The sequence below is a fragment of the Marmota monax genome, unplaced genomic scaffold, assembly GCF_021218885.2.
Source record: "Marmota monax isolate L192 unplaced genomic scaffold, Marmota_monax_Labrador192_F-V1.1 WCK01_AAM20220418_F8-fsc00124, whole genome shotgun sequence".
In the NCBI taxonomy this organism is placed as follows: domain Eukaryota; kingdom Metazoa; phylum Chordata; class Mammalia; order Rodentia; family Sciuridae; genus Marmota; species Marmota monax.
The window spans coordinates 1,392,194-1,536,372 of record NW_026692505.1 but is presented as its reverse complement, the minus strand read 5'-3'; the positions used below and the strand labels follow the sequence as shown (position 1 = coordinate 1,536,372).

At 39.6% G+C, this 144,179-nt stretch overlaps 1 protein-coding gene, 1 non-coding gene and 1 pseudogene across 2 annotated transcripts; 2 read left to right on the top strand and 1 right to left on the bottom strand.

Moving 5' to 3' along the window:
- The first annotated feature begins 40,753 nt into the window (after nucleotides 1-40,753).
- On the top strand, nucleotides 40,754-126,989 carry Gldc (glycine decarboxylase). The gene is made up of 25 exons (XM_046445817.2): nucleotides 40,754-41,217; nucleotides 41,743-41,821; nucleotides 62,771-62,906; nucleotides 69,766-69,930; nucleotides 73,476-73,553; nucleotides 74,533-74,680; nucleotides 74,980-75,176; nucleotides 76,674-76,770; nucleotides 82,964-83,069; nucleotides 84,416-84,555; nucleotides 85,088-85,168; nucleotides 86,780-86,877; nucleotides 87,372-87,456; nucleotides 87,633-87,674; nucleotides 89,569-89,711; nucleotides 100,502-100,577; nucleotides 105,842-105,967; nucleotides 107,644-107,793; nucleotides 109,199-109,311; nucleotides 110,256-110,397; nucleotides 112,998-113,109; nucleotides 120,790-120,885; nucleotides 123,994-124,166; nucleotides 125,338-125,418; nucleotides 126,316-126,989. Exons 1-25 carry the CDS (start codon nucleotides 40,963-40,965, stop codon nucleotides 126,457-126,459), a joined length of 3,063 nt encoding a protein of 1,020 aa, XP_046301773.1. The 5' UTR covers nucleotides 40,754-40,962; the 3' UTR covers nucleotides 126,460-126,989.
- Trnan-auu (transfer RNA asparagine (anticodon AUU)) lies at nucleotides 72,308-72,381 on the bottom strand. Its single transcript has one exon. It is a non-coding gene; the product is annotated as a tRNA-Asn (tRNA).
- Nucleotides 126,990-137,535: 10,546 nt separating the features above from the next.
- LOC124093440 (zinc finger protein 639-like) lies at nucleotides 137,536-141,367 on the top strand (annotated as a pseudogene).
- Nucleotides 141,368-144,179: the final 2,812 nt, after the last annotated feature.

The window sequence follows — 144,179 nt, the reverse complement described above, 5'->3', positions numbered from 1 at the left end:
TCCTTTTCTTTTTTAGTGTAAGATGTTTTAGAGCCCAGATTCCAAATATTCTTTTGGGTTATTCATTTGGGTGTGCCCATGTATACTTTCAAAGATGCACGTTTGTTTGCTTTGCTCTAGCTAATCTGACTTTTGCCTGCCAGTTTACAGGGCCCCCTGGAGAACCTGGTGGTTAGAGGAGAAACATTATTTCTCCTCTACATGTGTTTTGCCTTGACTCTATCACTCAACCTTTCCCTCTCGTTTATTGAGAAGACTGTCAGGACTTCAGCATCTCCAAACATGGATGTGCTGTTCATCTTCTTACAAGGTCTGAATATCAAATCTATTCACTTTCCAAAAAGTGAATGTTCTATGTGCTATTCCAGAGGTCATTTTTGTAGAGATAATGGGCTTTGAGAGAAACACCCATGGTTTATTTGTTCTTTTCACAAGTTGGCCTCCAAATGAACTTTGGAGTTGACTCTGTAATACGTGTTGATGTAAAGCTGTGACCAGGGAATGCTGGGTTACACCACCGTGGCCAGCACCAGCCAGGAAACCCCATGTGGAGAGGCCCACATGAATATCTCACCCACTGTCATGAATGCCCATTTTGAGAACTTTCCCCACCTGATTCCCTTGAGGTAACTTGGGATTTTCTTCCCATCTTTTTTCACCAACCACCTTGAACAAGAAGACAGGAACCTATTGCATTCCCTTCCTCAAAATTCACTCTCTCTAGCCCAGCACCGACAGACTCCACCCCAGGCAGTTTCTCTTTGAAGGTTACAGGGATCGCCTCAGCACACATTCCAGTTCATCTTTTTCTGTTTCCCTTCCCTTTAAGCTCACTGGGCATCTGGCCTCGGTGTCTGTTTTAGTCAGCTTTTCATCACTGTGACCAAGAGAACTGCCAAGAACAATATGGAGAAGGAAAAATTTATTTTGGCTCACGATTTCAGAGGTTCAGTCCTTGGCTGGCCAACTCCATACCTCTGGGCCCAACGTATGTGGAAGGGTATGAAGGAAGAAGGTATCTCAAGACATGGCAAATGAGAAAACAGAAAGCTGTGCTCACCAGGAACAAACTATAAACCCCAAAGTCATGTCGCACTCCCCACCTGTGACCTACCTCCTCTCTTCTAGCCACATTCTGCTTAGATACAGTTACTGCCCCATTAGTCCATTTTGATGGATTAATCCACTATTAGGTTATAGCTCTCGTAATCCAGTCATTTCATCTCTGAATTGCTTTTTGGGAGGTACTGGGGATTGAACCCAGGGGCACTTACCCACAGAGCTACATCTCCAGTCCTTTTTATTTTTCATTTTTAAATTTGTATTTATTTATTTTTGATACCAGGAATTGAATCCAGGGGTATTTAACCACTGAGCTACATCCCCAGACCTTTTTATTTTTTATTTTGAGCCAGGCTCTTGGTAAATTGCTTAGGGCCTTACTAATTTGCTGAGGCTAGCCTTAAACTTGTGATCTTCCTTCCTCAGCCTCCTGAATCACTGGAATTATAGGTGTCTACCACTACACCTGGCAATCTTTGAATGTTCTTGCATTGTCTCACACGTGAACTTTTGGAGGACACCTCATATCCGGACCATAAGAGTGTCCCAATCAGTTGCTGATATTTTCTCCTTTCTGGTCTACAGGACTCTATGCTATCCTGTCTCCTCTTTCTTTCTCAAGAATTCTCCATGCTTCCTTCAGGAGACCCTCAAAGTTTTGTCAGAACTGTTTGGTTGAACCCAAGAGGGCCTGCTGGGATACACTTGGTATCCTAACGCCTCACCAGATTCACAGATGGATAGCTCTCAGGCCTCATCCTGAGACCTGACCTCTGACCTCCACCCCACATTAGCATTGGCTTGTTTTCCTTCCCCTCAAGTGTCTCCCCCTCAAACTTGTTCTTGAGGAGCCAAAGTCAGTTTCCTACATTCTGAAATCCCTCTTTCCTAGACATTTCTGTTTCTGTTACGTCTGCCAACACCCTTCCTTTTTCTAGAGTCAAAACTCAGGGCTTGGGGCTGTGGCTTAGTGGTAGAGCACTGTCTGACATATGTGAGGCCTTGCGTTCAGTCCCCAGGACTGCAAAAACAAAACACCATCCTCTTCTCTTCCTCTTATCCTTTGCCTGTAAGTAGTAAGGGTCTTCATTATATCTTACTAATATCAAGTAATATTTTTTGTTTTTATGTTTTCCCACCACAATCCCCCTCACATTAATATGGGCCCTATTTATATACATCTTATTTATTTCTGGGTCAATGTCTTATTTACTTGTTTTTAGTCCTGGGGGTTGAAACCAGGGCTGCTTTACCAGTAAGTTACAGCCCCAGCCCTTTTAACTTCTTATTTTGAGACAGGGTCTAAGTTGCTTAAGGCAACTTTTTAGTATTTAAAAATATAACCATGCTTGAGGCTCTGGGTTTCATCCCTAGCGCTGCTAGAAAATAAGTATGTTGCCAAATATACTTCTATTCTGATTTTAAGAGAGTCCCAACTCCTTTCTCTTGACCTGTCATTTAATATACAGGCTGGAAAAGCAGAGACTTTCCAGCATGCAGGAGAAGCCATGTGACCCAGTTCTGACCATTAGATATGAGGAAATCTACTGATTGATCTGAGGTATGAGGGCTTAAACAATTTTTAAAAATTGTTTACAAAAGGGGGGAGTTGGCCATATAGTTCAGTGATAGAGCACACGCTTTCTGTGTGTAAAGTCCTGGATTCCATTCTCAACACCAGGGGAAATAAAGGTTAATTTTATGTTATGTGAACTCCTCAATTTAAAAAAAAAGCAGAAGTGGGGGTAGGATTTTGGCTCAGTGGTAGAGGCTTGCCTATCGCCTGTGAGGCACTGGGTTCGATCCCTGGCACCACGTAAAAAATAAACAAAATAACTAAAAGCATTATGTCCATCTACAACTTCAAAAAAAAAAAAAAAAAAAAAAAGGCCAGGCACAATGGCTCACAACTATAATCTCAGTGGCTTGGGATACTGAGACAGGAGGATCACAAGTTCAAAGCCAGCCTCAGCAACAAAGACGGGGCCCTAAGCAAGGCTCTAAGCAGCTCAGTGAGACTCTGTCTCTAAATAAATACAAAAATGGTCTGGGATGTGACTCAGTGGTCGAGTGCTCCTGAGCTCAATCTCTGGCATCCCCCACCACCCTGCCTGTCAAAAAAAAAGTTGGCACCAGCAGAAACATCATTTACCCATCCTCTCTTCTAAGGAAAAAAAGAGATGAAGAATGGTATGTGGTACCAGAAACATAAGATGAATCACAGAGGATCAAGACCAAGAGTTATGTACTCTCTTTGTTTTTCTTCCAACATTCATTTTGATGCATCAACAGGGAAATGGACTAACACATGTCAGACCCAAGAGAAGAAGAAAGTCTATAATGACAGGAAGAGCATGTAATGAAAAACATTTTAATTATGAGATATAAAATACATATGAAAAAGGAGTTAGGTACTTGATAGAAATGTAAAAATCCATAGCTTTTAAAAAGTATTATTTAGGGGCTGGGGATGTGGCTCAAGCGGTAGCGCGCTCGCCTGGCATGCGTGCGGCCCGGGTTCGATCCTCAGCACCACATACAAACAAAGATGTTGTTTCCGCCGAGAAATAAAAAATAAATATTAAAAAAAAAAGTATTATTTAGGAATGGGGCTGTGGCTCTGTGATAGAGCACTTGCCTAGCATGTGTGAGGCACTGGGTTCAATTCTCAGCACCACATATACATAAAAGTCCATTGACAACTAAAAAAATATTTTTTAAAAAAGTATTATTTAAAATGAAGTTCCCAAATAATGATCTGGTTTATATAATTCTGGGAAAGAAATTCAGCAATTCACCTAGAAAAATCACTTCCAGGGCCACTTTCATTTTACACCACCAAGACCATTCTCAGAGGCCCTTGTCCCTTGAATCAATGTAAAAACCCTCAACTGTTCCTCAGCTTCCAAGATTACTTCCTTTCAAAAAAATACCATTTGTAGACATGTCCTACCATGCTGAAAGCAAGGTCCTGACTGGCCTGAGACTTGTGTGCCTTTCTCCCCTCAGCTGGGACACACTTACCCTGTACTTGCAGGCCTGGTCTGGGTGCCTCAGTCCCTGCTACAATTCCAGAGTCCGGACTGGCAGCAAGGTCTACTGGAGACAGAGTACACCCCACTTCAGCTAATAATTTTTTTTTTAATATTTATTTTTTCGGCAGACACAATATCTTTATTTTTATGTGGTGCTGAGGATCGAACCCAGGCCGCACGCATTCCAGGCGAGCGCGCTACCACTTGAGCCATATCCCCAGCCCCTCAGCTAATAATTTGGAGTCCTTTTTTTCAGCATTTCTTTAATGGGATCTATGCTGATACTTTCAGGGAATGTCTGTTGTTCTTTTTAATTTTCCTTGGAGGGAGTGGAACAAGTTGAGTGTTGGCAGTTGTGTAAGTGCTTCTTTAGAAACCTGAGTGAAATGCTGGTTTTTGCTGATGGGTCAACCCCTAGGATTGGTGCTCAGGTCAGGGCTTGAGTGACCCACCTGTGATATGGATCTTGTTCAGTATGCAAAGTGACTTAATATCAAATCAGCATCGAGGCTGCCCATCCATCATATTTAATAATGAAGATATGCTTTAGGGTTTAGGGGCTGGCAAAATACCCAAATATCCTACCATGGTCTCCCTGACAACTGACAATCATTTCTCAATTTTTGGGGGGTGAGGTGGGTAGGTAGGTACAGGATTGAACTCAGGGGAGCTTAACCACTGAGCAACTTCCCCAGACCTTTTTATATTTTGTTTTGAGACAGGGTCTCGCTAAGTTGCTGAGGCTGGTTTTGAACGTTCAATCTTCCTGCTTCAGCTTCCCAATCCCCTGGGAGGCATGTGCCACTGCCCTGGCTCATTTCTCAGAATTTGGGAACAATATAGCCTTTGCCATTTTGAATCCTATGGCATTTCTGATAAAATTTTGGCCCACTAACCAACCAACTAATTGCATCATGTAGATTTACCCAAGTTAGGAAATTGTGATGAAAACAAATAAAAAGGAGTCTCTTTAAATATTTGGATTTGGGAAGGTTAACACTTGGTTAGTACAAGAGGAGGAAGGAAGGAAAATGAAAAGTATTCATAATTCAAAATGATTATATTTTACACATGAATAACAGAAGTGCAGCAAGGTTAAATGTTCTGCTACAATGTGTTCTTTGGGATGTAGCAGAGCAGGAACTCAGCCACAGGGATCTGGTTAGAGCTGAGTTCCAGCTTTGCCTCTCTGCAAATGGGTCATTTGCTTAGGGCAGTGCCCTCACTTGGCCAGGGCATGAATGTCTTCTTCGTGGTTTTTTTGTTTTTTTTTTAACCATGAAAAAGCATATTGCTTATTTTTTAAAAAAGTTTTATTTCTAAAACAAAGCCTCAAAAAGAAGAGGTAAAACCAGAAAAAAGAATAGTACTTACTATTTATTCAATGAAATTTGCATTCTGAATGGGGCAGTTCAGATAGAGCCAAGCTGAGGGTAAGGGGGTAGGTAGCTCAGTGGTAAAGCATATACTTCCTTTTTTTTTTTTTTTTTAAAGGTTATAGGTTGACACAATCTTTTATTTATTTATTTATTTATTTATTTATTTAATGTGGTGCTGAGGATTGAACCCAGTGCCTCACACATTCTAGGCAAGCACTCTACCTCTGAGCCACAACCCCAGCCCTAGAGCATATGCTTAACATGTGTGTTCTTCTGGGTTTAATCCCCAGCACCAAAACAAAACCCACAAACCTAAAAAGGTATAGTATTTTGCATATAACCTAAGCATATCTCATGTATACCTCTAGATAACCTCTAGATCATTTATAATACCTAATATAATGTAAGTTCTATATAAATAGTTGTTATGTTATATTATTTTCAGAATAATGACAAGAAGTCTATACATGTTCAGTATGGATGCAATCCTCCTCCCTCCTTGACTTTCTTTTTTCAGTACTGGGAATTGAATCCAGAGTGTCACTCATCAGTGAAGAGTGATTTATCACTGAGCTACATCCCTAGCCCTTTTAATTTTTCATTTTGTAAATTACCAAGAAATGCCTCAAACTTGTGAACTTGTGATCCTCCTGCTTTAGCCTCCAATTTTCTGGGATTACAGGCACTGTGCCAGCACCTCTCACCCCAATTTAAGTACTGGGGATTAAACACAGGGGCACTTTACCACGGAGCTACTTCCCCAGTCCTTTATATATTTTTTTTATTTTGAGGCAGGGTCTCACTAAATTGCCCTTGCCAGCCTCAAATTTGCCATCCTCCTGCTTCAGCATCCCCAATCCCAGGGAATATAGATGTGCACTACTGACCTGGTCCAAATGTTTCTTGTCTGCTTTTGGCTGAATCCATGGATGCAGAATGCATGGATACTGAGGGCAATTCTATGTAACAGGATATCAGAGTAGGACTGGTCACTGGATCAATACCACAGCTTGGCTCTATCTGAACTGCCCCATTCAGAATGCAAATTTCATTGAATAAACAGTAAGTACTATTATTTTTTCTGGTTTTACCTCTTCTTTTTGAGGCTTTGTTTTAGAAATAAAACTTTTTTTAAAAAAAAATGCAATATGCTTTTTCATGGTTAAAAAAAAAAAAACCACGAAGAAGACATTCATGCCCTGGCCAAGTGAGGACACTGCCCTAAGCAAATGACCCATTTGCAGAGAGGCAAAGCTGGAACTCAGCTCTAACCAGATCCCTGTGGCTGAGTTCCTGCTCTGCTACATCCCAAAAGAACCTCAATGTACAATTCTGTATCTCTGGGCAAACAAATCATCACCTGGGAGCCAGTCCTCCTTGAAGCTATAATCCACATGTGTCATAATCCTCTCTTTTATAAGAATCTGCAGATTCACAGCATGGCACCCTGAACTGAAGTTCTCTGAAGAAGCTGCATCAATTATGAAGATTCTGGAAACTTGCTTTGGCTAGGACATTGTGGATTATAGAGAGATGAAATGTTGTAGATTAAGAGCCAAAATTATCTTGGACTGTCTTTAGTCCCTTTTAATAGCCACTTACTACCTACCTCTGTGTCTGAACTAACATCCTCAGAACTGCCTGGTTAAACTCTTAAGAGTGTATCATTAAGCCTGTCTGATGCTTCCATCAATGTAACTGATAAATGTGTGGATTTATGACTTTTGTTCTGTGCTTATAAAACTTCATGTAATCTCTTCCACAGTGAAACATATCATTCAGGGTAACTTGAATCCATGTTTTCAGGCATGGTCATTTGTATTTGGCTCACATTAACTATTTTCTTAGTTTCTTTGAAACAGGTTTTTATTTTATGTTGACAGCGTTAAATTCAGTACTGTAACAACGGCATTCATTTAAAGTCTTCCTCATTCCTGGTATCTCACACTTAACTTAGGAGCGCTCATGGAAAAGAAAATTACGACAGAGGTTTTAGGACTTGGGACCTAGATGCTAAATTCTGGTTCCCATCCCTTTGTTCTAGCTTTGTGAGCTGCACACTTCACGTATACAGAGAACCTACCCAGAGGAAAAATATGTGAAACTCCCCCAAAACACAAAAGAGGTGGTTTTCGATTCAATCTTAAATATCTGAGACAAAGAAAGAAGGACTTGGGATGATTATGGAGGAGGTGGCCAGGAAAAGCACCTCAAGCAAGGGTAAGGTTTGTTATGCAGATTTGAGTCTCTGCTTTCTCTGCTCATTAAGAGTTTCAAGTGTTTTTAAGACTTCTCAAATAAACAAACAAATAAATAAATAATAAACTTCTCTTCCTCCTATGAACAGGAAGCACCCTTACAAATGGAGATTTCCTTTATAGACGCAAATCTCTCTTACAAAAAGGAACTTCTACTCTAGTTTCACAGTCTCAGGTGTTTTCTGTTTCCAAGAACTACCAGTTCAAAGTAATCCTTGCCTTAAAGAGGCATATTTTGAGGTAGTTTATTTTAGACTTCAATAGTCATATTTTGAGGAAGTGTATTTTGGACCCCATCCACCCAATGTCCCCACATCCCTTCAGAAGTCACCTTCTATCATTGTGGAGCATGTTTATTGGTCAGAATGTGTCTGTGTGAAAGAGATCCTTACTTGTTCACTTTATTATTTATTTATTTAGGTACTGGAGATTGAGCCCAGGGACACTTTACCACTGAGCCATATCTCCAGCCCTTTTTATTTTGACATAACTTCTCACTAAGTTGCTTAGGGCCTCTCTTAGTTGAGGCTAGCCTCAAATTTGCGATCCTCCTGCCTCAGCCTCCCAAGACTCTAGGATTATAGGTGTGCACAAACACCACACCAGGCAACAGCTGTCTTCTGTAAGAGGTTTTCTGTCATTCATGACCTAATTCTAAATAAGGTCTATATATTCCAAAGGGCAGGAATTCTGGGATGGCAATTCCTTAAAAGAATATAACCCCTGTCAGTTTCCTTTTAAGGAAGATATTGGATGCTAAATCAGAATATCATTTAGTTTTTATTGCAAAGAAATCCTTAATAAGGATTAGGTATAAAATATTTGAAGGTATAGGGGCTGGGGTTGTGGCTCAGTGGTAGAGCACTTGCCTAGGACAGGTGAGTGTTATGCTCAAATTTGGGACCCCCAAAAGACCACCAGAGACCAAGATCAATGTAAACAGCAAAGAGGTGTTTATGGCGAGCTAGCTTGGTCCTCCAAGCACACACAACAACTGGTGACGCTGAGAGGCCCCGAGCCCAGGGTTTGCAGCAGTTTTATACACTCTTTGGGGAAGGCAGGGACTTCACATACATCATAGCATCTCTTAGCAAATTATCACACACCGCGGGAAAATCACAAAACAACTCTAAAACATGATTAGCACTGTAAGAGTAAAAGAAATTGAAGTTAAAGTGTAAAAGACCGGGTGTTATAAAGTTTCTAAGCTGCAAAGCCTGAGTTAAAATGTAAAGGACCCAAAACCTGAAATTCCTGTAGCTGTTAGGACAATTCCCGGGACTGCCCAGTAAATATTCCCCCTGACCATCTAGTTGTTTAATAACCTAGGACCCTGTGCAGTTGGCATGTAGGCATTCAGGACCCAAACCAATCGGTTGGAATGTACCCCCCTCCTTAGAACTCACCTATCACTCCCGCCCGACCTGTTCCCGCCAATGAATGTGCTAATCAAGTTTGAGAGTTGTTGTTCGATTTTCCCGAGCCTCATGATGATTTGCTCTGATGTATGCAGAGCCCCCGCCCTCCCCAAAAAGTGTACTTAAGCACTGCTTAACCTCTGCTAGGGGCTCTTGGCCGCTCTCCCTTCTTGAGTGAGCCTAGAGCCCTAGCGCGCTGGATTGGATCCTCAGTAAATCCCCTTTTGCTGTTGCATGAGCCGGTCTCTTGGTGGTCTCTTCCTCGGATGTTCGCTGGACCCTTACAGCACATTCACTGGCGGGAACAAGTTGGGTAGGGGTGATTGGTCAGTACAAAAGGGGTATTCATTTGAACTGATTGGTTTAAGCCACGAGGGGTGTACGTGCTGAACTACATGGTTTCCCAACATGTTATCAACCACCATAAACTACTGGGAGGGTCATCTGGCATCCCAGGTATTTCCCTGTCTCATGCTGATTGGTGGCTTCTAGGGGGTTGCTATGGGTCCCCACCTAGCCTGACTGAGTCAGGGACACCTGGCACAGCAGATCTCTCCTGTTATTTGTAGATAAACAACTTAGCAGGGTGGGAATGTGCCTAGGAGTGCTCTATGGGTCTTTCCAAGGACAGAGGTCATGCTCCTTCCTTGGACAGGCTTTGCTCTGAGGTATAGACTGATTTTTCATTCCCCTCTTTGGCTGGAAACTTGGAAACCCATCATGGTTTCCTCAGTTGGGGGTCTATTTGGTCAGGCTCTACATCTTGGTATACAGTAACCCTCAGGGGACAGTCTTCAACTTCCCAGACTCACTCAAAATTGGCCTCCTAGTTATCAGGACTGTAAACATAACATTTAACTTTTAGTGTTACAGATGTTCTTCCCCATAAGATACAGTTTAATAATTTTTTTTAAGAACTTTTTTTTGAGAGAGAGAGAACTTTTAATATTTATTTTTTAGTTTTCGGCGAACACAACATCTTTGTTTGTATGTGGTGCTCAGGATCGAACCCGGGCCGCACGCATGCCAGGCGAGCGTGCTACCGCTTGAGCCACATCCCTAGCCCTACAGTTTAATAATTTAATGTCATCTGATCTTGCAAAATCCTTTTACTAGTATGATCTTTGTGTCTGATACAGAAACCTTTAATTCTGTTATTTAGGGCTGCATAATCATACTAGCTAACACCAAGCCTACCTGTATAGATTAGAAATAGCTATATGCCTTAAAGTAAAAACTACTCTGGCAGTTCCTTTTGATAGTTATCAGGCATTCCTGCCTAAGAATCTCTTTTGTAGCCTCCAGTTTACTTATTCTTGGAAGTTACATTTACCTATTATTATTATTTAAAATGCCCAGGAATAGCTGTGTTTTGGTTTTAACCGTCTTTGCTAGGTGTTCAAGATGAAGCAGTCAAACTGACTTTTGTTTCTATCTATTGTTAACAGTCAGCTGAGTTTCAATGGGAGTCCTGGGGGAACTTTATATCAGCTTCTTAGTTCATCTAGTGCCATTTGCACTAGGATGGGTCCAGGTCTTGCTTGACCATGTGGCTTCCCTTGGAAGCATCAGGGATGTCTCCCTTCTATGGTGACCCTCCTCTTCATAGCAAATGCACTGATTGGCTTTCTGTTCTCCAGTGGTCTCATTAATCTCCCTGATCGGGAGGTTATGTGGCCCAGAGTTGCAAAGCTCTTTAGAGAAGTCCCCTGTTCCCTGAATTCAGACTGACTCAGAGGGCAAGAGCCAAATATTGGTTTTCTTGGTCCTTTTAATTTAACTTTAATTTTAAAACTTAATCTTAAACATCCAGCAAATAAATTTCAACAGCCTTATATTAAGAGTACTGGGCTTTAATGTCTATCTCTCTATCCTGTAGGTGATAACTCATTATCTTAAATTAACCCAGGTTGTGTGTTCTTAAAGCAGTACCTCTGCAAAACATTAACAGACAATCTTTAGACCATTTATAAGAAAACTACAAAATAAAATTAACAAGAGTAAAAACATATTTAGTTCATGTAATAGCTACCTTGAACTTTGGCAGACCCCTGTTTGAGATTCTAGTAATCTTGACAAAAACCAACTTTTCAACACAACTTAAATGTACTGAAATCTGGCCTACTTCTTTCATAGTCATTCTCACATGTAGTAAGATGGGACACAGAGCCTTATCTCAGGTAAGGCGAGGCTCTTCATAAATCTTAAGTGAAGTGCTCTAGTTCTGAAGGTGATCTTTGCTTTTTAAACATCATTTTACAAAGCCTACATAAATTGTTGCTCAAATTCACAAGAATATTAGCTAACACAATATAATATCACATCTAATACATGAATTAAAGAAAGGCTGAAAGCTTTTAACCTTTTCTAGAAAAGTAGCGAAGTACTTTTGTGTTTTACAATATAACCTTTACATAGATTAGACTCTCATTAACTTAAAAGTGCATTTAAATTGTACCCCAGTGTAAAAGGCAACATAAAATTTTACATCTTATTGATAACAAGTCCAGGTATAGAACATCAAATGATATAAATAAATCTCCAATATGTTTTTCTATTAAGCCTAAAATTACCATACAACTGTAGAATACCAGCTTGATATAATGCTCTTTTAGAGCTTCTGCCTTACAGACTTGTATACCTGGAAGATATGAACACATTAATAGCACCACAATTACACTGATGTTTTTATATTAACCAAGTTTAGCTTTTAAGGAAATAACATATTACAATATTGCAAAATAACAGTTGTTATTTAACCATAGTTGTAAAATTGTACATTGATGTTTTTATATTAACCAAATTTAGCTTTTAAAGAAATAACATATTATAATATTGCAAAAATAACAGTTTTTTTTTTTAACAGCTAAAAAATTTATTTTAAAAAACCATTTAATTTAAAGAAGTTTTTTAGGATTTGATAGCCGGTACACCTGGATCACCTGAATTTCATGATAAATAGTTGAGAACTTTTGCATTTCTAGAATTGAAATACAAAGTCCAATTCAAGGAATTATTATTCTTTTGACCACTGATCAGTAAGGTAAGAAAGGTGAGTATAATGATGGTGGTAAGGCAGAGACATCACATGTGGAGGAATGGAGTAGCACATAGCCTCAGCCTGAGAGTGCAGTCAATCGAACTGTGTGGAGTTCATGTATTTCACCATTTAACATGCTCTACAGGACACCCTCTATAAGACATCTGTTGAATTGGATGCTGTCCTGATGTTCTGGCATCCCAGGTATTTGCCTGTCTCATGCTGATTGGTGGCTTCTAGGGGGTTGCTATGGGTCCCCACCTAGCCTGACTTGAGTCAGGGACCCTGGCACAGCAGATCTCTCCTGTTATTTGTAGATAAACAACTTAGCAGGGTGGGAATGTGCCTAGGAGTGATCTGTGGGTCTTTCCAAGGACAGAGGTCATGCTCCTTCCTTGGACAGGCTTTGCTCTGAGGTAGAGGCTAGTTTTTCAGCATGAGGCACTGGGTTGTAAATAGAATACACATAATAGAATGCATATAAATGTAAAATAAAGATATTGTGTCCACCTAAAACAACTAAAAGATAAATAAATAAAATTAACAATAAATAAAGATTAAATTCTTTCTTTTTGTCTTTTTTTTTTTTTTTAAACTGGGAGTCGAACCCAGGGCTTTGCAAATGCAAGGCAGACACTTTGCTACTCAGCTACATCTCAGCCCAAGATTAAATTCTTAAAAAAAAAAAAAAAATTGGAGGATTTGAAGGGAGAGGGTGGGTGCAATGATGCATGCCTATAATCTCACAAAGAGATTGAAGCAGGAGGATCACAAATTCAAGGCCAGCCTTGGCAATTTAGGGATACCTTGTCTCAAAATAAAACATTGAAAAAGAGTTTGGGGAAATAGCTCAGTGGTAGTGGCTCCCCACGGTACAAATCCGCAGGTGTCCCAGGGAACAATCCTCAGTACCTTTGAAGTCAGAATTAGACAGGCAGTCGGTATAGATGGGTAAATTGAGTCAGGACAGATCAAGGAGGCCAATTTGAGTGAGTCCAGGGAAGTTGGAGACTGCACCCTAAGGGAGTGAAATGTTAATTCCTTAGGAGCCCTTCCTCCATCCTTATCAAGAACCTGCCCCTGCTTCAACCTGTTGCTAAGTAACCTGTTCCAGGAATTGCCCCTCCATACAGGGAGTTATAAAGTTGTTAATTAACGTGTCCTAGGCTGCACCATCCAGCCCTAATCCCTTCAGCCCACCTGTTTCCCACCTTTTGGCCAGCCCACAGAGCATTCCTGGGCCTGAGCACATATGCAGGAAGGAAAGAGATAAGAGGAAGAGGGCAGGAGAACCAAGGAAGCCTAGGACACATAAACCGGCAAAACACCCTCGCTTCTTGGGATACCAGGATTCTAGCTATGGCCCCCTTCTCCCTCCCAGGAAAAGTCTATGTTACCCCTTTTAAAATAAACTCTGCTTTATATGCTTGCCTCTGCGTGCTTCTCACATGTTATACTTCAATACGTGGGGAAGCAGGACTCATCACCGATAACCATCACTGATGACCGGTGGTATCACCGCCCTCCCCCCAAAAACAATTTGAAGGGAAGAGGAAAAACATCAGTAAATGTTGATGTTGGAATGTTGGTTCCATTTCTCTAACTGCTGTTTCCTTAGGCTCATGTCCCACGGCCTTTTTTTTTTAATGGAATTTTTCCACACAAACGAAAAGTAAAACAAAATGAAAAGGATAACATAAATAGTCTTTCATTGCCTTAATCCAACAACTACATACTATTGGCCATATTTGTTTTATGTGGCTGTCTTTTAAATTTCCGTACTACTTGAAAATGAGTTGTAGTCATCATAACTGCTCTTCCTAAATACTTCATAGGTGGCTCCTAGATGTATTGTCCTACATAACCATTAACAGCTGCGATAACACAAATTCCTAAATGTCATATAATACCCAGTGTTTTAAAAGTCCTATCCTCCTTACTTTTTTTTTTTTTTTTTTTTTTTAGACAGCGCCTTGCTAAATTGCTAAGATTGGTCTTGAGCTTGTTATCTCCTGCCTAAGCCTACTGAGTCTTTGGGATTACAGGTATGTGCCACTGCACCTGGCTGATTATTTTGATTTTTGCAAGTCACAAATATTGAATTTTTAGTTCTATTCAATACTTCATACTTGGTGTGTATGTGTGTGTGTGTGTGTGGACGTGCATTTAAACAGGATTGAACCCAGGGCCTCACGTATGCTAGGCAAGTACTCTACACACTGTGATATATCCCCATTCCTTTTAAATTTAATTTTATTTCAATACAGATATTGTTACATTGCCCAGAATAGCCTTGAGTTTGTGATTCTCCTGCCTCAATCTCCCAAATAGCTGTGATTATAGGTATGTGCCACCTTGCCTAGCCTCTTTATGCTTTTTCTTTCATTTTTTCCCTTCCCTTTTCTTTCTTTCTTTCTCTTTCTTTCTTTCTTTCTCTCTCTCTCTCTCTCTCTCTCTCTCTCTCTCTCTCTCTCTTCTTTTTTTTTTACAGGACACAGTTTAATAAGCCACATCAAAAGTAGTAAAGAATATTCTAGACACTGTTGGTATCCAAAGCTGTGCTGGGTGTTCTCCACAATGGCGGCTTTCCCCAGGAACTGCCGTCCTTCCCACATAAGGCATGATTTATCAATATAAATTGCATCTAGCTGGGTTCTGTCATTATCAAATAACTGGTAGTAATGTTGAATGAAGTTGGATCTAATCTGCTCCCAAATTGGCTTGTTGCCCATTCTGGAGTGTCACCTAGGCCACTGAGACCCAGGGACCGGCACAATGGTATCAGGGGCAGCGGCAACCACCCAAAGCGCTCCACCGGTCTATGGGTTCTTGTTATGGGTTGAGAATTGCTGTTCTGAAATTCACTTATAAGAGCCTTTAACATTCCTTTTGGGGCACAGTATTAAACTGCATCAGTTTTCTGTTGTTGCCACAGTCTCGATTGCTTGAAAGTACCCAGATGTTTTATCCTCCAGTGCTCTAGATCCAAAGACTCACCCTGGGGGCTGCGGGTGTAGCTCAGTGGTGGAAGCTTGTCACATGGGTGAGGCAGTATGTTTCAACTTCAGTACCAGATAAAAATAAAATAAATGAAATACAGGAATTGTGTCCATCTACAACTGAAAAAAAAAAAAAAAGACTCAGCGATCTCACAGACTCAACTCAAAGGAAGTCTGCAGGGCTGTGCTCCTCTCTGGAAGACCTAAGGAAGAATTTATATCCTTGCTTTTTTACCTTCTAGAGGTCGCTCTCACAGCCTCATCCACTAGTTTCAAAGCCAGCAATGTTGTAACCCTTTTCTGTAATCACACACCCCTCTGGCCACCACTGGGCTTAAAGTCTCATATCATTACATTAGCTCCACCCAGATAATACTAGATAATTCTCATTCTCAAGGTCCATAACTTAACCTCGTATGCAAAGTCCCTTTTGTTACTGCAAGATAACTTTATTCACAAGACAAGGACATCTTTGAGAGGACATTATTCTGGTTTTCACATTAGCCAGATAGTCTTTTAGTATTTGTTTTGACCACATGATATATTTTTTTTTTTTTGGTAATTAGGGTGCTTAACCAATGAGCCACATTCTTGGCCCTTTTTTCCCTATTTTTTTGAGACAGGGTTTTGCTATGTTGCTTAGGACCTCACTAATTTGCTGATAGTGGTTTTGAACTAGCAATCCTCCTGCCTCAGCCTCCCGAGCCACTGGCATTACAGACATGCCACAGTGCAACTGGTTTAAAGAAGTTTCAAGCTTGAATATAGGATGTGGTTTCCAGTGTTAAATAAGCCTTGTCTATTGTGGGCATCCTTGTTTGTTTCCATACTTGTTTCACAATCATTTATAATTGTTCACTCTATCCATCCAGAACACCTTTCTTTGATCAAAATATATTTTTATCCCATTGATTAGCTTACAACTATCTTTAGTTATATTCTGGTTCTAAAAGAAAAAGTCTTAATTGAACTTACATGTTTCATAGGAATATTTCATACGTATCATATTTATACATCACTTAGAGCTGAACTCAAGGAAGCAACCACACAAAAGAGGATCAACATGGATAAAACATTAAGATGTTTTCTCCTCCTCCTCCCCCTCCTCCTCCTCCTCCTCCTCCTCCTTCTCCTCCTCCTCCTTCTCCTCCTCCTTCTGGTACCAGGGCTTAAACCCAGGGCTGCTCTACCACGGAGCTACATCCCCAGCCCTTTTTATTTTTAATTTTGAGACAAGGTCCCACTTAGTTGAGGCTGGCTTCAACTTCCTCCTCGGCTTCCCGGTTGCTGGGATTATAGGTGTATGTCATTGCAGCTAGTTTGAGGATGTTTTTTTCTAGTTATAAGAATATGGCTGTCTCTACTGAGATGGTATAGTGGTAAATGAAAACTATATGTATTTTTAGGAGAAATTCATGTCCCTTAACTATTTGATAAAGTTAGTTTACTTCCACTGGGCAAGGTGGCACATACTTGTAATCCCAGAAACTCAGAAGCGGGAGGTAGGAGGATCACAATTTTAAAACCAGGCTCAGCAACATAGTGAGGGCTGAAGTAACTTAGCAAGACCCTGTCTCAAAAGAAAAAATAAAAAGGGCTGGGGATGTGTCTCAGTGGTTAAGCAACCCTAGGTTCAATCCCTGATACAAAAAAAATAAATAAAAAAAAAAAGTTAAGCTACCGTTTTTTCTTCTCTGGATTCCTAGATATTACATGGCAACCCAAAGACTCTCAGTAAGCGGCTGCTAAAGTTCAGACAATTCAAACAACCATGTAGATGGGTTTTGAAACTTTTGTAGAAACTATCAGCTAGTCAGATCTCTCCACTCCCACCCCCACCAAAATCACAGTTGTAATGAGCACCAAGTGTGCTGGCTTGACATGCAAAATTATATCTATCAGGTTTCCTACAGGAAAATAGAAATCCCTCAAGGCCAAGGCCATATTGCAAGCAGAAGGTTAGTACCTCACTGGATAAGAGGAGTCAAGAAACTTGCTGCTATCCAAGCAGCTTGGGAGGCTGAGGCAAGAGGATCATGAGTTCAAAGCCATCCTCAGAAATTTAGGGAGGCCTTAAGCAACTCAGCGAGATCCTGTCTCTAAATAAAATATAAAAATGGGCTGGCGGGGGGTGGGGGGCGGTGCTGGGGTTGTGGTGAGAAACTAATGTGACTCCATTTTTAAAAATAAATAACAGCAGCTTCTACCTCAAGGCCTGTCCTAAGGAAGGGGGCGTGACCCTTGTCCTTGGAAAAATCCACAGAGCACTCCTAAGCCTATACCCACCCTGCTGAGTTGTTTGTCTACAAATAACAGGAGAGTTCTGCATCGCCAGGTGTCCCTGACTCAGGCTAGGTGAGGACCCATAGCAACCCCCTAGCAACCTCCAATCAGCATAAGACAGGGAAAATACCTGGGATGACAGATGACCCCCCAGTAGTTTATGGTGGTTGATAACATGTTGGGAAACCATGTAGTTTAGCACGTACACCCCTCGTGGCCTAAACCAATCAGTTCAAATGAATCCCCCTCTTGTACTAACCAATCACCCCTACCCAACTTGTTCCCACCAGAGAATGTGCCAATCAATGTTAAGAGTTGTTGTTTGATTTTCCCGCGATATGGAATGATTTGCTGTGTGATGTTGTGACACATAGAGTGTCCCTTCCAAAACCTATAAAATCTCACTGGGACAAGGGATCAGCACTCACTCCCTGGGACCGCTGCGTCGGGAATGGTTGTGAGTCCAGGCTCGAGCTTGCAATAAAGACTCTTGTGTGATTGCATTGGATTCGGCTCCTGGAGGTCTATTGGGGTCCCACGAATCTGGCATAACATCGGAGGCTCAATGGTAGAGTGCTTGCCTCGCAAGCATGAGGCACTGGGTTTGATCCTCAGCACCACATTAAAAAAAAAAAAAAAAAAAAAATATATATATATATATATATATATATATATATATATATATTGTTCATCTACAACTAAAAAAAAATAGAAAAATGGGCTGGGGATGTGGCTCAATGGATAAATGCCCCTGGGTTCAATCCCTGGTACCCCCACCCCTGCCAAAAAAAAAAAGAAAGAAAGAAAAAAGACCCCAACTTGCTGCTGACCTTCAGTTTGCACTGTTTCTGTGGTCCTGAAACTTTGTCAGTTGTGGCTATCAAAGGTCAGGGACACAGGAAGTAGCCACTAATCATCACCTTTTTATTTCACAGAGGCAAGGAACTAACAGCAGAATGTCTAAGGTCATTAGAAAACTTTCTATCGGCCTCATCCCACATACCTGTCCACTGCTGCCCAGAAGAAAGGCAATGGCTCCTGCCTCTCTTCTGCCTTACAAATATTGCATGAGTGTATTTTGTGGTTGACTAAAATCACATGTGGGATCCTTCAAGCAACAGGGTTGGAAAACCAGAGTTCCAAGTCTCCATTCTTTAAGATACAGAGAAGAGCCTAAAAGGGAGTGGGAATGGATCCTGGATGGAAAACAGTAGTGCTGGGTGTGGTGGCGCACTCCTGTGATCCCAGCGGCTTGGGAGGCTGAGGCAGGAGGATCAGGAGTTCACAACTCAGGGAGACTCTGTCTCTAAATAAAATACAAAAGAAAGGGCTGGGGATGTGGTTCAGTGGCGATTTCCCCTGAGTTCAATCACTGGTACCAAAACAAAACAAACAAACAAAAAGAAAACAATAGTGGGTCCCTTTGGCTACTTAGCAACCATGCAACTTTTATACCTATTTTAAGTTTATAAACAGCAATAGCAAAATAGCCTGCTTCCTCCTAATGTAATGCAAATATTCCTTATGTGAAAGTAGACATTCCCACATTTTTCCTTAGAATGGGACAATCAAAATACCATACCATGAGTCATTGTCAAAAGAAAAAAAAGCAATTTTCTCCTATCTACCCACTCAGCACAAAACACTTCTGTGGCCAGATGTGTGATTTTTCCCTCCACCCATCAAGCAATTCTCCAGCAACAGAAAAGTGGGTATTCTATAATTTAACTCTGATGCTATTTACCTGGAAATAGTGTCAGATCTCATAGGCTGAAGACTCAGTCCGACAAGACTGTACCCATTTCAGATGCTAATCATGTGTTTGGGCCACTCACATTCAGATTGACAGGCTACAAACCAGAATTTTCATACCCCTACCCTCCTATTTTTTGGTACCAGGGATGACTGAACCCAGGGACACTTAACCACTGAGCCACATCACAGCCCTTTTTATATTTTACTTGCTAAATTTCTGAGGATGGCTTTGAACTTGTGATCCTTCTGCCTCAGCCTCCCAAACTGCTGGGATTACAGGTGTGCACCACCATGCCTGGCACCTCTACCCATTTTGGTTCAATTAATTTGCTAAGTTGGCTCATAGAATTCAGAGAAACATGTTTACCAGGATATTATAAAAAGATACATATTGTTACATAGGGCAAGGTCTAGAAGGATTCCAAGCACAGGGTTCTGTCCCCATGAAGTTGGGGTACATCCCACACATGGATGCATTCACCAATCTGGAAGCATCAATTTTTTTTAATATTTATTTTTTAATTGTAGTTGGACATGATACCTTTATTTTATTTATTTATATGTGGTGCTGAGGATTGAACCCAGAGCCTCACATGTGCTAGGCAAGCGCTCTACTGCTGAGCCACAACCTCAGCCCTCAAATTTTGTTCAAGAGTTTTTATAGAGCTCCATCTCCTGCAACCTACCCCATGAAAGTTCCAACCTTCTATTCCTCTGATCATTGTCTTTCTGATGACTGGGGCCACCCTGAGGCTACCCAGAGGCCCCTCCCTCACTCTAAAATCATCTTATTGGCATAAACTAAGGTGTGATCCCAAAGGGCACATTACAGCACACTTTCTTTTGATATGTTTTGGTATTCATTTTGCCAGAATTTCATGGAGAATTTTTGCATCTATGTTCATTAGAAATATCGGTCTGAAGATTTCTTTCTTTGATGTGTCTTTGTCTGGTTTTGGAATCAGGGTGATATTGGCCTCATAGAATGAATTTGGAAGTGCATCCTCTTTTTCTCTTTCTTGAAATAATTTGAGGAGTATTGGTATTAGTTCTTCTTTGGAGGTCTTGTAGAACTCAGCTGTGTATCCCTGTGGTCCTGGACTTTTCTTGGTTGGTAGGCTTCTGATGGAGTTTTCTATTTCATTGCTTGAAATTGATTTGTTTAAATTGTATATATCATCCTGATTCAGTTTGGGCAAATCATGACTCTAGAAATTTGTCGATACCTTTGATATTTTCTATTTTTTGGAGTACAAATTTTCAAAATAATTTCTAATTATCTTCTGTATTTCTGTAGTGTCCATCGTGATATTTCCTTTTTAATCATGGATGTTAGTAATTTGAGTTTTCTCCCTCCTGCTCTTTGTTAGCATGGCTAAGGGTTTATAGGTTTTATTTATTTTTTCAAAGAACCAACTTTTTGTTTTGTCAAATTTTTCAATTGTTTCTTTTGTTTCAATTTCATTGACTTCAGCTCTGATTATAATTATTTCCTGTCTTCTACTGCTTTTGGTGTTGATTTGTTTTTCTTTTTCTAGGGCTTTGAGTTGTAATGTTAGATTATTTATTTGTTGACTTTTTCTTCTTTTAAGGAATGAATTCCATGCAATGAAGTTTCCTCTTAGTACTGTTTCATAGTGTCCTAGAGATTTTGATGTGCTGTATCAGTGTTTTCATTTACTTCTAAGAATTTTAAAATATCCTTTTTGATGTCTTTTGCAACCCATTTTTCATTCAATAGCATATTATTTAGTCTTCTGGTGTTGTAGTAGCTTCTATTTTTTATTTTATCATTGATTTCTAATTTCATTCCATTATGATCTAATGGAATGCAGGGTAGTATCTTTACTTTTCTGTATTTGCTAGGAGTTGCTTTGTGGTATAATATATGGTTTATTTTAGAGAAGGATTCATGGGATGCTAAGAAGAAAGTGTACTCACTCATTGATGGATGACATATTCTATATTTGTCTGTTAAGTCTAAGTCATTGTTTGTATTATTGAGTTCTATAGTTTCTTTGTTTAGCTTTTGTTTGGAAGATATATCTAATGGTGAGGGAGGTGTGTTAAAGTCACCCAGAATTATTGTGTTGTGGTCTATTTGACTCTTGAAGTTGAGAAGAGTTTTTTTTTTTTTTTCTTTCTTATATTTATTTATTTTTTTTTAGTTCTCGGCGGACACAACATCTTTGTTTGTATGTGGTGCTGAGGATCGAACCCGGGCTGCACGCATGCCAGGCGAGCACGCTACTGCTTGAGCCACATCCCCAGCCCGAGAAGAGTTTGTTTGATGCACGTTATAAGGTCCTTGCTCGGCATCTGGATGGCCATCTTAAGAGACAGCTGCCAACGGCACCAAGGGCATTTCTGAGAAAGGCTCACCACTCCTTCATACCAACCCAACCTTTAATCACCCATATTAGGACATGCCCTGGTCTGATTCTTGAGCCTCCTAGAACTCAAGTCTGCTTTGCCTCTCTCTCCTACAAAGAGATGGCCTTTATTTGTATTTGTCAGCTCTGACAAATACTCTAGTGTGTATCTCTGCCTGGTCTCCATCTTTCACTTCTCACTTACCCATCACTCGTTCCTCACTTTCCCTTCACATATAGATGCTCCATTTTTGAGGAATATATATTTATAATTGTTATGTCTTGTTGATGTATGGTTCCCTTAAGAAGTATGAAATGTCTTTCTTTATCCCTTTTGATTAACTTTGGCTTGAAGTCTACTTTATTTGATATGAGGATGAAAACCCCTGCTTGTTTCTGCAGTCCATGTGAGTGGTATTTTTTTTTTTTTTTTAGTTGTACATGCACACAGTATCTTTATTTTGTTTATTTCTTTTATGTGGTGCTGAGGATCGAACCCAGTGCCTTAAACATGAGAGGCAAGCGCTTTATGCTGAGCTGTACCCTAGTCACCTGAGTGGTATACTTTTACTCAACCTTTCACCTTCAGGTTGTGAATGTCATTTCCTATAGATGGGTCTCTTGAAGACAGCATATTGTTGTTGTTGTTGTTGTTTTTTTAATCCAATCTGCCAATCTATGTCTTTTGATTGGTGAGCTTAGGCCATTAATATTAAGGATTATTATTGAGATATTATTTGTGTTCCTGATCATATTGGTTTATTTTTTGGTATTTAACTTGACTTGGTTTCTCCTTTGATTGGTTTTCCTTTAGTGTACTACCTTCCTTTTCTGATTTTCATTTCTTCCTCATGGAATATTTTGCCAATGATGTTCTGTAGTACAGAGTTTCTAGTTATAAATTCTTTTAAACTATTTCAACTTTTGTTTATCATGGAATGTTTTTATTTCATCATCAAATCTAAAGCTTAATTTTGCTGGATATAAGATTCTTGGTTGGCATCCATTTCTTTCAGAGCTTGGTATATATTTTTCCAGGATCTTCTATCTTTCAGGATCTGGGTTGAAAAATCTGCAGATATCCCAATTGGTTTTCCCCTATATGTGATCTGATTACTTTCTCTTGTGGCTTTTTTTTTAATATTTATTTTTTAGATGTAGGTGGACATAATTCCTTTATTTTATTTTTATGTGGTGCTGAGGATCAAACCCAGTGCCTCACACATATACCTCTGAACCACAACCCCTGCCCCATCTCTTGTGGCTTTTAAAATGCTCCTATTATTCTGTGTGCTAGACATTTTTAACCAGTATGGAAAGCAGTATGGAGATTCCTTTGAAAACTGGGAGTGGAACCACCATTTGACCCAGCTATCCCTCTCCTTGGTCTATACCCAAAGGACTTAAAAACAGCATACTACATGGACATAGACACATCAATGTTTATAGCAGCACAATTCACAATAGCTAAATTGTGGGAACAACCTAAGTACCCTTTAGTAGATAAATGTATAAAGAAAATGTGGTATATATACACAATGGAATATTACCCAGCATTAAAAGAGAATAAAATCATGGCATTTGCAGGTAAATGGATGGAATTGGAGAATATAATGCTAAGTGAAATTAGCCAATCCCCCAAAACCAAATGCCAAATGTTTTCTCTGATATGTGGATGGGAGGAATGGAGGAACTTTAAATAGGGCCAAGGGGAGGGAGGGGAAGAGAGGGAGCATGGGGTAGGAAAAATGGTGGAATTAGATGGACATCATTACCCTAAGTACATGTATGAAGACATGAATGGTGTGTCTCTACTTTGTGTACAACCAGAGACATGAAAAATCGTGGAAAGCAGTATGGAGATATGTGAATTAAAATGCATTCTGATGTCATGTATAACAAATTAGAATAAATAAATATTTTTTTTTTAAAAAAGGACACATTATGAATGACAAGATAGTCCTATTACTTAGCAAATTCTTAGGGTTTTAGGAGCTCTATGGCAGATATTGGGAACAAATACCAAAGCGCATTTTATATTACTGTATACACCAGCCTTTATATCTATTTCTGAGTATTTCTATTTCAGTCAAGATCCTCCTTTGAGCTGGGCATGGTGGCACACACCTGTAATCCCCATGGTTCTGGAGGCTGAGGCAGGAGAAGTTCATAGCCAGCTTCAGCAATTTAGCAAGGCCCTAAACAACTCAGAGAGACTTTGTTTCTAAATAAAATATAACAAAGGGTTAGGGATGTGATTCAGTGATTTAGTGTCCCTGGGTTCAATCCCTGGGTAAAAAAAAAAAAAAAAAAAAATCCTCCTTTTTTATAGTGTGCACAAAAGACTAATTTATAAATTTAACTATCACAAACACATATTACATAAAATGGTACTGAAAGGGAAAAAGGAAAAAATACATTAATTCAAAGTATATACATAAAATAACATGGAAAAGTGTGCCTACATACTTCACCCTTACTGTGTAGCTTGCCCTTATCCACTACCTATGCACTGTCCTTTTTTCATCAGACAGCTCCTTATCTTCTGCATGTTTTCTTTTTTGTTTCCTTATTTTTTGTACTGGGGATTGAAATTGAATTGAGGGGGTGCTCTACCACTGAGCAACATCCCATCCCTTTTTGTATTGAGACAGGGTCTCACTATGTTGCTGAGGTTCTCATTAAGATGCTAAGGCTTGCTTCAAACTCATAATCCTTCTACTTAAACATATAATCCCTATGATGGGATTATAGGCATTTGTGCCACCACACTGTCCTGATGTTTTTTTTTTAATATTTATTTATTTTTTTAGTTTTCGGCGGACACAACATCTTTATTTGTATGTGGTGCTGAGGGTCGAACCCAGCGCCGCGTGCATGCCAGGCGAGCGCGCTACCGCTTGAGCCACATCCCCATCCCCTGATGTTGGTTTTTTAATCTGTAGTGGAATGTTCCAAACCTCCATTTATGAGAGGTCTGAACCTTTGGTGGCTCTGTCTTTATTAGTTTACCATCATACTTTTACCACTGAACATGGAAGTTCTAAGAAATCCAGAAAATGCCCTGGATTCTGATATTCTCCTTCTTGTTTCTACTGTAAATGCAATAAATTTATTCTCCATTCATAGTCAGCATCAATTCTCCCAGTTGGAAAACAGTTTCCTTTTTTGCTTACTGATTCAGTGGTATGAAGAACCCCAAATGTCTAGGTAGCAGTCTTAATTCTAGTTCAACGGGATTGTTGTTGTATCTCCTAAAAAATGCATTCCTTTTTTTTTTTTCTTGAACTAAGACCTCTGAAATAAGAGTAAAAAACTGTGGAATGAGAGTAGGGTAGTCCCACGTTATTAAGCCCATATTTAACCCCACAATCATTATTTTTTTCTTCCAGTTACTCAAAAAAAGCCTCATTTTCATTGCTTTTTTTTTTTTTTCTGTCTTTGTTTTGTGGTTCTGGGGATTGAACCCAGGGCCTTGTATATGCAAGGCAGGTACTCTACCAACTGAGCTATATTCCCAGCCACCTGTTATTATTGCTTTTCTTCTTTGCAGTGTTGTATAACCTAGACAAATAGCTTCATTTCTGAACTTAACTTTTGACTTTGTGCTCGTGCCTTCAACACTTTCACAAAGATTTTCCTTATTGCCTCAAAGCACCCTTGTTCCTGTCCAGACCCACTTAGCAATGCATGGAACTACATGGGTCCTGTTGACATGTTTTTTGTTTAAACAATCTCAGAAATTTTAGGTCTCACAGCATCAACCCCTTGAAGTCAGTCTGGCCACACTCCACATGCAGATGTTGGTGCTTTCTTAACCTTCTTGGTTTAAAGCTAAACAATTTTATAGGGCTGAGGATAGAATGCTTGACTAGCATATGCCAGGTCTGGGGTTCAATCTCTAGCACTGAAAAAGAAATGTATTACTTTTTGGGATAGCTTAGTTTTGTTAGAAGCTGTGTAAGGGTTTGGACCTGGAATGTCCCCCAAAGCTCATGTGTTGAAAACTTGGTCCCAAGTGCAACAATGTTCAGAGGTGGTGCCTTTGGGAAGTGATTGTATCATGAGGGCTCTAACCTCTATCAATGGGTTAATCCATTGATGAGTTCATAGTTGAATGAGGTATTAGGAGGTGGAGCCCCATTTTCCCTGGAGCAATAGGTCATTGGGGGATCTGCCTTTGAAGAGTATATTTTGTCCCCAGGCCTTCTGATGCCATGAGGTAAACAGTTCTGCTCCCTGCCATTTTGTTCTATCTCAAAGGCACAAAGCAATAGGGCCAAGTGACCCTGGACTGAAATCTTTGAAACTATTAGCACAAAATAAGTTGTTCCTCCTTAAAGTCAATTTTCTCAGGTATTTTGTCATAGTAACAAAAAGCTGACTAGCAAAGGTTGTATTGTTGGGAAGCCTATGGTCATATGACTAATTGACTTATTCATTTTTTGTTTTGTTTTCTTGGTATGGGTGATTGAATTCACAGATGCTCTATGACTGAACTTCATCCCCAGTCCTTTAAATTTATATTTTGAAAGAGGGTCTTCCTAAGTTGCTGAAGCTGGCCCTGAACTTGTAATCTTCCTGCCTCAGCCTCTTTAGTCCCTGGGATTACAGGCACATGCCACTATGCCCAGCAAAGCTGAATTACTCTGAGTGCCTTTAAACATTGTTCCTGGAAAAGGAAACAGAAAGCTCCATGGTCTTTTCTTTTTTTTCTTTCCCCCTGGTTCTGGGGATTGAACTGAGGATACTCTACCTGCTAAATTGCTCAGCTTGGCCTCAACCTTGCAATCCTCCTGTCTCAGCCTCCCCAAAAATCTGGGATTACAGGTGTGTACCACCATGCCCTGCTTCCATGACCATTTTTAACACAAGCTCATTGAGAAAGCATAGGAATATTTGGGTAATGATTTTGGTTGACACAGAATGGGCTACCTTGTCTACTTGAGTATTGAGAGCCTCATCTGCAGGACTGTCCTTTGATAAATGTTCATATGGAGGGCTAACCACCTTCTCTTTTTGTGTCATCTATTTTTTTTTTTTTTTTTTTGTGTGTGTGTGGTATTGGGATTGAACCCAGAGCCTTGCATTTATAGGCAAGGGCCTCTTTCTGTGTCATTGTAAGAGGCTCAGCCACAGACCCCTTTTCTTATTACTGATCTCCTTCTTTTTGTTGTTGTTGTTGTTGTTGTTGTTGTTACTGGGGAATGAACCCGGGGCACTTTACCATGAAGCTACATTGCCATCCCTCTTTATTTTTTTATCTTGAGACATGGTCTTGCTAAGTTACTTAAGGTATCACCAAGTTGCTGAGGCTGTCCTCAAACCAGCAATTCTGTCTCAGTCTCCCAAGTTGCTGGAATTACAGTCATGTGGCACCACACCTGGCCCTTCTGTCTCTTAATTTAAAAAACCCCTTATCTACAAACCATTAGCCACTATCCCCAAATCAGTCTATCTTTGTCTCTGGCTATCTCTTTCCAAGTGCACTATTTCAAGTTTTGCTCACTTGGAGGATCTCTATTTCCCATTATCCTGCAAAGAGCTATCCCTGAGTGAGACCAAGTTTTTATAGCAGCTCCTTTTGTTTTTTGTTAAATATCATAATAACCAACTATACATCAAGTTCAAACTTTTTTTTCCATGAGGCAATACATGCAGATTGAAAGAAAGGAGATAATGGAATCTAGGCAGGTTCCAGAGTCTGAGCACCTGTTCTTGAACTTACTTGAGCCTTCAGATCTGCTTGAGCCCAAAATCCCATTGGATGATGAAACAGATACCACTTGTGGTTGATAATGCAGTACTACTGGGTATACTTAGCTTTAAAGATTCATGGGTCAGACTCATGATGGATGTCACAGATCACAGCGTCTCTTATTGATTGACTCATTCATTGTTCAAAGTTCAATCCAGAAGCTTTTTCTCAAGAAGAGCATTTGGTTGCAGAAAAGGTTTGGTTGCAAAAAATGATTTTTCTTCCAAACTTCATGAGTCTAACAACTCCTCCTCCTCCTCCTCCTCCTCCTCCTCCTCCTCCTCCTCCTCCTCCTCCTCCTCCTCCTCCTCCTCCTCTTCCTCCTCCTCTTCCTCCTCCTCCTTCTTCTTCTTAGAATTGATCCCAGAGGAGCTTTACCACTGAGCACATTCCCTTTTAAATTATTTTTTTAAATTTGAAGACAAGTTCTCACTAAGTTGCCCAGGCTGGTGGTGCTGGGGATGGAACCCAAGGTCTTATACATGCTGTGCAAGTTCTCTACTACTGAGTAACACCCCCAGCCCCAAGAAAGAAATTCTTTAAATCTGAATGGGAAGTTGTAGGCAGAGCTTCAAGCAGACCATGCATGAAACTGACCCTCATCAATATGGCAAACTAGGCCCGCTATCTCCAGTACAGATTTAGGGTCTCCTCGGACACTTTCTCCTGCCCCTAGCTCGGGCGGCATGGCCACTTCCAAGAAGTTTCACACCCTTGTGGAAGTGCAACAGAAAGAAGGAAAATTTTTTGAGGTCCTCGGAGACCCCACCCATGCCCGGATGGAGAGAAAATCCCGCATGTCGAGTGTGTGACCCACACCGTGCTTCACGTGGATAGGTGGAATCCTGAAGGTGAGGCTGAGATCTTGCTATTTGGGAGGCCTTATTTCCAACTGGAGGTATCCGAGATGATCAGACATTTGGCTAACCACTTCCCTGCGACGCCGGGTGCTAAGCACAGAGAAAGCCGCTGCCCCAGTGGCTGGGACCAAGGAGGCTGGGACCCAGGAGACTGGGACTCAGGGATCTCCAGACGAGCAGTCTCTGGACCTGAAAGTCTCAGAAGCAGGGACTCAGCAGCCTACCCAGGCAGCCCAGGACTTGGTTACTAGGTTATGAAGGGATCTTTGAGTCGGAAGAGCCAGGGGTTAAAGTGGAAGTCTCCGAAGAAGTCGTGTTCCTAATGGTTCTCCTTCTACCCTAAAAGCTGGGGACAGAATTGTGTGATATGATTTGTTTTCCCCCTGTGTTAAATGTAAACATGAATTTAAAAGTTCTAATAAAGAATTAAATTTCAAAAAAAAAATATGGCAAACTAACATGTATGGACTATTGCCCAGGTTTCAGATAGGCTTCAGGTAGCACCAAATAGGACAGCACAGCACAGCACAGCACAGCCTTGAAAAACAAATTGAGCCAAGTGTGGTGGTGCACACCTGTAATCCCAGGAGTCTGAGAGGCTGAGGCAGAAGAAAGTGAATTCAAAGCCAGCCTTAGCAATTTAGCAAGACCCTAAGCAACTTAGGGAGACTCTGTCTCTAAATAAAATTTTAAAAGGGGGCTGGGGATGTGGCTTAGTGGTTAAGCACCCCTGGGTTCAATCCCTGATATTAAAAAAAAAAATTGACATTTCAACCACAGCCTTAGGACTTGAATTCTAAGCCCAAACAGATTGACTACTAGGAAAACCACATTCCTTCTTTAACCCTCTCACACAACACTTGTAACACCAGGCGTGTGGAGGTGGGGGTGTTCTTTCCCACACCAAGCAACTCTCTAGTGGACACCAACTGGGCATCTTGTGATTGAATTCAATTCTGATACAATCTACTTGGAGACAGTGTCAGACTCCACAGGTTAAAGTCTCTGTTCCACAAGACTTTCCCACTACAGATATCAATTGCAACTCTCAGGTTGTGACTTGTACTCATGACCAGTTTGCTATACATTAGAGAACGCATGACACACCCTTTGGATTTAGCCCAATTCTTTGATTTTATTTTTTCTATTTTATTTATTTATTTGTTTTTTGTGTTGTTGGGGATTGAACCTGGGGCCCTATACATGTTGGCAAGTGTTCTAACCCAAAGATACGCCCTCAGTCCTCCCCGTGGGTTTAATAATTTGCTGAGATGGCTCAAAGAATGTAGGGGGACTTTTACTTACTTTTATTGATTTATTATACAGGATACAGTCAAACGATCAGATGAAGAAGAACACAAGGCAAGAACCATAAGGGTCCCTAGTATGGGACCTCTGTCCTTGTGGAGTTAGGATGTACTAATCTCTTAGCACCTCCATCTCTTCAGCAACTTGTTTCATGAAATCTCCTTTTCAAGAGTCTTTGTAGGGGCTGGGGATATAGTCAGTTGGTAGAGTGCTTGCCTTGCATGTACATAGGCCCTGGGTTCAATCCACAGAACCACCAAAGGAAAAAGTAAATAAGTTTTTATAGAGCACAATCTGTAGCTGGCTCCCCCCATTTTTTTCTGGGAGGTCACAGAGTGGGGCTTAAATTCCAACCTTCCCATCACTTGGTCTTTCTGGTGACCAACCCCATCCTGAGGCTTTCTAGATGTCCCATCCTAGGTCACCCCATTAGCAGAAACTGTTTGCTTTTTTTTTTTTTTAAAGGTATTCCTTATGAATAACAAAAGATGTTTCTAGACCTCAGCCAATTCCAAAGGCTTTAGGAAGTTTGTACCAGCAGTTGGAGACCAAGAACAAATATATTCTTTCTTATACCTTAACTGCCTTCTAAAATTGAAGATATAAACCAGGCACCATAGTTCTCACTGTAATCCCAGCTACTCAGGAGGCTGAGACAGGAAGATCACAAGATGAGGCCAGCCAGGGCAATTTAGTGAGACCCTGTCTCAAAATAAAAATAAAATAAATAAATAAATAAATAAAAATGGCTGAGAATATAACTCAGTAGTAGTACATACTTGGGTTCACTCCCCAGTGTCAGGAAAAAGAAATTAAAAAAGAAGCGAATCTTGAGCTGGGGATGTGGCTCAAGCGGTAGCATGCTCGCCTGGCATGCGTGCGGCCCGGTTTCGATCCTCAGCACCACATACAAACAAAGATGTTGTGTCTGCCAATAACTAAAAAATAAATATTAAAATTCTCTCTCTCTCTCTCTCTTTAAAAAAAAGAAAAAAAAAGAAGCAAATCCAAATAAGAAGTAGAGTTTCATAATACTCAAAAATCATCAACAACCTGGAAAAGTGCAACTTGAATGAGACATACAAAGAAGAACAGTATGGGAATTCTAGAACTGAAAGATACATACATGAATTGAAAGTCAATGGTTAGGGGCTGGGGTTTTGGCTCAGCGGTAGAGCGCCTGCCTCGCAAGTGTGAGGCCCTGGGTTTGATCCTCAGCACCACATAAAAATAAATAAATAAAGGTATTGGGTACAATTAAAACTACAAAACATAAATATTAAAAAAAAGGTCAGTGGTTAGGGGGCTGGGGATATGGCTCAGTTGGTAAAGTCCTTGCCTTGCATGCACAGGGCCTTGGGTTCAATCCCCAGAACCACCAAAAAAGTCAATAGCTGGAATGTCCTGTCTCCTTAAGAGCATCTAGGGGTGTCTGTACACTTCTGTAGCAGATGCAAGATTGATGATTTGAGTAGTCATCGTTGATCATATGGAGAAAAACAGACCTCATGACCTGGGGTGGAAAAACTGTCAAGTGAAGACAAGAGTTGAAGGTTGCCAGTTATACTGAAATCTGTAACATTTTTTCCAAGCCAAGATCACATACTATATAGAGAGTTGTTAGAGTGATCCCCCTGCCCTCATGCTCTCTTTACATCTCAGAACTTGATCAGTTGTGCTATTAATTATTAAACACTAAAAGTTTGGCAGTTCCTGAAAAAAAAAAATCAACAATGGCTGGACTCAAGAGCAGAATGGAAAAGATATAGGGAAGAATCAATGAATTTGAAGGCAGAGAAATACCAATTACCTAATCTGAATAACAGAGAGAAAATAGAAAAAAAATACTTAGAGAAATAGCAGCTGAAAAAGTCACAAATCAGGTGTGTGTGGGGTGGGAATCCTGCATATTTAAGACATGGAGTGAAAGCCAAACACAATAAGCCCCACAAAATCTATGCCAAAACAAATCATAGTCAAACTTCTGAAGAAAAATTCTGAAAGAATTAAAAGAGAAATGAGATCTTGTCCACCTGGGCAAATCACTTGAGTGACAGCAGATTTCTCATCAGAAATCACACACGCCAAAAGGAAGTGGCTCAACACTACTCAAGTACAGAAAGAAAAAAACTGTCAACTCAGAATCCTACATCTCATTACAATATTCTTTGGGAATGAAGGGAAATTGAGTCATTCTCAGGGGAGAGGAGAACTAAGAGAATTAGTTACAGACTTAACAAAAATTCCCAAAGGATCTCTTTCTCTCCCTCCCTCCCTCCCTCTCTTTCTCTTCTCTGTCTTTGTATTGGGGGGTGGGGATCTAGGGGCATCATACCACTGAGCTATATCTCCATCGCCCCACCACTTTAAAAAAATTTTTAAATCTAGAGACAGAGTCTTGCTTAATTGCTTAGGATTTCATTAAGTTGCTGAGCCTGGCCTCAAACTTGCTATCCTCTTGCCTCAGCCTCAAAAGTGGCTAGGATTACTGGTATGTGCCATTGCACCTTCTTGAAGGAAGTTCTCTAGACAAAAAGAAAAATGATAAAAGAAAGATTTGTAATATCAGATAGGAACAATGAATACTGTATAGAACAAAAACATAGATAGATATAGGGGATTTACCTCCTCCTGAATTTTCTACATTATGTTTCATGGCTGAAGCAAAAAACAGTAAGATGCTCTATCTACTGTGAATTGTGGGGAGAGAGGGAGAGAGGAAAAGAGAGGGAGAGAAAAAGAAGACTTCCATGATATCTTTTAACCTTTTAATTCTTTGATCATGGCATGAATAAACATATGTGATTCCCCACAAATGCATTATTGTTTCTGGTTCCTATTTTGGGGAGCTGCAATTCCAACTTTCCCCTGGAGCTAGGCTTGCTATAATAATCCCAGCGACTTGGGAGGCTGAGACAGGAGGATCTCAATTTAGCCTCAGCAACTTAGCAAGACCCTGTCTTAAAATAAAATAAAAAGAGCTGAGGATGTAGCTCAGTGGTAAAGTGCCCCTGGGTTCAATGCCCAGTATCAAACAAACAAAAGACTACGTTCAAGGGCCCATTATCTGCACTGCGAGATGAACTTAAACCAAGTCTTCATTTAAAATTGTACATGGTGTGGGTGCAGTGGTGTGGGTCTCAGCTAATTGGGAGGCTGAGACAGGAGGATTACTTGAGACCACGAATTCCAGATCAGTCTGGACAGCATGGCGAAATATTTTTTCCCCCCAAATAAGGGGTAAATTTGTATACATTAAAGAACACTATTTGTGTTATTGTTTTGATCAACACATAGTGTTATGTGTCCACCATTGCAGTATCATACAGAATAATCTCACTACTCTAAAAAAAGCCCCCCATGTTTCCTCTGTTTAATCCTTCCTTCCCTCTCCCATCTCCCTACTGCAAGGACTGATCTGTTTACTATCTTTTAGTTCTGCCCTTTATTTAAAAAAAATTTTTTTAGTATTTATTTTCTAGTTGTAACTGGATACAATATTTTATTTATTTGTTTTTATGTGGTGCTGAGGATTGAACATGCTAGATGAGCGTTCCACTGCTGAGCCACAATCTCAGTCCCTAGTTTTGCCCTTTCAAGAATGTCATGTAAGTGAAATCATACGGTATATACCCTTTTCATACTGGATTTTTTTCACTTAGTAATATACATTTAAGATTTATCTATGTGGCTCAATGGCTTATTCCTTTTAATTGCTGAACAGTATTCTATTGTACGGGAATGCCATAGTTAGTTTACCCATTCATTTACTGGAGATCATCTTTATTGTATTCAGTTTTTGATGAATATAAATAAATCCACTGTAAACATTCTCATGATGGGCTTTGCATAGATATACATTCTCCTATTAGTTGGATAAATATTTAGGGCCATGATTGCTGAGTCACGTGGTAAGACTGTGTTTAACTTTATAAGAAACTGCCAAAGTATCTTCCAAAACACCATCATTGTATTTTCTCACATACCATTATCATTTTTTTAAATTTTCCTCAACAATGAACATGAGCTCCTGTTGCTCTTAGCCAACAATTAGTATTTCCAGTTTTTAGCCATTCTAATGTGTGCACTGGTATCTCATTGTTGTATTTTGTATTTGTCTAATGAATAATGATGTTGAACATCTTCTCATATGCTTGTTATGACTTCTGTATACCTATTATACTAAAACCCATTTTTAAAAAATTTGAGTTGTTCTGTTTTGTTTTTTTTTTTATTTTGGTAGGGAATTGAACCAGGGGCATTGGGCCACTGAGACACATCCCTGGCTCTTTTTAAAATTTTATTTAGAGACAGGGACTCACTGAGTTGTTAAGTGACTTGCAAATTTGCTGAGGCTGGCTTTGAACTCACATTCTCCTGCCTCAACCTCTTGAGTTACTGGGATTACAAGCATGTGCCAGGCCCAGCTCCCAGCCTTTTTTTTTTTTAATAAAAAAATTATTCTAATTTGTTATATATGACAGCAGAATGCATTTCAATTCATATCACCCATGTATAGCACAATTTTTCATGTCTCTGGTTGTACACAAAGTAGAGTCACACCATTCATGTCTTCATACATGTACTTAGAGTAATGATATCCATCTCATTCAACTTTCTTTTCTATCCCCATGCCCCCTCTCTTCCCCTCCCTCTCCTTTGCCCTATCTAGAGTTTGTCTAATCCACCCATGCTCCCCCGCCCCCCCCCCCCATCACCATTTTGAATCAGCATCCTTTATCAGAGAAAACATTTGGCATTTGTTTTTTTGGGATTGGCTAACTTCACTTAGCATTATATTCTCCAGTTCCATATATTTACCTGATTTTATGATCTTTTAATGCTGAGTAATATTCCACTGAGTATATATGCCACATTTTCTTTATCCATTTGTCTACTGAAGGGCATCTAGTTTGGTTCCACAATTTAACTATTTTGACTTGTGCTGCTGTAAACATTGATGTGGCTGTGTCCTTGTAGTTTGCTGTTTTTAAGTCCTTTGGGTATATAGACTGAGGAGTTGGAATAGCTGAGTCAAAAGGTGGTTCCATTCCTGGTTTTCCAAGGATTCTTCATAATGCTTTCCATATTGGCTGTACCAATTTGCAATCCCACCAGCAATGTATGACTGTGCTTTTCCCCTAACATCCTTGCCAACACTTATTGTTGTTCCCCAGCCCCTTTTAAATTTAATTTTTAGATAGGATCTCTAAATTGCTGAGAATGGCCTTAACCTGCAAACCTCCTGCATCAGCTTGCCTAGTGGCTAGGATTACAAGCATGTACCACCATGCCTGGCTGTGTTGTTGTTTTTTTTTTTTTTCATTCTTTTTTTTTTGAAGGGGACAGATACTGGGGATTGAACCCAGTGGTGCTTTACCACTGAACCGTGTCCCTAGCCCCCCTCCTTTTTAAAAAAATATTTTATTTAGAGACAGGGTGTCGCTAAATTGCTTAGGGCTTCACTAAGTTGTTAAGACTGGGTTTGAATTCGAAACCCTCCTAATTTCAGCTTCCCCAGATCCTGGGATTATAATATCTTTTTTTTTTCTATCTTGTGAATTATGGTCAGTTTTTTTTTTGGTGCTAAGAATCAAAGCCAGGGTCTCATGTATGATCGGCAAGCACTCTACCACTGAGCCAAATAACCAGCCCCTATTTTGTGAATTACTATTTGGTGTTATATCTGCAAACTCATCACCAAACCCAATGTTGCATTGGTTTTCTCCTGGAAGTCTTATAGCTTTGCATTTTATGATTTATTTTGAAATAATTTTCATCTGAGGAAATCTTTCTCCTCTTTTGAAGAATAAATTCATTGGGTAGAATTCTAGTGTTTTCTCCATTTGTGTACAGTGTGTCAAAATGCATTCCACTGCCATGTATAACTAATTAGAACAAATGAAGGGAGACCAGTAGAATAGAAGAAGGAGAACAGGGGGAGGGTGGTAAGGGGAAGGGGAGGGACTGGGGAATGAATTTGATCAAATTATACTGTTTTATTGTGTGAATGTATGAATATATTATAACAAATAAAATAATTTTTAAAAGAATTCTAGGATTTTTTTTCTCCCTCCCTTTCCCTACTACTGGAGATTAAACCAGGGGTATTTTACCACTGAGCTACATCTCCAACCATTTTTTAAAATATTTTTTTTTAGTTGTAAGTGGACACAATGCTTTTATTTTTATTTATTGATGTGGTGCTGAGTTTTGAACCAGTGCCTCTCTGTACTGCTGAGCCACAAGCCCAGCCCCCTAGCCATATTTATTTATTTATTATTATTTAAAAAATTTTTTTATAATTGTAGATGGACAGCATACATTTATTTTGTTTATTTTTGTGTGATGTTGGGGATAGAACCCAGTGCCTCACACAAGCTAGGCAAGCGCTCTGCCACTGAGCTACAGCCCAGCCCCTTATTTTTTATTTTGAGTCAGGATCTCACTAAGTTGCCAAGGCTGGCCTCAACTTGCAATCCTCCTGCTTCAGCCTTCCAAGTAACTGGGATGACAGGTGTGTACCACCACACCTGGTTTAGATTTTTAAATATTTTATTCTACTTTCTTCTTGCTTGCATTCTTTCTTACAAGAAGTCTGCTGTCATTCTGTCCTTAATCTTCTGTAAGTCCCCTGTTATTGTTGTTGTTTTCTCCTTCCCAGCCTGGCATCTTTTAAGATTTTTAAAATGTTTTTATTTTCTGCTGCTTAGAGTGCTTGGATGTTCTGGTCTGTCTTTTCATTCTTTACATTTCTGTGTGGAAAATTCCTATCAACCTATCTTCAGATTCACTGATTATTTCCTCAACCACATCAAGTCTACTCATGAACATTCATGAGGCATCTTTCATTTCTGTTGCAGTTGCATTCAAGCATTTACTCTTTATTATTTCTTAAAATCTAATTATCTCTGCTCACAATGATCATCTGTTCTTGCCTTTGTCCACTTTTTCCATTAGTCTTTAACATATTCATTATAGTTATTTTACTTTTTTTTTTTTGGTACTGAAGATTGAACCCAGGGGCACTTAACCACTGAGCCAAATTCTCAATCCTTTTGTTGTATTTAATTTAGAGACAGGGGTCTCATTGAGTTTCTTAGCTCCTCTATAAGTTGCAGAGGCTGGCTTTGAATTCATGATCCTCCTGCCTCAGACTCCTGAGCTACTGGGATTTTATAGGGGTGTGCCACCATGCCTGGTGTTATTTTACATTTCTTGCCTGGTAACTCTAACATCTGTATCACACATCTAAGTCATTCTAATCATTGCTTTGTCTCTTCAAACTGTATTTTTCTTTCTCTGGACTTTTTATAAACCTTGCACTTTTTGGGGGGGTTAAGTCTAACATCATTTATTGGGTAATAGGAGATGAGGTAAAATTTAGTGGGAGGATTCATATTAATTCGGCTAGGAGTTAGGCTGTGTTTAGTTTGTTGTGTCTAACAATGCCAAAGGCTTCATATTCCTCTAGTGACCTTGTATTTTTTTTCTCCCTTATTGTTTTGGGGTTTCCCTACATATTCTTTCTCAGAGAAATTCTGTGTCTTATATCTCCATTAGCTGTTATTATAGGAACTTTGCTGGACTTGTGGTAAATTATAGGGGACAAGGAATGTTCTATAATGTTCTGATTAAATATTAGTATTATGTGTGTGTGTGGGTGGGTGTTTTGGTCTTTTTTAGTACTACCAGGGCTTGAACCCAGGGGCACTTAACAACTGAGCCACATCCCCAGCCCTTTTAATTTTTTATTTAGAGACAGGGTTTTGCTAAGTTGCTTGGAGCTTCACAAATTTTCTGAGGCTGGCTTTGAACTTGTAATCCCCCTGCCTCAGCCTCCCGAGCTGCTAGAATTACAGGCGTGGCCACCATACGCCTCAAGGTTAGTGTTTTCATAGGCTTGTGTCTTGGGCTGTAAACTTCCCACAAGTTTCTCCAGTAATATCACTTTTTTTTTCCACTTCTGTTCCTCTTTCCCTACCTGCAATTAATTTCCTCTCAGTACTTACTCCGTTGAATAAGTTTATTTTTACATTATGTCAAATGAGAAGGCTGGAGAGGGCCAGAGTGAGGAGAATTCTGTTATCCAGTTTGGATGAAGTTCTGGTAAAATACTTTCCCTTGGAGAGTAGGCCTATGTTATGAAGAAAGCTCTGGGCGTATTTCACAATGGTTATTCCTCATCTTCCCAGCCAATGCCATGAGGGGATGAGGGGATATTCCTTAAATTTTCACTGTGGAAACCTAGTGGGGTTCCTTGAAGTAAAGCCCATAAATGTGGGATCTCCTCTAGGCCTTTATTCCCCAGGGGTTTCTTCCCCTCAACTAGCCCAGGAATTTGTCAGAATTATGTGTGCACAATCTTATCAGTTTATAGCTCCAGAAGCTTCTGCCCTGGTAAGCAGATCTTAACAGATCTGGAAATTACAGATACTCCCCAAGTGTCCATTTTCATGAGTTCTGGTAAGGACCAGATCTTACCAGAAATAATAATGTATTCATAGGGAATCACATATGTTTATTTGTGCCTTGATCAAAGAATAAAAGGTTAAAAGATATCATGGAAGAGTTCTTTTTCTCTGTCTCTCTTTTCCTCTCTCCCTTTCTTCCCCCAATTCACAGTGTTATGCCAGATTCCTGGGACCCCAATAGGCCTCCAGGAGCTGAATCCGATGCAATCACACAAGAGTCTTTATTGCAAGCTTGAGCCTGGACTCACAACCATCCCGATGCATTGGTCCCAGGGAATGAGTCCCAGTCAGTGAGATTTTATAGGTTTCGGGGGGGATACTCTATGCGTCACAACATCACCAGCAAATCATTCCATACCGCGGGAAAGTCAAACAAACCTCTTAACATTGATTAGCACATTCACTGGCGGGAACAAGTTGGGTAGGGGTGATTGGTTAGTACAAGAGGGGGATTCCTTTGAACTGATTGGTTTAGGTCACGAGGGGTGTTCCTGCAGAACTGCATGGTTTCTCAATATGTTATCAACCACCATAAACTACTGGGGGTCATCTGGCATTCCAGATATTTTCCCTGTCTCATGCCGATTGGTGGTTGCTAGGGGGGTTGCTATGGGTCCCCACCTAGCCTAACTGAGTCAGGGACACCTGGCGCTGCAGATCTCTCCTGTTATTTGTAGACAGACAACTTAGCAGGGTGGGTATGTGCCTAGGAATGCTCTGTGGGTCTTTCCAAGGACAAGGGTCACGGCCCCTTCCTTGGTTTTGCTCTGAGGTAGAGGCTGGTTTCTCAAAAATGGAGTCACATTAGTTTCTCAACAGTAGATACATAGTCTTACCATTTTTTGCTTCAGCCATGAAACATAATATAGAAAACCCAGATGGAGGAAAATCCCCTATCTCTCTATATCTTTATCTATCTATCTATCTATCTATCTATCTATCTATCTATATCTTTATCTATCTATATATTTGCTACTGAAGATTGAATTCAGGGACACTTAACCACCAAGCCACATCTCCCGCCCCTTTTTTCTATTTTATTTAGAGGGTCTCATGGAGTTGCTTAGTGCCTTGATAAGTTGCTGAGGCTAATTTTGAACTCATGATCTTCCTGCCTCAGCCTCCTGAACTTCTGGAATTACAGGCCTGTGCCACCTTGCCCAGCTATTTATATTTTTGCTCTTTCCAGTATTTGTTTTTCTGTTCTGGTGTTACAAATTTACCATTTTTCTTTCTGTCTAAAGAACTTCCTTTAAACAATGGTACACATGGTAATCCTAGCCTTTTTTTTTTTTTTTTTTTTTTTTTGGTACGGTGGATTGAACTCAAGGGCACTCAATCCCTGAGCTACATCTCCAGCCCTATTTTGTATTTTATTTAGAGACAGGATCTCACTCAGTGAGTGTGGGTTAGCAGCTCACTTTCTCTGAAGCTGGCTTTATCCTCCTGCTTCAGCCTCCTGAGCCCCTGGGATTACAGGCATGTGCCATCGAGCCCAGCTAACCCAGCCAACTCAGCCACTCCAGCCATTCTTGAGACTGAGGCAGGAAGATTACCTGATCTGTAGCTAGAATTAGAGGTGTGCACTAATTATAATTATAATATAATTATAAAGATCCTTTCTCAAGGGTCTTTCTTTTTTGTTTTTCTTTAAATTTATTTTTTCCATACCTTTTATTGGTAAATTATGATTATGTATATTGGTGGGATTTGTCGTTACATATTTGTACATGTATACAAATAACAATATAATTTGACCAGTATCATTCCCCAATATTTCCCATTTCCCTCCATTCCTCCCTCCCCCTGGTCTTTTTTTTTTTTTTTTTTTTTTTCTATTCTACTGATTTCACTCAGATTTTCATGAGTTCCCCCCACCCAACAAACACAACTTTCTTTTCCTTTTCCTCTCTGGCTTCCACATATGAGAGGAAACATATGACCATTGACTTTGTGTGGGGAGGGAGCAATGGGGACCCAGGGGACTTAACAACTGAGCCACATTCTCAGCTCCTTTTTATATTTTATTTTGAGATGGGATTTTGTTAAATTGCGGAGTCTGGCTTTGAACTTTGGATCCTCCTGCCTCAGCCTCTGGAGTCGCTGGGATTACAGGTGTGTCTAACCACACCCAAGTATCCATTTTTAAAATACCATTTTGTTCTGTGAGATGAGCAGACAAATGCTCGGAAAGGCTGAGTAATTCTCATAATCCCGTAAGTATAAAAGAACTCCAGTTTGCCCATAAGATTCCCATGAGACATGACAGGAAAAGATAACCTAAAATTAATGAATGGAGACTAACTTTTCATTTATGTTTTGTAATACAAGGGATTAAACTCAGGACCTCATTCATACAAAACAAGAGCTCTACCACTGAGCTATATCCTCAGCCCCTAACCAAGTTTTTGAGTCTGTCCTGGCTGTAAGAATCATCTTCATCTCAGTAGAGTGCAGTTGAAACTTCTCCAGGACTCTTATCTATCCTGATTCCACGTTAGTGTGGCCCCACACTCTGGGAGGGGACACACAGCTCAACCGGAATACCGGCTTCAGCCAGTGATGGAAGGGATCGGCGGACTCGGGGCGGAGCAGCAGTACTCCACACAGCGACAGAGTAGACTGCAGGAGCAGGGGACGGGGCGGAAACAGCCCCGCCCCCGCCCCTTTATCCACTCCCATTGGCCAAGGGCTTCCTGGCCCCATCCCACCTCCCGCCTCCCGGGCGAAGCTTAAAGTGTGCGGAGCAGGTGCCTCGGGTGCAGTTACAACTTTGAGTCAGAGTTGGGGTTGACTGCAGCACTCATTCATTGCCTCCGAGCTTTATCTTCTGTCCAGCCGTAATCCCACGGGAAGGGGCTCCAGGCCGGACGCAGCTGCCACCCGGGGACTGAGGCCAGAGGAGGGAGCCCAGAGTTTCGCTGACCCTCCCGGGCTGGGGAGGAGACGGCGGCTGAGTCCATGCAGTCGTGTGCCAAGGCATGGGGGCTGCGCCTGGGATGTGGAGTCGGGGGCGGCCGCCGTCTGGCTGGGGGCGCGGGCCCGAGTTGGGCGCCGCGGAGCCGGGACAGCAGTAGCGGCGGTGGGGACAGCGGCGCGACTGGGGCCTCGCGCCTCCTCGAGCGCTTCCTGCCCAGACACGACGACTTTGCTCGGAGACATATCGGCCCCGGGGACAAAGACCAGAGAGAGATGCTACAGGCCCTGGGGCTGGCGGTAAGGACCTCCATCTGGCCCTTGGGCCTCTGCTCCGCTCAGCCCGGATTCTGCCCCCCCCCCCCCAATTTAGGGGCTCCAGCCCTAAACTCTGCTTCCCTCCGCGTGGGTCCCCGGCCTGAGCCCCCGGCCTGAGGTCATGCATTTGATCTTCCACAGTTTACTTTACGCTGCACCCGCTCTTCTTGTCTCAAAACCGTACATGTAAAAACCGCCCCTAACCTGAGCAGCCCTGCACATAAACTGTAACTTTGTAAGAAGAGCAGAAAGACCCCCGGAGGGTTTATCCCGTTATCTCCCAGTTGCAGCCTAAATCCAACTCAATTCACCACCCCGCTTCATGATTTTCTTTCCTCCAAGTGATTTCTGGTTTGCACAAAGTTTTTCTTTTTAGAAAGAACACCTAATTAGGCGATTTAAATGAGGCTCTCACAAGCCTTTGTAGATTCAAAACACAGAGGTGCCTCTTAACTCAGGGTAGTTTACTCTGCCCTTAGTGTTCACCGGCTTGCGTTTTAATTTTAGAGCATTGATGAACTGATCGAGAAGACGGTCCCTGCCAGCATCCGCTTGAAAAGACCCTTGAAAATGGAAGACCCTATTTGTAAGTGGCCTTGGGGTCTCTCTTGAGTTCCGCTTGCTCAGGCCTATTGGCCTTCCGTAAATCTCTGAAGGTCCAGCTCTGGGGTAGGATTGCTCGAAACTGGAAATATGTTGACTAGAATGAAACAGTTGCGGTTACCTTGGGGGCCGCAAGAGAGTGGGATGGTTGGTTTCGGGAGACACAGCTGCTTTCTAAGTCTTTATCCTAGGGCCCAGCCAGGCATGTGGAAGACTCCCCAGTTCCCAAGCACTCCCAAGTGCAGGGTTCTCCCCTCCTTTGTGTTGAGAGTTGTCATCTCCTCTTTGCAGATTAGGATAAACTCAGAAAGGAAAAGGGAATTGCCTGAAATCAAGCCGACTAGGGAAGAAACAGACATGGAAGGAGACCCAGACTTCGTCCCTCCCCAGCCCAAGGTTCTGTATATCACAGTAGCTTCAGGTAGTTTATCTGGTATCCAGATTTTGTTACTTACCTACTGAAAGGCAGCAGGATTTTTCAGGTCCCAACGATTTTTCTAGGAAAACAAGATTCATGCTTGGCCACAAAAGCTCAGTTTACTCATAGACTTTCTTGGGATTTTATATTTGAGATGTTTTTAATGGTCTAAAGATTGCCATTCAGAGGTATTTTTATGAGGGTATTTGACTTACTTGAAATGAGGGTAGAGTCTACAAATCAAGGTCACAGGCAGAGCTGAAGAGCTCTTATAAAAAATGGGGATGGGCCTGCGGATTTCACCTAGTCATCTCATTTTCAATCAGGGAGATACTTGCTCTTTTACTTCTTGGAATAAAGTGAAGAGACAGGAGCTGTTTAGTTTCTGTGATAGGAAAGAATTATTGAGTGCAATCTTTGTTTTGTTTTAAAGTAGGTGACTTGAGGTATGGAACCTGTCCCCACACCATTGGCTAATCTGTACCTCAAGCTGTGCTAAGGACATTGCTCTTGTTGCTTTCAATCTGCTGGCAGAGAACTCATAAAAGAAAGTCTGCACCTTTTGTTGAATTAAATGGATTGATACCTAGAACTAGCTGGAAGCTTTATCTATTTCAATTTCAGGAAATCAGAATTCTAATTCATTGTGTGAAAAGTGAAGGGTTGTATATTGTGAGCCTTAGGTGAGTATTTGAACAAATGAATGCCTTCCTGAGACTTTCAAAGTCAGAATGTTTAAGTTGTTGTTGTTATTATTATTATTTTTTACAATGTAATCTGAAATAAGATGTTCTTTTAAGAGCATCAAAACCTGGGAAAATACATCAAATGTGTCTATTCTTTTTTAGTTCAGCTACTTGGTTCTGCTGAGTAATTTGGCCATCAGATGATTCCTGTTTCTCCTCTCTTTTGGAAGCAGACTCAGAAGTACTTTGCAACTTGAGTGTAAACTTTAAACCTAGAAGCTTCTGTGACATTTTGGTTTGGTTTCATCTGGTTAGTCTGAGGTGACTCAGAAAACATTGCACAGTCAGGAGTCCCCTGTGCCCTGAAATGGTCAGGCTGTCCAGCAAAGCTTGCTTCTTGGAATAGTGAGCAGAGGGTGGGGAGGATGCCTTCGCAAGACATGGATGTTTTACTCTGAGGTGTGCTCATGTTATGGCTAATGAATGTTTTCTACATAGTGGGAGTAAATTGGTCCAGGTAACCTCTGTTAGCAGCATTTCCATTTAATAATGGAGCAGCATTATCCAAACTTGGTTTCATGTGAGCGTGCATTCTAGTGTAGTCAGAGGAATTCTGAACCAAGTTTTTGCCTTGTCCAAAGATAACTGTAGTAAGAGCAAATTATAGGAGTTTTAAATTCCCTCACTGCTGACTAAAAAGATTGTGAAAGTTGTAAGTGGTGTGGAGATACTTGGGTTAATTTTTATGCATAACTGAATAATCTCAAACATTTATGTAGTGCTTATCACTTGCTGTATATTGCTTTACATTGCTTCTCAGCTGGGCATGGTGGTGTTTACCTTTAACAACTCAGTGACTCAGGAGGCTGAGGCAGGAGGATCCACACAACTTAGTGAAACACTGTTTCAAAATAAAATTTGAAAAGGGCTAGGGATGTAGCTCAGTGCTAAAGTGCCATTGGGTTCAATTCCTAGTCCTCCACCCCAAATAAAGAGCTTTTCATGTATTATTATTATTTTGTTAATTACTTTTAGTTGTAGATGGACACAATACTTTTATTTATTTTTATGTGGTGCTGAGGATCGAACCCAGTGCCTCATATGCTAGGCAAGCGCTCTATCACTGAGCTATGCAACCCCTCATGTATTATTATTTGATCCTTATTATAACCCTATAAGGTAAGCAGGGTTATTATCTATCCCTGCTTTCTTTCTTTCTTTTCTTATCTTTTTTTTTTTTTTGAGACATTCTCTTACAATGTTGCCTAGGCTGGTATCTGACTCATGGACTCAACTGATTCTCCCACTTCAAGTATCTGGGACCATAGGCATGTGCCCAGATGTTATCTACCTTTTGAAAAGGTAGAAACCACGGTATACAGAGAATATGTAACTTGCCCAAGGTCACAGCCTGTGACCTTTTGGTGGAGGCAAAATACAAACCCAGATCCACCGCCCTCACTCCAACCACTACTCTGTATTGTCTTCATGGTGCCCTATGCAAAGTAGAAAACTCCTGCCCTGACTCTTCTGAAGTACCTCATTTACAGAAATGCACAAAACTCAGTCACAGAGGAATCACTATACCATATATGTCAACACCTCCAGTGGAAATGAGTTAATACACTGAGGACACAGGTGTGAGAGCACCCAGGCCAAACTCCTGGGTGATTGAAGTGTAGGCTAAGTAATGAAGGAGCCATGATGCTGTGCTGGAAAATCCTGGAGGAGATTGCTTCAGGTAGAGGGACCAGCACTTACAGGACAGAGCAGCCTGTCAATATTGGGGAAGTACAGGTGGTTCCATCAGTCAGGAGACATGGACCTTTCCTTAGACACTTGAGAAGTGCTTTGAAAAAATGTTTTATCAACTGGACTCTTAGTCATTATAGAGAGAAACAAGCAAAGTCACTCAGATCAAAACCCTATCAGTTTAATCCTATTCAGGTAAATTTCCCTCTCCTAATCATAGATGCTCCTCACCCCCCAAAACAAAACAAAAGAAAAAATGAGAAGAATGTATTTCAAAGGGAACATTGGGTTCTCTTGTGTCATCATTTGTGATTTTAGCTTTTCATTTTTTTTGCACTTTCTGCCATACCATATATTCATTTTGTAATTAATACAAAGTTAGCTTTTTTCTTTTGGTTCAGAACTGGAGCTATATCTACATCTCCAGTTCGCTTTATAACTAAATTGATTCTGAACTCGAAATCCTATTGCCTGAGTCCCTCAGGTTGTTGGGAATACAGGTGTGTGCCACTGTACCTGGCTAATTAATACAAAATTTAAAATACTTTGTTAACCAAGCCAGTCCTTTTTAGCCACAGTGTGCCTTGCTGTGCAGTGTTTTCAGTGGAGTCATCTCCAAATAGCCAGATTGAACTAGACTGAACTAACCTTACAAAATCTGCAGGGATTAAAGTTTACACAAAACTGCGTTGCTTATCATGGGCAACTTGGAAAGAGAGCAAAGAGACTAAATTCCCTAATGTTCAAATTATTGAGCTAGAGCTAAGGAGCTGAGTTGTTGGAATGAGACATATGATAGATGTTCTAATCACTTTAGAGTGATTTTTAATAGATGGTTAATGAGGGCAGTGACCAGAGGGAAGGGGCATTATGTAATGCAGCTGCAGGTGGTGACTTCTTCACTCCAGTTGGGTTGGATGTGAGTTTTGGCCAAAGGGCAAGCTTCAGAGTGGTAAAAGGGAAGGCTGCAGGAATGGCCCTGCCGCAGGAGGGCAAACTAGAAGTAGAACATCCAAAGTGATTGGTTAGGGGTGTATATTTGGCTTCGTCTGGTTGGTCCAAACTAGGAAGTGGGAAAAAATTAGGGAAATTGCCAGTTATTAATCAGGTCCTGACCATTTACAAACTATTGTTATGGAAGTTTTTGCTCAGTTCCTGGATTGTAATTAGGGATAGCAATCTGGTTTTCTGGCAAAGATAATTTACAGTAGGCTGTCTTCCTGGATTTTTTGTAGATAAGATTTTTAGTTTATGTACAAATTGTGTGTGAGAGTTCTGTTTTGAAATATGGACAGGCTGATGCCTATCAGTTCCTCCACAACAGAATTTATCTTATGCTTTTGTCATTAATTCTTTATTGGGAGGTGGTTGGGTACTAGGGCTTAAACCTGGGGTGCTCTGTCACTGAGCTACATCTCCAGTCTTTTCTTTTTTTAAATTTTGAGACAGAGTCTCACTAAGTGGCCCAGGCTAGCCTTAAACTTGTGATCCTCTTGCCTCAGTCACCCAAATTGTTGGGATTATAGTATGCATCACCACACCCCGCTTGTCATTAATTCTTTTTTGTTTTTATTTAAGTTTGTTCTAATTAGTTATGCATGGCAGCAGAATGCATTTCATTTCATTGTACACAAATGAAGCACAACTTTTCATTTCTCTGGTACATGGTGTAGTGTCACACCATTTGTGCAATCATACGTGTACCTAAGGTAAAGATGTCTTTCTCATCCCACCATCTTTCCTACCCCCATCCTGCTCGCCTCCCCTCATTCCCCTTTGCCCAATTCAAAATTCCTCCATTCTTCCCATGGCCACTCCTCCAATTATAGATCAGCATCCATTTATCAGAAAGAACAATCAGCCTTTGGTTGTTTGGGATTGGCTTACTTTGCTTAGCATGATGTTCTCCAACTCCATCCATTTACCTGCAAATGCCAATATTTTATTCTCTTTTAATACTTAGTAATATTCTATTATGTATATATACCACAGTCTCTTTATCCATTCATTTATTGAAGGTGTCATTAATTCTTACTAAGTAGACACCTACTGATCCGAATAATCTGAATAATACCTTGAACAAACAACCTATTGCCTAATTTTTTTTTTTTTTTTTTTTTTGTATTGGGCCCTGAACACAGGGGTACTCTACCACTAAGCTACATTCCAGCCATTTTTATTTATTTTATGTATTTATTGGTACTGAGGATTGAACCCAGGGGCACTTATCCACTGAGCCATATTCCCAGCTCCCCATCTTTTTTTTTTTTTTTTAATACGAAACAGGATCTCGCTAAGTTGCGTAGGGCCTCACTAAATTGCTGAGGCTGGCTTTGAGTTTGAACTTTGTAATCCTCCTGCTGTAACCATCTGAATCCCCAGGATTACAGGTGTGGACCATCACACCAGCTTTATTTTTTATTTTGAGACAGGATCTCACTAAGTTGCTCAGGCTGACCTCAAACTTGCCATTTTCCTGTGTCAGTCTCCCAAATTGCTGGGATTATAGACCTGTACCACCACACCTGGGCACTAAATTGTTACATGTTTGACTCTCTGTAATAGTAAGGCACTATGAGGATATACTTATGAATAAATATGGTCACTATCTCCAAGATGCTTTCATCTTGCCTTCTTAATATAAATTAAGTCAGGAAGTTAAAAAGTTCTAGATGTCACCTGTAATTCCAGTGACTCAGGAGGCTGAGGCAGGAGGGTCACAAATTTGAGGCCAACCTCAGCAATTTAGCAAGGCCCTACGTAACTTAGTGAGACCCTGTCTCAAAAATAAAAAAGAAAAAGGGCTGGGGATGTAGCTCAATGGTAGAGATTCCCTAAGTGCAATTGCTGGAAATAAATAAATAAATAAACAAATAAATAGATTCCAGATGCCATGAGAACCTTGAATAAAAAATGGGTTGTAGGGGCTGGGGATGTGGTTCAAGCAGTAGCGCGCTCGCCTGGCATGCGTACGGCCCGGGTTCGATCCTCAGCACTACATACAAACAAAGATGTTGTGTCCGCCGAAAACTAAAAAGTAAATATTAAAAAAATTCTCTCTCTCTCTCTCTCTCTCTCTCTCTCTCTCTCTCTCTTAAAAAAATAAAAATAAAAAATAAATAAAAATTCTTTAAAAAAAATGGGTTGTAGCTCAGTGGTAGAACACTTGGCTAGGAAATGTGAGGCATTGGGTTTGATTCTCAGCACCACATAAAAATAAATAAATAAAATAAAGTTATCGTGTCCATCTACAACTAAAAAATATTTTAAACAATGTCATGATTATTCAGAAATGGTGTACCATTGGGTGTGAAAATAGGAATTTCAGAAATGGCGGTAGTAGTTGAAATACATATTTTGTTAGAAGCAAAGATGATATTTTTGCATTGACTTTTTATGTGTAAATGTGTTATACAAGCAGGGAAAACCTCAAAGGCTGTATTTCTCTGAGAAAAAGAAAATGGAATAATGCAACATGCCAGGCATAATTAGGGAAGCACTTGAGAATTGTTGCACTGTCATCTTTGCTGGAATCTATGAATAATGCTGTCAATCATTTGTGGAGAGTCAGGTAAATGTGAAAGTATTTCCTGACAGAAGTGGAGGGGTAAAAATGTTTACTTAAAAGAGATGAATCCTAAATCATAATCATTTCCCTCTTCTTAAAATTAGAATGCCAAGTTAGAAATCCAAGTCTTTATAAATCTAACCTTTAATATTAAAATAGTTGGTGTTTTCTTATTTTTTTTTTGGATATATTAAGGGTGCAAACATGCTGGCATATGGTGATGAGGGGCCAAATAGGTCATGCTTGTCAGGCAAAGAATATAAAATGTCAAATTTTTTCCTCTGCATCTTGTTAAAGGATCATGGAATTCATCCAGTATCGTCAATATAAAAACATTTTATATTTCAAAATTACAGTTCACATAAATTGTATAATTTTTTTAAGTTTTATTTTGTACTGGAGATTTAACCTAGGGACACTTTACCACTGACATACATCCCCAGCCCTTTTTGTGTTTTATTTTGAGACAGGGTCTCACTAAGTTGCTTAGGACTCACTGAGTTGCTGAGACTGGTCTTGAACTTGTAATTCTCCTGTCAGCCTTTGAAGTCACTGGGATTACAAGCATGTGCCACCATACCTGGCCTTAACATTATTTTTTAAAATTGATTCTCTTGGAAAAGCCATTGTTTAGGTTATCCTTTACTACATAAGAAATTACTAACAAATTTGATGGCTTAACTGGGCCTGATGCTGCATGCTTATAATCCCAGCTACTTGGGGGGCTGAGGCAAGAGCATCCCAAGGTCAAGGCTAGCCTGGGCAACTTAGTGAAACCCTGTCTCAAAATAAAAAAATAAAAAGGGCTGGGATGTGGTTCAGTGGTGGAGTGCCCCTGGACTCAATCCTCAGTACTGAAAAAAAAAAAAAAATTGATGGTTTACAACAATAATAAATATTTACTATCCTCAGTTTCTTGGCCAATAATTCAAGAGCAGCCTGTGTACAACCAGAGAAATGAAAAGTTGTGTTCCATTTGTGTAAAAATAAAATAAAATAAATTTTAAAAAAAAGCAGCCTAGCTTGTGGGCTCTGGCTTACAGTCTCTTGTTGGGATTGAAGTCTCTTAGGAGGGTAGAGTCTCTAGGGGGTTTGCAGTCACATGTTGGTGGATGCTCAGTTGAACTGGAGGATCCACTGCTGGCAAGTTGATGCTGGTTTGTAAAGTGGAGTGTCTTTAGTTCCTTAGACGGGTCTGTCTACAGGCTTTTGGGGTGTCCTTTCACCATGGTAGCTGGATGCCACAGAACCAGTGATTTGAGAAAGCAAACAGGACAGAAGCTATCCATCTTATGACCTAGCTTTAGAAATACCATAGCATCTCTTGTGCCATATTTCATACGTTAGTCAGCCAGAGTCTGACCTGCAGTCAAACGAAGAATTAGTTGTCACATTTTGAAGTAAGGAGTATAAACAAATTTGTAGGTCTAATTTTTTCAGTAAACTATCTTTTACAGCAGCTTTAGGTTCATGGCAAAAGTGAGCAGAGCATACAGAGATTTCCTATACACCTCTGGCTCCACACAAGCACGGTCTCCCTCATTATCAATATCTTCCACTAGAGTGGTACATTTTTTACAACTGATGGGCCTATACTAATACCTTGTCATCACCTAAAACCCACAGTTTACATTAGGGTTCAGCCTTAATGTTCATTCTAAAAGTTTGAATAACAGTGTAAGGACTTTTATTTATCATTATAGTATCATACCAAATAGTTTCATTTCCTTAAGAATCCTCTGCAAGGGGCTGGGGCTCACCGGTATGCACTTCCCTGGCGTGTGTGAGGCACTGGGTTCAATTCTCAGCACTTCATATAAATAAATAAAATAAAGGTCTATCAACAACTAAAAAATACATATAAAAAAGAAAAAAGAATCCTCTGCAAGCATACTTCTAAAACTATCACAACTATTGAAATTTGTACATACTCCATATCTTAAATTATAATGAATTTTATATAATTCTAAAAATGTTCCTTGAATCAAAATGAAATTATTTACTCTGAACTGTAAGTGTGGAATTATCCTTGGGATTATTAAAGTACATAGGACCATTTGCCCATGCATGAAATGCCATAGACTACAAAGCTTTATGGTTTTTGCATGGCATTTGCCATCACCTTTATGAGCAGGTGAGTTTCTGTTACCAAATCTGCTTCTACAGCTTCCTCCTTCTGTTTCCATTCCACATTTATTGAGAGACTTATGGAAGTACTGTTTTAAAAACTGGCTATGTAAGAGTAAGGAAGTAAAAGATAATAAAGATATGGTCTTGGACTATAGGTCATATATGATAGGGAGACAGATATTGAATAATGCTATGATTCTGCAGATGGGATCAATACTCTGGCTGAGGCTAAGGCATCAGCAGAGGAATAGAAGTATGTGAGGATGTGGGTATTTTAGGAATGTTGAATACACCATGTGAGTAGACTGTTAAGTTGCAGAGGGGCGTTGAAGGTATGGGGCCACAATCTGGAGGGCTCAGAGCTGTAAAGGATTCCACCCACCTAAGTAATGTGGAGACTTTAGAAGTTATCACAGCCATCAGTAGGATTCAGCCTAGCCATTTCTCAGAGTGCAGAGTTTTGCTGAGTGCCTCTGAGATCGGAGGCAGAGAAACAGCTGAGAGATTTTTGGCAAGTTTAGATGTGATATATTAAATGCTCATTAGTTCAGTCCCATAGGAAGCAGACACCAAAAATAAAGTTAGTTACACAAGACATTTATTGGCAATGGCAGCAGGAGAAGACAGAGGAGTACGCAGACTAATGCAAGTCTGACCCTGGTGAGAGGTGAGAAAGATGGAAGAGAATTGGGCAGAAAAAGTCTTACCCTGATGCACAAATCTAAGAAAAGTTCATTTAGGCCAAGAGTTCTTGAGTTAAAGCAACCCGCCTGAGAAGTCTCATGTCTCGCAGGAATGAGTCTGCATTAGTTCTCCTTCTGGGCTTTGTCAATGGCTAGGGACAGTCTTTGGGAAGTATGGCTCCAGTACAAACATGGTGGTTGATCCAGAAGGGCAATAATTAAGACTGTCAATTTCCAGTATGAGTGTTTTGTGGTTGTGGCAATGTCATTAACAGGGAGAGAACAGGGTCCTAGAGAAAGGAGAGATCAAATTCTTAAGCAGAATTAGATTTTTGGTGCTCTTGGAGCATTTGGAAAAGTTGGGGCAAGAGTCTGAAAGTAGAGTTTAGAGCTCAAGAGAAAAGAGATGAAATTGCAGACTTAGTCTTTTGAATGAGTCCATGGAAATGAGTGATATTACCCAGGGATGGAGTGTAGGGAAGAAAGACAAAGTTGAGATGTTAGCAAATAGAGCATGTAGATGGATCAGTGCAGTCTGTGATCAAGTCATCAGGGTCAGGAAGGCACATTTTCAGCAGGGAAGTGAGGACCTAGTGCTATATTCTGGACTTTTCTTAGATACAGGAGGGAAGAAAGTCTACATAAAAACACGAGGACTCTCTGAGAAGGGAGGAGTTGAAAATCTGCCTGATGATCTTGCTGCAGAGGGGCAGGAAGGGTGAGACTGAGCATTAGAAAACAGAAGAGTTTCAGAAGAGCTATTGTGTGTTATCTGGGTGGTAAGAACATAGGTCAGCCTGCATGGAGGACCTGCTGAGATTGAATGGTTTGGATTTGTAAGGCTTGTCAGGGTCTCCTCTCCCTTATATTATTTAGTGATCTGGGAGCAGGAAGAGAGGAATGTGGTGATTGAGTTCAGCTGAACTTGAGTATTGGCAGATCCAGTGCCAAGGACTTCAAGGTCCGCTAGTTAGCTCAGGTCAGCTGGTTTGGAGAGAGGTGAGGCAGCCCCAGGTTGGTCCCTAGAGGGTCAGTGACCGACTCATGAGACATGGACTGAGGGCCTGAGCTGCTTATTGTGAATGATTCAGGAGCTTTGGGGCAGGTGCTGGGCAACAAGGTTATGAGCAGCTTACAAGCCGTTTGGGTTCTGATTTCTTTAGTCTTCTTTCCACCCTGACTTGCTTTAATGAGTCTCAGTTATATGATGAATGAATAACTTTGATCTGATTTTTGGCAGTTTATTTTACCTATTTAGCAGAGAATTTTATTTCGTTTATTTATTTTTATAGTACTGGGGATTGAACCCAGGACATTGCACATGCTAGGAATTCTACCATGAAAATATATCCACAATCCTCTTTTATTTTGAAACAGGGACTCATTAGTCAGGCATGGTAGTGTGGGGCCAGTAATCCCAGCAGTTCAGGAGGCTGAGGCAGGAGGATCACAGGTTTGAAGCCAGCCTCAGCAACTTGGCAAGGCTGTAAGCAACCTAGCGAAACCCTGTCTCAAAATAAAAAAAAAAAAAAAAAAAAAAAAAGAAGGCCTGGAGATGTGGCTAAGTGGTTAAAGCACCCTTGTGTTCAATCCCTAGTACCAAAAAAAAAAAAAAAAGAAGAAAAGAAACGGGGTCTTAAGGCATGGCATGCCTGGCCAACCCCCGAATTTTTTTTTTAAACAAAAATTGCACACTGAGAACTTTTGTAAGAATTCTCAATGCTTGCTCAACATACTAACTGACTAAACAATGAGAAAATAAAAAATCTCTGGAAATCTGAAATTATTGTAAGCACTGTATTTTTTGAAAAATTTTATAAATAGCAGCAGGTTTCCATTTATAAATGTTCCTCTGAAGCCTTTACTTTAGGGATGCAGTTGAACCAAATGTGAGAACAATATGTTTTATTTATCATATGGAGTATGTGATGGGTGAATTATTGCAAAAATTGATCTATCTGTTTGTGAGACTTTAGGTGAATTTTCCTTGCAACACATCGATTCACCTGTTTTCTGAGCACTTACTATGTGCCTGTCAACCCAGGATGCCTCTGTTCACAGAGAGAATACAATTTACATGATGAGATTCTGGATTGAACTACTGATTTCTCCATAGGACTAATCTTATGATCTATAAAAAAATATCATTCCTTCTAGCAGTGTAAGTTGTTGGAGTAAGGCTCTTAGAACATGTTCTTCCTTAACAGTGTGCCCATGGGTAATGAAGAGGAAAAACAAGTATTCCACTGATTCTCATTTCAAATTAACCTTTTGGCCTGATTACATAGGTTATCTGATGTCCCAGATAACTATTAATTGCAACATTTCTATGTATGTTTCTTTAAAATAAACATTCAGGGCTGGGGGGTGTAGGCCCTGGGTTCAATCCTCAGTACTGCAAACAAAATAAAACAAAGCAAATAATAATAATAATAATAATAGATTAAAGGAAGAGGGGTTGTAAAGGAGCCTCCCACAGAAAGGAATAAGATTCAAAGGAACAAAATGACAGACATGATGCTCCTACTTGTCCACTGAGGACGCTGCTCTAGTGATCCTATAACTAGAAGGATCTTGAAGTTGTGGCTTTTGAGTGAGTAGGACAAGCTGTATGACTGCTTACTTTATGCTGACCCTTGAGGGACCAAAGAGCCATTAAAAACACAGAGGAGAAGTACCTCAGCTGCTTTTGGGTAGTGGAGATGTCCTAAGGAAGGTTCTAGTTCCTAAGAGTCATGAAGGACTGAGTCATATGATTTATTATTTATTTTATTTTTTTTGGTACCAGGGATTGAAGAGAGGGGCACTTAACCACTGAGCCACAACCTCAGGCATTTTTTATATTTTATTTTGAGACAGGGTTTTGCTAAGTTACCTAGGGCCTCACCAAGTTGCTGAGGCTGGCTTTGAACTTGTGATCCTCCTGCTTCAGTCTCCTGAGCTGCTGGGTTACAGGCGTGCACCACCGGCCCTGGCTTCATATGGTTTATTAATTGGCTGAGCAAGAAAGAAGATGGGGAAGATCGTGGCAGGTTGGGGTGAGGAGAGTCCATGTGGTGCTCCTGCCTTGGCCACATTATCACACATGCTGCTTCTCTATCAGTCTCCAGTTTTCAGTTTAAAGTCTGCATTCTACACTGTGCAGATCTTATGGTTTGGTTTGGCTTCCTGGAATGAACAAATTCTGTGATTGAACAGACTTTGGTTATGAAACTCTTCTCTGCTCATGGGGGAAAATTGACAATAGGATACATGGGCTGTGGAAGTGGGCTTAAGCCAGGTGGTTATGGGGGAACTAAAAAAGTATTGTAAATAATCAGGTGAAATAAAGGAAAGGCTAAGCATTAGGTTGGAATTTATACCCAAATTCTGGCTTCTACTCAGAAAAATCAGAAAATCTTAACTTGTGCTGTCATTCATAGCCTATTTATCTTGACTGATACCCGGACCCTACCCCCATGGTTTCCGGCACAGCTTCGAAGCCAAGGATCTGCATGTTGGCAAGAAAAATCTGCCAAGGCGGTCTCTGTCCTCACATTCTGGTCCCAGATTTCCTCTTTAGTCTCTGGCAGAGAAAGGCCTTTCTCAAACTGGTGACATTGTCTGGGCAAATTCAAATATGAGTTTGTTGGTTTTTGGTCCTGATGATTTCCTTGGAGACCTATTCCTAGTATCTTGCCAAGTGCATGAAGAGCAAGGAACGGAAGGGAGGCAGGCTGTGACGCTGGCTAGAGGCTGCTCTGTGCAAGACACTGCTGGCTGGGCTGCCCAGGAAACGCCAGAGTCAGGGAGTGACAAGGCTCTCCCACCGGGTATTTCCCAGGTGGTGTTTCATTCTAGGCATAACATTATAATTTATTTAGGTACCAGGGATCGAACTGAGGGGTGCCTAACCATCGAGCTGTATCCAAGCCCTTTTTGTTTTTATTTTGAGATGGGGTCTCGCTAAACTGTTTAGGCCCTACTTAGTTGCTGAGTGTGGCCTTGAATTTGCAATCCTCCTATCTCAGCTTCCAAAGTCTCTGGGATTACAGGTGTGTGCCACCACACCTGGCTTAGTTTTTGAGAAATAGTATAGACACATTGTCCAAAACTCAAAAGTACAAAAAGATATACAGGGAAAAGTACAACTTCTTCCCATTTCTAATCTTATTTTTTTTTGGTGAATTGTCTTAGAGATGTTCTGTTCAAATAGCATGCATATATATTTATTCTTTTAAAAATATAATGATAGCATACTCTATACATTGTAGAATGTTAGCCATAATAATCTTAGATTGTTATAGAAGAAAAAGTGAAGCATGGATACATTTTACATATAATTTAGGCAAAAAAAAATTATAGTAAGGTTGTATTTGGGGTAAAGAGTTAAGGATGGGGAATAAGTGTGTATGTGTGTTTAGATTTAGCACATATCTCCACTCAGCCTGCCTGTCCGTTTCAATGACATTGTATAGTTCTTATGCAAATTCTCATATATGGGCAATTAAAAATTACCTCTAGCAAGGCATCAAGTATTTAATAGTTAAATTGATTTATTTCTGTTAGAAAGTATTTATTTAGGGGCTGGGGATGTGGCTCAAGCAGTAGCGCGCTCGCCTGGCATGCGTGAGGCCCGGGTTCGATCCTCAGCACCACATACAAACAAAGATGTTGTGTCTGCCGAAAACTAAAAAATAAATATTAAAAAAAAATATTAAAAAAAGGAAAGTATTTATTTAGCGTAGTTATCTTGATATTTTAGGCAGAAGTGGCAAGGAAGTTGCTTCTAGAAAGACTTCTAGAATTATATAAGGAAGAAGGAAGTATTCATTCTGAATTCTGAGAAGCAGGAGCAGTACAAGTCATCACCTGTGAATTCTTAGGAAGCAATGCTGAGAGGCCACTGAACTCTGTTCCTAGTACATTAGGACCAGAGCATTATGCAATGCTCTGAGGCAGAGGAGTAAACAAGGTCAGAAGCAGGTGCTTGTTCCACAAGGAAGGAACTTACTGCTTAGGTGCCTGAAGGATTGCTAGACTCCCTCCTGGCTGGGAGTACACAGTGTCTGACTGCCCTGCAGGACTGTCAGCAAGCATTTGGAAAATGACAACTTGTCTCCAAGTAGTTCTATTTTTCAATTTCCCCCCCCCCACACACACACAGTTTGTTTGTTTGGTACAACATGGTTGTACATAATGGTGAATCTGTGGTTGCATATTCACACATGCACATAATATAACAATATAATTTGGCCAATATCATTTCCCAGTATTTTCCTTTTCTTCTCTCCTCCCTCCCCCTGTTCCCTTTCCTCTATTCATCTCTCTTCCAAGTAGTTCTTAGTAGATGCTCCTTTTCTTAATCTCTCTCATTTTCCCTTGGTTAGTTTCATCACAGTCACATTCAAGAAGATAGTTATAGGAATCAGACCTGTGCCCAGGAGCAAGCTATTTTTGTCAAGTTGGAAGGAAAATTGTAAGGAATGTGCATTCGTGAGGTTGGCTCTAGGGGGTAGTCCCAGTCTTCTTTTTCCTCTTCCCTTTGTACACACAGCTTCCTTGGGCTGTGCTGCCTGGGGGTTGGATGGCACAATTGCTTCTTTATAATGCTTCTCTTACTAGGTAGGGGAAAAAGGCTGCCACTTTGGGATTAAGGATTCTACACTGTTTTCTCTAGCAAGAGAGTTCTTTTCCACTGGAGAAAATAAGTGATAGTGGTGGGCATTGTGTGCTAGAATTTTGAGTTTTATTTAGACCTGATCATACTCTAGAACTTACTAAGTTCAATTTCAAGTAAGTTCAGCAAGTAGAAATCTGATTGTGGACCCCCGCCCCCCATATCATTGCTATTTGGGTATCACTTATGATTATAACTGACTCTGGGTTCCTAAATTCATCATTTGACTCTTCTGCAGATTTGACCAAAGTGAGATTTCATGAGTGGGTTTGAGCAATGGCAACCAGTGAACAAATATTTGAAATGATTCAGACACTCACTAGGCTGGTGTTTGGAAAACTCTTTTTTTTTTTTTTTTTTTAATTGTGTAGATGGAGGAGCCTGCAATCTTAAGATTCTTATCATGGAAAGGAGAAATTTCACTCTGTTCATCATGTCACAGACTGTCCTGGCTTCTAGCTGTGGAGCTTGGACATGATAAAGAATGGGTAAATTAATGGCAAGGGCTTCTCACACTGTTCACGCTTTAGGAACCTTGACCAGGTACTTGCCCTACTCCTGTTGGCTCCAGTGTCTATTAGCTTGGTGTACAGGGGACAGCTTATTCTCTTCACACTCTTTTCTCAACCCAGATAAAACTGAGCATGAAGATCAGGCTATGATGAGGTCACATTGGGGGAAATAAAATGCATATCAATCCCAATCTGGAGAGTCAGGAGCATCAACACATGCTTGAAAAGCTTGGTTGGTGCTATAGGGACTAGGGTTGTATCTTTATGGGATTAGAAAGTTCTGTGTCTTAGCTTGACCATATTCTTTTTTTTTTTTGATGTGAACAGCAAAGAGGTGTTTATTGCGAGCTAGCTGGGTCCTCCGCACGCACACATAGCAACTGGTGACGCTGAGAGGCCCCGAGCCCAGGGTTTGTAGCAGTTTTATACACTCTTTGGGGAAGGCAGGGACTTCGCATACATCATAGCATCTCTTAGCAAATCATCACACACTGAGGGAAAATCAAATAACAACTCTAAAACATGATTAGCACAGTCACTGGTGGGAACAAGTTGGGTAGGGGTGATTGGTTACTACAAGAGGGTGATTCATTTGAACTGATTGGCTGTTCGTGCTGAACTACATGGTTTCCCAACACGTTATCAACCACCATAAACTACTGGGAGGGTCACCTGGCCTCCCAGGTATTTCCCTGTCTCATGCTGATTGGTGGCTGCTAGGGGGTTGCTATGGATCCTCACATAGCCTGACTGAATCAGGGACACCTGGCGCAGCAGATCTCTCCTGTTATTTGTAGATAAGCAACTTAGCAGGGTGGGAATGTGCCTAGGAGTGTGACCATATTCTTGATCTTATCTGTAATTAACTTTTTTTCATTTATGCTTATTGGCTTTTAAAATTTTCAGGGTTTTTGGGGTTTTTTTTGGCTTGATAGTGAGGATTAAACCCGGAATTACTCTACCACTGAGCTACATCACTAGCCATGTCTCAGTCTCCCAAATAGCTGGAATTACAGGGTGAACCACCATAACAGGCTCAGGTGTTTTATTCAAGTGCATAAGACTTCAGTAACTGCTGTAAGGGATGCTGATTTATATCTTGAACTAATGTGGAATGTGCTAATTCCTGGCATGGTGTCTTTTCTTCCTTGCTATTGAAGGCATGGGGGCAAGGCCGGACAGGGGCCATGTGGTAGGAGATTACAGAAGGAAGGGAGATAGGAATTGGCTTCTCTGTCGTCTGGAACTCTTCACCTTTGCTTATCTTTGTGGACAGTTCTGTTGGGGAGTATGAGGCAACAGTTTTCTTTTACAAGGAAAATTCGGACCTCTCCACTATTCCAGTTGAGAGGCTGGGGTCTCCAGAAATTTTCACACTTGAGTGATATACCTAAGCTTTTCAAAAGGCCAATTAGCATAAATGAAGAACAAAATAATTAATTTTAAAGATGCAGAAGCATAAAAATGGACAATATTGAGACACAGGAGTTTCTAGCTATGAGAGCTCCAAAAGGAAGATCTTGGAGCAGAGGGCAGTGTGAGGCCCAAGAAAAGCATTTCCTGTGCCCCTGGGTTGGCTGTCCTTGGTTTCCCCTTTCTGAGGTTCCTCTTAATTCACCTGTGATAGTCTGAGTTTTTAAGGGGGCGGGGAATTGAAAAGCTTTCAATCTCTGAAAGAAAGCATAACAGAAAAAGTTAAATATGAGAAGCCAGGCTTGTTGACCCTACCATGTCTATGCTCTGTTCCACCACTCTGAAAACCCTCTTCTAAGTGGCAGGTGCCCTCCTAGTTCCTGTGCTATCTGTCCAGTGAAGAAACAGGGCTATCTACCCTGTCCTCTCTACTAGTCTTGAGAGTCTGGTCTTGTGGAGCTAGGGTGGTGCCCTGCCTTCTAGGGACGTTTGTGTGTGTGTGTGTGTGTGTGTGTGTGTGTGTGTGTATTTCCACCAATATGAAAGATAGTTCCTATTTGGGGTCTATAAGATAGACAGATCTCCCTCCAAGAGAAAGGATCTTGCGTCTCAATGGGAATTTGTACACACAGCCAGAGCTACTATTAAAGAAGTAGAAAACAAGACTGTAGTGAAGAGGGACAGTTTACAGGCAAAATCAAAACAACCCATTTGAGCACCTACTCATGAGGAAAGAATGGGAGACTTTTTGCTGAGGAAGCAGAAGACTGGTATCTTGTGTCCCCAGAGGGAAGAGATCTGGGTTTGGTTTTAGTTTAGAATTCTCTTGATTCCAGCTCCTGTCACCTCCTTGACCTCCTGACTTTGAGTCTTTGAAGTGCAATTTTCAGATATTCTGGCTTAATGAGGGATCATAATCATGGCTCTTGGCATAAAGCCCAATTCCTATCTCTGAAGTCCCATATGTTCTCATGGGACAGGAAAAGGGGGAAGGAGACTCCTGTACTGGAAGAATCATGTTGGCAGCTTAACTATGAAAACTTCTGATCTAAATAATCCTTTTGGCTCCTATCAAATATATTTGAGCTATTTCTAATTATGTCACCTACATTAGATTGTTTTCCTCCAGGTATGGGGCAAGTTAAACATCAGCCACTGAGTTGGTTATGTGAGCTCGGTCAGTTGAGGAACACCACAACTGCAAGACCCCTTTGCCTCTCCCACGTTAGGCTGTGAGAAGGGTGGGCAATGCTCAGGGCAGATCTTTGGGATGGATAATTGGCTCTGACATCTGGCCAAGTTACACTGAGGAGCTAGGGGGAAAGCACTGCACTTTTCTATATAGATTTTTAATACATTCCAGAAACGTAACACCAGCTGTCTTGTGCCAGTGGATACGAAGATTGTTTTTAGGGAGTGAACATACTATTTGGGTTGATTACTTTGCCAGTAGAATCTTAACAATGTAAGGAATGTCTGGCAAAATGCTGGAGTTCACCAAAGCCTCTGAGTGTGATTTGACCAGACAGAGGGTTCAAGCACAGAGCAGCCTCTGTGGAAAATGGCTGATAGAACTGTCTATATTAATTTGCCAAGACTGACATAAAAAGGGACCTCAAACTGGATGGCTTAAACAAAAGAAATTTATTCTCTCATAGTTCCAAAGACTATAAAGGCCAAAATTGAGGTGTTGGCAGGGTTGGTTCTATTGTGGAACTCTAAAGGAGACTTTTTTGTATATTTTCTGGTCATAGCTGGCAGTCCTTGGCTTGTAGAAGCATCACTCCAATCTCTGCTTTTATCATAACATGCATGGCATTCTCCTTGGGTCCATGTCCCTGTATTAAAATTTCCCTCTTCATGTAAGGATACCAGTCATTGGATTAGAGATGACCCTAATTTAGCACGATCACATTTTAAATTGATTGGATCAGCAGACTCAATTTCCAAATAAGGTTACATTCACAGATACAGAGAATTGGGATTTCAGTGTATCATTTTGTGGGACACAATTCAACTCACGATATTCCTCTTAACCATTTCCCTCCGGGACTGTTGCCTATCCTCTGACCTCATCTCCCTCTGTCCAGGGTCTTCCCCCCATGATCTTTCTACACCATCAAAAGAATGATCTTTCTATAATGTTGAAAAAAATTATATTATTCTTTTGCTTGAAAATATTCTCTGACTTCTTAAATCTGTACTCTTGATTTGACAAATTCCTTTATTCTATTCTCATTTGAGAACTGGACCCTTTGTCCTTATGGCATAATGTGGGGCAGGGACCAGACCTCTTGCACAGGATCTTAATTGAACCTGGCTTTGCCTGCCAGGCACTGCTAATTAGTCTCCCCTCCTACTGGGCTTCTGGATCACTCTGCTCCTTACATTACTTGGGAAGTAATCTAAGTAATTACTTGGGGTTTCTTGCATGATTGTTCCTACAGATGCCTTCCTTGTCTTTCTCCTCAGGTCTTAGTTATTATTGTATTTTGATTTATTTCCTAAGCTTTCACTGAAAGAAGGCAAGATAGACCTCCATAAGGCAGTTGGGTTATATATACTCATGAAACTAGTAACTCACAAAGTTGTCTTTCCTTAATCTACTGTGGTAATGTGACACACTGCTTATGAATTTATTTCTGTATGTGTGGTGGAGGGTGACAGTGTTTTCATTCAGGATAAAAATATATTGATGAAAACAATATTGAGAGATAAAACACTGTGAAGCCTCTTCCTAGCCGTTTTGCTGACTTGATTTTGATGTGCCTACATTTTTCTGAGATGGCAACAAGAAAATCAGTCAGTTCCAGGGATTAAGTGACTGAATCCCTAGGAAGATTTTAAGGATACGTACATTTGCTAAACAGTTAAATTTAGTAGCATGATCTATTTGCAGAGGGACAGAAGTCTTGTTCAGTGGGTTAAAGTGTGGGATCCAGAGTTAGAGACTGGATTGGTAATCCTTTAATTTAAATCCATGTGACCTCAGGGAAGTGGTCCTCTTTAAGCCTTTGTGTACTTCCTGGCAGAGTTCATGTTCAATAAATCACCGGTGCCATTATTATTTTGTTGATTTTCATACGAATGACCTACATCTGAGAATTTTATAAGTTTTACTTGATAAAATGGAAATGCTGGGTGGCAATGCTTGTAGGTCTTTTATTTTAATTGATATTTCTTGTTGAGTGATGAGCCCTTCCAGTGACACAAAGGGAAGTGTTTGATTCAGTGGAAGAATTGTAGAGAAAATGTAACCTATGTTTTTAAAAACTGCAACCTTTCCTGCTTGCAGAAAGTATAGACAATTTAAAAGGAAAAACAGTGAGATAGAATTTTTATTTAGATTAAATATAACAAACATGGAAGGCAGAAAGAATAAACCCGGAATGAGGCAAGAGTTAAACTTGGTCAATTCTGCAGGTATGGTGGCACATATCTAGCAATTCAGGAGGCTGATATGCAAAGATCACAGTTCAAGGCCAGTCTCAGCAACTTAGTGAGACCCTCTTTCAAAATAAAAAATAAAATGGTCTGGGGATGTAGCTCAGTATAAAGCACCTGTGGGTTCAGTTTCTAGTACTCAAAGCAGGGGAAATTGATCAATTCTGGCAAACAAAGAGCACCCCCCCCAAAAACAAAACAAAACAATAACAACAACAAAACAACTTACTATGAAGGGCCAACCTTTAGGAAAATATGAGTGCTATTTGGTTGGTTTTTATTTGCTTGTTTGCTTTTTATGGGGATTGAACCTTTACCAGTGAGCTACATCCCTGTTCTTTTTTATTTTTTATTTTGAGTCAGGGTCTCACTAAGTTGCTGAGGCTGGCCTCAAACTTATGATCCTCCAGCCTCAGCCTTTTGAGTCTCTGGGATTACAGGTGTGCACAATCATACCCAGTCTCTCTCCCTCTCCCTCCCCCACCCCTCTCTCATTTTTAAAGATTTCCACATATAGTACCTAGAGTTGGTTGGATAGATGATTATATTTTCCATATATCTGTTCTCCTCATTTAACTATTCAAACAAAATGAAGCTTTTAAACTGTACTTAGCGTTCCCTTCTGAGACATTTTCTCTTCTAACATTTCTTTCTTTCCCACAATCAGGTGAAAATGAAATCCTTGCAACTCTGTGTGCCATTTCCAGCAAAAACCAGATTTGGAGATCGTATATTGGCATGGGCTATTATAACTGCTCAGTGCCACAGACCATTTTGCGGAACTTACTGGAGAACTCGGGATGGTAATGTATCTCCTGGTTACAGAACAGGAATACTCTGATCTGCCTGATTCTTCCCATCCTCCTCCTTTCCCCAAGGTGCCTCAAGCCCACATGCTGACACCTAGACCCTGATACTGTCTCTAAGCTCCAGGAACCTACCTGATTTCTCTGACTGGGAAGTCTCCTTGCTCAAGTGTTGAGTAAATAGAAGCTTCTTCCTGCTTTTATTCCCATAACATCTAGCACTGTAAATTGCAGATGCTGATAGTGACTTTATCTCTGCAACTTGGTTTCTGCGTGCTGTCTTTGAGCAGGACATCAAACCCACAGGTGGTAGACTCAGGGCTTTAGTCCTCTTTGGAGATCCTGGAACTTTAAGCTAGGTCTAAGCTTCCTCAGTGAATCAGTGTTGGTGTCCAGGAGAGAACTCATTGGGTTGTCTTCTCTCAGAATTTGAAGGTCACAGATAATCATTCCTTCCACCCCTCCCTACCCCATATCTGGATTCGTGACCAAATGAAAATGAAAAGACAATTGTTATATAAATGAAGATCATGATATTTGTTGATTACTTAGCATTTCATTGACAAAGAGAGCATGTGTATTCTGTGGATAGGCTCTTCTTGAAAAGACAAGAGAAAGGCCTGGGTTGTGCATACTTGTTACTTGCTCCAGTTACCTTACCCCTCAGATGAGTCATTCTGCTCTTTAGGGGTCTGCACAATGAATGCCTGACTGTGCCTCATGGCCACTCTGGCTCTCACTGATGGAACACCCTGAATGCACTTTTACATTTGAGGAACAACTTGGAGGCCTCTTTCATGCCCTCTTTGTTGTCTCCCATTGCTGAGTGCTAAAAGTCATAAAGAGCCAGAGAAGTTTACATCCCAGTGCTAAACAAGCAAATACCTTGGTCATGTCCTGCCAGGCAGAGGCCACGCCTCCAACAGTGAATGAGGACAGATGAGGGCAGTTGCTGCTTCTGTCTCTTGGGAAATAATGGCTAACCATGTAGAAAGGAGGGCAGGGCCCTCTGTGCCTCCTCTTCGGATTGGTGACATTTTATAAGCTAGAATATTTGAATTGAAACTTTATTTCAAGTGAAGGCTTAGTCCAAAAGGAAGCTGTCTACTTGGGAATATAGGTGTATACTTATTCCCAGTATAAAAACAGAGCTAATATGCAGTTGGAGAGATGGTGATGATTCCTAGGTGTTTTGTTTGTTTCTGTAAGAAATAACTTTAATTTCTAGTAGAACCATTATTATGTGAGGACAGAATAACTGGTTGCTTCTGCAATTCAAATGTATTTATAACAAGATACAGAGATTATCTTTCAGATTAACATATATAAAATCAACTTTAGTAAATGGCAGATCAAGGAATCACCTCAACAGGATCTTTTAAAATTCCAAAGTTCATTTAAAATTGACAAATCTTAAAATTTTGATCAATACTTTGTATTTTTTATCTGCTTTTATCTAAGTATCACTGTCACCTGGCAGGTGAGAGTGCTTTGTCCTAGTGTTATCTGTGTCACATCTTTATAGGAGCCAGATCTGTTGGCACAATCATACCTGCATTGCTATGCCTGCATGTAGTTTTTAGTTTCAATATGCTCCACTTCTTTATTAATAACAGGAAGACAAGACCATCTAAGAACTCGTTTTTCTGCTTGGGGTGTATATGTGAAGGTGTTTGCATTACTGAGGGCTTCTTTTCCACTGTGATACTGGTAAAAGTTTGAATGGTCAACTCCAAGGCTGACTTCAAAAGCAAATGGCCTGTCTCTCTGCTGCCCTTAAAAAACAGAACAACAACAACAAAAAACCTTCCAAAGTTCATGAATGGGCAGCAATTTTCCAGCTGTCTGAGTGCTGGCCTGCAGCCTTTGCTCTTGGTGGCCATAGAGAATATTCACCATATGGCTCTCTGGTTGTGAACGAATGTGTTCGTTTACTTTAGAAGCAGCCAGCGTTTGAGGGGGAGGCAGTGTTTTGTGTGCCTTTCAATTTCCATTTTGGGTGCATATTAAATATTGTTTCTTTCCATTCTCTGAAAGCTAATCTGAACCAGAGAGAGATACTGCACCCTACCAGCACTGATAGGGAGGGCTGTGCACGCGTGGGTGGTGGACTTCACATTATCATCCTTCTGAATGGTTTCCATAGAGATGGAACCAACAAATTCCGGTGACGTGAGGTGAAAATAAATGGGCAACACAGCCTCAAGAATACAAACATTTAGGCCCTTAAAAGAAAATTTATATCAAATCTAGAGTTTGTTTTATGGGGTCCTCTGTTCCAACTTTTCAACTGCTGATAACATGAGTAACTAATATCATCAGTAACATTCACATTTTCTTTGTGGCTTTCTGTTTTATGTAATTTTGGTACCAGGATTAAAATGAGAGACACTCTCATTTTAATGTTTGTCTTCATGCAAACCCCCACTACTTCCCTTCCTTCCAGTTCTAAAAGAAAGTCACAGCCAAAATGATAGAGAATACTAATTCATTTGAATAAATGTTAATGTCATGTTGAAAATATCAGACATCCTATTTGAGCAGAACTAAAAGCTTTCTTGGATAGGCAGATACTTTTGAAATATATATTAAAATACATACAGAAACCAACTGAATTAATTAGTCAAGACATAGACATTATGGACCACAGACACATTTTCTTTCTTCTTTTTTCTTTTTTCCCTTTGCTGTGCTAGGGATTGAACCCAGAGGTGCCATTCCACTGAGATGCATCCTAATACATCCTAGTTCTTTTTTTTTTTTTTTAAACATTTATTGTTTTAGTTGTAGGTTGACACAATCCCTTTATTTATTTATTTATTTTTATGTAGTGCTGAGGATCGAACCCAGTGTCTCACACATGCTAGGCAAGCGCTCTACCTCTGAGCTACAACCCCAGCCCCATCCTAGTTCTTTTTATTTTTAATTTTGACACAGGATCTACCAAGTTGCTGAGACTGGCCTTCAATTTGCTATCCTCCTGCCTTAGCCTCCCAGTAGCTGGAACTAAGGCGTGCATGCCTCTTTATATGGACTCTTAGAACACATGATTCTTACAGGCACATTAATTTTCTAAAGCCAGGGATTTAGAAGGCAACAATTATCAGTGTTCTTTTTCATTCGAAAGAATTTGCAATTACTAATTTACCAGTGCTGTTTGCTTGAATAACAATTGGGCACTATATTGCCATTTCCAAAATGTTTTATGTATGTGAATCTGATTTGAGTGTTGAGAAAAACCTTTGATATAAGTAGTTATCTCCATTGATGGCCAAGAGGAATCAGCTAGAGAGTTATTTGTCTGAATTCACAACTAGTAAGTTAAAGAATTAAAACTGAAATTCAGTACTATTACTACTACCTCCTTTTTTCCCCCCTGGTGGTGCTTGGGTTTAAACCCAGGGCCTTATATGTGCTAGGCTAGCACTCTACCACTGAACTATATCCTTAGCCCTTCTTATTTTATTTGTGGTGCTGGGGATTGAACCCAGGGCCTTATGCATACAAGGCAAGCACTCTACCAACTAAACTATATCTCTATCCCCTTATTTGATTTTTGAGACAGGTTCTTGTTAAATTGCAGAGGCTATCCTTAAACTTACGTTCTTTCTGCCTTGACCTCCCGAGTAACTGGGATTATAGGGGTGTGCCACCATGCCCTGTGCCCAGGTGTCTTAATACTAGATATAGGGAAATCTTTTGAGTCAATGTGCTATTTACTGGTGTACAGACAGGTATAAACTTTCTGGAGAGGAAGATGACGATATGTACTGAGAACCTTAAAAGTAATTATCAAATATGAATTAAAATTCTACTTCTAGGAATTTATTCGGAGGTAATAGACCTAGATAAGCTTGTTCACTATTATGCTATTTTTGATACTAAAATCAAATGTCATATTAAACTTGAAGGAACTTGTTAAATGTAAATTCATGATTGTTATCATTTAAATAAAATAAAAACATTTAATACCATAGAATAATTAGATTTTTGAATAATATGTAAAGTTGTTAAATTGTCTATGGAATAATGTTAACTGAAAAACAGGATATAAGAGTTTATGATGAATATAATCCTACTTTTACATATAAATATGATTATAATATAGAAAAGAGACTGAAAGAAATGCACTGAATGTTCACTGTAGTTACCTTGAAATTTGAAGATTATGAGCAATTTTATTTTCTCAATAGTCATCTGAGTTTTCCAACTAATTACAATGAATATGTACAACATAATCATAAAAAAAGATAGTAAATATATCCCTGGCATACAGAAAGTAGTTAATAAATGGTATCTAATGTCTTTAACTCTTGGAACATATAGTAAAATAAAAATTAGTGTTATCCTTACCATGCAGAGAAAAATCACTGCTTAATATTTGGTTTACTAGCTTGTTTTTACAAATGTACAAAAATAGGATCATAGTATTTTATATTTCACTTTAAAAATCAACATTTTGAAAATATTCTAAAGTCAGAAAATATTTATTTAGAGCATTGTTTTCAATGAGTGCACGGTATTATACGTGTGTTTTAAATTATTTTACCATTCCTACTAGTGAACAATTAAGGTTGTTCCTTGTTCTCCCCATTCAGTGCTGCTGAATTCTTTCAGAACACCACTCTCTCCCTGATGCTTATCTTGTTCAAGGTCTTTCTCCATGGATATACTAAATCCTTGGTTTGTGCATATGCCTCTGTGTGTCTGTATACCGAACAGTGGATCTGAGCCAAATGGAAGTTTTGTGTTAGCCAGTCAACCTAAGCATGTGGCAGGAGTAGCGCCATGTCTGTCTTCATGGCGGCAAACGATGCATGAAGGTCTAGTCTGATTTGAGATCACAGCTGCCTGTTGTCCATGCCTTTTGTGTGACCCCATTTCTGTGCACATTCCCTTTTTAATGGCCTGCACTGTGCATTATGTGCCTCATTCATTCCAGTTCACCACTCACTTAGAATTTGGCAAAAACTAATTTACAGTTGCTAAGCCAGGGTATTCAAGGAATTAACTGAAGCAAAAATTTAACATAGAAAAGAGACTGTATACACACATACACATATATACATTGTTACACCAGCAAGTTTCTGGAAATTATTTAAAAGTCTTGATATTGTACTGCTTGCTAAGGAAAACTCCTCCTTACACTTTCCCTAAGTGATAAAATGTTTAAAATAAACAAGACCCAAAAGATATTGATTTCAAATGCTTCAAAAAGGAGCAGGGGGGTGAATGGAAATATTCCAAAGATGATTACCAGAATAGGGGTGAAAGGAAAAGAACTTTGAAGAAATGAAAAGCAAATCAACCACCAAAAACTTTTTTCTAAGACTCTTTTGACTTGGAAATATAAATATAATAGAGATTTTTATGAATGCCAGTCTCCTGCAGGAGCATGGACACAGACCTGATCCATGTTGGTGGTAGTCAGAGCAAATGGGTTTTTGGTTAAAAAAGTAGCAGCTCTGTTATAAGTCCTCAATCACCCCCATCCTATCACCTTATTTTATTTAAGACATTTAATAATGTCTTAAATAAAATAATAATAATAATGTCTTAAATAAAATAAGGTGATAGGATTTCACTCTGAAATCTGAAATTATTTTATTTATTGTCTCTTTTCTCCCTTAAGATGTATTTCCCTTGGAATCAGGGACTACTAACCACGCTGTTTATGAACCTGTAATAGTTCCTGATACTAAGAAGATAGTAAACTGGAGGATGGGTGAATGAATGAAGAAATGAAAAAAAAATGAAGGAACTCAAGGGGTTAATTCAAATATCTAAAGCCACATTCTTGGCTGACAGCTAGCAGTCGTAAGATTAGAATCCATGTCTATGGGGCCTTCTAATCATTTGTTACCCCTGAATTTTTTGATAGCTATGGAGTTAACCTTCATTGACTTAGTAGCTAGTGAGAATTCTTAAATGTCTATTAATTTATTCTTTCTTCTACGTCTTCTCTTTCTTTTCCTTCTCCTCCTCACCACCCCCTCTTCTCCTACCCCATTGAACCTGGGGCACTTTACCATTGAGTTACATTCCTAACCCTTTTTACATTTTTATTTTGAGATAGGATCTTGCTAAGTTGCTGGGACTGGCCTCAAATTTGCAATCTTCCTGCCTCAGCCTCCTAAATTGCTAGGATTATAAGCATGTACCACCATGCCTATGCCCCACAGATATCTGTTAATTTCCTAGGAATATATAGACTGTCTCCTGTTTAATATAAAAAGGTTTCAAGTATTAGATACTAGGTTCTTGAATGCTTTCCTATTATGAGCTGTGAAAGATATGTGCTTTATTTCGAGGAAAGATAATAGGAAGTGAGAGTTCTGTTTATAATATCATAGGTAGGCTCATGTGGATTTTAAGAGATAATTTAAAATGAAACACATTTGTACAGTAAGATCATTAAAATAGTAATGTTCTGCCAGGCACAGTGGTCATGCCTGTAATCCTAGTAACTTGAGTGTCTGAGGCAGAAAGATTTCAAGTTCAAGGACAGCCTGGACAACTTATTGAGGCCCTTTCTCAAAAAATTAAAAGGTCTGGGCATGTAGTTCAATGGCAAAGCACTCCAAGTTTACTCCCCACTGCTCACCCTTCCCCCATATAGTAACATAGGTTAAAAAAAATTGTAGAAGAAGAAAAATAAGTATTGATTATCCCCCCAAACAAAGGATAATATTATTACTATGATTTAATTCTAATCTCCCTTACAAAAGCCAAAAGCGTTGCTCATTGATGTATATTTCTCAAGACATTCAGGTACTGAATTCTAAAATGAAGGCATTTCGTGAGCCTCTCTGAGCAGCAGACACAGTTTGGGCATGGTCTTGTATTTCCCTCCCAGGGTCACCCAGTATACCCCATACCAGCCAGAGGTGTCTCAGGGGAGGTTGGAGAGTTTACTCAACTACCAGACCATGGTGTGTGACATCACAGGCATGGACATGGCCAATGCATCCCTGCTGGACGAGGCGACCGCAGCTGCTGAGGCAATGCAGCTGTGCCACAGGTAAGAGGATCAGCCTGGGAGTCCCTCCAGGACAGGGACATCCTCCAGTCCCTCTCCTGATGTACATGGGAGCAGGCTCCACTATCCCTGTCAGTGCCTTTGTGACTTGTCTCTCTCTCACACACAAATTGGTACACATGAGAAACAGCGTATCAGTAACATTGCATTAGTTAGCTGAGGTAACCAAAAGGTCTGATTGATATAATAAAAGCCACTATTGCTTAACATATAGGAAAGACATTTCATTTTATCTTACATAATTTTAAGATCAGAGGTAACATTATGTTCAGGAATTTTATGGCTGCTGGAGCTCTGGCTGTCACATCTGCACTCAGGAAGAAGCCAAGGATACAGGGGACTGCTAGCTATATATGCCCTCTTTAAAAAAGATTTTTGGAAGCCCCCACTCAACAACTTTCACTTATACTTCAATGGTCACCCTTTTCTGCAGGTGACCTGGGGAAATAAGTTATGTTTAGATGGGCACATTGCTGCACCCAACATGTTGGGATTCTGTTACTTTAGGTGAAGGGACAAATGGATACTGGGAGGAACTGGTTAATTTGGAATGTAGTATGTAATAAGTATCACACTCTTTTATGAAGATATTGTACTCAGGTTACATTTAATATCAGTGTTTTTTTTTTTTAAACCTTGTTTTCTTTTCCTATTTTACAATATATTGTGAACATCTCTTGATTTCCTTAGCCTGCTTTCTATGCTATATTGTCTCCATGGTAGTACTCACTTTCTTGGAAGCATGTGGTTTATTTCATGTCCTCCTATTCTTTGTTTCCATCATTTATTATTAGTAATAGCACTTCAGGTGCACCCCTGTAATAAATCATTGTCAAAACTTCTGATTATTTCCTGAGGATTCAGTTTTAGAAGTAGTTACTGGGTTGTGGTAATTTTTCTTCATTTCCTCTCCTTCCTTAATTCTCTGCCTCGTGAGTGTGTTAGAACATACCTTCCTGCTAGAATTCTCATGCCGATGGCCCTCTGGTTGGGAAATCTGCCCATTTCATGGTGTGTCCGTCTGATCCCAAATGCCCATGGAGTTCTACTTCTTGGGTCCGACAGATCTGGGGGTGGAAAGGAGAGGCCCAAACTCCCTCAGTAGGTGTGGAGGTCCCTATGGTGGATTCCAGCCATAGGCCTTTCTGCTCCCTGAGCAGCCTTAAGGTGCGTTCAGGTTCTTCCTTCTGTGGGGGATGGACAGCCACAAAGGAGTGCCATCCATCTAACCCTTGGTAACTATTCTCAGCTTTTATTATCATTTTTCAATTGTGTGGTACTGGGGTTTGAACCCAAGGACTTAAGTGTGTTAGGCAAGTGCTCTACCACTGAACTATATCCCCAGCCCTTTAAAAAAATAAAACATATGTATGTATATGTATTTGGAGAGAGAGAGACAGACAGACAGAAACAAAGACAGGGACAAGGGTATAGATAGGGCCTGGGTAATTTGCCCAAGCTGTCCTCAAACTTGGGATCCTCCTGCTTCAGCCTGCCCAGTAGCTAGGATTACAGGCATGAGTCAGTGTACCTGGTTATTCTCAGTTTTTCACTGATTTCAACTCCCTGTTCCTACCATCTATCCTCTCTCCCCCTCCCTCTCCCTCTTTTTCTTTTTACTAGGGACTGAACCCAGGGGTGCTTAACCACTGAGCTGGAGCTCTGGCTGGAGCTGGAGCTGGAGCTCTCAGACCTTTTACAAATTTTTTTATTTAGAGACAGGGTCTCACTAAGTTGCTTAGGGCCTCACTAAGTTGCTGAGACTGGCTTTGCCTCAGCTTCCTGAGCCACTGGGATACAGGCTGGATCACCATGCCCACCTCCCCCTGCCTCTTTTTCTATGTGGAAAAGTTCACCTCACACTTGTGGAGCCCAGGGGTTTCCTACCCTGATATATTCAGTATCCATGGGCTGTGCTCGCTCACACTCTGCAAATGCCTGACTTGTGTCTTCCCTTCATTCTCATTCCTTGGTGTCTGCATTTATATTTACTCTTGAAAAGCAGTCCTAAGAGCTTAGGTGTGTGCTTTTTATTTGTAGCAAAAATATTTTTTATATTTATTTATTTTATTAGCTACACATGACATTACAATGATTTTGGCAATTCATACATTTGAATCATTGGGGTATAATTTCTCATTTTTCTAATTGTACAGATTGCAGAATCACACTGGTCATAGAGTCACCTACATACATACAGCCATCATAATGTCTATTCTATTCTGCTGCCCTTCCTATCCCCCCTACTCCTCCCCTCCCTTTTAAAAGCAGGGGGTGAATCGGCTAAGGATGAAGACAACGATAACAACCATAAAGTCTATTTCTGGGCTACCCTCACGGTTCACAAAATACACATCCTCGTCCCTGGGTGGGTTCAAACCACCAACCTTTCGGTTAATAGCCGAACGCACTAACCGATTATGCCACGGAGACAAGCGCTAGCAAAAATATTTAAATAGTGCTGTTTCTGTTTGTACCTCAGGTCATTTAGGCTCTCAGAGAGCTTTTTCTCCAGGTTTATTTAGATTCAAACTATTAAGAGCACTGTGCATTGGATAACGAATCATTTTTGTATTTTCCCAACTCTGCCAATTCCTCTATTAATTTTATTTATTGTAAAATTTTGGAAAAAATTTCAGAAAGTTGAGTGGGATATAAGTAAAAGTAAAACCTGCTGTTTTCTTTTCTTAGTCCCCTGAAGCCATTGTTGATTATCCATTGTGTCTCCTTCTGGATATTAAGTGTATAGCACAATGCACACATATCCCCCCTCCCCACCCCTTTTCTTTTTATCCTAATGTGCTCATGATACCGAACTCTGAGCATCCATCCCAGTTTTGTTGCTTGAAACCATGGGATGGTAGAGAGCTCCCAGGGTTCAGGTTCCATTCTACTCTTTGTGGTCCTGTGTACCTCACAACCTAAGTCTTTTTCCTTTTGTATGAGTGAAGGAACTTGATTTAGATATATATTTTTAAAATGCTCCTTATGCCAATAAAATTCTAAGATGTATTTATTTATAAGATTTTTAAAAATTTTCACTTATATCTAACCATTGACCTTTCTGTCTTATTGTGATATATTTTTTTTAAAAATTTGAGCTGTTTTGCCAGGTGTAGGGTGCATGCCTATAATCCCAGCAATTTGGGAGCCTGAGGAAGATTGCAAGTTCAAGGTCAGCCTCAGCAACTTAACAAGACCCTGTCTCAATATTAAAAAACAATAAAAGGGGCTAGGTTTAGAGCTCAGTGGTAAAGTGTCTTTGGGTTAATCCCTCATACCAAAAAGAAAAAAAAAAAAAAATATATATATATATATATATGCGCCTTTTTAAGACTGATTTTACTAAATGGGGTTAGAATGGGAATTTGATTTAAGTGGAATCACAGTCAATATCATTAGGAATTAATGACTTGGTACTTTTTGTACTATGCTCAGTCTTTCCCTAAGTGCCATGTTTGCTTTGCATTCTCGGATACTTTGATTTTTTAATGTTCATGTTTGAATGTGCTTTTTCTTTTCAATAGACACAACAAGAGGAGGAAATTTTTTGTCGACCCTCGTTGCCACCCACAAACAATAGCTGTCATCCAGACTCGAGCCAAGTAATTAACTTTATCTGTTTTAAACCCAGGGTAATATCACACTCATCTCTTGTTCTTTGTCACTTGTAACCTGATTGGAGGTGAATATGCTTTTAATTAGGATCATTGTGCTTTACTTTCCGTCCTACTTTCTTCCAGGGGTTTCTCTGTTAACCTCACTGTCAGAATCAAAGGGATACATAGTGGGTTTAGTTGCTTTGTTTCATGGTAATTGACCAAGCTGTTTCATTGTCTTTTCATTTAAAAAATACATATATATGTAAATAGTATTTCAGAAATTTTAAAAAACAAAGGGGAAAAATAGAACTCACCCATAGTATTATGATTTTTTTATGTGTCCTCTGTAAACATCATTTATGGGGAATCTACATAATACTGAGGTGTAAACTGATGTAAGGTGTGTTGCATTTGTTTAGTTCTGTAATCAGATGCACAAACCTAACACCACCCCCATTTGTGTGCGTTTGCTTTCTCCTTTGGAAACATCAGGTGTTCCTCCCCCATCCCACACCACCATCCTGCACCCCTTCAGAAGGTTTTCTGACATATGATTATAGTTAGAGTTTAGAAATCTAGGGAAATTCTTCCTCCTCACCTTACTGATGTTTTCCCAATTACCTCCTAAAACTGATCCAAGGTCAAAGTGGTGGTGGCTCTGTGGTTTCAGCTGTTTTTCCTTCTGCCTTAGGAAGTGGTGCTCCTGGTTCTCTCTCAGGAGTAGGTTCTGATGGAAAGGTTGAAGGAGGAGAGTGCTAGGGGTAGAAAGGAGAGAGGGGAAGAAGCTGAGCTGTTGGATGCCCTTGAGTTGGTGTGAAGTCCTGTTACCATGGAAGGGCCAGGTGTGGGGTGGGGTGGGGCTGGGAGGACATCAAGGGAGGGCACATAAAATAAATGCTGTTTCACTGAAAAGAAACTGTAGTTCACTTAATTTTCCCTTGTAAAGCCAAAACATGATTGTTCTTTGTCTTATTTTTTCCAGATACCGTGGAGTCCTCATTGAGCTGAAGTTACCCCATGAAATGGACTTTAGTGGAAAAGATGTCAGTGGGGTGTTGTTCCAATACCCAGATACTGAGGGGAAGGTGGAAGACTTTACAGAACTTGTGGAGAGAGCCCATGAGACTGGGGTAGGCCGACCTCCTTGGGGGAGTTCAGGGAGGTGTGTCCCATCTTGTGTCTGTCTATCTATCCATCTTTTGATGTCTAATTTCTTTACCATTATCACAAGGAATGGAGAAACTCCTACCTATTCCTTTCTCTTGATATATTTTGTTCATAAATAAAATAGCAGGCCCTCTGAATATTTGTTCAAAGAATGAAGGAGCAAATGGACTTCACTGAACATGAACCAGCTGTTGTAGATCTAGTTATTATGTGCTCTGCTCTCAGGCGAAGGCAGCAACTCCACCCTTTCTTTTCTTTCCAGACCCTGACCTGCTGTGCTACGGACCTTCTAGCCCTGTGTATCTTGAGGCCACCAGGAGAGTTTGGGGTGGATATCGCCCTGGGCAACTCACAGAGATTTGGAGTGCCACTGGGCTACGGTGGACCACATGCAGCCTTTTTTGCTGTCAGAGAAAGCTTGGTGAGGATGATGCCTGGAAGGATGGTAGGGGTAACAAGGTAAAGCAGCTCCTGTTGCCCCCCCCCCGCCCCCCCCCTTATTGTGGTTCCTTTCCTGTTCCTTCTGATCACAAATGTTGAGTTAATGAAACAAATGTACAGTACAGATTAAGATGGGAGAGTCTGGGATATGAAGTAGTACTTCTCAAACACCCTAAATTTTGTACATATTTGAAGAAGTGTGTGTATAATTTACCATATATTGGTGTTTATTCATGTAAATGCATTCATTTAGGTTGACGAAAACCTTGAGACACTAAATATTTTAGGTGCATTTTGTGTCTACCTAGTTTATCATAAGTATTCTCATACCATATAGTTATGTAAAGAAAAGTGCAATGAGAGATGACAAAGATCACATTAAGTGATTTCTGTCACTTCCCAGAGGCGTCTGCCACTTGACATTGAAGTAATTTTCAGATGTACTTTCTCAAGTGCTTCTCATTCATGAAGCTTCTCAGATGAAGAATTCAGAGGACTGCCAGGAATATTACTGGGGAAATTTAGCATAATCATTTTGCTAAAAGCTCGACTGTTGAACATAAGTGATGTAAGGGTGATATAAAATTTTAAAATACTCTAAATTTGTGTAACAGCTTTTTAGTGTAGAAATAGTCTCATCAACTACTCTTGCATGAACTTATCTTATTGATGCCCTTTCTTCATCAGGGATGAGGCAGAAGGCTTTCTAATTTAAAAAGTTAGTGTGTTAGTTACTGTTGGCTGATTTTTTTAAATGGATTTTTTTTTTCTTTTTTTTTGGTAGTGGGGATTGAACTTGGGGAGTTTAACCACTGACCCACATCCCCAGCTCTTTTTATTCTTTATTGTGAGACAGGGTCTCCCTAGGTTGCTGAGGCTGGCTTTGAATTCACAATCCTTCTGCCTCAACCTCCCCAAGTCTCTGGGATTACAGGCAAGTGCCACCATGCCTGGCTTATTGACTGATTTTGATAATGAACTTTTTATCTTTCTGAAAAGTAGGTCCCATAAGTTATAGGTTGATGAAATAAAGATTAAGACTGATTCTTATAAAAATTTCCAATTGTATTAGGGAGGGGAAAATTTTAGAGACAAGCAGTAAGACTATTATGATTTTTTTTTTTTTTTTGTGTGTGTGTGTGTGTTAATAGCCATTCAGTTCTTTTCATACTTCTGGTACAACAATTTCAATTTTTCAAGTATTTTTGTTTTTCATCTGTTGCTGAGAAGCTCAGAGTGAAATTTAATTTAACATTATATTAGGCAGGGTAATCCTGGAAACTTTTATTTTATTTCCACATTTCTAGCCTCATTGTATATGTCTCAGTGCTTCAAAAGTATAAAATATATACCAGTTAGTCCTATTTAGAAGAGAAAGTTTTGGAAATTTCTTTTTGAACTCACACCCAAGTAAATTTTCTGAATTCAGTTTATCTGAGAAGGAAAGAAGCTGGTTTATGGCACCTCCTAGTGTTACAATTACCTGTGCTAACTGGACACATTATCTTGGTCCAGGGATGCCACCGGGAAAGAAGTGTATCGTCTTGCTCTTCAAACCAGGGAGCAACATATCCGGAGAGACAAAGCTACCAGCAACATCTGCACAGCTCAGGTAAATCACATATCTGACCTGCCTGCTAATCTGCAGAAGAGAGCTACCTTACAATCTATAGGAGTGAGCTACTCATTCATTCATTCACTCCTTTGATTACTCATTCACCGCCTGCTGAATAGTGCGCACACTAGAAGGACAAGATCTTAATAGGAAGTCTTGTGGTCTTGTCAGAACCAAAATAGACATCTTTTACTGATGTTCTGTGTATACACATGCATCGCCTATGTATTCACTTCATAAGTGTTTTAATAAAAAACAAAAAACATTGTTCATTTTTATTTTACCTAAAAATCACATCTTCAGATCTTGAACAGGCTAAGACCAAGGGACAAAGGGGCTACTCTTCACTTTTTGTTTACACGTATTTTAAGAGTGTTTATAACAGATGTGGATGAGGGTCTGTACCTTTCTTGGCCATCGGGCAGATTCATTCTGGGTGGAGATTGGGATACTCTATTTAGGACTGGAATGGACATGCTTTGGGAATGAGGTCTGCAAGGCAGAGGTTCTGGAGGGGATGGTTCATACTGGCCAACTGGTGTTGGCTATGGGGCACTTTCAGAGCTCATGAAAAGCATTCCTGAAAAGGATGGGATTAAAGGATGCACTTCCTGAGCTTTTGACCATCCTCAAAGTTGCTCCAAGGCTTAGGTAAGAGGGCTTTGAAATCCAGCCACCTCATAGGACAAGGTAGAAGACCCCTCCTGAGCATAGTATCCATGCTAGGTGCATCTTTTCCATTAGGGGTTGGGGAAAGTGAAAAATCTCACAGACACCTCAGTGGGAGGTATGGAATTTTTCTTTCAGAGGGTGTTGGCTCCAAGAATTGCCAAGAGGTTTTAGAACACGTTTCCACAGAGGCAGAGGATAATAAGGTCTTTCTGTAGTTGGTTCTACAGCCACTGGTCTTGATAATTTTCATCTGTTATTTTTCTTGCATTACTTTTTGCCTCAGGAAGGTGGCTGCCCTTTTTCAGGTGAAAGATCTTCTGATCATCCAGTGGCAGAGGAAGGAACCAGTTGTTAAATGCTTTACTTGCATTGAACAATAAATTGATCTTTATATGATGCCTTTCCTTTCTGTAATTTCTGTTCCGTTTTTTAAATTCTCTGCTTCTGTATCTTCTCTTCCTTGGGAGCTATCTGCTCCTGCCCATGACCTTCCAGAAGTGGTGTCTGGTCCTAAGTCCATTCAGGGACTCAGTTTTCTGCTTCCAGGGTTAAAATTCATCTTCCAGGGGAACTTGGGCTACCTTCAAGGAAGAAAAGTTTCTCCTTCTTAAACTATTCCAGTTCACATATAACTCATATTTCATTACTTTGAGTTGTAAAACCACCTTTTTTTTTTTTTTTTGGTAACCAGTGATTAAACCCAGGGGTGCTTAACCACTGAGCCATATCCATAGCACTTTTTGAGACAGGGTTCACCAAGCTGCTTAAGACTTCACTAAATTTCTGAGGCTGGCTTTGAACTTTTGATCCTCTTGCCACAGCCTCGAACCCAGGGCCTCACACTTGCTAGGCAAGTGCTCTACCTTTGAGCCACAACCCCAGCCCAGCTGGTGGCAATTTTTTTAAGAAAGCAATTATTAAAATTATGTTTGCCACGGCTGGGGATACAGCTCAGTTGGTAGAGTGCTTTCCTCACATGCACAAGACCCTGGGTTCAATCCCTAGCACCACCAAAAAAAAAAAAAAAAAAAAATTATGTTTACCCTTGGAATTGCCAAACTGTTTCATCTGGTTTTTGTCTTTTCATTTTGGTAGTCTTCTAATTTTCCATCTCTATTTCATGTGTTCCTTTTCATAACTGTTGCATAAAGCAGTTATTCATATAACTATTGTTCTATTTGTGAGCATAAAATTACCCTTCTTTGTTAGGAGATGACTGATATATTTTGAGTTGTTCCTATTGTGCTGTTCGTCGCTGGCCTTCTGCTTCTCATAGCAACTCTTTCATATTCTTCTCAATCCTGCATTTTTCCTCTTGGCATTATGGGGTCCAAATGGGGTCTTATTTTTGAATCACTCATAGGGCATGACTATTTTTTTTTTTAAATTTCTAGAAGTCTGTTAATGGGTTATTTTAAAAATCTTTCTATAAACTTGTGACATTACAGATGTTGGAATTCATCATGTTCTCATATTTCTCACCTTTAGCCAAAAATTGCTCATTTATTAGCTTTTCCAAAGTCAGGTGCATTGAGAAACAATATATATTTCATTAGCTTTTTTTTTTTATTGAGCTACAACTCACCACAGAATTCACCAATTTAAGGCATACAGGTCAATGGATTTTAGCATATTCACAAGTTTGTGCAACCATCATGAGTATTTAATTTCTGAACATTTTCATCACTCCAAAAAGAGACCTTTTCCCATTAAGCAATCATTCCCCATACCTTTCCCTTCAAAGAGCCTCCTAACCACTACTCTACATCTTTGCAGATTTGCTTACTCTGGATGGTTCATGTAAATGGGATTGTATAACATATGGGCTTTTGCACATGGCTTCTTTAAATGTGCATCTTTTCAAGGTTCATCCATGTTGTAACATGAATTGTTTTTTTTTTTTTTAAATTTTTATGGCTGAGTGATAGCTTCCTGTGTGGATATACTACATTTTGTCTATCCACTAATCACTTGATGGATATTTGCATTGTTTCCAATTTTGGACATTATAAATAAGATTTCTGTGAACATTTTTTGTGCAGGTTTTTGTGCAAACATGTTTTCAGTTCTTTTGGTTAGATACCCAGGAGTGGAATTACTGGGTCATATGAAAAGTCTATATTTGAGTTTTTGAGGAACTTCAGACTATTTATCAAAGTGGTTGCTCTCTTTTACATCCCTACCAGAAGATGAAGTTTCAAAATTTTCCATTTTTTCCCCAAAACTTGTTACTGCCTGTGTTTTTTGGGTCTAGCCGTTCTAATGGGCACGAAGTGGTATCTCATTGTGCTTTTTTTAAAAAAAATATTTATTTTTTAGATGTAGAGGGACACAACACAATACCTTTATTTTTATGTGGTGTTGAGGATCGAACCCGGGTCCCGCCTGTGCTAGGCGAGCACTCCACCACTGGGCCACAATCCTAGCCCCTCATTATGCTTTAAAAAAAAAAAAAAAAAAAAAAAAAATATATATATATATATATATATATATATATATATATATATATATATATATATTTATTTGTAGATGGACACAATACCTTTATTTTTTTTATTTATTTATTTTATGTGGTGCTGAGGATCTAACCCAGTGCCCTACACATGCCTGACAAGTGTGCTACCCAAGCTATAACCCCAGCCCTCATTGTGCTTTGGATTTGCATTTCCCTAGTAACTCATGATTTTGAATATTTTTTTATGATTATTTGTTGCCTTTAATTTTTAAAATACCTTGATTATATCAAAAAAATTTGAAATTTTTTTTGGTCTCTTTGTTTCTCTGATCTTATTTTGCTATTCTGATGCTTTTTCATACTGAGTACTAAAAAAAAAAATTATGCTTTTCAAAAGTTTTTTTTAGTACCAGAGAATGAACTCAGGGGCACTCAACCAGTAAGCCACATCCCCAGCCCTATTTTGCATTTTATTTAGAGTCAAGATCTCACTGAATTGCTTAGCACCTTGCTTTTGCTAAGGCTGCCTTTGATCATCCTGCCTCAACCTCCTGAGCCACTGGGATTGCAGGCATGCACCACAGGTTTTCATTTTTTTTTTTTTTCATTTTTTTTAGTTGTACATGGACACAATACCTTTGTTTTATTTATTTATTTTTATATGTTGCTGAGGATCGAACCCAGGGCCTCGCATGTGCTAGGTGAGCGCTTTACCACTGAGCTACAACCCCAGCCCAGGGTTTTCATTTTTTAATGTAAAAAAAATTTAATTTCATATGTTTAGTTTTATTTATTTATTTATTGTTTTATTTATTGATCTATTTATTTATTTTACATCAGTGGGGGTTAAACCCAGGACTTCACAAATGCTAGGTAAGTGCTATACCACTGGGTTTTACCCTTTTCATAGATTTTTAGAAGTGATTTTATACTTCTTATCAATTTGTTGTACACTCATATAGTTGTCCAGTCATATAGTCTCCTGGTTATGGAAAGACTCATTTCTAAACTAAAAAGGGACATGAACCAGCCTCCAGAAGGCTGAAGTGAAGGAGGCTTCCAGGATGTTCTATGAATATCAGGCCTGGTTTCTGTTCCCTGGCAGCATGGCCGTGGGCATTTGAGCACACTGTGCCATGGATTCTCTACTTCATGCTGGCCCCCTCCACAGCAGCAATGTGCTGTGATCCTTCTGTATTTATCTCTGATTGGTGTATGGAGTCTATAAGCATGTCAGTGCTTTCCTGGGAGCTTCTAGTTCAGGAAAGTCTATTTTCTTTTTTCTCTGATGATGTCTTTTCCTCCTCATTTTCTTCATTGATTGCTAACTTCCTTTATGAAATTATTTCCAAAATGTTTCTTGTTTTGCAATGGCCCCATAGAGAGATTTCTTCTAGCAGAGAAAAGGTGTACCTAGCAAAAACAGATCCCACATTGAGCATTATTCAACTTTAAAGTGTTTACTGTATTTCTCAGTTGAGTACGGTGTCTGTTTTGTGAAATGCTCCTTCCCATCCTGGAGAGATTGCCATGAAGGTAGGTAGACCTTGAACTGCTTACCTAGTACATTAGAGATCACTCTAATGAGAGAGGAGGGACCGTGGGAGAGTAGAGTGGGCTGGGCAGGTAGCAAATGAGAGACTTGAATTTGGACCAGTTACCTGGGATGACAGTGAATGGTTGGAATGCTGCTCTTTGGTAGGTTCTAGGGTGAAAAAGCAAGTGAGGAATGAGACCAAGAGGAGAAGTAGGATGTGGGCCTCCATCATTTTCTCTTGAGACACCATTCATTTTGGCTTCTGACCCTAGCTGCCTTCTTTTTCTCTCTCCCCTACTCCAGATGCTATCACAGTGGGTCATCTCTTGTTCCTCATTCAGGACCCCCTCACACAGGGGTCCCTTATCTCAGTGAGGTTCCAATGCTCTTTCTTTCTTATTTCTGTAACACGCAACTCACACTTTCCTATAAATATTTTTCTGAAACCTCAATCCAATGGTTAAGCGAGAGATTACTTGAGAAAATGACCTTGTTTTCATTGGGTCATCCAGTATATCTCCTACCAGCTCATTTTGGCTTTATTTCTTTTCTTCCCACATTTTTAGTTTTGGCAGTCTATGGTCACAAATTCTCCATTCATTTCTTTTATGGGAGGGAGTGTTGGGGATCAAATGCAGAACTTTAAATAACATTACAAGCTTTCACTTTTCTATTAGCTATACCACAGCTCCGCTCATCTACTGATTGGGTGAAATTCAGTTTTTAGTGTTCTATTTAAGACCTCAGGAGAATTGTATTTCCTGAGTTATCTATCTATCTATCTATCTATCTATCTATCTATCTATCTATCTATCTATTTATCTTTAAACCAGAGATTGAACCCAAGGGCATTCAACCACTGAATCACATCCCTAGCCCTATTTATTTATTTATTTTTATTTAGAGACAGGGTCTCACTAAGTTACTTAGGACCTTGCTAAGTTGTTGAAGCTGGCTTTGAACCTGTGATCCTTCTGCTTCAGCCTCCCCAGTCTATGGGATTATAGGCATGCTCTACCACACCTGGCATCTCTGAGAAAATTTTTGAGTATTTAGAAATTGTTTGCTGCTTTTTCTCTTTCATTCTTGAAGAACTATTTGAGTATAAAATTCTCAGATCTAATATTTTTCCTCTGAAAGTTTTCTTGCTTCACTGTCTTCCAACATCAAATATTGCTTTTTTTTTTTTTTTTTTTAAATATTGCTTTTTGATGCTGGATAGGAGCCTGCTTGTCCCCCTCATGGGTGTCATGGTTATGTTGCATTAATGAGATCCCTCTATAATGATTAAGTTTGACGGTTTAATATAGTGACTTCAGAGTGATTCGGATGTGGTCTTTACCCTTAGGTAATCAGGCAGTTCACAATGATCCCCAACTATCATTAAAAAAGGCAGGAAATATGATCATTTTGTGTTGTTCCTGTTTTCAGTTTTGGCATCACGAGTTGTATAATTTCCCCCTCCCAATAATCAAGTTCTGTGACATTGTTGCACATGATTCCTTAAATGTTTTTTATTCTTTTAGGCCCTCTTGGCAAATATGGCTGCCATGTTTGCAATCTACCATGGTTCCCAAGGGCTGAAGCATATTGCTAGGAGGGTACATAATGCCACTTTGATTTTGTCTGAAGGTGAGTCAGTTATCTGTTTCAAAATTTTGAGGCATAACAAGACTGATAAATCTGAGTAAGAAAAATGGGAAATTTGGGGCATGTCCAATACCAAATGCAAAATTAAAAGTCAAATGAGAAACCAGGAAAAATATTTTCAACATCTATGATAGACTGAGTATGAATAGTTTTAATATATACTGTGCTCTCTCTATACCCCTAAACACAGAAAAAAATTAACATTCTGATGGAAAAATGAGCAAAGGACACTAAATGTAATTTAGAAAGAAATATAAAAGTAAATGGCCAATGAATATACAAAATTTCAACCTCACTATTAATCAAGGAAATACAAGTAGTATTTATCTATCACTTTGGCAAAGACTAAGAAGAATTCTGAGGGGGCAGTCTACATGCCTATACTCCCAGTGACTTGGGAGGCTTAGGCAAGAGGATTGCAAGATTGAGGCCAGCCTCTGCAATTTAGCAAGATCCTGTCTCAAAGTAAAAAAGGGATGGGGATGTAGCTCAATGGTAGAGTGCCTCTGGGTTCAGTCCCCAGTACCATAATAAATAAGAAATGCTGATAACATATGGGTATGATGGCACTTTACATATCAAATGCTTTAAAAATATCCCTATAATTTTATCTAGAAATTAAATTTCTAGGGATATATCTAAAATTCATAATAAAATAAGTATGTAAAGCATGCCCATTGAAACATTTTTTAGTTTTACATTCAGTCTTTTGTGGAGAGTTTTCAACATTATTATTTTTTAAACTATTAAATTATTTTCCTTCATCCCTGTCACAGGGAGTTAACACTGATGGACTTTAGACACATTTTCCTTTTTTTTTTCTTTTTATTCTTTTCCTTTAATCAGAAGCTTGGAAGAACACAAGGGGGGAAAAATAAAGATCTGTTATACATGATAAAGTTTAATTATGCAACTAAATTATGGTATATCCATGTTTGACCTTACACAGTCATTGAAAATAATGATGGATATAAATCTATAGAAAAACAAAGATACTCATATTTTAGCTCTAAAAAAGTGTAACAAAATATATATACCTCATCTCCCTCCCCCACCCCTACCGTCACCATTTCTGGAGGAATACACACCAAAATGTAAGCAGTACTGATTTCTTGTTGGTGATAACGATGATCTTTCTTCTTTTTTAGTATTTATTTCATAATTTTCTATAGCATTAGTAATAAAGGTCTTTATTTTTAAAGCAGCCCCAAAACATTGGCCAGGATCAGTAGTAGTCTATAGTAGAAGTTCTCTGTTTCTCCGTGGGATGTCAATGGCTGAGGAGCATGTTTTTGTATCAGTAACTGGTGGCTCCCTGTCTTGTCTAGGTCTCAGGCGAGCAGGGCATAAACTCCAGCATGACCTGTTCTTTGACACCTTGAAGGTTCAGTGTGGCTGCTCAGTGAAAGAGGTCTTGAGCAGGGCTGCCCAGCGGCAAATCAATTTTCGGCTCTTTGAGGATGGCACAGTAAGTCAACTTTTCTGTATTTTTACCAATTCTTTAATTTTTCATGACTTTTCTCATTAAAAGTTTTCCTTTTTATTTAAAAATATGTTGGGACTTTGGGCACAGCCTGTTTTTGTAAATACCAGTTTAGAACATTGGGACCTTTTCAAATAGTTTGTTTACAGCTTTCTTGAGTCTTTGTGTTTTCATACACACTGTTCAAGGACAAGTCTCTATTAAATGATTGATATAAATAAAGTAAGTTAAGTGGAGAAAAAGTCAAGCATATTTAGTTCTAATAGGAGTGCCCTTGAACTCAGTAGCCATTGGACTATTGAATCCACAAGTGGCTTGCAGAACTCTAAACCTTGTAAAGTCTCAGCCTGGTCTAGTTGCCATCCCCTAAGGGTCAACTTGGATTGACTGGTATATTGATATTTTGGATTGCCAGAAATTTTGTCCACCACCTTCTCCCCTTTGATCTCTCCTTTGGGTTCCTCCACTGATCTTGGAGTTTAAGTTGATGTTTTTCATTTTGTTTTTGTTTTTGTAGCTTGGTATTTCTCTTGATGAAACAGTCAACGAAAAAGATCTCGATGATTTGTTATGGATCTTTGGCTGTGAGTCATCTGCAGTAAGTAAAGTAAAATCATGCATTCCTTGTAATGACTCTTAGGGGGTGTTAAAGAGTGTGAGGGAGAGAGTGCCCAGGTATGACATTGGGCAGCCTGCTGTTAAAATTACACCACTGACTGTCCCTTGTTCCTGTGACTGCTGACAGCTAAAGGCCATTGCTGTAGGGCCCCAGCCAGGACCATGCAGCCAGGCTAGTTGGAAGTATTATTAATGATGTTTAATTGAAACTATTCCAAATACAAAGATTCATGATGTTAGCATCTTGTTTATGTCAATTCTATGGAAAAGTTATGATACTCATTTATTTATAAATAATTATTGAGGACCTAATATGTGCCAGATACTATGCTAGGCCCTGAGGATCCAGTGGGGAATTGTGCGCGGCCCCTGCCCTCACTGAGCATAGTCCAGAGAGGATCCAGACACGCAAGCACAGCATTACAGTCCAGGTGATATGCTAGGTGATGTGTGAAGGTGCTCTGGGAGCACAGAGGGTGTGCTCCTCACCAAGGTTTGCATTGATTTGGTCTAAGCTAAGATCTCAAAGATAAGTAGCTGTTATCCCACATGGCACAATGGAGAAGGAAGGTGGGTTTAGAGGTATTGCAAACACTGGGGGGAAACAGCCACAAAGATCAAGAGGATCAAGAAATGTAATCACTTCAGGATGACTGAGTTGGTTTCTAAAATAATAAAGTAGCAAAGAAAAGCCAGGAGCAGGGTTCTGGTTCCGTGGGAGGAGAGTTAGTCAGCAGCTACCTAGACACTGCACTGCTTGGTGCATAATAATCACTCAGTGACTATTTGTTGAATAAGTTAATGAAAGAAAATCATACTGCAGAAGTAGAAATATCCCCAGAGTGCTGAATGTTGCCATCTTGGTTGCCTGTGTGTGCTCTCTTTGGAAGAGGACTGCAGCACCCAGATACTAATCATAAATTACCAAAGCAGCTTCACAATATGCTCTTTTGAACTTCATTTATTAATTAAACAGACTGAGTAATCTTCCCCCTAGAACACTGTGCAAAATTTAATCACATTTATTTGGTCTATCCATTTGAAGAATATTTCTGGAGCCACTCATGTAGGATTCAAGATGGCCATACTCTAAGCCTGGGGAAAAAATGAAGAGCAAGCCATGTATTTAGTTACATGTTCTGGATATTAAATTCCTATCAGATACATGATTTGCAAATATTTTCTCCTACTTGGTGGGTTCTCTTGTCATTCTTGATAGTGTCCTTTGATGGACAAATGTTTTTAATTAATTATCTTTGTGATGCTAGGGACAGAATCCAAGGCCAACTGAGCTATACTCCTAGCCCAAATGATTTTTATTTTACTGCAATCACAATTTATCTACTTTTTTTTTTTTTTTTTTTTTTTTGCTGTTCTTGCTTTTGGTGTCATATGTAAGAAACCACCACTACACCCAAGGTTATGTAGATTTGCTTCTATATTTTTTTCTAAGAGTTTAATAGTTTTGGCTTTTAAAGGGATGTGGTTGATCATTTTGCATGTTTTGTGGCCTAGCCATCTGAAAGCCTGGATGTCCACTGTGGTTCCAGGCACAGTTCTGGCCTTTAGTTTCTTTTGTCTCTCTGTGCAGGAACTGGTGGCTGAAAGCATGGGAGAGGAATGGAGAGGTATTCCAGGATCTGCATTCAAGAGAACTAGCCCATTCCTCACACATCAAGTGTTCAACAGGTTTGTGTGGCTTGTGTGACATCTGCGTTTTGTGTCATAGCCATAAGCTAGGGAGCCCAGTAGGGAGCTGCTTCTGTGCTGATTGTGATAGGGTCTGGGTCATTGTGGCACAGCCACACCTACTGAAAATCAGCGCCCTAATGATTTCATTCCTGATTTGGACCAAGCGTTCCTTGTTACCTGGTGGACCCACTCTGCTGGCACTGTTGGGGGAGAGGGGAGTTTGGAGATATAATTGCCAGGCTGAAGTTTTCACCTAGGAGCCCTGTCTTCTCTTCTTCCCAACTTCCTTTCTTCATGCCCACAGGCAGCTTCTTGAATCAGGCATTCTCTGTGGTCAGGGGTTCTGTACCCTTCCTTCTGATGCAGAGTTGACATGTTGCCTGTGTCCAAAATTTCTCTATATTTTGAAGGTAGATGTCAGTGTGTCTCAGGGGGATGTGCGTGGACTCATCTGATTTTGTTGGCCCTGACCATGTATCTTGTGTTCACAGCTATCACTCAGAAACAAATATTGTCCGGTACATGAAGAAACTAGAGAACAAAGACATTTCCCTTGTTCACAGCATGATTCCACTGGTAGTTGTTTGTGGCCTTCCTTCTTACCTCTAGTCCTGCCCTGATCTGATCCCATTTGGGTCATATCTAATACACTGCAAGAGGGTTAAAGGGGCGGCCAGGTGGGGATAGAGGAGGGTTGATGATGGACTGTAGCAAATCACTAATGTGATAAATGTTGGATGTTCTTCTTAAAGGGATCCTGTACCATGAAGCTCAATAGCTCATCTGAACTCACAGTAAGTAGGTTACTTCTGAGGGTATTTACTAGGCTATTTACTAGGTACAGTTTTCCAGTTTGTACAGAAACTGGTATCTAGAGAAATCTACCAGGGCTATTACTTAATAATCACTTCAATAATCCTTTAACTTGCTGTTCACCAATACTGGGAGAAACCATGATACTTCACACAACTTGACCATTTAAATATATGGGCAAAAATTACCTTTTTTAAGGGGTGTTGATGGTGCTGGGGATCAAATCCAGGGCCTTATTCATGCTATATTATTATTATTATTATTAATGTTGCCCAGGCTTGTCTCAAATTCATGGGTTCAAGCAATCTTCTTGCCTCATCCTCTCAAGTAATTGCAACTATAGGCCTGTACTACCATGCTTTGCTATGTAAAATTATTTTTTAAAATTAAAATAATTAGATGTATTTATACCTTCATATCCTTTCTTTTTAAACTTATTTATTTATTTATTTATTTTTGACAATACTGGCACTTGAACCTAGGGTACTCTACCACAGAGCTACCTCTTAGCCTTATTTATTTATTTAGGTACTAGGGATTTAACCCTTTACCACTGAACTACATCCCCAGACCTTTTTATTTTTTTATTTTGATACAGGGTCTCACTAAATTGCTGAGGCTGGCCTCTAACTTGCAATCCTCCTTCCTAAGCCTCCGGAATCACTGGGATTACAGGCATGCATCACCATGCCTGGCTTTATTTATTATTTTGAGACAGGGTTTTGATAAGGTACCCAAGTTGGCCTCGATCTTGGGATCTTTCTGAAGTCTCTGGGGTTACAGGCATGTTCCATTGTGTCAGCTTGATGTTTTTTTGTTTTGTTTTGTTTTGTTTTTTAAATTTATCATAATAAAAACTAATTTTATCTATTTGTAGTTGTTAACCTCAAGTAGAATTAAGAAACTTAAGCCTTCTTTCTACAAATCATTGTGTTAGGAGGGTATGAATTTGGCTCTGGGGTTGTAGCTCAATGAAAAGTGCTTGCCTCGCATGTGTGAGACACTGGGCTCCATCTTCAACAACACATAAAATAAATAAAAGTATTGTGTCTATCTACAACTTAAAAAAAAGTTTAAATTAAAAAAAAAAAGAAGGGTATGGGAGGATGAGAATGGGAAAGACAGTAGAATGAATAGGACATAACTTTCCTCAGTTCATATATGAATATATGACCCATGTAACTCCATGTCATGTACAACCACAAGAATGGGAAGTTATACTCCATATATGTATAATATGTCAAAATGCATTCTACTGTCATGTATAACTAAAAAGAACAAATTTTTTTAAATGAAAAAAAATGTGGGAGTGGATATGAATTTGAGGCTTAAATTTTTTCCAAATGCCAACAGAGGATTTTGTAACCTGGTGTTTTGGTTGATAAGTATCTCCAAGGCCAGGATCCTTCTAAGAAAGTTAATTTATACCTTTTATTTATGGGATTATTCTAATGTGACAAATTACACTAGGCAGAGAAAATAATTTTCTATTTTAAAAGGAAATATTTGTTTTTACATTTATGCATTATTCTGCTTAATGATGAGACAGAATAATACATGTGCATGTAAGAGTTTGAACAAACTCATTGTGTTTTCATGGATATAAATCTACTTGGGGGCCTTTTTATCCCTGAAAAGGTGTAAAGACTTTTTTATAGGTTCCCTTTGTGTCCTGTATGTTGCATGTACAGTGAAGATAGTGACTTAATAAGATTGTGTGAGACTAAGTGAATTAATATATTTAAGTGCTTGGAACAGTCTCCAGCAAAGAGGAGGCATTTTTTGGTGCTAGGTATTGCCATCATTATCCTTAAAGTTGTTATTACAATTACAATATTCACATATGTATTTTTGGCCTCTTCTCTTGCTGTTTAGCCCATCACATGGAAAGAATTTGCAAACATCCACCCCTTTGTGCCTCTGGACCAAGCTCAAGGATACCAGCAACTATTCCGAGAGCTTGAGAAAGATTTGTGTGAACTCACAGGTTATGATCAAGTCTCTTTCCAGCCTAACAGGTAAGGGGATTTTCCCCCCTCCCATTTGTTATCCATTGTTGTTAATACCCACCCAAAACTTCAGACTTAAAATAGCATTTTATTTGTGTCATCCTGTGAGTTGACTGGACATCTCCTATGAGTTGACTGGGGTGATATGGCCAGAAGGTACAAGCTGGCCTCATTCAAAAAGTTGGTGATGGTTTGTTGGCTGGGAGTACCTTTGAGGATACTGGTTAGAACCTTAGTTCTTCCTCTTTCTGTTGTTCCTTGAGCATTCTTAACACAGGATGTCCAGGTTTATAATGGAGTTTTCCAATGTGAAGCATGCAGAAGCTGCAGACCTCTTATGTTTTCACCCCTGAAGTTATACAACATCACTTTCAGAGCATTCTATCTGTTAGAACAAGTCATGGTACCAGCCCAGGTTGAATGTGGGAGGGGACAGCATGTAGGTCTGAATGGAGACATGGTTCATTGTGGGCCAAATTTGGAAACTGGCTACAATACCTGTCGATAATATAGCATAAGAATAAATATCCTGCACAAATGGTAACTCCTAACAAGCAGCAGGTCTTGATCTGGTGGGACCAGGTGAACTTGGGGCCTGCTTTGGTTCTCACCAGCTTTGAAAGTTCCCTTCCCCTCTTCACTTCATAAAGAGGAAGGAGTTGATACCATAAAATCAAGTTTTTGTGTACCTTCATTGAAATTTCATCATTTAACTTTTAAAACATATGTACTTTTTAAAATGTTGAAAATGAACAGACTTCGCCCTCTAGTGATGGGAATATGATCCATCTTCAGTATCATAACTTTTACATTAAGTTGAGCTCCAAGCCAGGATCCAGAAATCTGACCTACACACACACACACAAACACACACACACACGCACACACGCACATATATACATAACACACCAAATTTTACCATTTCAACCATTTTTAAGTTTAAAGTCTTTAACTACCTTTAGCACAATCCATCTCCAGAAATTTTTTATTCTATTAGACAGTAACTCTTTTCACACTTTTCCCAGCCCCTGGAACCACCATTCTATTTTCTCCATGAATTTGGCTACTCCAAGCATCTTATGTAAGTGGAATTGTATAATTTTTGTCCATCTGTGCCTGGATTATTACACTGAGCATGTTTTCCAGTTTCATCAGTGTTGTAGCATGTGTTAGAATTTCCTTCCTTTTTTGAGGCTGAGTATTGTCTTGTAAGTACATGCTACATTTTATTCATCCACTTAGCTATCAGTGGATATTTGAGTTGTTTTAAGCTTTTGGCTGTTGTGAATAATATTGCTGTGAACATCAGGGTACAAATATTTCTGAGTCCCTGTTTTCAGTTATTTTGGATATACATCTAAAAGTGAATTATTGTTTAATCTTTCAAGAAAATGCTGTAATGTTTTCCATAGTGGCTATATACCATTTTACATATCCATAAGCAAGGCTCAAGTTCCAATTTCTCCAAATCTTTACAACTCTTGTTATTTTCTTTTTATTTCTTAAATAATCATCATCCTGATAGGTATAGAGTGGTAGTTCTTTGTGATTTAGATTTGCATTTCCTTATGACTGGAAACATTGATCATCTTTTGGAATTTGTTTGGAAGCCTGTAGTTGAGTTGTAGGTATTCTTCATATATTCTGAATATTAGTCTCTTATCAATTAGTGAATGTTTTGTCCCATGCCATGAATTGTCTATTTTATTGATAGTATCCTTTTATGCACAAAAGCAACTTTAAACTTTTTTGTTCATATGTAAAGAACTTACACTTTGTCTAATGCCCTATAGCTAGGGCCCTCTTCTGGTAAATATCATCCTTTTGTCAACAAGGATAGTCTCTCATCAATTTCTATTATTGTGACTTACTGTGGTGTAGTTTAAACTGATCTGTGCTGTTTGCCTTGACACGGTCCTTGGGTATCTAGAGAAAAGGGGTCCATGCTGGAAATTTATGCTGTTGGCCTAGATACTAGCTGGCCCTGAATGTTGGCAGCTCTATCAAAAGTGCCATTTTTCCTCAATATGCTTGTGTCTTCATTTGGGTTTCCCAAAAGCAGAAACTGAAACTAATTTAAATACAATAAGTGAATTTGCAGGCTCTTCACAGAAAGTATAATGAGAAGGTATGGAGGTAAGCTGCAGAAATGAGAAAAGCTAGAGAAGATGAGCAGGTTGTCACTGGTGTTCTGGCACTTAGTCTCACTGGGGGACATCATGGTAGACTGGTGGAACATGCCTCAGATTTGTTCCAGTGAGAAGTAGGGAAGCTAGGGTATTTACCAACTTTTGGTTGAAAACCTCTCTTGGGTGCCTTATCTCCTGGGCACTCCTATATGTGTGGCTTGTCCCTCCTCTGATCAAGCACATGCCAGCAGAGAAAATCCACAAGGTAGAAACACAGGTGTTTGAGTTAGATGCTTTCATTTTGAATCATAACTGTCTACAGAGGCTGCAAATGAGCTTCAGGATGAGACAAAAGACTATGGGTAGTACAATAACCACTCCATTACAGCTGGTTTCTAGTAGGTATGGCCTTTGAAAATGGTTACTAAGGACCATGAATAGGTTAAGGAAGGAAAAGAAATGGTAATGCACTTTAGAGGAAGATGGCAGCCCAAATGGGCCCTGAACAGAGAAGTAGATGACAGGCGGCTACGGTTAGGAAGCAGAGCACTTGGTGATATGAGGCAGGGAGCCCTGGGGGTTATGATAGTGGCTTTTTGGAGCCTAAAGAGATTTTGGCTCATGGAGATCTACAAACCCTGGACCTGAGAGAGGTCATCTGAAGGAGTCTTCTGGATAGACCAGAAGGTTTTGTGGTTTCCTGAGGAGTTTCAGGGGAAAGTAAGGTTTAGACCATATCCTCCCTAATTTTGAGGCCAAGAACATTCTATCCTTTGTAGATGGGGAGATTTTTCCTCTTGAGAGACCTGATGTTCTCAATAGAGGACTGACAGTTTTGTAGGCTGGTTCTGCTGCTGAATGTGTTGGAACAGTTTGTAATGAACCCCCAGGGTGAATGGAGTCATATCTATGAACGAGATAGCCATGTGTCTCATTGGACCCAATAGCAGAGAGAGGTACAGCCCTCAGAACAGGTGGCCCTGTATAACTAGTACTGCAGGCAGTGGAGTGAGGCAGAGTTACCCAATAGTGGCCTCACACTATAATCCCAGTATCTATAATCCCAGACACTCAATGTTAACTAAAAAAAGACATTCTGTTTTTGTTTTTTGTTTGTTGTTTGTTTGTTTAGTTTTTGTTTTTGGCTGGGGGGAGAGTAGTAGAGATTGAATGCAGGGGTGCTTAACAACTGGGCTACATCCCCAGCCCGTTTTTTTTTTTTTTTTTTTAAGTTTTTAATTTTAAGACAGTGTCTTGCTAAGTTGCTTAAGGCCTCTCTATGTTGCTGAGGCTGGCTTTGAACTTGTGATCTTCCTGCCTCAGTCTCCAAGCTGCTGGGACTATAAGGCATGTACCATGGTGCCTGGCTTGGAAAAAAGACATTCTGGAACTAAAATTATGGGCTGTAATTCTAAAAAGTTAGGGTGGGGTACTGTTGAAAACCAACTTGTGACTTGGAAAGTTTCTTAGAAAAAATATTTCAAAACAAAAAGCAAAAATATAGAGATTGAAGTTATGAAGTAAACGTTAAAAACTAAGAAGACAGATTCAAAGTGCAGATTTTAGAAGGAGAAAATGGAAGTCAATTCATATTCATCTTAAGAATTGATGAAAAATGACTGTATAATTAAAGTGATTGTAGGACAATGGCATTATTGAAGATAAAATGAAAATGAATGAACTAAAACATATAGTAAAAAGAATTAATAAAAATCTGATTATTTGAAATGTCCAATAAAATCAGTAAACAATTGAATACAGAGATACATATACATTCCTGCCATGCATTTGAGCCTGGGGAGTTCCAGCCTCCCAACTGTGAGCTAAATAAATCTCCTTGCTTTATGAAGTGAAAGAGAAAAAAAATCAGTAAACTTTTTATACTATTGAAATATGTGTGTGTATGTATACACACACACACACACACACACACGGAATGAGAAAGGAAACAGTCATAGATATATGTATATGTAAGATTAAAATAATTGTAAAAGAATAGCAAGATTAACATATGCTACCATATGTCAACAAATATGAAAAGTTAACAGATCTGAGGATGTAGCTCAGCGGTAAGGTGACTGCCTTGCTTGCTTGGGGCTATGTGTTCAATCCCGTTTTCCACACACACATAGACAAACTCATACAAACTTAACAGAAACAAATGATTTCTTATTGAAAAGTTAGGGGAATAAAGGTGTGTTAAAAGCAGATTAAGAAGTGATTTCTCTCAATGGGAAGTTTTTTTTTTTGTTGTTGTTGTTTTTAAATAGAGCTGTTAAAAAGAGCATACTGCTGCTCTTTTGATCAATAAATCCAGATAACACAAGGGTGAAAAAAGTAATTTCTCTGATCACAAAGGAATGAAATAGGCAGCAGAATACAACATACGCTAGTATGGCAGTAGGTAAAAAACTGGATGTGTAACCGATGTGAATCTGCAATATGTATATGGGGTAAAAATGGGAGTTCATAATCCGCTTGAATCAAATGTATGAAATATGATACATCAAGAGCTTTGTAATGTTTTGAACAACTAATAATAATAAAAAATAAAAATAAAAAAAAATTCTGGCAGTGAAAAAAAAATAAAATTATGATCTCTTACATGGTGCATAGACAAAAAAAATGAAATTAGAAATTAATAACAGAAAAAGGGAAATTTATAAATATATGGAAACTGAACAGTATGTTCGTACATAACCAATGGACTAAAAAGAAATCCCAAGGAAATTAGAAAATATTTTGAAATGAGTCAAAATGAAGACATAGGGCCAGACATATATACAACTCAATAGTAGAGCACTTGCCTAGTATGGGTTTAGTCCCCAGCACCATAAAAAGTTAAAGTAAATTGAAGATACAACCTACCAAAGCTTGTGGGATGCAACTAAGGTAGCATTTAAAAGGGAAATTAATAGCTACAAATGCCTACATTTTTTAAAAAAGAAAAGAAAACCACAAGCCGGTGAACTAAAACAGTGGGAAAAGAGGAGCAAATTAAACTCAAAACAAGTAGAAAGAAGGAAAGAATAAGGATAAGAGCAGAAATTAATGCTATGGAGAATGGGGCAGGAAAGGAGAAAATTCACAGAAAATAAAGTTAAGTAAATTAAAATTAGCACACAGATCATGAACAAACCTGGAAGCTGGGCCTCATCAGAATGGATCTGTGGCACCCTGATCTTGGGCTCCTCAGTCTCCAGAACTGTGGGAAATACATTGGAAATACATTGGCCACCTCATCTATGGTATTTTGTTATAGCAGCCTGAATGGACTTAGGACAGTAACCATAAACTTTGCGTGAACACTTCGCCTGATGTAGCCAAGTCTTCACTGGTCTTGTTTCCTGCCTTGGGACATTTAGAGCCTAAGGGTGTTTAAAGGCCTGAAACAAAAATGTCAAAAAACGTATACCTATTTTCTTGGGTATATTTCTAGCTTGGTGGAGAAAAGAGCCAAATAATATTTAATGACTTCTCCATTCCCCACTGAGCCTGGTGTGGCTTGCACAGGCTTATTCCCCATAACACTCTGTCACTCTTACAGTCATTCAGCAGCACCCAAATACACTCTAGGATTTGCTGGTTTAGAGTTCTGAGATAATGTTTAATGCAGACAGAAACAGTAATTAACAATTTCCATGGACAATCACAGTGGTAGACAAGCCAGAAGTGTTATTTGCTCACGGGACTTCTAGGGTTGAGGAAATTGTTTTTCACACTCTGTGGTGTGGACAGGGACTCAGTGGATCTTAGAATTTATTGTGCATGAGAATCACTTGGAAGGCTTGTGAAATCCCGGCACTTCTGACTCAGTCAATCTGGGTTAGGGACTCAGAATTTGCATTTCTAGCAACATGCTGCTGGTGCTGCTGGTTTGAGCACCACCCTGTGAAAACCACGAGGAGTGTAGAGGAACTCAGACCTGGCTGCAAGTTAGAATTACCTGGGGAACCTTTAAGAATATTAGTGTCAAATACCCTGCAAATCAACGATCATTTGGTTGAAGAATAGGTTGACTTGGAATAACCAAAAAGGGAGGTTTAGCTAGATGACTAATAGCTCTTCACCTTGGATTTCTAAACTGGCCTGTATCCTGTATATATCACAAATAATTTACAGCAGGCAGGATTGGCAGCTGCTGTTTGCCACCTCCCTCCCCTCCTTTCCTAAGCTCATGGTTGATGTCATTCTTCATGTCTAATTTTTCCTACCAAGTCTTGCTAAGTTGCTGAGGCTGGACTTGAACTTGCAATTCGCTTGTTTCAGACTCCAAGTCTCTGGGATTATAGGTACGCACCACCGCACTGGCTGAGATGCAATTAATTTTATAATCATAATACATCTTTATTTTTACATTGGAAAAGTTCTGTGCTTTCCATCTGTATTAGCCTTGACTATTTAGAACAAATCATCTATAAAATCAGATCATGTTCTTTCTTTTTTAATATTTATTTATTTATTTATTTTTATGTGGCACTAAGGATTGAACCCAGTGCCTCACACATGCTAGGCAAATGTTCTGCCACTGAGGTACAGCCCCAGCCCCCATGTTCTTTCTCCATGGTAGTTAGACATATCATCTATAATCATGTTTCCAAAATGTAGCCATGTGTCCTTTGAGTTTGCTCTTATGTTATATTGCATTGAACATTAATTCTGAAGATCCAAACATTTAAACCTTCTAGATAAAACTAAACTGAATATGCAACAGCCATTTTAAATCTCAAACTTTTTGTCTATGTTTCCTGGCAAAGGTAAAAGAAAATTAAAATTTTTTTTTAAAATTAAAGTTTATAGCGCCCTTAAAATTCCTCTTCTAACCCTGGGAAAAGAACTTTTAGGTTTTAACTATCAAATTCTCTGCCAGGCCATCTGTGATTGATTGATTGACTGGTATTGAGGATTAAACCCAGGGGTGTTTAACTACTGAGCCACATCCCCATCCCTTTTCATTGTTTATTATGAGACAGGGCCTTGCTAAGTTTCTGAGTCCGGCTTCGAACCTGTGATCCTCCTGCCTCAGCCTCCTGAGCTGCTGGGATTACAGTTTTGTGCCACCTCTCCTGGCTTTTTAAAATTTTTAATGTTAAAGCTTGCTAAATTTTTTGCTGCATTCATATTGACCAGCTTTCCTGAACATCTTCACCTGTGATGATAGGGCCTAGATTTAGTCATCACAAAACAGTTGAAGCACATCAACTCCAATTTATTTTCACTTGTGAGTTCTTGTACTTACACAGTTGTTCAAGTTTCTTCTAGAAAGTTCTCTTGGATTCTTTGTAGAATGAGTATGTGCTTTGGAAGAAGTTATCCCCTCATTTTCTCTAATTCTGTGTTAAAGAGTAAAATATATAACTTCCTTCATCAGCCTAAATGACTGTTATCCACTGGTGGGAATTATTTGCAAAGACAATATCAGCGTGTGCTCTGTGGCATTTCTGTGGGTTTGAGAATCCCCATCCATTGGCATCATCCTCCCTGCAGCCAGCCCTGAAGCTCTTGACCGCTAGCCACTTCATTTAATAGATGTCAGAAAACCACTGTCCTAGCTTCTCTCTGCATGTAGTGGTTTTCTATCTAGAGTATGCAGATTATATATTTCCACCAACAGGTGGCACTGGTAATTCCGCAGTGGTAAGCTGTGTATGGTATTTGAACATGTTTGTATTTTTTGAGTTGAAATGTATTTGATTTTAAGGGCATCTAAGGCAAAAATCATCCAGCATTTCCAGGCAAGTCTTTAGCATATTGCCTTCCTTTCCTCTCAAATTACTGGCTTATAGCTCAGTCTCTTCTTTTACTTCTAGTCTATACCTTGATTGGTTTTGCAAAAGATGAACACAAGTGATGAGAAAAATATAGGCGTAAGTAGAAAATACATTTGTCAAAGTCTCTTTAGGGGAAAAGGATGACATTTGTGTTAATTGCCTGAATGAAGGGTAGAATTCAATTATGAAAAGTTTTTCTAAACATTTATTGTAGAGCTACAATTCTATATATGCAGAATATAATTCTGAATATTCTTGTGGGGGAAATGTACAGAACTCCAAGTCCCAGCTCCTATTTTTTTTTTTTTTTTTGGTACCAGGGATTGAACTCAGGGGCACTCAACTACTGAACCACATACCCAGCCCTATTTTGTATTTTATTTAGAGTCAGGGTCTCACTGAGTTCTTAGTGTCTCACCTTTGCTGAGGCTGGCTTTGAACTTGCGATCCTCCTGTCTCAGCCTTCTGAGCCACTGGGATTATAGGCGTGTGCCACCCCACCTGGCCCCAGCTCCTATTTTCAAAGATTACTCTAATTGAGATAAGATCAGCATGCAAAGTGTGAGATGTGTAATAATTTTCCATGTATGGTACATAATATGTGATGGTATTACCAGATGAGCATGTGCAGGAAAATGCTATGATAGTTTGGAAGAAGTAGAGGATCATTCATTCAATCAGATTTTTTTGTTTTTATTTTTGTTTTAGTATCAGGGATTGAACCCAGTAGTGCGTAACCACTGAGCCATCTCCCCAGCCCTTTTTATTTTGAGACATGTTCTTGCTAAGTTGCTGAGGTTGAATTTGAACTTGCAATCCTGCTGCCTCAGCCTCCAGAGTCTTTGGGATTACAGGCATGTGCCACAGTGCTCCAAGATCAAACAATATTTATCGAATATCCTTTATGTCAGTGTTTTTGGGATAGAGAATACAGTTATGAACAAGATTCTTGTCTTCAGATAAAACCTCTCTGAAGAAGTGGCACTTAAGTTAAATATTGAAAAGAAGTCAGACCTGAAAGGATCTAAAGGAAGATCTTTATCAGCAGAAGGAATATCTGGTACAAAACCTTAGTGCAGGAGGGAGGCCTGGGTGGCCGAGGATGTTAGAAGGTACAAGTATAGGCAGGTTACAGGATGTCCTAGAATTTGTAGGCCCTGGCAAAGAGCTGGATTGCAAAATGCTTTGCAAAAGATTAGAACTATTTGAAGAATGGGTAAGATCAGGCTGACTAGCACTTTACATGTATTATCTACATATCACATCTACATTATGAGGTGGATTCAGTTATTATCCCCATTTTACAGATGAGGTCACAGGCAAGGGGAGACTAAGTAATTAGTGACATGAGTGGCTTGTTGAAGTGTGGCATATCCATCTTTTCATTTCCCAAAACAAAAAGCATCAAATGGACTAGCACTTGTTTTTCAGAAGCCAGAACAGTCTTTGCTTTTCTCCCTGGAAGACAGCTGAGAATAGTGAAGCCAATTCAGTGCAGGCAACAAGGATTTGGGTCTCAGGTTTTGTGAGACAGGCTTTGCCCTCCACCCTTGCTTTTCGCTAAACCTCTTAGTTAAGTCAAGCAGATGGATGTCTATGAAGGAATATCTTCCTTTCAAACTACTGGCTTATAGCTCAGTCTCTTCTTTTACTCCTAGTCTACACCTTGATTTGTTTTGCAAAAGATGAATACAAGTGATGAGAAAAACATAGGCGTAAATAGAAAATACATCTGTCAAAGTCTCTGACTGTAGGGGAAAAGGATGACATTTGTGTTAATTGCCTGAATAAAGGGTGGAATTCAATTATGAAAAGTTTTTCTAAACATTTATTGCAGAGCTACTACATGCAGAGTACAATTCTGTGAAGGAAAATTGCTCTCATGATTCTCAGTCCTCAGGGAGCTAACATAAGAAGCAGCTCTGATTGCAAAGGAAGCACATGGCTCTTTGAGACAGGCCATCTCCATATGGAAGTTTCCATTTGTCACTGTTGGCTCTTTGGGCGGATAACACTTTGACATTAGTTTCTTCATGTGTAAAATAGTGCACAATGGAGGACATGTGCATTTTGAATGGAGCTAAATAAGCTATTACTCATTTCCCTTTCCTTCCTACGTGGGGTACTGAGAACATTAAATAACAGTCTATAGTTGACTCAGCATTGCTCATTGGAATGTTAGTCACTAAGTATGTTCTGAAAGAGATGCCTGCAAGGATGTGGAGAGTGTGGCCAGCCTCCAGCAGCCATCTGTGAGCAGGTTTTGGGAAAGCCGAATCCAAGACTTACAGGAATGGTGCCATATTAAAAGTGCAAAGTTCTTTTGGGGACCTGGCCCCTGAATCAGAATTTGATAATGTTAAGAAATTACTTCAGTATTTTAGGTGTAATAATATTGTTATATTTTAAAAAATATTTCCTTTGGTAGATACATATTGAAGTTTGAGCTGATAAAAGGTGATGTCTGAGGTTTGCTTCAAACAATGTAGCTTAGCATGAAGGGGGTTCCGTGAAGGTTCTTGGGAACAAGATTGACCATAAACTCATACCTGTTAAAGCTGAGTGATAGCTACATGGTTGTTGCTTATTTTTTGTTTATTTCCATATAATTTTGAAATTTTTGACAATAAAATATTCTTTTTCAGTGTGTGGTCCTGAGCTGAAAGGTCCGTCTTTGGTTAGGAGTGGGTGAGCTTTAGTGCTTAGACCAAATGCTGTTGCATTGGTTGTTCAAGACCTTTTGGCTCACGCGAGCTAATAGGTGAACTTTCCTCTGTGTCTGGGAAAGTGACAAAGCTTCAAATACTGGGGAACATGTGGCTGGCACCCAATAAATACTGAATAAGTCAATAAAAGCCCAAAGACCAAAGCCCTGATCCTTCTCTTCTTGTCTTTGCAGCGGAGCCCAGGGGGAATATGCTGGACTGGCCACAATCCGAGCATACTTAGACCGGAAAGGAGAGAGGCACAGAACGGTGAGGGTGGACAGGTGGTGCTTGCTCACCGTTGGGTGGCAGTGGACCCAGCTGTTAGGGTCCCTGTTGTTCTGTGGATTACTCCCTCTAAGCCTTCTTGGAAGCAGATGAGAAACATATAATCAAGAAACAAATTTCTGTGAACGGGCCATTCTGATCCTTGCCTCCAAGGCCATATTGAGGGAAAACATTCAGAGATGAAAGGTTTTTGCTCAAACCCAGAATGTAAAAGTCAGCCAGTTGGCTGCAGAACTGCCCTCTCTAGGGAGCAAAGGAAGGAAGGGGGCAGGAATGTTGTCATTGCAAGCCTCCTCCCTCCACTCCTTGGCTCTCCAGGCCCTGGGCCTGGACAAAGAGCAGAGACCATACTTTAATTTTTCTATAACCCCTACCGTGCCTAAGCACAGTTCTCATTATATGTATGCTCAAAAAAATATTTATTGAATAAATAAATTCCCCACTAGATGACTCAGTTCTAAGTAACAACAACAACAAAAAAGACATGGAGCAGCCTGCTCTGAGGCTACCCATTTGCTTTGGGTATGAGAGTCCAGTCTCCAGTATCCAAATTGCTCTTGGGGACCGTTGTGGGGACCAGCGGGTTCTAATAGACATCACTAATCCCCAGCAACAAAGCTTTTTGATCCATTGTAGGCCTCAAGTTGTAGCTGAAGGTGACCTGTGTTCCTGGTTTCTTGGTTTTGGTGGCCAGTGCTATGCTAGGATTTCTACTGAGCTGTGGAATTGGCTTTCTTAGAGGGAGCATTGGGTAGGAGTCTGGAGCAGGGCAAAACCCTGGCCTGTCCTGGGAGAGTTTGAGAAAGAGGTGCACAGTGGTTCTAGCTGCCCAAGTAAGTGGTGTGTGTGGGGGTGTGTGTGGGGGGTGGGCAATGGCCCAATCTTAGTCCATTCCTGGTTTTATTAAAACTGGAAGATTGTTTGGGCTAGTTGCCTGGCTTTGGCATTGAAGATTTTTGAAACCATTTTACTTCCCCTTCAAAAAGGGAAAAGAAGAAAGATTTTTTCTCTCCTTCCCTTACTTATCCATCCTGATTTCACAGGCATATCTTCCCAGGCTGTTGTCCTAGTTAGAGGATATAAGTGATTTTTAAAAATCTTTTAAAAACAAGCCATTCATGAATTCAATAAACTGTTGAATCCTAGCCATGAGCAGGGAGTGTGTACCAGCCAGAGAGAGATCAAGGGATAGCCTGGCAGACACAGACCCTGACCTTCCAAGTTGGGTTTATTTACTGGGGTTTTCTCATGGTTTTGAATTCTTAACTTTCTAAGGAAGGGTTAGTTTAAACTTGTAAGTGCTTCAGAGGCTCAGCGCTTTTACAGAACAGAAAGGAAACTTTGGATCTCAGGTTGTCCAGTGAGAGATGCCAGGCGCCACTCTCCTGTTTTTCCTTCATGGTTACCAAGCATTTAGGGAGCCCCTGACACTCCTGGTCATTACCCTCTTTCCCCATAAGGTGCTGGGGGTTCTGGGGACCCTGTAAAGGGAGGAGTTTGTCCTATGTGATTATCCACATTACATTCCCATCACCTGCAGGCCACTGAAGTTCATGTTGGCAGTGTTTGTAGAAGGGACAGCTAGAATCCAGGTTCTTTCTGCTCTGAGGCTACCCATCCCTTAATGTGTTCCTAATTCTCCAGTCTGACACCAGGGAAGTAGCTATGAAGGTGTAGGAGTTGGGGATCAAGCCAGAAGGGTCAAGGAGGCTGAGTGATCTTCTGATTTGGCCTGGGCAGCATTCTTCTGTGGCTCGCTGATTCTTCCTGACCCCTGTTCCTCTGTCTGTGCTTTCTGGTCCTCCCATCTCTCCTATCCCTTTGTGTGTTTCTCTTGGCATCATTGTCAATACTGCTACCAGTGAAGTGTTGTGAGAGGCCATTACAGTCTGAAGGATGGAGAGGAGTGAGATTCTGCACTTTGGGGATGGGAGGAGAAAGGAGAGGCAGGAAAGACCACCCGGTTATTAAGCTTGTAGAAATACAAAATTCATAAGCCTGGAAGTATTGGTATCCTTTTGGATCAAAGATTTTAATTAAAGCCAACTTTTTTTTTTTTTTTTTTTAAGAAAATGACTTGTTATTCAAGTAATCAGGGAAGATTTTTCCACATCAGTGATGTCTGAGGCAGCTGCTCCCACACAATAGGCTCTAATGGAATCCAGTAAAATAGATCCTTCTGTTTTGAAAAGGAGTATGGAGAAATCATGTGCTATAGAACTGCCTGGGTTCCTGATGATTTTCTTCTTTGAAGCTGTTTTTGAAGTTATTTTCACATTTGCTCTTGGGTTAAATTTCAGAGGTTCCTGAAATGGAATGCCTACGTTCTTGATTTACCAGTTTAATTTGGGAGAGTACAAATTTATCTAACACTTATGTAGCAATTACCATGTGCCAAGCTCTGTCCCAAACACTTTATAATTAATATCTCAGTTTGCTAAATATTAACTTGCTTGCTGATTGGAGACTGAGTTGCCTACAAGAAGGACAAATATTGAGCCCCCTAAATACATGTATATAAGAATGTTTTTTCTTTCCAACTGCCGAGGCCTTTAGTCAGTGTGTTTTATTGATGCTAAAACATCAACTTCCCCTATGCAGTAGCACGTCTCCTTAATCCTTCTCTCCTTCAGCAAGTCTTTGAGGAAGATCTGTGCCAAGCTCCCTGGAAGTCAGGAAAACAGCCTCACTCAAACTGGCATAAATGCACCAAAAGCTGTATTTACTTTGGATAAATTAAAATGTCAAATCTGGGTCCTGTTACTTTCAGATCTCTCACAACACTGATTTTTCAAGTGAGGGAAAATTGACATTGTCATCAAGTTTCTTTAACCCATGTGGAAAACAATAAATGTTTAACAGCAATATATAAATAATCTATTGATAAAACCACTGAAAAAATTCTTTTTTCACTATTCTTTATACCAGGATAGATATTGGTTTCCTATGGCTGCTATAACAAATTATAGTGGCTTAAGACAGCACACATTTGCTTTCTTAGTTACAAAGGCCAGACTAAATCTGAAATTGGATTCACTGGGTTTACTGTCGGTGTTGGCAAGACTGGCAGGACTGCTTCCTTCAGATGGAATGGGGGGTGGATCATGTCCTTGCTTCTCCTGGTTTCTGGAGGCCACCTACACTCCTGGGCTCAGGTCTCTTTCCTGCCATCACTCCAGCTTCTTGCTTCAGTTGTCACATTTCCTTCCTCTGTAGTCCAGTCTCCCTCTGATGTGGACACTTGGGAATACATGTAGGACCCAGTCAAAAACCCAGAATAACCTTCCCATCTCAAGATCCTGCCTAAATTGCTCAAACCTGCAGAGTCCCTTTTGTCAGAGTAGGTGATGCCCACAGGTTCCAAGGATCAGGACTTGAAGATGATTCAGCCCTTAGGGTGGTTGACATGTTTAGTTGGAATGCTTTTGTTTCATCAGATCTTCCCTGGTGACAATCCTTAATTGTGGCCTTTTATTGAATATTTTATATTCATTGGTAATATTCTTTTCCTTCCTTTATCAGTATTCTTCCCTGAAGGGATCCTTTCATTCAGTAATTCCTTGTAGAATAAAAATACCTTGTGAGAGAGGACAGTGACTCTAGTTTTGGTCCAAAAAAATGAAAGGAAAAAAGTCAACTACAAAAGGGAAGCATATAAATAAGAAAAAGGATTTGTGGCCAATATATCTGTGGTCATAAGCATAGCCTGTGTATGACCAATAGCCACTCAAAAGGGACTCTAGCCTCTCTGTCAGCAGAAAAGTGACAAAGTAATTCCATTTTGCCTTTGGTTAAAGTTCTGTGTTTTTCTTCTGAAATAGACTACTTTGCTGTTTTTAAGGAAATAGCTGGAAGCTAAGTTTTCTCTACATAAGCCCAATTTTATAATGCCCATTTCTCTTCAAAGGGGTTGCCATCTTGATTCTGGGATTTAAAAAAAGGAGGAGGATTATTTTTAGGGTAATCATGACCTCTCATTGTTGCTTTCTGCTGAGGAAAACTTTGTGATTTACTTTGCTGTTGTGGTACATCATTATATCTACAGGAGTCTATGTGCTTGCCTATATTTGCATGATGGTTTGGAGGAAACAAAGATGATTTGAATCTGGGAATTCTAACATTGCACCTACCATCCATAAAAATCCAAGACTGAGATGGAGTGTCACTTAGTGGTAGAGCCCCTGCTTAGCAGGTGTGAGGCACTGAGTTCAATCTCTAGTGCTGCAGAACAACCAACCAACCAACCAATCAAAAGTCCAGCACATATTTAACATGTAACTTAGTAGCTCTTGAGAGTTATGATTTCTGCTCTAACAAATTACTATAAATTTTATGGCTTAAGAGAGCACACATTTATTTTCATAATTACAGAGGCCATAAGTCTAAAATTGGTTGCCCTGAGCTTACAGTCAAGGCATTGGCAGGACCAGTTCCTTCTTGAGGAAGTTTCCCTTGATTTCTTCAACTTGAAGCTTCATCCCATTTTTCCGTTTCCTATTATACTTCTGGACTCTAGACATGCTACATACGCCACTGTTGTCAATGGGCAAGTGTTGATTGCTTTTCATGCTTACTTTAGGATTCTCATGGTAGCTAACAATTTGTTGTAGAGTAAGCATCCAAGAAATGTTGACACAACTGGTGTGTTGGTACCAGGAGGCCCTGGGTTGTGTTTTTGTCATTAGCATCTGTCATGAATAAGCCCAGAGGAACACTGAAGCAGCTATATGCATTTGAGTCCTAGAGTTTAACTTCCAATTTCATGTTCTTATAAGGTACTTTCTATATATTTTGACTGAGACAAGGTTAGAGTAAGTACAGGCTTATTTTTAGTGGCTGGAATGAAGGAAGATATTCCAAACCTCTTTTTTTTTTTAATTTTTTAATATTTTATTTTTTAGTTTTCGGTGGACACAACATCTTTGTTTGTATGTGGTGCTGAGGATCGAACCCAGGCCACACGCATGCCAGGCGAGCGTGCTACCGTTTGAGCCACATCCCCAGCCCCTTCCAAACCTCTTTAGGGAACAATATTTCAGGATTCAAATGGAAACTCTGTTTACACATTGTTTTGTAATAACAGTTAAAAATTAAATTGTAGCAGATTTTAAGGCACTCAAGGTCAGCTTAAATAAAAGCATATGTTGCCTATTTAATTTGTGCATGTTGTGGGACTTTTCTGTCATTATTAATAGCCTGTTATTATTATTTTTTTCCCTCTTTCCTGTTTCCTTTCCATTCCCAAGGTTTGCCTCATTCCGAAATCAGCACATGGTACCAATCCAGCAAGTGCCCACATGGCAGGCATGAAGATTCAGCCTGTAGAAGTGGATAAATATGGCAATATCGACGCTGCTCACCTCAAGGCCATGGTACTCATCTGCTCCCACACAGATGGGACAGGTTTGGGTTGGGAAGAGGAGGTGGGGAGCAGAGACCTGATGGGCTATGGAAACATTATCATCTCCTGCATTCTAATGAAAAGACTACAATTCCTCCTCTGAATGGGTCTGAGGAAAATGGTGTAAAGTCAGAAACCTAATAATAGTCTGTATAAGAAAAAAAGAAAAAACAACAATCATGTTTTGGGTCCCTAAAAAAGCTTAGCATCTCTATGTACCCCTCCCTTCACCAACTGGGAGAAGGTTCTTTAAACTAAAATCCCCATCTTTTAATCATGCCTGAGTAAGACACTGAATGAATTATTCATGGTAGGAAGAGCGCCCCTTGCAGGATCTGCGCACCTCTTATGACCGACTTTCCCTTTACTTCGTCATCTTCCCCCATTAATAATCACACCTGGCAGTCAGAGTTCCACACAGTCTTCATGTTGGGAATTAAAACACAAATGTAGATTTTGCAAATGTTTGTGAATGTTCCAGCCACATTGTGCTGAATTCCAGGCAGCATTCCACCCTGTTTCCTCCAACACCAACCCCCACTCCCAACCTCCCAACCTCCAGGAAGAGGTTGCTTAGCAACCATATCTGCTTTCCACCGGTGGACTGGAGGCTGCTTCTTAAAAGGGAAGGAAATCGGTGGAATAGCAATGTGATTTTGTCAGGGTTATTAGGCATCGAGACTGGGAACCTATGTAACCCCTCTTTCAGAGGGAAGCTGAAAATACACAGTACTACTCATCTCTTCCATCCACCCCTACCCTTCCATCGCCAGATGGAATTTTTTCCAACAAATATTCTGGGCCAGTAGTGGTAATTATCAAGTCTCTCCAATATAGGATATGACTTTATTTTCCTCCCATTTTCACATGCTTCTGCTCTGACTTGCTATTTAGAGAAAAACAGCTAAAAAGCAAAAAACATGTCAAAACCAGTAACTAGTCTTTTATATACATTTGCCTTCTGCAGAAAGGAAATCTTTCTTATCAAATCAGTTATGCTTCTTATGGATTTTCTAATTTCAAGAGAGTGTGAGGGAAAGGGAGTAGGGATGGGTGTGACAAGATGAGCAGAGAGATTAACTGTGAGAATAGACATATCGAGAACCAAAGAAGCCCAAAATAATTATTGAGATGGACCAAAGGAAAACCACCTTAGAGAGTTAGACGCAAAATATCCAAAAATCTTCTGAAAAGTCTCCCCCCGCCACCAGTGTTGGGGATTGAAAAGGCCTTGGGCATGCTAGGCAAGTACTCTACTACTGAGCTATACCCTTACCTTTTTTATTTTACTTTGAGACAGAGTCTTGTTAAGTTGCTGAGGCTGGCCTCAAACTTGTGAACCTGCTATCTCAGCCTCTCAAGTCCCTGGGATAATAAGCAGGTGCCACTGTACCCAGCCTAAAGTCTTTTAGGTCTCGAGCATACATAGAGTCCTAGCCTGAACGAATCTTGATATTTCTTTGGAAGATTCATGAGGGGGATAGTGGCTGTTTATCTTTTATTGCTGTTATTGTACTTTGATACAGTGCCAAGAATGCAAAGACTAAGACTTCATCTTTCATTAATCAATCCTTTAAGATGCAAGGGTTTAACCAAGAAAGAAACCTTTTCTCCCTTTGTCTCCCTCTGACGCCCTCTCTCCCACAGGTGGATAAACACAAGGAGAACCTGGCTGCCATCATGATCACGTACCCATCCACTAACGGGGTGTTTGAAGAGAACATCAGTGATGTGTGTGCTCTGATCCACCAACATGGAGGGCAGGTCTATCTCGACGGGGCCAATATGAATGCTCAGGTGGGAATCCTGAGAGGGCTCAGGATGAACAAATTAAAAAAAAAAATCTCCCTTCTGTCTTCTGGAGACACCTCTTAAAACATGACACCAAGCTAGATGCCGTGGTTTATACCTATAATCCCAGTGACTCAGGCAGCTGATGCAGTAGGATCACAAGTTTGGAGCCAGCCCCAACAGTTTAGCAAGCTCCTGTCTCAAGAAATTAAAAGGGCTAAAAATGGAGCACAGTGGTAAAGTACCCTGGGTTCAATCCCTAGGACAGCAACAACAAACATAAAATGACTCTAAATTCAGAACTAAGGCTGACTTTCTTTGTTGCCAGCTTCCAACGGAGTACCCTCATTTCACTGGGATTCTAAATGCTAAGGGTCACTGGGGAGGAGGTGGAAGACTGAAAGGAAGCAGGGATGAGCTGAATTTCCTGATTATCAGGAAGTACCTTCCCTCTGGGAGTGCTTCCAGCCAAGGCCTCCCAATTCCTTGGCTGAAGAAATTTAGATCTACATGGTAGCAACTGGTAGATGGTGATCTCCCCTGGCCTTGGACAAGCCACTTTAGCAGGTTGCGACTTGTCAGCTATGAAACAGCAGCCCCAGGGGTCAATCCTGACTACCTGGAGGACTGAGGGTCTATGTAATGTGAACCTCCTGGGAAATGCTGTAGGGAGCCACTAAAGAGAAGATTGTCACAATCTTTTCAACTTCTTGATGTTTCTTCCTCCTTCCCTCCTCATGCTTTACTTTCTCTGATACCTTTCATAAGTACAGTCCAGGAATAATCTTCTGTTTTAATAGCATGAAGCAAATTATCTTTGCCCATAATCTAACTGAGCTGTAATGCCAAAGGGGCAGAAATGCCAGTTGGATGTCAAGGTCTGTATCTGGATCATCTCAGGAGAACGGCAGCTTCATTCCTGCTCCCTCAGTTCAGCTTCCTCTTTGGTGGCCCTCTAGGCCCTTACATCAATGAGGCTGAAGGGGCATTTGATAATGTGCATAGTACCCGTATCTGAACCTGCAGAAGAGGAAGAACTGCTGGGGAGCGGGGAAGTCGCCTATTTTAATAACAAAGAGATCATGTCTTTTTTTGGATTAATGACACTTCTTACTACTTCTTTTGGAGCAGATAATTAGAAATATACTGTGTATTCAAATCTATATTTTAAAATCTCAATTGGGCTAAAGGGTCAGTTGCTGTTTCCATAGAAACTACAGCTACTCTGTAGGATGGCAGTTTCAACAGCAGAAGTGAGCCAGCATGAAGGACATTTCTGTGAACACCATGGATGTGGCTTGCTCTGCCTGCCTTTCAGTGGGAGAGGCAGCACCAAAAGGTCCTGGCCTTTGCTGCAGAGGGCCCTGCCAAGCTCTTGATACTTACTTCTGGCTCTTTCTCTTTGTGGTAGGTGGGAATCTGTCGTCCTGGAGACTTTGGGTCTGATGTCTCACACCTAAATCTTCACAAGACCTTCTGTATTCCCCATGGAGGAGGTGGCCCTGGCATGGGGCCCATTGGAGTGTGAGTTCTGGGCCACTGGTTTCAGGTTGGCCCTGGAGACAGAATGGCCCCAAACTGTTTTTCCCATCGAGGTCTTCAAGTGTCGAGGATGCCTTAGTATGTGGGGGCTGGGCGAGGACCAGTGAAAGGAGTGCTTTTGGGGTATGTCCAAAGAAGAGCGTAATTAGATTTTCATACCCACAATGTTTGGCCTAGCTGAGCTCCCAATTGTGCATAGACAGTAGGTTTATTAACAGAGGAAGGGACAGGAAACTTCACTGGAATATTAGGGGTTAGAACTAAGTGTTGGCACCTGGAAGTGCTGGAAACAATTGGATGAAGTCATAATAAGACAGACAGACAGAATCCCCGTCAGCTTTTATACTGTGGTGACAGTAGCCACTTCTGGATCTTCTTCCATATTCCAAAAATGTGGGCCAGAGGGGCCAGTTTTCAGGATTAATGGGATCCTGGCTCTCTTGCTTTTCTCTTTGATTAGTGTTATTATAGTAAGCAGATGATCCCCCGTGCATCAGCTCCGTATGTGTGTGTGTGTATGTGGGTGGGGGTGGTTATGTACTGGCTTCCAAGGTACAGGTCCTGGGGCATCTCCTCCTTAGCACTCTTCTATGCCCCATAGGTGTGTGTGTGTGTGTGTGTGTGTGTGTGGTGGGGCCAGAACTGGGACGTTCCACACCTGGAGCCCATGGCTCTGCATGCTACCCCTGCTGAATCCTCCACCACTGGGTGAGCTTCTGGGACTCTCATGGCTGGTAGAGGAGGAAGGAAGGAACTCTTCCTGGTTCCTTCCTGCCTTGTTGCCAGCCTCTTGGCAGATATCAGGTCCCTTCCATAGTTAAGTTCCTCCACTAACAATAAGGCTTCTTGAAAGGGCCCAATACTTGCCTGTGTAGTTCAACTGGATCTTTTAACATCTTCTGAATGTCTGCTTACAAAAAATACAGGAAGAAGCATCTTGTCCCCTTTCTGCCCAATCATCCCATCATTGCAGTAAAGCCGAATGAGGACACCTGGCCTGTGGGGACCGTCAGTGCAGCCCCGTGGGGATCTAGTTCCATCTTGCCCATTTCCTGGGCTTATATTAAGGTGAGACTTGAGGATATGTGTGGGTGGAGAACTGGAGACTGCACACTTCCTTCTTGGGTTAAAAATGAAGAAATTCATGATGCGAGATGTGGTTCAGTGACACTGCTGATGCCTAGGTGGGAGAAACCTCCTTGAAGAGATCTGCTAAAATTCATCTCTTCTTCATTATGCTATTTCCTTTGGGTTCTCATAGTGGGTTTAACATCAGAGAAACTGACGAACCAGATATATTTTTCCAGACACAGTTAAGTTCCATGAGTCATGTGGATGTTCTGGCCGCATCATTTGGTTTCCTGTAAGATTTAGACAGCCTCTTGCAAGTGCACATACTAATTATTACACTTTGTTGAGATCCTGGGATAAATTTTAGGGACAAATCTCACTTTACTTTATATTTCTTGGTGACCTGGAGGATAACTTGAAAAGTAGTGGAGATTTGCCTTTGTAGTGGTTTCCAAAAGCTCTCTGCCCTTTAGGACTTGTGGAGCTGCGTTTTTAGGGGTAATTAGACTTTTTCAGAGACCAGGCTTCCTTCCTTTGTCTTTCTCCAAAAAAATACTGGGACCAGAGTTTATTTTATACAGCTTGTGTTCAAAATGGCCTGCCCACCTCCTGACTGTCAAGCCTGTGGATAGGAATGTTGTGTAACCTGCTAATTAGAGCAGATTCCTCAAAGCAGTGGCCCTCATTAAAGGAAGGGTGGCTACTGGTGGAACAATACCCCAAACTCAGCTAAGCAGATCACGCGGGATGACTCTGTGGGGTGGCTGTTATTCATGAACAGTGTGGCATTTATGATTCTTAATGAAAAGTTTCTTGGAAGCTAGAACAATTCTGCAGAATCAAGAGACTAGAATGTGCTTTTAAAAATGATACTCAAAGTTGTTTTGCAAAGAGTCGTAACAAAAACAGTCGGAATAAAGGTCTGTTTCTTTGCAAACTGAATCAAGTTCCCATTTCCCTTTGATCCCTGGATTCTTTAAATCTGGGTTATTTGTATGGACATAGTTGGGTTGGAGATGATTTCCCACATATAGAAAATAAATGTCCTGAGGCTGGTTTGGCCATATGCCTGGAACACCAGACAAAGTCTCAGTTTAAACACTAAATAAATAAAGTAGTGTTTAAGCTAGTCCTCTGACCTGGGGCTTTCTCTTATTTCAGGTTGTTGTTATTTATCTCCTGTACTATAGCAGGAGCCTCTTCTCTCCCTGCTGTGATCCTTCTTGGACAGTCCCACAGGACCGCTAGACTGAAGGCCCACAAGCCTCTCTTGCTTCCTACTGTCTTTACTGCTGGTTCTCACTAGCATATGCCATATGCCTTGGCCCCATCTCAGGGAGAACAAAATTTAGAATATGTGGGCTTGATCTGGAACTGTCAGCATTTTGAGAAAGATGCTTGGTGACTTTGAGATGTATGTGCAAAGGCAGAGGCTGGCTGAACAGGGCCATACTCTTCCTAGGGAAGCTTTGAGGCTTAGAAGGTGTAGTCACAATCCACCTTGTCCTACAGTGACTCCCAGATGACAAGCATGTGCCGCCTTCCACACTTGGTTTTTTGTCTTTTTTTCTCACTTGGGGTGCCTCCCCTTTTCTCTTTGCCTCTCCAAATTCTGCCCATTTTTAAGTTTTCAGTCAAATTCTAACTTTTACTCTAGGCATTCTTTACTCAGGACACATGCCTGAGGACATGTGTCCTCTCCTTACTGTGGAGTTTGGTACCACTCTTGCTTTCTTTGGTGATTTCTCGTTTACTTTATATTAGTTACATATATAATATATATTGAGGCTCCATAGTAGAGGAGATTCTTGGGGAAGAAAGGAGATGGTGAAAATTGAGAGTCTTGATTTTAAGCTCTTTGCTAGTCATGGCATTTCCTCCTATGATCACAGGGACTTAATAACCATCAGAATAGAGTAAGATTGAACCTGGTACTTGTTAAAAATCAATGGGCTTCTCTGTAGACAATAGGAAAACAGATTGTACAAAATTGATTCAATGAAGATTTTGACCAAGATCTCATGGAACTCCTAGCAATTATCGAAATATCTTAAATTCACAGTAAACAAACAAAAAAACTACCTCAAAATACCTGTATCTAAGAACAGTTATTTTTTCACTTTAAATAACATAGTAGTCAGCATGAACTTTGCTCTGTTGTAGACTGTGTTACTATAATAAAAAATGTAGCTGGGTACAATGTCATATGTCTATAATCTCAGTGACTCAGGAGGCTGAAGCAGGAGGATTGCAAGTTCAAGGCCAGCCTTAGCAACTTGGTGAGACCTATAGCAATTTAGCAAGACCATGTCTCAAAATACAAATTAAAAGGACTGGCAATATAACTCAGTAGTAAAGTGCCCCTGAGTTCAATCCCCAGCATGGTGTTGGAGGGTTGGGGAAGTAAAGGTAGTGATTAAAAAATTATTTCAGGCTCTGAAAAGACAGATATCTTTCTTAGGATTTTCCATTCATCTTTAATCCAGAGAGTTATGGTAGGCTGACATCTTTTTTGGGTGAGGTTTATCTGGGGCTGTCTGATTAGTATCTTGATCATTGGGTTCACCTGTTGATGGCTTTTTTTCTTTTTGTTGCAGATGATGGGAGGCAAAGGCCTTAAACAGGCCACAGAAATTGCTATATTAAATGCCAACTACATGGCGAAGCGATTAGAAAAACACTATAGAGTCCTTTTTAGGGGTGCAAGAGGTAAGTATCAACTTTAGATTATCATCACCTTGGTTTTTTCCTTGGCCTAACTAAGTTGACTTGTGACGTGAGCGGGAGATTTCTATTTCACATACTAGAGAAAAGTATAGAGTTGGGTGTTTTGTTTATTTTTTTGTTTGTTTTTGGGGATGAATCCAGGGGTTCTTAACCACTGAGCCACACCCCTACCCTACGCCCCTTTTTATATTTTATTTAGAGACAGGGTCTCCCTGAGTTGCTTAGAGCCTCTCTAAGTTGCTGAGGCTGGCTTTGAACTCATGATCCTCCAGTCTCAGCCTCCTGAGCCACTGGGATTACAGGCATGCACCACTGTGCCCAGCAAGTATAAAGTTCTTGAAAATAACTTTGGATAGTTAATAGTATTACTGTAAGAAGGCTATCCAAGGCACTTAGTCTACACAGCCCATTTCAACAAGGAACACACACCACTGAGAGATGCGTATACATAATACTATGAGCTGGTTATCACAAAATGCTATATGTCTGCTTCCAAAAAGTGGAGCCGCTCAGATTGGGTAAGGCAGGGTGGAATAGTAGAGAGACCCTTCTGGAAGGAGCTTGTTGAAATGAATCTGGAAGGAAAAGTAGCAGGTAAGATCCCTGCTACAGGAGCAAGCCAGAGAAGCAAGAGTTGCCTGGGTGGGTGGAGTCTTGGTGGGGGGAAGGGGGAGTGCTACAGGATTCATTAGGAGATTATTACCATAGATCATTAAGACTGTGGCAAGGAAGAAAGCTGCTCTTTAGAAGTAGAATTGGTTGGCTGTATTTACTGATTAGTTGAGTATGAAGAGAAATCTTAGGTAAACCTTATAGGCTTACAACAAAAGGTCTAGGTAAGTGGGGGAACAAAGTCACCCTAGAAGTGATGGAAGGTGATGGAACCAAGAGCCAGGTAGACATTTAGACATTGGCCATGACCACAGAGTTGAAGAACAGTCTTGGAGAGGAACCCAAGGATGGAGTATGAAGAAATGACAGCAAAACACCTCCAACAGGATGCAGTCTGTCTGTTTCATTTCTCCAGCACCCATACCTGGCCTGTCACATGCAGTCAACAGATAAATGTGTGTGACGTTGCGTGACAAGGAAAGGGAGACTATAGAGAGTGAGGAGCTGATTTTATTTCATGAATTCATATTTTTCTACAGCTTTATTGAGGTATGAGTGACAAATCTGATTTTATGAGTTTTTAAAAGAACCTTTGACTTCAATAATTAAGAAGACTTTGTTACCCTGTGAAAGTAGTTTGGGCAAATGGTGAGGCACACACCAGATGGAAATGGACTGAGATCTTGATGTGGGATTGGGAAGGAGAAAGGAGAAGCTTTCGTGCTTTAGAAGTTTGGTAGTGAAAGGGGATTGGGGTGTTTCAACATAAAAGTTATGTAGTCATGTATTATTTTTAAACAGAAAGCAATATGATTTTAAGCTGCCAGAGGAAAGTCTATGAAGGGACAGTGAAACTACAATAGAATAATAGATGGGAGAATAGAGTCATCTTGAGTGGGAAAGGCTGAAACCAAGAACCAAGTGGACCTTTGGAACGCTGGCTGTGGCCCTGGAATGAGAGCTGAGCAGACACAGAGACCAGCAGAGAGAAGCTAGGCACCAGCAGGCCAGATCTGGGCAATAGCAACCAGGCCCCTCCTGGGCTCTTGGTTTCTCCAGCCAGGCAGAGTGTACATCTGCACCTGTGATCTTTAATTTAAAGGCAGGTCTCACCTTATAAATATGTATCCAAAGGGGTGGTTTGGGAGTTTGAAAATAGGAAAAAACTAAATATATATAGAAGTTCTGGTTAGGAATGCCCCCCTCTCCCTGGTCCCAGGAGGGGGGAAAAAAAAAAGTGGTAGGCAGTAAGTTTCTAAACTACATGAGAAGATGCTTCTGAGGTAGGTGCTAAAGAAGCTGCTAGAGCTACTAATTAACTGAAATGTAGCTCCTGTGTGATATGTATCTTGCTTGTTGAGCTTTAAGGATTAGCATAAATATTCAGTCTGATTATATAAATAATGTGTATTGTTCAACATGGACATTTTGGAAAATAAAGCATGAAGGAAAATTAAATGGTCCATGCCTCTGTCAGTCAGGCATAGCCAGCTATTAATATTCTGCTATTTTCCTTTTCATCTTTATTTTACACAATTGGTCATATTTATTTTTTTAATATGTATTTAAAGTATTTTTTTAAGTTGTTGATAGACCTTTATTTATTATTTATTTATATGTGGTGCTGAGAATTAAACCTAGTGCCTCACACTTGCCAGGCAGGTGCGCTACTACTGAGCCCCAGCCCCAGTCCTGGTTGTGTTTAAAACACAGATTTTAATCCTATTTTTAAACTTCCTCTTATATCAGGAGCATTTCCCCATGGCATTAAATATTCTTTGACATTAGCTATGTTGATTCAATTAAAAAATACAGTTTTTATACTATTTTTAAAAATTTTCTTTTACGAGCATTTTCCATGGCATGAAATACTGATTATTGAAATGTTAATTTGATTGTATGATGTACCATTATTTGAGTCCCTTTGATAGTTCTGCTGGTGGAGTGGAGGACTATAGAATTTTTACCACATGCACATCAGATAGTGCACTAATCTCTAGGATTTATGAAGAACTCAAAAATCTTAACACCAAAAAAACCAAATAACCCAGTCAATAAATGGGCCAAGGAACTGAACAGACACTTCTCAGAAGATGATATACAATCAATCAACAAATATATGAAAAAATGTTCAACATCTGTAGAAATTAGAGAAATGTAAATCAAAACTAAGATTTCATCTCACTCCAGTCATAATGGCAGCTATTAACAATACAAACAACAATAAGTGTTGGTGAGGATGTGGAAAAAAAGGAATACTCATACATTGCTTATGGGACTGCAAATTGGTGCAGCCAATATGGAAGCTGTATGGAAAATCCTTGGAAAACTGGGAATGGAACCACCATTTGACCCAGCTAACCCACTCCTTGGTTTATACCCAAAGGACTTAAAAACAGCATACTACAGAAGCTGAGGCTGTAGCTCAGTGATAAAGTGCTTGCCTTGCATGTGTGAGGCACTGGTTCATTCCCCAGCACCACATAAAAATAAATAAAAATACTGTGTGTTCATCTACAATGAAATAAATATAAAACAAACAAACAAACAGCATACTACAGGGACACAGCCACATCAATGTTTATAGCAACACAATTCACAATAGCTAAACTGTGGAACCAACCTAGATGCCCTTCAGTAGATTAATGGATAAAGAACATGTCATATATATACACAATGGAATATTACTCAGCAAAAAAAGAGAACAAAATATGGCATTTGCAGGTAAATGATGAAGCTGGAGAATATAATGCTAAGTGATATTAGCCAATCCCAAAAAACCAAATGCCGAATGATTTCTCTGATTTAAGGATGCTGATCCATAATATGCTGTGGGGTGGGTGGGAGGATTAAATGAACTCTAGATATGGCAAAGGGGAAAAGGGGAGAGAGGGGAGAGGATGGAGGGGAAGGGAGGGGGGCATAGGGGTAGGAAAGATGGTGGAATGCGATGGTCAACATTACCCTAAGTACATGTAAGAAGACATGACTCTACTTTGTGTGCAACCAGAGATAGGAAAAATTGTGCTCTATATGTGTAATATGAATTGTAATGCATTCTGTTGTCACATATAACAAATCAAAATTAAAAACAAAAAAGAATGAATGCGATTTAAACTGAGTGGGGTGGTTGGCACCCTGCGGGAGAGGGACCATTACAGCCATGTGCTTAGGATTTAAATGACAGCTTTACCACAGGGACTTACCACACCCCCTCACCACCCCCACCAACCCACTCACTGTCCTGGGGAATTTGTGGTATAAAAAGATAGATGAAATTTCCATTTGTTTTGACATTTTACTCCAGAATTAAATAACAAATAATATTTCTCATTCCAAGCAGAAATATTTGGTACAGACTTTATTATCCAATCCCAAAGTTTGTGAAACCAAAAATTGTCTCATATTTGGTCTGGTAAACACATTCAATACACAGTTTGAGGCTTTGTATTTTAAGTCCTAAAAACAATCACCACTGTCCCTCCTCTGGGCGCCAAATAGGAACATTCCCAATGAACATGTTGTATTCTAAAACGTCTAATGGCAGTATTAGAAGCCTGCCATTCATCTTAATCATGTTTACCAGCTCAAACGAAGACTTTGGAATTGTGTCTGACTATGAGGCAATCATTTTAATCAACTCCAGGCTTGCCTTTATACGAGCCATTTCTTTTCGAGATTTGAATACCAGCTAAACTGCTTGTGATTTTTTGAAACAAGGAAGTTAACAGGCAAGCATGGGTGAGGGTGGGGCTGGAGGAGCAGTAGTATGTATTCCGCTAGGATGAGAAAAGAAAGGAATCACCTCAGGGAAGATGATACATTTTTAAAGGAAGCATTTTAGAAAGTTTGCAGGTTTTTGATCTTATGGGAAATCCTCAGCTCCCTGTGTGAGCTGAATGGAGTTCCCATCAGCAGGAGATAACTTTATTAGTATACCAGTGATTTATTATTTTAGTTTCTTATATGCCTATCTGCTTTTTACCCTAGACAAACCTAACTCTACTTGCAAATTCCTGTCCAGGTGGCCTCTGCTTTGTAAATCGGCTGGGGCCTTAGGGCCTAGGCCCTTATATCCCCAGTCCAAAGTGACCCTGCTGAGACCAGGGGTCTAGTGTACCTGATTGCATTTTCAGGGAAACAGCCAAATTTAGATTCTATTCATGATGATTCCTGAATTACCACTGAAGAGCTTGAAGGAGCTTTGATTGCCCACCCAAGCTTTACAAAATAATTGCCTAATCAGCTCCAATATTCCTAGGTGACCTCTTATTTTAGGGGAGGGGGTTACTGGGAATTGAACCCTGGGGTGCTTTACAACTGAGCTACATGCCCAAAGCCCCCTCCCCCTTTTATTTTTAAAATTTCAAGATGGTCTAAACTGCTCGGGCCTTTCTGAGTTGCTGATACTGGCCTCAAACTTGTGATTCTGTTGCCTGAGCTTCCTAAGACCCTAAGATTACAAATGTGTGTTACCATGACTGACTACTAGGCAGTTTCTCTGAGGTCATAGGACAAGCAAAGTTCAGTTGCTGCCCTTAAGAAAAGCTTTTGGGGGCTGGGGTTGTGGCTCAGCGGTACAGTGCTCGCTCGCCTAGCATGTTCGAGGCCCTGGGTTCAATCCTCAGCACCACATAAAAATAAATAAATAAAATAAAGGCATTGTGTCCAACTACAACTAAAACATAAAAAAAAAAAAAAAAAAGAAACAAAGAAAGACTTTATGGAAGCCCTATTTTCCCACAGCATATTCCTTTGTTTTCAGCCTCCCAAGACAATTGGCAGGAGGGGAGGTGGTACCAACAGAACTAAGTCACTTTTCTTTTGCTTTTCCATCATCCACTTTTCTTATCTCTTTCATGTTCCTTTGTCTTAAGCTATAGTTAATTAGGCATAGCTAAAAATAGCTACTTGGTGAAAATGAAAACTTGCACTAATCATTTTATACAGTTTCTACTTCAGATTGTCCTGACTCAACAAAATGCCATAGGAAGTTTATCTTTCTCCTAAAAGTTGCAAAGATGAATATCTTGGTATCTGGTCTCTGATGGCTGCCAAGTTTAAATTTCATCCTTTTCGGGGCTCAAGTAGAGATAGACATGCTGATGTTCCACAAGTTTCCATTTGAATGTAATAGAATACGGATTTAGACAATAACATCTGAACCTCATTTTAAAAATGGAGCTCTTCCCAAACCACTTGGCTGTGGTGGGCCCTCAGCAGATGAAGTCTTGGTATTAGCCATGCTAAGTTGGGCTTTCAGCTTTTACTGAACCCTTGCTTGGAAGACTCTCCTTTCCGCCTGCCAACAAGCAATTCCTCTCCCCCTTATGGGCATCACTGCCTTCCTGCTGTCTGCATGTCCTTCACAGCAGTGAGCTTCCATTAGCCTTCTTCTTTCTGTCATTGCCATAGTTTAATGACCTAGTGGCAGCCAGAGGTTCAGAGAAAGGGCAAAGGCTGACACTGGACTCCAAAGGTAGGATAGTATAGCAGGGCACTGAAATTAATAGTTGATAAGCTCTTAAGTATTCTCCTGGTGTTCTCCTTGAACATTCTCCTGGCTATTGCTTTTTGGCACCCCTCCTCCCCTCAAGTTTACCTACTCTTGAATAGAACTTTCTGTTTTTGAATCACACTCTTGACCAATTCACTGTTGTTAGAAACTGTATTTTAAAAACAAACAGTTTTAGTGTATTCAGTGTCTTGGGTTCTCATACTTTCCCCACCCAAACAAAACCAATTCTTTCATGTTTCTTCAGAGCAGTTCACAGACCATCTGCAGGGGTTGTTAGTGACTGGAGCTATTCTTGACAGGCTTGGGAAGTTTTGTCTGTTCTGCTCATAAGTGGATTCACTATTTCTTTATTTCCTGAGAGTCAGGAAAGCAAGTTGGATACGTTATTGTCTCACAATATTAGAGATTAGAAATTTCTCTTAAGAGAACTCATCAGTTGGTGGACTGTAGAATTTGGGAAGACCCCAGAAATTTCTGTTTTCAAGTATTAACTCACTTTTTTTTTTTTTTTTGTACTGGGTATTGAACTCAGGGGCACTCAACCACTGAGCCACATCCCCAGCCCTATTTTGTATTTTATTTAGAGACAGGATTTCACTGAGTTGCTTAGCCCCTAGTTTTTGCTGAGGCTGGCTTTGAACTTGTGATCCTCTTGCCTCAGACTCAGCTGCTGGGATTATAGGCATGTGCCACTGGCCTGGCCCCGTAGACTGTTTTTTTTTTTTAATTGACAATGGAGGGGTGGTCAGAAGCTCATCTGTGTTCAAATTAGAACAAAGTGAACTGCCCATGCGGACTGTACCTCACTGCTTCCTTGCCACTTCAGTGTACTATTTGATAGGACCTATCTCTAATTCTCAGTCTGCATGCTAACACCAAAGCTCTTTTGAAGAATTATATAAAATCCTGTATGTGTCCTATGGACATATATTTAATATATATTTACACACATCCAGAAGAAACTGTTAGTCTATGATGAGGGTAAAGTTGCTAAAAAAAAAAAAGTCTGTGTGGATCTTTGGCTCTAGAAATATTTTGTTTAAAAGGATCAGGAGGGGCTGGGGATGTGGCTCAAGCGGTAGCGCGCTCGCCTGGCATGCGTGCGGCCGGGGTTCGATCCTCAGCACCACATACAAACAAAGATGTTTGTCCGCCGAAAACTAAAACAATAAATATTAAAAAGTTTAAAAGGATCAGGACTACAATGTTATATTTAATTATTGCAAGTAGATTTTAGGTCCTCAGAGTAGAAATAATCTTATCTCCTTATACCTCCTGCTGAATGTTCCAGTAATGCCTCCCACTTCCCATCAGCTGTGATCAGGCTCATGGGTGGGTAGTGAAATAAAATCAGACACACATGTAATTAGAGTCAATGAATTCTTCATTGCCAGCTATAAACTTACCAAGTGCTCGTAGCTTCTTGGTCCTCACTAATATGCAGAAAGAGCTAAATTATTTGTTTGGGCAAAACAAGCTGATGCTAATCTTGAAGTGAAACAATTTTTTTTTTTGGGGGGGGGCCTGAACAGGTTTTGTGGCTCATGAGTTTATTTTGGACACAAGACCCTTCAAAAAGTCAGCAAATATTGATGCTGTGGATGTGGCCAAGAGGCTTCAAGATTATGGTAAGTGGACTTAGGGTAAGTAGCTTCTGACATTCATGCAGCTGTCCCTTCTGGCTACAGACCAGTTCCTCAAAAAACAAATGGAATGTTCAGGCACCACAGCATCCTTATTCATGGGATAAATTGGGAGTCTAGGGTTATTGGCAACCTTTAATAATGAAAAAATTTTCTTCTATTGCTACACTCCTGCCCTTTGAAAGACATTAAAACATGCCTCTTGGATGCATCAGAGCCAAGAAAGGGAGTCATAATAGTTAGATTTTCAAATGCCAAAGAAAAGGATTATTGTGCCTTTTCTGTGTTTCTCATAAATTCCTACTTCTCTCCCATTCCTATTAAATACGGGGTCCATGAAAAGGTAAGCTGGTGGAACAGGGAAGGAAGCAGAGCAGGTGACCTGTAGAAGTGTTAAGAGACACATAGCTCTGGAGTTACACAACCACTGTGGCCAAGGCACAGCCGTTGCAGCTGCTTCCGGAAATGAAGAAATAGGTGATATGCTTTTCACAAAAACTCAGCTTTCTCCAAAGTATTTTGAGAAGCATAGATCCCTTATTCGCCACATCCTCATTATAATTACATTTTCTTAATGACACTATGAATAATATCAAGGATCCTTCAACCCACAGAAAGGCTAAGGTGGGGAGAACTTTGCCTTTGGAGGGATGTGGAGAGCTGTCTGAATTTTAATGTCTTGTTTTAAGAAGGAATGTGAAAATTTTAGTAGTTTTGCTATTACATCATAATGGGAGTCCTGCATGTATGATTAACTCCTCTCGAATGATATTATGTAGAATTACACTGATAATAAATGGAAAAACCAAAGAAAGCTGTTACCAATAAAATTAGCAACTGTATCTCCCATTACCTGATAGTAGAACTAACTCTGTTCTTCTGATTCACTCACCCAGCCAGGGATTGAGTAATAGCCAGTTGAGATGAAGATTTTCAATTCTTGCATGCATTGTTTACATCCCACACCTAATTACACCACATCAACAGAGAAAAGTCTAAGAGAGAGGTAGCAACTGATGTCACAACTCACTGTGTCCAAGTCATATTTTCTCTCCCAATTTGGATACTATTTTGATGTTTGATAGAATTTCCATACTTGTCCAAAGCCCAAGTTCCTCAGCACTCAGCACATGTGTTAATAAATGAGAGTTGGGGGAAAAAAAAATGAGTTGGAGCCAGGTGCAGTGGCATATGCCTGTAATCCCAGTGGCCAGGAGGCTGAGGCAGGAGGATCAAGAGTACAAAGCAGGCCTTAGCAAAGTGAGGTGTTAAGCAACTCAGTGAGACCCTGTCTCTAAATAAAATACAAAATAGGGCTGGGGATGTGGCTCAGTAGTCAAGTGCCCCTGAGTTCAATCCCTGGTATTGCCCTTCCCCATCAAAAAAAATTGAGTTGGAAAATGAAATTAACAACACAGGTTCTGATCTTAGCCATAAACACTGAATCTGGATTTAATCTATATATTTTACAAGTGCCCACTGTCTCTTTTCAGACAAGTTTGGGATATACTGTCTTAGGCCAAACTAATTATCAGACTCATTTTCAGAATCTAAGATTCAGCTCCTACCCTGGACTTCCTGAACCAAGGTCTAGATCCAGAAATGTCCTCTGAAAACATCTCTGACAGTTTCAGATATGGAGACCACTAAAAATGTTGGACTGAATTTGCTCACACAGTAAATTGAGGGTAGACTTCAATGAAATCAGATTATTATTAAAAAATAAACAGTCCTTTACTGGCTGGGTGACACAAGTGTATGCATTTGTTAAAATTCATTAAAGGGTACAGTTAAGATTGTGCATTTTATTGAAGATTTTCTCAAAAATGTGTGACTAAATATTGAATTCTAGTTAATGATATGCATATTGAAATATTAGAGAGCTAAGTATATGATGATTGCAATGCATCAAAAATAAGCTGGATGAATGTGATAAAGCAAACATTATAGAATCTAGTGATAGGTATTTGGGTACTCACCTACAGTGCTTTCAAATTATCTGTATGTTTGAAAATTTTTATAATAAAATGTTGGGGACATAAATCTTTATGGTATGCAGACATTACTATAACACTCCACATCCTTAACGCATGCCAGAATTGGGGAACCACTGAAGTCTGGGGCAAGATTAGTTGACAGGTGTTATCAGCCTTGGAGTTACTCTTTCTTTTAAAAGTCTCACAGAGGGGCTGAGAATGTAGCTCAGTGGAGGAGTGCACAGGTAGCATGCACATGGCCCTGGGTTCCATTCCCCAGCACCACCCTCAAAATTTTTTATTATTTTTTTCCACAGAAAAATGTAAAAATGTTGTTTGCTTTTGTTCAGGAAATCTTATGTTAATATTTCTTATTGATTCATCTTACATGTAAAAACTTTTGGAAACAGAAACACCTCATGCTGCATTCATGCTTTCCCTGTACTGACCAAGTCTCAGTTTCCTCACTTCCAAAAATGGGGACAATATGTAACTTAAATTTGTATAGGCTATATTTTTATTTCTGTTATTTGTAAGTAAGGTATGATCATTGCAGAAAGGTGTTTTTTTTTTGGGGGGGGAGGGGATGTGCGCGTGTTTGTGTGTGCATGCTGGGGATAATCCATGGCCTTGTGAATGCTCAGCACATGCTCTACCACTGAGCTATATCCAGTCTCAAAGAGCCTAAAACACAAAATGAAACCTGGTGATAACCTCTGTTAACATTAGTATTTGTCTTTTTTGTTGTCATTTTACCAAAGTGGGGTAATAAGTAACTTTTTTTTTACACCTAATTTTGAAGTTTTACCCAATTTAACAAATATTAATTTATATATTTTTGAATGCTTTCACAGTTATTGTATGGGTGTCCTGTAAAATTTATTTAGCCAATTCCTATTGCTGGAAATTAGCTTATATCCTAAGTTTTTCTTTGAATAACTGTGCTAAGATGAATTTCCATGTATATTTGTGTGTACCCATGTATATGTGCAGTATGCATGTGTATACATGTATAGATGCATGTATGTGTGCACACATTTATTTGATGATTTCCTTTGGGTAAATTATAAGGGGAGGCCAAAGTAAGTGAGTCAAGTTCTTCTATCTCCCTTTTCAGGATTTCATGCCCCCACCATGTCCTGGCCTGTGGCAGGAACCCTCATGGTTGAGCCCACTGAGTCAGAAGACAAGGCAGAGCTGGACAGATTTTGTGATGCCATGATCAACATTCGGCAGGAAATTGCTGACATTGAAGAGGGCCGCATCGACCCTAGGGTCAATCCATTAAAGGTGCGTCAGCGCTGATACTTTATTCAGATGTCCCATAGAGTAGGAAAAGGTGTCTGGACAGTCTGCTGGCAACTACTGAACTCTCATCTGAAGATAGTCTTGCCTAGAATAAGATAATTCTTCTGAGAAGGTGTAGTCCATTTCTTGAGCAAACTGATTCCTCGGATATAATGTTGGGGTGGGAGCTACATACCTACATGTACCCAACGGATTGCCAAAGGAGGCAGTGGATACTGAAGGACTTGAAGCATTCTTATCCTTCTAAGTCTCTCATGCATTGTAGTGAAATGATGGCATAAATCAGAAGTGCATAAATTCTAACTGTATAAATACAAATTCTTGTATTGGAACAGTGGCCTCTGAGAACATTTGATCTGCCCTGGATGTTTTGCAGTGTATATGAGCCATATTGGAGAAAAGTTTGTTAGGCATTACCCTACCTCTTCTATAGCAAGTTAATTTTATATCTGGTTAGGGTCTTAAGTTTTGGTTAGGTCCAGACATTGGGCTGGAGAACCATGAATGGAACATACCATGAAGGCTATGGTTGTATCTCCGTGGCTCTAAGCTGGAAAACAAGGAACTAAGGCAAGTTGGCATGTAGGGGCCACTGCCTAAGAGAAGGCAGGCCCTTGCTAAATGTGAGGAATATATTTTTACTGTCATTTCTTTTTTCTCCCCAGATATTGATTCTTCCAGGATTTAGACTATTTTTAAAAATTGCAATAGATATCTCAAAGAACATAATACTGAGTTACAGAAACAGATGGAGAATGGTTCTCAAAGATTGATAAGTTTAAAAATGAGCCAAATTGTGCTATTTGCTGTTTATTAATGTTAAAAACATGAGACTGATAAGCACTACATTCAGGACAGTGATTATCACTGACGAGGAGAGCAAGCAATGAGTTGCAGAGGGGAGTTACAGCTTTATGTAATGTCTTAGTTTAAAAGGTGAAGCAAGTATGAAAAAATGTTCATGTCACCTTGCTGGGTGGTAGATATGCTTATTATTACCTACCCTTCTAATAATTGAAATATATCATCAAAAATTTTCCTATCCCCCAAATTGAAAGACAACTCCTCTCTCTGGGCTTCCAGCAGAAGCTCGAGGACTGTTGCGTAGAGCAGAAGGCAGTGCACTGCTGACTGTCATCCTTGTCTCTCTCAGATGTCTCCACACTCCTTGACCTGTGTCACATCCTCCCACTGGGATCGTCCATATTCCAGAGAGGTGGCGGCATTCCCACTTGTAAGTTCTCCTCTGAAGCTGAATGTGGCAATTGTGTTGGTGTTTACTTGCCTAAGCCACATCTCCTGAGGGATCCTTTTCCTACAGCCTCATTAGAGAAACCCTATATGGCACACCTTGTGATAGGTGGGTCGTGATGAACACAGGGCAAAGGCCCTGGCTTTCAGTGCCTGAGGTCAGAAGTAGGACATTCACCACAGGTTTGGAACCCATAGTAACAGAGGTACAGAAGAAAGCTGAATATTAGGGGATCTCTGTGATTAACATGTTTTCTACTGCCATTCAACAAAAAAATGGACCCAAGTGCACTCTGCCTTCTTACAGATTATATGAAGAAGGTACTCTGTAGTCTGTTGGGAGTGACATAGGGACAAGGCTCAAATGTTGGAAATTTTTTTTTTTAATGCATTACTGGGGATTGAATCCAAGGGGCATCCTACCACTGAGCTACAGCCCCAGTCCCAGACAGGTTTTTGCTATGTTCTGAGGCTGGCTTGCTAACCTCTTGCCTCAGCCTCAAGTTGTGGGATTATAGGATTGCCACTACTAAGGCAAAAGTTGAAGTTTTGGGGGGGTACTGGGGATTGAACCTAGAGAGCAACATACCAGCCCTTTTTATGTTGCATTTTGAGGTGGGGCCTCCCTAAGTTGCATAGGGCCTTGGTAAGTTGTTGAGGCTGGCCTTGAATTTGTGATCCTCCTGCCTTAGCCTCCTGAGTTCCTGGGATTATAGGTGTGCACCACTGCACTGGATGTCTGTTGTTTTTGACAGAATAGCTTTTAGTACTTGTTGGGCTAATGGTATTTTGGGCTGTGGGAATATCTTTGCACCTTCCTTTTCCCTAAGAACATATGCTCACAATATCCCCTAGTATTTTCATCTTTTGTCCTTTCCAGCCCTTTGTGAAACCAGAGAACAAATTCTGGCCAACCATTGCCCGGATTGATGACATATATGGAGATCAGCACCTGGTCTGTACCTGCCCACCCATGGAAGTTTATGAGTCCCCATTTTCTGAACAGAAGAGAGCTTCTTCTTAATATTCTCTCCCTAAGTTCAAGCTACCAAGTTGATGTCTCTCCCTGGAGCATTTGATAAGCAATAAATATTTCATCTCCCACCCAGGCTCAAGTAAGGGTTTTATGTACTTTATATTTTTATAATCTCTCTCAAGGTTAATGTAAATACAGTTAGCATAGTGAGTGGCAGCTGACTGTTGGAAGTCTGGTTTTTTTGCTTCAATACTCTGTATCCAGTTGATTGGAAGCCATTTATTTTTTTGCATAGAAAAATTTGAGTGTGCTAGGAACTTTTTCAATGTGGCAAGTTTGCAGAAGTTAGAGGCTTTACTGGAAATTCAATAGTCACATTTTTGTTCCAAATAAGTCCTCATGGACTATGCCATCTGTGGGAAATCCCAGGGCAAATGTTTACATTTTATATCTACTGAAGAACTTTTTTCCTGACTAATTTGCCTAATCTGTAATAGCATTTAAGTGTGTTCATTTTCTGTGTGTGGATTTTTTATCTGCATTTATTAGTATTCTAATAAACAATTCAATTTGAAGAATGCCCTCCATTTTATAATTTTACCCCATCACACTCCAGATTCAGGGGGAACTGAAGAGCAACAAGAGTACCCAACCCAAGAGCCATAGTTATATTATCTGTTTTGCCTTTGGCTAAAGAAAGCTTGCTTGTCCTGGTCACCATGGAAGGTTACTTTGACCATTTAGAATTGTGTTGGGATGCATGTAACTAAAATTCAAGTACAGAATTTCAATTTAAATAGCAGCTTTTTTTTTTTTTTTTTTAAGTCCAGAGCTAACCAGCCAAGGGCTGATGCTCTGTCAGTCTTGCTGTTCTGCCTGCCTTTACATTTCAAAAGGACTACTGCACATCCAGGTATCACATAGCCCTTTAAGATAGGAATGAGGGGAAAGAGCAAAAGGCACATTCTATTGAAGTTTTGTCTCTTTTGAAGTGCTTTTCAAGAAGGTCCATCTAGGAACTCCTTACTTTTAACCGGCCAGTATTGTTTCAGATCACCACTCCTAACTACAAGGGACTAAGGGGAGGTCTTTTACCTGGGCACCCTACTGCCCCAGACAAAATCAGCACTTTGTGAAAGGAAAGGGGAATAGGTTTTGGGTAGGCAACTAGCATGCCTGCCATGACTTTCTCCCCCCAAAAGCAAATATTTGAGGTGCTCTTGATAATTATCAAGTACTTGCTCTAACACTGATTTCTTGATTCCTTGTCTGGCCGGTTACTCCAACAATTACTCAGTATCACTAATGATCTGGACAAAAGGTCTGAGTGCCCTATTGAATTCTAAAAAAGTTTGTAAAACAATGTTAGCCTAACAAAGTAGTCAAGAAATAATGGGCTCCATGGTTTCTCTTTTACATGGTAATTAATATTTAATTACACCTCAGTTACAATTCTAGGTGAAATGTTTGAAATACCTCATTTGAAAACTTTTCCACTTTTACCTAAGGGAGGTATGGAGAGATGTTCTTGGACACAAGCTGGTGTGGCCTACGCTGACCAGCTCTAGCGCTTGTCAGCCCAAACAGGATATGACACTGTTATGGTGACTGCAAACTTGGAACCTTTGCCCTTCCTGAGCTGGAAAACTGTTTTCTCAATACAGGTTAGCCATCAGGGCATGCAGCAGCCCCTTCTTAGGAAGTACCAGTAAATGAAAATAAATAATTGAAGCAAAGAGTGGTTCTTTTCTATTTTGTCAAAGTATTAGTAGTTGAGGGTCAAAGTTGTTTCTACAACTGGCCATCCAAACTGGTCATGCCTCTAGAATGTATCAGAGGCAAATGCTGGTAGTTAAGAGTGTCAAAGAGAACCATATGTCCTTCATTATTAAATCACTCACATATTTACTTAATGGTTGTGCCATTCTTTCCCACCTCTGGGTCCTGGCTCATATGACATCTTCTACTTGGAGCACTCTCCTCAGCCACTTTTGCATGACTCCTGTTCACTTTGCGTGTTTCAGCATGGAGGATCTGTTTGTTCATTACTGTAAATGTAGGAGGTATGATTAATATTGAGCGTATTTGTGGGTGTCAATGATTGATTTTCTTACTGTTGCATCTTTTTTTCCCTTTCCTTCTCTTCAGACTTTTTTTTTTTTTTAAAATATGCAGCACTGAGAATTGAACCCAGAGCCTCACATGTGCGATGCAAGCACTCTGCCACTGAGCCACAATCCCAACCCTTTTCTTCTGTTCATAATGTGTAATTCCCATCTGTTGGGGCACTGAGTACATCATCTTCCTCTCTCTTACTCCTTTAGTACTTCTGGTTCTAAATTTTCCAGCCATTATCACAGTTTGCCAAACGAGTTTCTCAACCTTCAGACATGTTGTACCTTTCACCTGAAGCTTTTCTCCACTTCCATTCCTTACCTCTCAAACATATAATCTCCTGGGCATAGGGATAATTTCCTAATTTTTTTTTAGATATATTTCTTCTTTCTTTCTTTTTAAACCTTTATTTTATTTATTCGTATGTGGTGCTAAGGATCAAACCCAGGACCTTGCATGTGCTAGGCGAGCGCTCTACCACTGAGCCCGACCCCAAGCCCCCTAATTTCCTAATTTTTAGAAGTTCTAATTCTGTCAGGTCACCCATACCAACATTTGTTTAAAAAAATGTAGTCAGTTTGGGATGGGTAGTCTCTGGTACCTAGAATTGACAAAGGTTTTTTTTTTTTACAAGAAACAGTGCTGTTCAATTATGGTTTAATAAACTTTGATAGGCTAACCAGGTAACCAACCCCTTTTCTCTATATCATTGTTCCAATGGGGAATATTTGTACAAATTCATACAAACAAGATCATTTCATTTCCCACCTGCATCAAGTCAAAGACCAAGAAATACTTTCATTTCTCTTTCAAACTAACTTCTAAAATGCAAGTTGTAGGGCTAGGATTGTGGCTCAGTGGTAGAGCACTTGCCTAGGACACATGTGGCACTAGGTTCAATCCCCAGCACTACATTAAAAACAAAACAAAACAAAACAAAACAAAAAAAACCTAAACAATCAAAATAAAGGTTTTGTGTTCATCTACAACTAAAAATATTTTTTAAAAAATGTGAGTTGGAGGTTGTGTATAATTTCTTTTGCATTCAATAGGATCTATGGGTTTGAAACAAAAATTACTTTTTTTTTTTAACAGAAATACATGAAAGGAAACAACTTCCTAGGTGCTCTAAGAGGTCTAGAGCTTTCAAAACTGATGCAATAGTAATTTTACTGTGGTTTTGATCTGTTTGCTACATTGAAAAATATGTGTATACTTGGATATGGCATTTTAAATTTTTTAAAATAAAAGTGTTATTGAAGATCATTTGAAAAAACAAAGCAAAAAACTTGGTAGACTCAGAAGACTTAAGTGCTTTAAATAACAGCCAAAGACATAAACTTCCAGAAAACAGGATGGAATCCAAAGGCACTGGGATGAGTGCAGACTTTCCCCCAATGCTGATACCATTGAGAGCTTGATCCAAAACTGCTACTCACTACAGTAGACCAAGCAGCCAAAGAACTAGATGCATATACATTCTTTCTTAAAGGCATAAGGAAGGAAGAGAAAAAAGTTGACTTATTTGTGTTCAAGATGTTTCGTCCAATATGAACTACCCACAATATTAAAGATCCCCCAAATAAAAAAATCTGTTTTTAGTGGTCAAAAGAAGCTGCTTCAGATACATTTCAAAAGACAATGAGAAATATTTCCATGGAAGGAGACAGTTGGGTAGTCTGTTAAACAGATTTACCAATAACACATCAGTGAGTACAGAATGTGGTGCCAACCATTTTGGAAGGTATAAGTGGAAAGCTAGCTGGCAATGCTATTTCTCTATTTTATCAAGATAGGTTTTAGCCTGTGATGGCATCAGCCAAAGAAGTACTGTCAATCTGAAGTTTAATGCTACTGAGCATGAGGCAGTTATGGGAATTGCCAAAAAATTGAACAAAGGTCCCTAAACGGTTTCATTATTTCCCAGAAGTTAATTGCACTTAGGGATTATGGTTTGAAAATGAGAAGTGTCTAAAAGAAATTACAATAATGATTCTCAGGTATTTTTATATGCAGTTTAGTCAGATTGCACATTATTTCTCTTTGGAAGAGTATCCAACTTGTTTGTCAAATACTTTAGTGGAGAGTAATATCCCTGAGTTTAAATTCTAGACCCAACATTGGATAGCTTTGACTTAGGGCATAACTTCTTCCTTGCCTGTAGAATGGAGATAATGCCATTTACCTCGAAGGAGAGTATGAATGGTAAGTTAAAAATATCAATTAACTCTTCTTTTTTAGAGACAGACTGAATGGATGTGGGGAATATTCATCTTTGCTCCTAAGACATAAACATACTGACAAAATATTCTTATTTAAAAACACAGGTTCTAAAGGAAGAAAAGGAAATTTTGAGGTGGCAGAATTGGAGAGAGAACCCACATAACTTTAAATGTGGCCTGTGGAGGTACCAGGACTAGATATATACCTTAGTAATCAGGAGGTTCACTGATTGAATGTTAGGGACTGAGACTGTAGTCATAGTGAACATGAAGGAGGAGAAATGGGGCACACTTAGAATTGAGAAAGCCCTATTCCAATAAAGGGACCAAAATATCCATATGCACTAACCAGGTTAATAGCAGAAAACAAATTTCCCATCTCAGACCATGGGTTTAAACAAAGTCACCCGACAAGAAACTTGACTGCATGTGACTGAAGAAGTCAATTCATACCATCTGCATAATGAAAAAGTTATATTCAACAAAAACATAACATCTGGTTTAGTTTCAGGAAACTATGCAAGGCCCTAAAAGAAGCAAAATTCTCCAAGGGAAGCATTTGTGTCCATAACCATGCAATAAACAAAACCCTATCTGAAGAAAATAAATCACAGATACAATACATTAGTTCACAGATAAAAAAATTTTAAATTCAATGTTAAGCACCAACGAATGGCAGAACTCTTAAGAAGTCGGAAATGAGAAATATTAGGACTTTGAAATAAGTATGTTTAAATGCTCAGAGATAATGGAAAGACTAACATTCACAAAAGAGATAAGAGATTATGAAACAAGAAGAGAAAAACTGGAAAACAATTTTCTCAAATGAGAAAATTTAATGAAAGAATGACTTGAAGGAATCGGCTAGAACACAGCATAGGGGGAATAATGAGGTGTAACATGTAATAGATGTTATGGAGGAAAGACTGAGAATTTCTAGCAGTTCTGGAAAGAAACTGAGAGAAGCAATATTTAAAAAGAAAAATTTTCCAGGACTGAAGATGTATAGTTTCAATTTAAAAAATGATGAGTTCTAAATGGAATACAAATTATTAAACACTTTCCTTTCAGTGAAACCCAGAAGCTATTAGAAAACACATTCTTCAAAGAAATGACAAATTGACAACCATTTTTTTCAACAATACCTGCCAGAATACAAGACGCTAGCAATACAGAATTGTAAACCCAACCAATTATTAAAAACCAGTGTAAAATCTAAAGGCATTTTCAAACCTACAAAGATTGAGAAAATTTCCTGTTCATAGAATGTCACCAAAAGGTCTCAAGGTACAAAACATCTTAAAGTGCTCAATACGAAACAATGAATGAAGAAATAGACAAAACATATTTATGTGGTGCTGAGGATTGAACCCAGTGCCTCACACATGCCACACAAGTGCGCTGCCACTGAGCCATAATCCCAGCCTCTTGAGTTGACCTTTACATAGGGTGAGAGTTAGGGGTTAAATTTCATTCTTCTATATATGGATTTCTGTATTGCCAGCACCATTTTTAAAAAAGACTGTTTTCTCCAGTAAATGTTTTTGGCACCTTTGCCTAGTATCAGATAACTGTATACATGTGGGTTTGTCTCTATCTTCTGTTCCATTGGTTTTCATACCAGTACAATGCTGTTTTTGTTACTATAGCTCTGGAGTATAATTTTACTGCACAGCAAAGGAAACAATTGAAAAACACGAAGAAAGAGCCTACAGAATGGGAGAAAATCTTTGCCACCTGTTCCTCAGGGCATTAATATCCAGAATATATAAAGAACTCAGAAAACTTAGCACTAAAAAAACTCAAGTAACCCAATCAATAAATTGGCAAAAAAACTAAAGAGACACTTCTCAAAGGAAATACAAATGATCAACAAATATATGAAAAAATGTTCAACATATCTAGCAATTAGGGAGTTGCAAATTAAAACTACATTGATATTTCATCTCTATTTAGAATGGCAGTTATCATGAATATCAATAATAAATGTTGGTGAGCATGTGGGGGAAAAAGTACACTTATATACTGATGGGACTGCAAATTAGTGCAACCATTCTGGGAAGCAGTATGAAGTTTCCTCTAAAAACAAGAAATGGAACCACCATATGGCTCAAACTATGGTGCCAACCTAGGTGCCCTTCAACAGATGAATTTATAAAGAAAATGTGCTGTATATATATAATGGAGTATTACTCAGCCATAAAGAATAATGACATGATAGCATTTGCTGGTAAATGGATGGAACTGGGGACTATCATTCTAAGTGAAAGAAACCAGTCTCTTGAAGTCAAAAGTCAGTTTAATATTTTCTCTGATATGTGGAATCTAATTCATAATAAGATGTGTCTAGGGGAGGGGGGCATTTAAAAAATAGAAGAAAGATCAGTGGAGGAAACAAGGGGATTGAAGGAGTAGGAAGATGATATGATAAGGAAAGAAAAGTGGAATTAATCTGACCTAATTTTCCTATGAACATAAATGAATATATAACAGTGAATCTCATGTATATCCACAAGACATTAAAAAATAAGCTATAAATAGCAGATCAGTAGAGGGAGGGAAGAAGAAAGGGTAAGTACTGAGACTGAATTAGAACAAATTATATTCTGGATATTTATAATTTTGTCAAAATGAACCTTAATGTTATATATAATTAAAAAGAACCAATAAAAAGTATTCACAGATGAATAAATCATTGAGATTAAAACTTACGTAAATTAAGTTCATAATTTAAAAATATAATGGCTTTTTAAAAACATTCCAAATACTAAATATGGGAAATAATGTTTAAAATGTAAAGAGATTAAATATACCTATTAAAAGAGAAGACTAAAGGGTAAAGCTGAATGAGCCAGTTCAGAATATATATAATGTCATTGGTATAAATTTTCATCATAATAGTTAAATTGTTTATAGCTACCTGCATGCATCCTTATCTATGTGTACATGCAAACAATAAGCTGAAAAGGCATCAATAAGGTCATGATATATGAATACACGACCAATGCAACTCATATCATGTTCAACCACGATAACAGGAACAATATCATAATGGTTTGTAGCCCACGTGTGTATATATCAAAATACACCCTTACTGTCATGTATATCTAAAACAAAAAAATAGTTATGATAATTTCTAGAAGGGAATGGGAAGCATGACAAGCTCATCAACTTTACTTGTATTATTTTGTCCTTTTAAGAAATAAAGCATAGGGGCTGAGGATGTATTCCAGTGACAGAGCACTTGCCTATCATTTGCAAGGACCTGGGTTAGATCTCTAGCACTACAAAAAAATAGAAGTTGCATAAGAAATTCAATGTTAACAATGATCAGTACTGTACAGGGTTTGTTATATGAATGTCATTTTCTATATTTTAAACACAAACCAAACAGGCTTAGAACATGGCATAGATGTTACTTTTCTTTATCAGCTGAGCATTCCAAAGGAATGGGAAAAAGGTGACTCAGTAGGAAAAAGTCTATTTGATTATTCTCCCTATTCTAGGTAAATACCATGGGGAGGGGGTGGGGGTGGGGGTGGAAATACCCATTCCCCTTATCACTGAGTCTGGCTGAGACTGTGGAGTAAGGCCCTGTAGACCATCCTTGTCCTATACTGAGTGACCATCTGCAAAGTGGCAGCTCTCTACCAATCCTAACTATAGGTTGAAGGAGGAAAATGGAGAGAAAGGAACTTGAGAAAAGGATTCTTTAAATCTTTGTAGGGGGCTGGGGTTTTGGTCAGTGGTAGATTGCTTGCCTAGCATGTGCGAGGCTCTGGGTTTGATCCTCAGCACCACATAAAAATAAATAAATAAAATAAAGATATTGTGTCCAACTAAAAACAAATATATATATAAAATCTTTGTAGGAAGTCCTGGGCAGACCCAAGGACTTTGAAAACTAAACTGTCTAGCCTGTAAAAGTGGGCGAGAAAATGCACTCTGAACTGTGTGTCAGTTTCTTCACTGCCATAACCAAAAGACCTGACAAGAACAATTTTAGAGGAGGAAAAGTTAATTTGGTACTCATAGTTCCAGAGATCTCAATCCACAGATGTCCGACTCCATCACTCTAGGCCTGAGGGGAGGCAGAACATCATGGCAGAAGAGTATGGGACAAAGTAGCTCAGGACATGGCACCAGGAAGCTCTAGAGTTCTTCACCAGGGATATAACCTCAAAGGTATGCCCCCAACGACCTACCTCTTCGGCACACCCTACTTGCCTACAGTTACCATCCAGTTAATCCTTATCAGGGGATAAATGCTGTTGATTAGTTTAAGACTCTCATAATCTAATCATTTCACCTCTAAACTTTCTTGCATTGTCTCACATAAGCTTTTGAGGCAAAAAGAAAATGAACTTGGAAAAATCAATTTTGGAAAGAGTAATTGCAAGGGAAAATATCTAGGTACAAGTTATTATTTTCTTCTAGAATTTTAAAAGTTATGTTTGATACCAGAAGTATAATCCATAAAATCACAAATTGATAAATTAGAGGCTGTATTATAATTAAAACCTTTTCCTGTGTGAAATAGCCTGGTAAGATGATAAGAACATAATAGGACAGGAAAAATTAGCTGCAAATCAAATATCTAATAAAAAACTAGTATTCACCTAGAGAAAGAACTCTAAACAGTAAGGAAAAAATCTGATCAGAAAGTAGGCCAAAGGCTTCAATAGATACTTCATGGATACATAAATGGCAACTAAGTACATGAAAATATAATTAAATATTAGCTATTTGGGAAATACAAAATAAAGTCATAATGAGATACCAGTACACATCTATTAGAATAGCTAAAATAACAATAGAGGGGCTGGGGTTATGGCTCAGTGGTAGTGTTTGCCTAGCACATGTGAGACACTAGGTTCAATCCTCAGCATCACATAAAAATCTACAACTAAAAAAAAAAAAAAGTGCTGGTAAGAATGCACAATTGGATCTCTCATATTGCTGACAGGAACGTAAAATGGTACAGCCCTTCTGGGAAATAGTTTGGCAGCTTCTTATAAAGTTATACACATACCTATCATACAACACTGTGAAAACTTATGTAAATGCAAGAATCTGTATATGAATATTCAATAGCCTTGTTTATAACAGACAAAACCTAGAAACAATACCTAAGTCCTTAAATGGGTGGATGGATGAAAAACCTAGAACACTACCTAACAATAAACAGAAATGAAACTGGGCTGGGGTTGTAGCTCAGTGGTAGAGCACTTGCGTAGCACTTGCGACACCCTGAATTTGATCCTTAACACCATATAAAAATAAATAAATAAGATAAAAAGGTATTGTGTCTGGATTGGGGTTGTGGCTCAACAGTAGAGTGCTCGCCTTACACGTGGGCTCTGGGTTCAATCATCAGCACCACATAAAAGTAAATAAAGGTATTGTGTCTAATTACAATTATAAAATATATATTAAAAAGGTGTCCATCTACAACTAAGAAAAAATGAAACTATTTGATGCATGTAATAACTTAGATGGATGTCAAGGCTGTCATGCTGTGAGAAAAAGCCAACCTCAAAAAGGTACATATTGTGTGATTCCATTTATTATCATTCTCAAAATGACAAAATTATAGCAATGGTGAACAAACTAATGACTGTCATGAGTTAAGGTTAGGGTATGGCTCTAAAGGGGTAGTAAAAGGGGAACTGTTTAATGATGATGGAACATTGAGTGGTTACAGGAATCTATATATGTAATAAAGTTTCATAGAACTACACATACACTCAAAATGAATTCATGCAAAAACCTTAGTTAATATTGTGTCTTTGCCAATTTCCTAGTTTGGACAACTTACTATGATTATATAAGATGCTATTATTGGGGAAAGCTGGGTAAAAAGTACATGGGAACTCTATTGTTTTTGTAACCCTAGTCATTAATCTAAAACATGAAATTTTTAAAGTTTTAAAATGTGAATTGAGGGAACAATATAGCTGAAGTGTTTTAGAAAGACATTGTTTTGGGAGGACATACATACTGTTCACAACCCCAGCCCTATGAGATTTCTTAAGTAGACACCAACCAGAAAGTATTGTTCACAATCTTCCAGGGAGGTAGAATAAAGGGTTGTTGTGTATGAAATAAGGGGCGCCTCAAAAATTTCATCTAGGAATCTGGCAGAGATTTAGTTAGAAGCTGCTTGGAGACAAAGAATTTCCAGGTAACATATCCACTAGATTGCTGGACTTTCTGCCAGTTATCATTTCTCATTATAATGGACTAGAATTTTTAAGAATATATTTTCAAGAAGAAAAGGCTACCAATGAATTTTAAAAACCTTGGCTGTGGTAGGGAAAGAATATTTCAGAAATAAGTGAATTCTTTATATCAAAATCTCAACTAAGTCTAGCAATAGAGCCAATCTTATCGTATCTGGGATGTTTTAAAGAGGAAAAGGGGAAAAAAATAAAGAGGAAAAGGGAATGTTCATAACCATTTGGAGTAAAAAGTGCAAATTGGATTTGTCCTGGGCAAACTGGTATTTAAGGTCACCCTATTTGTATTACTTATCTTTTGCTGCTTAACAAATTATCCTAAAACCTAGTGAATTAAAACAACACAAACAAAAAGAAGAAAAAAAAAAAAAACAACAACAGCATTCATTATCTGTTTCTGGTACCTGTGGCTGAAGGTCTTTCACAAGGTTGCAATAAAGTGCTGAAGTCTCAACTTGTGTGGTTTTTGGTAGGCTGAAGGGCTTGCTGAAGGTGGAGGAGACATAAGTTTCTTGCCACAAGTCCCTCTCCATATAGCAGCTCATAATATGGCAGCTGGCTTCCTCCAAATCAAGAGAGACTGGGCATCCAAACTGGAAACCAATGGTAACCTTGGAAGTGACATCCTGTTATTTCTGCTGCATTCTAATAATTTAAAAAGAATCTAAGTCCAACCTATACTTAAGAGGAGTATATTAGAGCAGACATGACAACCAAGAAGTGGGAATCATTGAGGCCACCTTAGAGAGTGCCTTCCACACGTTCAACTGCTCATAGTCAATTGACTTAGATATTCCAAGACTTAGTTTAAAAACAATGAAAATCCTAGGTAGAAAATTAAGACAAATTAATGTATAATTCTATATTTATAGATGACTAAGGAATTTTTCTGTAAGAATAAACCTAGATCATGCTGTGCAAATAATCAAAAATTTCATGGGTTTGAAAATTTTTTTACTTCTCATGTTGCACGTCCACCATAAGTTGGATTGGGGTTTTATCATTCTCATTCTGTGATCCAAGCTAATAGAAAAGTCTAACCTGCAGAGCTACTGGTCTCCATGGAAGAGAAACTCTGGAGGGCAATGAAATGCTCTGATTAAAATGATACATGGCATTTTTGCTCACAAGTTACGGGCTGTGTTAGCTTTCTATCCCTGTGACAAAATATCTGAGATAAATAACTTACAAGGAGAGAAAGTTTATTTTGGCTCAAAGTTTAAGAGTTTTTAGTTTATGTCAGTTGGCTTATTGCAATGCAGTATATCCTAGCAGGAGCATGTACTGAAGAAAGCTGCTCATTTCATGGTGACTGGGAAACCAAGAGAGGAGAAGCTGGTGTTACAATATCTTCCTCAAAGGGATGCCCCCAAAGATCTAACTTTCTTCCACTAAGTTCCATGTCATAATGGTTCCACTACCTTTTAACAGTGCCATGGGCTGGGGGCAAGCACATGGACCACTGTGGGACATTTAAGATCCAAACTACAATATTCCACCTTTGGCTCCCAAAGGTGCATTTCACAATGCACAATGCATTCAGTCCATCTAGAAGAGTTGCCAAAATCTTAACAGCTCAAAAATAGCACTGCTCAACAAATGTTTTCTTTGACATGAAGATGCTGACTCATAATGGCAATGGGGGGAGGGAACACAAGAGGAATGAAGGAACTTTAGATAGGGCAAAGGGGAGGGAGGAGAAGGGAGGAACCACGGGGTTAGGAAAGATGGTGGAATGAGATGAACATCATTACCCTAAATACATGTATGAAGACACGAATGATGTGAAAATACTTTGTGTACAGCCAGAGACTTGAAAAATTGTGCTCTATATGTGTAATATGAATTGCATTCTTCCATCATATATAACAAATGAGAATAAATAATTTAATTTAAAAAATAGCACTGCTCAAAAGTCATAGTCCAAAGTCTCTTCTAAAACTCAGGGCAAACTCTTAGCTGTAAGCCCCTATTAAAACAAAACAACAATGCTACAATGATGGGACAGGCACAGGGTAAACATTCCCATTCTAAAAGGGAGGGACAGACACAGAAGGGAAGGATCATACCAAAGTGAGATAGAAACCAGTGGTGGTGGTGGGCGGGGGACATTAGTTCCTAAGTCTCCATGTCTGGCACCCAGGAAACACTGTGGCAGAATGTGGGTTCCCAAGGTTGGGCAGCCCTGCCCCTATGGCCTTGCTGGCTGCCACCCACATAGGGCCACTCTCTTGATTTACAGCTTCCCTTGACATCTCTAACTTCCTGGAGTCTCCCCTGCAGCTTTAGATTCACCCACAGCTTCATGTGTCACTATGTCAGATGCTGATTTCAAGAACTCTGACCCTACCACACACTGTATAGGCTTTAAATGAAATTTTGAGACCTTGGTGAAAGTTATGACCCCATTAAGTCTTGCATTCTGCATGCGCACAAAACCAATATCACAAGGATGACACCAAGCTCTGTGCTGTACCTAGGCTGCTTGAATCAAGACTAACAACCTCTGAGAAATAAAATGACTCATTGGGCAAACAATTCCCTAGGCAGTCCTGCAGAAGTAGCAATGAGTTTATACTTTCATTTAAATAGTGAGAACTGCTGAGATGGCTTCAAGGTATGTTTCCTATTGTCCTGGTGCAAAGTAGTTGCAATCTTAATGATGTTAACCTCTTGGGCAACTTCACATCCTTGGAAGCACCTTTGAGCATACTCCTTTTATAGTTATCTGAAAGTTTTCCAAAGTCTTGTGCTGTTTCCCTTGCTCCTGATACTTATAGCATGTTTGGCTGAAAACCATCCAGTAGTACCCATATCACTGCCTGCATAGTTTGCTGACTTGCAAATTCCTCCACTGGATAAACTAGTCTATCACCTTTCAACTCTGCTCCACAAAGTCTCAGTATACAAATACAATTGTATCCAAATTGTTTGCCAGTGTAAAAAGGATGGCCTTTAGTGCAATTTCCAATCGAGTCTATTTGCATTATGAAACTTCATGAGCATTACCTTTACTGTCTCAATTTCTATCAGCATTCTGTTTTTTTTTAAGTCCTTATTAGAATCACCTATTAAGCTCCTTTTACTGCATTCTAGGCTTCCTCTAGCTCACTTCTCCAAACTTTTCCATACTCTTCCACAAACTAATGCCAAAAGCTTCTAAACCATATCATCAGGAATAGTCACAGTAATAATACCATTCTTGGTGCCAATTTTCCGTGTTAGATTTCTGTTACTGTGACAAAATATCTGAGACCATCAAGTGACTAACAATGGAAAAGGTTTATTTTGGATCATAATTTCAGAGCTTTCAGTTCATAGCCACTTGGCCCTGTTGCTTTGGGCCTGAGTAGCACAGTACATCATGGTAGGAGTGTGCGGCAGAAGAGGGCTATTTCTCTCATAGTGGCCAGAAAGGAAAAAGGCGTCCCAATATACCCTTCAACAGCATGCTTCTAGTGACCTCAACTTCCTTCTCTTAGACCCCACTTTCCAAAGGTTCCACCACCTCCCTATAGAGCTATGGGCTGGGGCCAAGACTTCAACATATAGACCTTTGGAGTGGATTCAAGATCCACACTAGGAGGTGTGCAGAGCAGGTGTGGAGTGAGGCAAAAAATCTAATGTAGAAATTTGTGATGAAGAGTGTGACTCATCCAAATCAATCAACCAGCAAACTCAAGAGGAGAGTCCTACAAAAGTTCACATTGCTGAAGATGTCCCAATTGTTTCAAAATATATGTGATTTCTGAGGATGATGACATATTGACAGAAGATAATTCCCCCAAGAATCTCCAAGAACAAACTGATAAAAAATCACTAAACTTTGTAAATTTCTTGACAAGAGACAAGCTCTGAATGTGACTGCCCAGCAGAAATGGCCTTTACTAAGATCTTATAGCAGTGGCCTCTATAAAGGTGAACTTTGTGAATTCAACAGTAAACATTTTTTTTTTCTGATTTATAACAGCATATGAGTTGCAGCACAAACATACTGATTCAAATGTGTGCTGAGTATACAAGGAAAGCTTCTGTATGAACATGCCTCTGATTAAACATGCAAAACTACATGAAGAAGATCCCTACATTTGTAAACTGTAATTATAGGACAGTAATTTTTGAGAACCTCAGCACATTGCAGAAGCCCACTTTAGCGTTCACCTCTATTGGTGTGAGCGAACTCTACATTTTCAGAATAGTTGTAATGAACAGTATTTGTGTCAACATAAAACAAATGATCCAGAAGACCTGCTTAGCCATATGGTAAATAAGCATGCATGTAAATTAATAAAACCAAGTAAGTATAACAACGACAGCGTTTTAAGCAAAATTACCTTTGACAAATGTAAAAACTTGTCACGAATGTGGTTTTCAGAGTAACTTCATACAAACTTTAAGGGGCATGTTACTATTGAACATACTAAAATTTTTTTTTTTAAAAGATCCAAACTATAATATTTGCCAGCCAGTCACATGGCCCTACCCAAACACAAGAAGACTAGGAAGTATAATCCTATCATGTATGCTTCAGATCCAGAAATATTTGAACAACACTTCAAAAATACTTGAACAAATGACTACCACAATCCACTCCTGTGACCAATATTTAATTCACTCATCTCTTGCTTTCTCTACATTCTCTCTAGAATGATTAAAAATTACAAGAAATGATAAAACCAAGAATGAGGCAACCAGAATTCTCAAACACTGCTGGCATGAATATACAATAGTATAAATCACTTTGAACATATGTCTTTATTTTTCTGAGTAAATAACTATTAGTGAAATGGATGAGTTGTATGGTAAGTGCATATTTAATTTTTAGAGAAACTGTCAAACTATTTTCCAAGGACTTACATATGATGGTTCATAGCAGCTTTATTCATAATAGCAAACTCCTGGAAACAACCCAAATATCAATCAGTAGATGAACAGATAAACTGTGGCATATCCATATGCAACAAATTACTTGGCAATACATTCAAGTTTTGGCAATATCCATTCTGTTTTGTCTGTTGCATTTATTTATACAATCATGTTTAGTTCAGAGAATCTTATTCCCAAATTACTCTTCACATAGCTTGTTTTTACTCTATCAATACAACTTCATACTTTAGGATATAGTTGTAAAACTTTTTTTTTCTTCTTTTCCCCATTGGTGCTGGGGATTGAACCCAGAACCTCACACATGCAAGACAAGTGTTCTTACCTCTGAGCTACATCTCCAGCCCTATTCTTTCATTCAGTTTTTCCGCAGTCATCTGTCTGCTTGGTCCTTCTGAGTAGTTTTCAATTTCTTATATCCAGTGACTGGTATTTAATTTTTTTTGGTTAATCTCCCCACCTCCACTCTCCCAATATAGGATCATATTAAACCAGGTTACTAGATATCAGGTCCATTCAGGCATTCTTAAAGTCCAGTTGTGGGGATCAAGAATTCAGTGGGCAAGCAAGAGTAACTCTTTCAATGTATGTTAGGGGTAAATGGACCATTAAGATTAATTCCGGGGAAAGGTTTGATCCTTAATGAGAAAATAGCAGGCAACGGGCAAGGCAGAATAGAACTCTACCCAGTTCTTGTAAAGCAAGCTATATAGTGAAATCCAGAGCCATAAGTAAAGAGGTAAGGCCCTTTCTTTTAGCTAAACTGTCGTGTGTGTGTGTGTGTATGTGTATGTGTGTGTGCGCGCGTGCGCGTGTATGTCTGATAAACTAAGTGTATTAAATTCCAGATTATTTTTAAAGCTCATCTTTCAAACTTAAGCCTTACCGACCCTCAGATATTATATCTCCTGAAGGACAACCATACAACCTATAAAGTTTACCCCCTCCCCAAAGTCAAATCCAAATCAGATCATGATTTAATTCTACTACCAATTCACAGAAAATAAAGATAAACATTTAAGCTACACCAAAAGGCTACCTCACCTAAATCTATTTGTTCAGAAGCATTTCAGAACCAACTCAATTTCAACATGCAAAGTATAAATGGTAAATAAAGAGAGAAAAAAAAGATTTAAGAGGATAAATATTAAGGGGACATATATAGATTTAAAAATACTTAAGTGACAGCAATCACAATGTGAGGTCTTTATTTGGATCCCTAATTCAGACAAACCAACTAAAAATAAAATACCCAACACTCGCGACAAAGGAAATTGGAAAATGTACTAGATACTGGATGATGTAAAGAAATTAGTTTATTTTTTAAAAATGTGTGACAATATGGCGCTGGGGATGTGGCTCAAGCAGTAGCGTGCTCGCCTGGCATGCGCGGGGTTCTGGGTTCGATCCTCAGCACCACATACAAATAAAATAAAGATGTTGTGTCCACTGAAAACTAAAAAATAAATATAAAAAAATGTGTGACAATAGTATTGTGGTTTTTCTTCTTAAAAGTCCGTAAGCACAAACTACAGTATTTATGTAAAAAGAAAAAATTAAAAAGCTTTCTCACACACACACATCTTACCTTTGGGCCATTCTTGGTACTTACGAATGTGTTAAGCTATAAGCAGCCTTTTCTCCTATTCTGTCATGTTATAATAGCACAATTAAGAAAACATATAACTATGAGATTTAGTTATTTTGCTAACAAAAGCATCAGTTTAAACTAGTTTAAATAGCTGAAACTTGGGGATATTTCCCACCCTTCATTTAATATGGCCTATGCTGGAAGGAATGCAGCACTGATAATACAACTTAATGACTCACTTTTAATCTAAGAAGGCTCTAATTAAACTTGATTCTTCACAAATTTGGGGATAACTTACCAATGTTGGAATCATTGTCATCTCCTAATCACTATGCTATAAGTGTTTCTCAGAACCCAGTTTTGAATTTAATTGAATGCAGGAAAGCAATGAAACTAGTATGTTATATATTCAAGGGTGAGAGCCTATGTAGTGGAAGGTAAAGATCACCAGACTGCCTAAGCTTACAGCACAGTTCTGCCACTTATTTGGCATATTATAACCTTTGGCAAGTTATTTAATTTCACCATGCCACTGAGGTTCATCCAAAAATGGGTGTAATAATACCTGCCTCTTAGAATTGTTTTGTAGGGTCAAACAAATACACATAAAAATGTACAAGTAACTAGCAGAGATTAAATATTCAATAAATGTTGGTTACCTATCTATCTATAGCTATATCTATTTATAGATATATGTATCTATGACTCTAGGGGTGA

Bases quoted from the DNA above. Each gene is read 5' to 3' on its own strand.
- Gldc (XM_046445817.2), top strand. From the start codon at position 40,963: ATGCAGTCGTGTGCCAAGGCATGGGGGCTGCGCCTGGGATGTGGAGTC. The intron at 120,886-123,993 runs GTAAGTGGACTT...CTCCCTTTTCAG, and splicing joins CAAGAGGCTTCAAGATTATG to GATTTCATGCCCCCACCATG. The intron at 125,419-126,315 runs GTAAGTTCTCCT...TGTCCTTTCCAG, and splicing joins AGGTGGCGGCATTCCCACTT to CCCTTTGTGAAACCAGAGAA.